This window comes from Lucilia sericata, unplaced genomic scaffold (genome assembly GCF_015586225.1).
Source record: "Lucilia sericata isolate MDLA Ls3-8-SP2 unplaced genomic scaffold, ASM1558622v1 Contig000148F_arrow, whole genome shotgun sequence".
In the NCBI taxonomy this organism is placed as follows: domain Eukaryota; kingdom Metazoa; phylum Arthropoda; class Insecta; order Diptera; family Calliphoridae; genus Lucilia; species Lucilia sericata.
The window spans coordinates 238,483-382,661 of NW_023994180.1; the positions used below are offsets into that span (position 1 = coordinate 238,483).

Here is a 144,179-nt window from a genome sequence, read left to right on the forward strand (position 1 = left end):
TACATAAATCAAGGTGTTTTAGGAAACTGTTAAAAATACTTGATTTATTTTAAGGGTATTCAAATGGTCAGTTTATATCGGTTTATAAAAAAAAACTTAAGATAAAATCTACTATTACATTGTAATTTTATGCCATTTTATATGTTTAAATTGTATCATGTGTTTTTAGTAACTGACCAAAATAGAAAAAAAAGAATTTTGCTTTAACCAAGTGTATCGGGAAAAAAGGAAGCAAGAAAAAACTAAATGGAAAAATAGCTTTAGGTTCCGCATTTAAAAATTACTTACTCTTTCATAGGCACTATTGGGATTTCCTTTAGTATTTTTCCTCCTTTTTTTTTGTCTTGTGATATTTAACATCTTCATACTATAGTCTATAGTTAACAATGGTGCTGTATTATATTTTATTCATTTAAATGGTTGGATGATTCCCTTTTATATCTTCTGGATTGTATCAACTTTCACTAACCAATTTTTGTTTTCTGTCTTACGTTCACTCGTTCATTCATTTAGTTATTCAGGCTTTCATTCACTCACTTACATATATAGCCATACTAGTAGCAGACATTCATTCTGTTATTAGGTTCTGTGTTTTAACTTACGATTTCAATTTAAGTATTAGGTAGTCATACTACTGTTAAGAAACTACATACTAACAAACCAAACCACGGAGTATAGAGCCACGAATCAGCCAACCAAACAGTCATCCAATAACCATGGAGTACATCGTTGTTTAAATATTATTTCAGCCATTAGCTAAATGTACTAACGTGTTACGACTCCCTCCTTTTTATATAACTCCCACTCTCTTATGTTAGTGTTAAAAAAAAACTCATCTTACCTTGCTTGTTATTCTTTTCACTTTTTACTATAGAGGTACTTTGCAGTAGATATTTTTTGAGAATTTTATATATATGTATATGATTTAATATATATAAAAGGGTTTTATTTTTTGGTTTGGTAAGTTTCCAAAAAAAAACTAGCGGTACGATTAATATATTTTCAAGTCAAATTACAAACAAAATAGAAATTTCCTAAAAATAGAGAATTATAGAGAACATATTTTTTAAAAGAAACATTTTACAAAAATTTTCTAAAAAGAGAGAAAATGTTTAAAAATTTTCTATAAAAAGAGATTATGGACCGATACTTATCATATTTGGTAAAGAGATTTTTGTTTTTATAACTTCTTTGTGTTAATTTTATGAAGGGGACCTTATAGAGGGTAGGGTCAATTATTAACCGATCCTAATCAGATTTGTTAGAGAAATTTTTGTTCTTGTAAATCTATGAGCTTCGTCACTATAGTGATATTAATGAGTCAGTTATGAGCGTCATTATTTGAAGGTGACCTTATATCAGGGGTAGGGTCAGTTATAGTTCGATGTCCGTAATATCTCATAGTATAATTTCTGAGTACATAAGATAACATTTACAAAATTTTAGCACGATTTCTGTATTTCGGGGATCATTATTGTGGGTGAAATCGGGAACCGATATAGCTCATTTTCACCTACACCTGTAAGCTTTTTGAACCCCATCTAAACAGTTTCAGAGTTTTTATAAATTTCATTAGCAGTTGCTTTATAAACCTATGTAGCTAATTTTGATCAAGTCTATAACAAGTTTATATACCAGTTATAGAAAATATGGCCAATCCGAAAAAAATTTCGCCAAATGATTTATCGATACACAAACTATACTATATCGGATTTTGTCCATATATACTTGTATGTTAATGAAATATATTTGGTGAAGTGGCTTAAGGAAATGGATCTTATATGATAGCTTTGACCAATTATGGACTGATCCATATATTTTTCAGAATGAAAAATACTCATGTCAATTTTTATAGCGATAACTCTTTTTGTCAATGAAATATGTTCGGCTAAGTAATTTTTGGAAGTGGACCGTATATCGGAGACCAGACAAATTATGGACCCATCCAGAAAACATTTAGGATTGATTTGTATATATCAAAAACTTATTTATGAGGAATTTTAGTCCGGTATCTTTATTTATCAATAAAATATGCGATTTTTGGAAGTGGATCTTATATGGCAGCTATGACCAATTATGGACTGATCCGGAAAATATTTCTCAGGATGGTTCATATCTACTTTAAACATAGTCATATACATATTTATGTCGAATATTAATCCAATAGCTTTATTTCTTAATAAAAGTTGTATGCTTTTAAGTGGTTTTCAGAAGAGAACCTTATATTGGAGCTATGATGACCTATATTCAATAATATGGACCTTTGTATGGGGCTATGGGAAAATTTGGACCGGTTGTTTTGAGTTTGATTATAATTGATCCTTGGGCAAAATAAATAACGTGTGACAGAATTCATCTTCGGTAGTTTCTGAGAATTAGAAAAAAAAACGTAATTTTTTTCGAGATAATCTGAAATTTTTACTCATAACTTTTTACGTTGTGAACCGATTATGCTGATTTTCAATACTAAACTGCTTAGGACAATAATGAATTTGGTTTATTTATTTTGCATAGTTTTAACGTGAGCGTGGTTTAGGCAGACAGACAGACGGACATAGCTAAATCGACAAACAATTTGATAAGGACAGAGAATATATATTTTGTTGGGTCTCAGATGAATATTTTATGATGAATTTTACCTTAATTCCGATGTACTTCAGGAATTTATTGGTGAAAAACAACATTTCTAAAAGAGGCTTTATATGAGATTTAGGGCCAAATATGGGGATGTACTTTTATATAAAGGTTAGTTATGCTGAATTTCATTGCGACAGAAATGGTTATAAGTCAATTTTGGACGTTATAATATTTTTTAAAGGGGGGTTTGTATGGAGGCTAGGGTAGATCATTACAAAAACAGCATGGTCATTTATGCCTATATAAAACTCAGTTGTACCATTTTTTGTAGAGAAAGTAGTTTATTTGGTGTATATATGAGTTAAAAACCCCAAAACGGAAGGTCCGGTTGTATGGGGGCTAGGTGAAATAAGCATTGTCCAAAAAACACGTAAGGTTAAAATTTTATCAAAATATCTTGAAAATTTGCGGCCTGTAGCTTGTACACAAGGTTTATATGGACAGTTAGCCATTCGGACAGACGAATGGACGGACGGAAAATGTCTTAATCGATTCAGAATGTGATTCTGAACTGATTGGTATACTTTAAGGTGGGTGAAGTTTTGTGCGTTGCAAACATCAGCACAAACTACAGTGGTTTAGGGTATAAAAATCTAAATCCCCACTACAGTGGTTTCAAGTGAAATTTTTTTCAAAAATTTTCTTTAAATATAGAATTTTTGGAAAATTGTCTCTAAAAACAGAAATTTTGAGAAAATTTTCTATTAAAAGGTATATTTATCAAAAATGCTCTGTATATTGCTTAAAAAACTTTAAACACTATTGTCCTGACACGGTGTATTCAAAAATATATAATGCTTCCATATGTATGTATGTATATGTACTTACTTACTACGTGAATATATAGGTAAAAAAGGTACCTTTATTATTTTATTTCGACTTATAAAACATTCAACCACCAAACCCCAAAAAATTGTTGTATTTTTTTCGTATAACGCATAGTTATTCGAGCGTTTAAATGGTTTCTGTTTCTCACACAGTGCTCCAAATACATACAATTTAAGAGCACAAACATTTAAACATATCAAAAAATACACTGTGCTGTTTTCTGTTACATACATATGTATGTATATTTTGTTAGTTAAAGGGAATGTGTTTAAAAATAAGCTGCAATATTTTGTATATTTAGTTGTTTTTTGTTGCTTTTTGCAACAAGAAAAAAAAGTTGTCTTATATTTCCGCAAATTTGTTTTGGGAGTTTATAAGCATAACTATAAACTTTAATAAACTTAAAGTTTTTATTATTTGTTTTTTTTTTGCTTTTGTTTTTCAGATAATATCTTTAAAAATTCAACAGATGTTATAAATATTTTGCGCAAAAAGGAAAACAGCTACTACAAGATATTTTTGTACATAAAGTGGCAACAAGTTAAATACAGTTTAGAAGAGGGCGAACGTTACTTTCTTTCAGTTTTTTTTGTAGTGCGAGTACAAATTGTGAAGTTTGAATATTTGTAGTCGTATCTTATATCTTATAATATTTGGTGTGCTGTTTTGAATACTGAAACTTATATACTATAGTAGAGTAGTTTATGTGAAAATTTTGATTGCGTGTAGTTCAATAATAAATGTCAGAGGAAGGGACCTTAAGTGTAGTATTTAATATGCATTTTTATATAAGTACCCACATAATAATATTTAGGTGTGAAGAACATAAGGTTTTGTTATGTTGTTGTTATAACAATCGATTTAATGATGACCATTTATTTGGTTGACTTTCAGTAAAACATTTCTATGTATACCATAATAAATTTCTAAAAATATTCAATAAAAAGATAATTTTTTAGAAAATTTTCAAAAAAAAAAATTTTTTTTTTTTGGAAATTTTATATAGAAATTTGAAAATTTTCTACAAAAAGGGATATTTGAAAATTTTCTATTAAGATTGAATTTTTCGAAAATTTTGTTTAAAACGAGAATATTTGATAAATTTTCTGTAAAAAAATTTTTGAAAATGTTTTATAAAAGAGGAATTAAAAAAAAAAAACAAGTAAGAATTTATAGTCGGACATGGCCGACCATATGATACCCTTCACGAGTGTTACAAATTTTGATTATTATTTTTATAATAAAGTATTTATTTTCATTTTTACCTTAATTTAGAAATATTTTAACTATTTGTTGACAAAAAAGGGATTTTCTAAAAGAGGGGTTAATATGGACATATCCTTATAAATTTTGGAAGAGAGATTTACGCCTACATCAGTTATTTATGCAGAATATCATCGTGATATAAGTGAATTTTGACCATCAAGTCATTTTCTGAAGGGGACTTAGTATGGGGATAGGGTCAAATGAGTCCCGATCGTTACGAAAATCATCAACATCATTAAGTCTTATATAAAACAAAATTTTGACTATTTTTGGAGTGATACAAGAACATTTAACATATTTATGAGCTCAAATGTACAGTTGTATGGGAGCTATACGATATAATGTACCGATTTTAACCATTTCAAAAGGCTTTGTACTTGGGTCAAAAGAAGAGTATGTGCTAAATTTCATTTAATTATCTTAAAAATTGCGACCTGTAGAGTGCGTACAAAGTTTACATGGACACACAGACGGACGGACGGACATAGCTAAATCGACTCAGAAAGTGATTCTGAGCCGATTAGTATACTTTAAGATGGGTGTGGGACCAATATTTTTGGGTGTTACAAATATCAGCACAAACCCTCCCCACTAGAGTTTTTCGTTTTCATTTTTCTAGTGGTGTGGGGTATAAACATTATGAATAGGGCGGTATATCTTTTAAAATTTATATTCAAATCATTACTGAAAAATCTTGATATTTTACTAACCTAATTTCTAATTATAATCAATCTTTTCATTACAGTTTACAACAGCCAACTTGACAAACATTATTCGGAAAATCCAATTAAAATCTTAACAATACAAATGGGATTAAAAGCAATAACAACGAAAGCAGCAACAATTTTACAAACAAATCTAGCTTCAAGTGATGCAAGAAAAGATAAACATTTAAATTTTTGATACAAAAGTGTTGTCAACATTTACACTGGCACTTGAATATACAATTGTACTTGATTATAATAATGATCAATAATATTTGTGAAACTAATAAATCTGCAAAAACAGACACGGCCTTTAAAGCAACGACAACAGCGGCAATTGTGGACAACAGACACAATGATGGTGATGAGGCTCGTGATGTTGCAACAGCGAATAATAACAACAACAGTAGGGGTGGGATAGTTCAAACTACATATGGTCATGGCGTTTGGTATAGTGAAATTATTGATGGTGCCAGTAATACAAATAATAATAAAATTTTCCATCATCATCAACAACAACAATATTACAATAATGCCAATAATAACAACGGCAACAACAATAATAAAGAAAATGTAGTCAATAGAAATGTATGGTCAACAACGCGTAGTGATATTGTAAAGGACCAACAACAGAAACAGCAACAAACTCTTAACAATAATACGAATAATGAGTGTGATATTATTATCGTAGATATAGAAAATGATGACAATGATAATGTTGAGGTTAAGGGGGAACAGCATCCAATATATAGTGTACCTCAAAAATTTTTCATGAATGCAAATATGCATTTTTCCAAGCAACAACCAACAACAATTTATGACAGCAAACGTTGTGTGGCAAAAACTAATACACAACATATTGCCAATGATGAAAAGGTTGATAGCAAGGCTGTCGTAGACAATAATATGGGTGCGATAGATGACGATGATGATGAGGATGATGATGATTCGTTTGCATCAATGGAAACCCTTTCGGATAATGTCTCAATATGGATAGATGGTGAAAAACATTGGGTGGCAGGTGTTGATGCGAATACAACCTGTTCGGATCTAATCTGGGCACTGCTCAATTATCAAAACGGACAACACACCAGTCAGCAGCAAACGCAACAGCTTCAGCAACACCAACATGCGTTTGCGTCAATGCCATTGGAAAATGGGGAAAATATTGCTACATCTGTGATTAACAAAACAAATAGCAATCAATGTGAAAAGCATATAATGCAACAGCAACATCAACGACAACAGCAGCAACCACCAAAAGCATATGATACAAATGTTATAGATTTTAGTTTTAGTAAGAGTACAAATGAGGACAATAGCAATATGCAATGCACAGGCAATAAACCAAATATTCCAAATACAGCTAATACCAACAACACTACAAATCCCAATACCACTACCAACAACACCATTACCACGACTATTAATCAATCAATGCCAATAAATACCAAAGAAAATTGCAAAATAATCCCAAACTCAACTTTAGCAGCAGCAACGACGCCTGCAGAAGCTACATTATCAGCCACACCGATTATATCATCATCTGCACCTGTTCCTGTTATGACACCACCGCCACCTACACTTTTACCTCTAACATTGCCACCTGGCATCACAACCGTTTCGCAACTTGCCACCGAGTATGTCATCGTTAAACAGTATCATCACTGTGAGGAATATCTTGATGGTAGTACAAAAGTTTTTGATGTTATGCCACGACGTGATGGTTCGCATAAAAAGGAGGTAAGTGAGCAGGGTCTAATAACTTATGTTGACTAACTGTTTTATTGTTGGAGTTAGTTGGTTGTTGCCTGTAGGTGCATATACCTACATACTATATGTACATATGAATGCAAGTATTGGCAGACTGACAATTGACTGTTGTCAATGGTTACAGTTGGTTTTAGTTGTTTAAGCTTAAGTTAGTAAATTAGTGTGGATTGTTTCAAAATGTTTACTCTATTTACAGGTGTTAATGGGACTCACAATTTTAGTAATTTTTGTTTGTCTTTTTATCACTTCGATTCTTAATCGTATTCGACCATATTTTGTATTCTTTTTAACATCACATTCAGTTCTAGAATGCTTGATTATAACCTTTCCTCGATCTACTTTTAGCTTGGGACCAATATTTTTGTTCGAAATTGTCACATTCGGTACTGGTTCTGGGGAAACATTATGGACCCGTAGATCTGTTGTTTAATCTATGATTGTTGTTAGAATTTGTCATTCTCCATCCTATTCAGTTCTAGGGAAGCTTTAGACAACTTATACAACTTCTTTAGAACAGTTGTGGAACTAGTTCTTTTCTCAGTTTGGAACCAATTTAAAGACTGAGTTAATGAAAGCAATTTTCTTAAAGAAATTGAACCATGGTCAGAGTCATAAAATTCCCATTCCTTTGACTGCAGAAACTATTAGTTTTGAAGATACATTTTCAATTTACATAAATACATAATATAAATTCTATATTTTAATGTTACCAACCATATAATACAATCAAAATGTTCATCTAAACATTTATAAAGTTTCTAAAGTATTGATTGTCTCTTAATGTTAAGTATTTTTCGAAAATTTTTGAAGAAACTTTTCAAGTAGTTTGTGGTTTTAAATTGATGTATATTTTATGTTAGATAATGTTTGCATTGATAGTTTAAAAAGTTGTCTTGAATATTACGTAGTAATTTACTTTAAAGGAAAGGTGTGGTCAAAAGATTAAGAATTTATAGTAAAATGAAAAGTTTTCAATAAGGAATGAGAAAATCTATTAAACTATTTAAGTATTTAGGATGTTTAAGTAAAAAAGCTTACAATGTAATGTCTTACATAGTTGTAATGAAAAATTCTCTATAAAATAAGATTTCTATATAAAGTGTCTAGTACAGATTATAGGCAGGCTTGGGGGTAATGATTATATTTTAATTACAATTACATTTGAAGTAATTGTACAATTACTTGCAATTCAAGTTTTACCAATTGCAATAACTTGTAATGTGTACTTTTAATTTAAATTGAAGTTTTGCCAAGTACTTGTAATTACTTGTAATTGTAATTGAATAATTTTCAATTACAATTACTTGTAATTGTGATATTTTTGAAGTAATTGTACAATTACTTGCAATTCAAGTTTTCCCAATTGCAATTGCTTGTAATGTGTAATTGAAGTTTTGACAATAACAATTACTTTCAATTGCAATTGAAGTTTTGCCAAGTACTTGTAATTACTTGTAATTGTAATTGAATAATTTCCAATTACAATAACTTGTAATTGTGAACTATTTTTCCTTATAATTACATGTAATTTGTAACTAGTAATAGCTGAATTACAATTAGAAGTAATTGTAATTGGTAAACTTCAATTACAAGTAATTATAATTGACAAAACTTTTATTGCAATTTATTTTATTTGACGAAACTTCAATTACAATTAATTCTAATTGGTTACAAGTAATTGTAATTTGGAAACCTTCAATTACAACTACAAGTAATTGTAATTGGTTATTCCCAATTACATATTACAAATAATTGTAATTGACCATGTAATGAATTACTTTGTTTAACCATTACCCCCAAGCCTGAAATTGACAAAACTTTAATTACAATTAATTGTAATTGGTTATTGCTCAATTACACATTCAATTAAAACTACAAGTAATTGTAATGGGTTATTTGCCAAATACACATTACAAGTAATTGGAATTCACCATGTAAAGAATAACTTTGTGTAATCATTACCCCCTAATCCTGTCTGTACGGATTCGTTTGAACCGATCATTGACCTAAAAACACCCACAATATTTTGACAAACATGAGAGGGTTCTTGTCTTCAAAAGATGAGCAGTTTTTTTTTGCCGCGTAATCCATATGTTACCCGAATGATGGGAAATGGTCATATCTAATAATTTCCAATCATTTATTTCAAAATATTTAATTTATTATTACACCGTGCGACAGTAATTATTGAACCTGAACGAGATCATATACCCATGATACTAGACGAAAATTATTCAGTAAATATATTTAAAAAAATGTTAATATCCTTACAACTTTAAAGTCCTTTAAAAATATCAAACAATTTAAAACAGAAAACGCAGTTGCAATTTAAATGACCTTTAGTATCATGTGTATATGGTCTCGTTCAAGTCCAATAAAAAAATTTAAAATTGTATCCAGTGTTATAGTATAATAACCTCAATGGATTAAACTGTAAAATATTTATTTCCTAAACTTTTTCTTTAAATTCTTAAAAAAACATTTATTTAAAATGTCATAAACTATAACAATAAACTTTCTTAATAAAAACTGACAATAACTAAATATGAATGAACGTACATACATACGTACAAAATGACTTCTTTCCGCTTGGTAAACCCACATTGAAAAGTAATTTAAAAACGTCATTTAATTTATTTTCCATCTTTAAGAAAATTGCTTGAACAAAAAGAAAACGCTGTAAAACATAAAAACTTCATCCACAATTTTGGGGAGGACAAAACTTTCAAGTACACAGAAATATACTACGTCTAACCTATATATGTGTTACTTAATATTTCTTTTTTTAAATAATATAAGAAAATGTTCCATATTTTGTTAAAAAAAACTTAAAAAACTTTTGGTTGCTTTGTAATACTTTCTACAAAAAAAGTATTTTAAAACTTTTCCTTTTTTTACTTTAACTTGTCTTGCATTGTTGAACATTTCATTATCCTTATTACACACATACTACTCATGCACAAATTTAAACAGAATATTGTATTGTCTGTATACACTCATGCATTCATGAACTTGTCTGTATGTAGAGGATATATAAGTATATTGCATGTGTAAAATGTTGGGTATTTTTGACAGCAACTACAAATATGTACTTGTACCCTTATTCAAAAACTCTTTATAAGAGTATGTATGTGTGTGTGTGTGCTGTGGTTTGGATGTATGCAACTTTTGGTATTTTGAAGATACGAGTACTTAAGTGGCTGCAGACAGGTCACGCAAAGTATTTAAATCAGTTTGTTTTTTTATGATTACATTTCATTCTGTGTATGTTCGTTCACTTGCTCATTTAAGTACTTGACGTTCATTTATACATATTTGCTACAAAATGACTGATGTTGAAACTTCAATGTAAAATAATTGTTTCAATTATGTTGTTTTTTGCTACTAGTATTCACAAGAACTTTGCAATGTTTTTGCGAGTGTTAAGTAAGTATTTTTGTAATGGTATTTTATGTTATTTATTGAAAATTATTGTTTTCTGTGTGTTAAATTAAAGTTTTTATCGATGCGTTGTTGTGGTTTTCTTCTTTTTAATAATGAGTAAAACGAATCTTCGTTGAATAAATGAAAAGTTTATATATGTATATAGGATCTTTTCTATATACATATGTATGTATGTATATGTACATTAGTGTTGCCCCAAAATTTGCTGATGTTCCTTCCAGAAATTAAAATTTTGTTCATTCTAATGTACTACAAGTACTCGAGCTATCTAATCTCTTGCCTTAGTAGCTCTGTTGAGGAATGACAGTTATCATTAGTCAAGCTCAATCTAACCCCGACACAGGCAATCAGTGGCTAGAGATAGAAGGGGCAGACCCAACATCAGGTGAAACATCCTATTGATGCTATGAGGAATGCGCTGTCCCTAACGACATCTCGCCCAACCACACTACTTTGATCGTTCTGTTGTTTCGGCAAAAGCACCTAGGGACAACAAATTGGTAGTCAGGATTCATTTTTAATTGACAAGACTTATTTCAGTGACCACAAGGACCTACTGTGATAAGTTGAGCATGTTTTAGAGCAAACTCTAACACACTTAACTATAAAGGAAAATCGCCGATAAATTAGAAATTAGGATATTAACAACTCCGCCAACCTCTCACCTAGTTTTGCCAAACATCCTACTACTCGGGATAGCAATCACAACATGATGGGGTATTTCATCAAGTTAACATAGGTTTACGTTAAGGTCAGGGTTTGCCCACAAATTAGTTAATTGGCCTATTTCATGATGGTTTTTTTAGCCACTAGGTGACCTTTTGTGATGCCTCACCACCGCCCCATTGTGCTTCTTACACCCAGGTGTCAATTTAAGTATATCGTATATTTAAGTATATGTACGTGCACTTTGCTCAAGTACTTGAGCTATCTAATCTCTGACCATTGCTGCCCCGTTGCTTAACTTCCGAGATGCAAAAACATCACATCCGTTTACAGCCACGCAGGTGGTATGGCCTCTGTTGTATCAGCAACAGAGGCAGGTAGACCGAAGTTCGAATCCATTAAATAAGCCGCGACTCTTGTCTTAGTCCCTGTGACACACTGTGGTAAATGTGGTATGAACAGAGTTTACCCTGAACATACCTGAACAAGGAAGAAAAATTTAATTGTATCACTTGTATGTATAAGATACCTTTCATCCATCTCTATTCAACCCAACACACTTCTCATTCATCCGACACACTCAATAGAGAACAACATCCGACACACTTACTCTAGGCATACGGGTTGGCAAGGTCCGTATACCCGTACATTCTTTCTGTATCATATACAATTAACACCAACTCATTTCCAACGCTTAGTCCCACAGTCACTCCTATGTGGGGTATCTGTTGTCATTCGGGATCAGCACCGAACTTATAGATTTCACCGTGCATCAGTCTTTTTACCGCAACTTACTCTTACGGTAAATTTGGGTTTAAACCACAGCCACAGCGTGGATCTCGATGGAACTTCAACCAACTGAGCAGACAGGACAAGTGCTGCGGGCAAGTGGCCACACAGATTATGTGGTTCTCTGGTTAGATCCCATGTCAAATCAAATTTTAAATGTTCGAAAATTTGGATTTTTTTTTTACTCTCTTGCCCTAAGATAGTTTTAACACCAGTTAAATTTTCTTAATTTGCGTTATTAATTTTCCCTTTATCTCAATATACCATTACCAGTTTTATGACAAACTAAGTAAAATAAATTTACTACATATAATTTAATTAACAAGGTTAGCACAAAACGTTTTATACTTGGCCTAGTTCAATGACCTCATAACAACTCATTTTTGGCTTCGCAAAAACATACATAAACATATGAATACATCCCTTACTTGCCTTTTATTTATAACGATAATTTATATTACTTAAATATGTAAAAAGAAATCTTGGTAACTTTTTCTTCATAAGATCACTACATCACCACATTGCTCTAAGCAGCTACTACATTATTAAGTGAAAAGCATAAAAACTTAATTTCAACTGAATTAAACCCACTTTGCCTCTTTTACTTTGACTGATGTTCGGCAATACGAAATGATTAAAAAGAAAACGAACAAAAAAAGGCAACTGAAACCTCAACATTATAAACGAAATATGGGTGAAACATATAAATAGCAATGAATTAAGACAAGTCACGCAATATGCACGTTTATGAAAGTTTGTGTGAAAATAAAAAAAATCCTTTTATACAGAAAAAACTGAAAGTACTAATATCCTGTTTAATGTTTTTTATCACTTCTTTGCTGTTGTATTTTTTTGATTTGTTTTGTTATTCTTATTTACTTTTCATTTCATTCTTGTTGTTTCCTTAATTATATTTAAACCACAGTGTGAATTGTTGTTACGTCATTTGGGTCCCGCACCAGCCGTGTACATCAATAATACAACGCCACAGTTGTCATCATTAATCTCCACCGACAAGGACAGCGGCATGGGTAGTCCGGTGGGCAGTGCACGTAGTGCTAAATTTCGCCGTCGCAAGCATAAATCATCACAATGGCTGGCACAGGCCAATACTCTGCATCCGAAATTATCACGCTGTACAATGGGCAATGAGCGTCTGATGAAAATAATTTTAGCTCAGGATGAGACCATACAGCGGCAATTGTCTCTGTTACGGTAGGTATCTTTTTGATTAAAGTATTTATAAATAGCAAATATGGTTAAATATTAGGGGGTATGTTTTTGAATGATAATTTTCGAAAATTTTTTTAAAATAGAAAGTATTTTTAAAACTTGAAAAAGAATCAAGCCTTTAATTTAAAGATTTTTCTTTTACATGATTTTAAAATTTCGATTTTATAAAAACTCACCCTATTATACATGTTTATCGCACATAAACATTCACATAAATAAATACATGGACACATTCATATAGAAACGAAACATAAATTTATTTTAAATGACATACAAAAATTTCATCATACATTAATACAAATACGCATTCTACTGGGATATTATTGTGTGTCCTATAATAGTGCTATTTTATATAGAGATGGACGAGTGACTTCATTTTATTATAAGTATGAAATTTCTTTATTATGAGAACTTTTGGAAAATTTTGTTTTAAAAGAAAAACATTTTTGAAAGAGATAATTTTAAAAAATTTATAAAAACTGAAATTTTACCAAAAACGTTTACAAAAAGCTATTCGTTTTAAAGTTTAAAATTTTAAAATGAGATTTTTCCAAATATTTTATTAATATCTAAAATTTTCCATTTTTTAGAAAAGTTTCTATAAAAAAACAATAATTCTTAGGAAACTTTTCTATAAAAATATAATTTTTTGGAAACTTTTTAGAGAAAGTGAATTTTTCAGAAAATTTTCTTTAAAAAGTGAATTTTTCAGAAATTTTACATAAAAAGAGAACTTTGGAACATTTTCTACAAAATTAGAATTTTTCAGAAAATTTTCTACAAAACGAGAATTTTTTAAAAAATTTTCTTTAAAACGAGAATTTTTCAGAAAATTTTCTATAAAAAGAGAATTTTTCAGAAAATTTTCTATAAAAAGAGAATTTTTCAGAAAATTTTCTATAAAAAGAGAATTTTTCAGAAAATTTTCTATAAAAAGAGAATTTTTCAGAAAATTTTCTATAAAAAGAGAATTTTTCAGAAAATTTTCTATAAAAAGAGAATTTTTCAGAAAATTTTCTATAAAAAGAGCATTTTTCAGAAAATTTTCTATAAAAAGAGAATTTTCCAGAAAATTTACTTATAAAGAGAATTTTTAAGAAAATTTTATATAAAAAGAGATTTTTTCAGAAAATTTTCTATGAAAAAGAGAATCATGCAGAAAATTTGCTATAAAAGAGAATTTTTCAGGAAATTTTATATAAAAAGAGAATTTATCAGAAAATTTTCTATAAAAAGAGAATTTTTCAAAAAATTTTCTACAAAACGAGAACTTTTCAGAAAATTTTCTACAAAAAGAATTTTTCAGAAAATTTCCTATACAAAGAGAATTTTTCAGAAAATTTTCTATAAAAAAAAATTTAGAAAATTTTCTACAAAATGAGAATTTTTCAAAAAAATTTCTACAAAAAGAGAATTTTCTGTAAAAAGAGAAATTTTCAATAAAAAGAAAATATTTCTAAATTTTCGATAGGGAATTTTTTAAGAAATGTTCCATATAAAGCAATTTTTTTTGCAAATTTTCTATAAAAATTTAATTTTTCAAAAGATTTTCTATTAAAAAATAATTTTTTAGAAGATTTTCTATAAAAAGATAATTTTTCTGAAAATTCTCCAAAAAAGTGAAATTTTTTTGTAAAGTTCTCTCAAAAAATGTTCCTTTTGAGGAATTTAAGGACAAAATATTCTATGTAGAGAGAACTTTTTCCAAAATTTTTTGTCAAAGAGAAATTTTCTTAAAATATAAATATTTCGAAAAGTTTTCTATAAAAAGAGAAATTTTGGATATATATTCTAAAAAGAAGAAAAAATTTGTAAAAATAAGAAATTTGGTAAACATTATAAAATTAAAATTTTGTTAAAAAAGGGTTTTTAAGTGAAATTTTTATAAAAAGAGATATTTTGTAACATTTTTCTATAAAAAGTTAAATACTTATGTTGGAAATATTCCATTAAATGATGAATTTTCAAAAACTTTTCTATAAAAGTGAGACTTAAAAAAGTAATAAATGAGACATTTATTATAAAAAAGATAAATTTTTTAATAAAGAAGTGAAAATTTTCGAAAATTTGCTATAAAAAGACAATTTCAATTGTGAAAATTTGCTTAAAATCAATTTTTGTTTAAATTTAATTTTAGTAAGTAGCTCTTTTTATGTATATAACAAACTTAAATTTATACCAGTCACCCATTCATCTCTATTTACACATCCCAGTAACTTTGTTTTTCACAAGGTCGATATCACAGTCATATATTTACAAATCGTAATAACAACAAGCATTGTGTTGGTCATAATTAAAAGAAACTGCTTGTATAATTAATTGGGTTTTTACTTAACTTTTTATCTTTTATTTCCGTTTTTTGTTTTCGTTTTCATTTGATTTTCTTCTTGCTGTCTCTGGTTTGTCATAACGTTCACTACTCTCTCTCACATCCTGCCTTCCCGATGCCACAATGTAAATGTGTATTTTGTTTGTTTACTGCTTGCTGCCTCTGGGCCATGTCTTCTGCTTTACAACAATAATTTGTGCTGCTTTTGGACATACATTGAAATATTGTCACATACAAACATACAAATACACCACCCATACTATTGCCAATAAAAATGGAAAAAAATAAAATAACAACACGTTCACAGTGAAAAGGAACGTCAAATTACCAAGATTGAAGAGGAGAAACATCGTAAACGTGAACGTGAGTTGGGTAAAAACTACTTGCTGGAAACCTATTTAAATGGTTTAGATGAAGCCGAATGCGAACCGGAAATACAAGATGGTGAAGAGATTTTTATAGGTAAGTACATGAGGAACATCATGATGAATTTCCTTTACTAACACAACAAGTAACAAAATGAAAACAAAAATTATTATATTTATTTCATAGATCTATTATGTACTACTAGCTGTACGTACTATAAGGTTATATATACAAGTTTAAGATTTTTTGACATGTTTTGACATTTAATACGTGTTACATGCATGTCTTAGATTTCATATCAATAACAAAGATTGACACAATTTTAAATTGCTACAGATGTTGTGTGTGTTTTTCGATTTTTATATTTTCCAGAAAACAAGTACATCTTGTTATTTTATATTAAGTTGTAACCATAAATCACTTGAATTGTTTAAGAGTTTTGGAGATGTTTTCTGTTATTTCAAGATAAGGTAATGATAATTAAGATGTAATTGTTTGGAAAATGCTTAAAGGTATAATGGCCATTCTAACGGAGTTTGTTTAATTAGGTCTTTTTTTTTTGGAAATTTGTTAAGATTTTGCAAAAGTATAAATCAAGGGTATAAATATTTTCTTAGAAAATTAAATAATTTAGAAATAGGAGAAACGCTTTTCTCAGAGAGACTTTTCCTACACTAAATAAGAGGTATTTTCCTGTGTCAAAGCAGTCTTCCTAAGGAACTTTTTTCATATGAAAACAGTCTTCTTTAGAAGGATAGTCTTCCTATGGACGATTTTTTTCTTTCTTATAAGAAAATAGTAGACTTTTCTGTATGCAAATTGTCTTCTTTTTCCCTTTTTCCTTAGGAATACTTTTTTAATAGGAAAACAGTCTTCCTTAAGAAGAAAAATAGTCTTTCTTAGGAAGACAGTCTTCCTTAGGAAGACTTTTTCTATAGGAAAACAGTCTTCCTTAGGAAGACTTTTTCTATAGGAAAACAGTCTTCCTTAGGAAGACTTTTTCTATAGGAAAACAGTCTTCTTTAGGAAGACTTTTTCTATAGGAAAACAGTCTTCCTTAGGAAGACTTTTTCTATAGGAAAACAGTCTTCCTTAGGAAGACTTTTTCTATAGGAAAACAGTCTTCCTTAGGAAGACTTTTTCTATAGGAAAACAGTCTTCCTTAGGAAGACTTTTTCTATAGGAAAACAGTCTTCCTTAGGAAGACTTTTTCTATAGGAAAACAGTCTTCCTTAGGAAGACTTTTTCTATAGGAAAATAGTCTTTCTTAGGAAGACTTTTTCTATAGGAAAACAGTCTTCCTTAGGAAGACTTTTTCTATAGGAAAAATGTCTTTCTTAGGAAGACTTTTTCTATATGAAAACAGTCTTCCTTAGGAAGACTTTTTCTATAGGAAAACAGTTTTCCTTAGCAACAATTTTTCTCTAAGAAAACGTCTTCCTTAGGAAGACTTTTACTATAGGAAAACAGTCTTAAGAGACTTTTTCTATAGGAAAACAGTCTTCCTGTGGGAAAATAGTCATTCTCAGGAAGACTAGTCTTTCTTAGGAAGAATAGTCTTTCTTAGGAAGACAGTCTTCCTTAGGAAGACTTTTTCTATAGGAAAACAGTCTTCCTTAGGAAGACTTTTTCTATAGGAAAACAGTCTTCCTTAGGAAGACTTTTTCTATAGGAAAACAGTCTTCCTTAGGAAGACTTTTTCTATAGGAAAACAGTCTTCCTTAGGAAGACCTTTTCTATAGGAAAGCAGTCTTCCTTAGGAAGACTTTTTCTATAGGAAAGCAGTCTTCCTTAGGAAGACTTTTTCTATAGGAAAACAGTCTTCCTTAGGAAGACTTTTTCTATAGGAAAACAGTCTTCCTTAGGAAGACTTTTTCTATAGGAAAACAGTCTTCCTTAGGAAGACTTTTTCTATAGGAAAACAGTCTTCCTTAGGAAGACTTTTTCTATAGGAAAACAGTCTTCCTTAGGAAGACTTTTTCTATAGGAAAACAGTCTTCCTTAGGAAGACTTTTTCTATAGGAAAACAGTCTTCCTTAGGAAGTCTTCCTTAGGAAGACTTTTTCTATAGGAAAATAGTCTTTCTTAGGAAGACTTTTTCTATAGGAAAACAGTCTTCCTTAGGAAGACTTTTTCTATAGGAAAAATGTCTTTCTTAGGAAGACTTTTTCTATATGAAAACAGTCTTCCTTAGGAAGACTTTTTCTATAGGAAAACAGTTTTCCTTAGCAACAATTTTTCTCTAAGAAAACGTCTTCCTTAGGAAGACTTTTACTATAGGAAAACAGTCTTAAGAGACTTTTTCTATAGGAAAACAGTCTTCCTGTGGGAAAATAGTCATTCTCAGGAAGACTTTTTCCATTGAGAAATAGTGCTCCTTAAGAAGATTATTTCTATGGAAAACAGACATCTGTATGAAGAAGCAGTGTTCCTTAGAAAACGGTCTACTTTTGGGAAAACTTTTGAATAAAACACCCTTCTTTTGTAACACAATCATATACTTATTTAAGAAATCAGAAAACATTTTCTTTAACATAAAAAGCAAACAGTTACAATAAAGTCTATATCTATTCTTATAAAAGATCAATGTAGGAAAAATACATTGTAAACATTTTACCTTAAAACCACTTTTTATTTATTTACTTCTTTCTTATTATTGTTAACCCATTTTATTTTTAGTCTTTTTTTTCTGGCGACAGTGTTTGTTTAGGTCCTATAAAAATATTTACAATCGTTAAAATGAACCACATTACTATAGACATTTAAAACATATTATTGGGTTAAGGTAAAAAGGACTTATATCATATTATTTGTTATTACAAGGAATTCAGCAAATTTAAAGATGTTTTAGGTTTAAACAAAACTAATATATTTGAGACCTTTTTAACTTAAACGGTGTCAATTTTATAATTATGTCAGAAAAATACAAAATTTTAAGAAATAAAATGATGTAACTAAAAATTTTTATCGGTTAATTTCTTTCAGTACTTGTGTGTGTAAGATTAATAAATTAAAAAAAAAATGAAAGAAATTTTACATAAAATAAATCTTATCAATAAAATACCTACAAGGATATTTGTTGATGTCTTCAAACAACATAAATAAATCTCTTCAGGTGTGTTGTAAGAATTCCCTGTTTTTCATCAAAAATTGTTATAAAAAAAATCATAAAAAGAACATTAAGGTGTAAAGTAACACAACTGTTATTATATCTTTCAAAAGAGAAATTTTATTTTAGGCTTTTTTTATGATCGAAATATTCCATTATGGAAGCTTCCTTTTTAAACAGATGATTTTGTTAGATGCCTCGTTAGTAGAGGAGTGAGTAAATTTAAGATTAAAATTAACAAAGCTTTTTACGGAAGTTATGCGTGTTGCTACTTCCTTATTTATTCACTTTATATTAAAATTAGCATGTTAAAATGTCTTAAGAGAATTTTCATTCAATATTTTTTATTGCAATTTTATTAAAATTTTATTTTTACTGAATCAAATTTTGTCTTTGTATAGATAGGAATTTTTATTATTATTTTTGTTATTGTATACACTTATGTTTATGAATACATATAATAAAGGAATAAAATATTCTTCATGGAAGTCTTGTCTATATGTTAAAAAAATACGCATAAAATCTGTTAGACAAACTTAATGCTGACAAATTTTTCTTTTAGCCTTGAGACTTTTTTTGTTTATCTTAATAGCAATAAAGGTAGGTTTTTTATAGCTGATTTTGTTAAAGTGCAATAATACAAGTATCTTTTAAGGTGAAATTCAATAACCATAAATAGTATTAAATTTATAGAGAGGAAAGGTTTAGAGGAATGTGTTTGATTGATCCCTGTAGGGATGTGTGTAGGTTTTGCTTTTATATCTGACATAGTCCGAGAATTTATAAATTTTATCAAATTATCTTCAAAATTGTAGTGGCTGAGGTTTATAGCCAAATTTGCGGAGATAGAATGTTGGTTTAAGGACTGATATATCCAAATGCCAAATATGTCTGAATTCTCTCTCCGGTGGCATTGCCATCTCAACAGATGTCACTAGGTGATGTGCAAAGCAACTTATGATGGATTCCTGAATCCGTTGAGTATCTCTTACTCTTCGCGTAGTAGGGCGCTAGTATATGTTGGGGAATTTTCAGGTTGATACCTGGTAGTTGCCTGTCATTCCGTAGATCCTTCTTTGTGGTCTGAGAATAGAACTGATGTAATTGGTTAACGATCGGGAAAGTCTCCTCTAGTACAGGAGACTAGTACTGATTTAGTAGACCTTTTACTTCAGGAAAGTTCTCGATGTTGTTGCCATCTCAGCAGGATTCATACTGTTTCATGATACGCGACATACGGTTTAGGTGCGTTCCCTCAATTCGTCGGGGTAATTATTGGGTTCGAATTGACTTTGGAAATTTCTACATCCTTTGTCATATTATCTGACATACAGAGGGATCCTGATTTATTGGCTGGTTATTTCGGGCTACCTAATGCGTCTCTAGGTGCTGTTGCCAAACCAACAGAGCCATCTCGGTAGTGTGGTTGCGCAGGCTTTAAGATGTTAAGGAATGCACTGGAATGGGTCATTAGTTGCATTTTAAATAATGCAATCTTGCATGATATCATAAGGCTGGTCACCTTCCGGTATACCGGAAGATTGATTTCACCTAATGATGGGGTTTGTCGCCCCTTCTATTGAATTTAGACCAATGATTGCTTTTTCCTTTTCGGGGTTTGTATTATGCCTGCCATTTCGCAACGGGGCTACTATGGCAAGAGATTAGATAGCTCGAGTTCTTCAGCAAAGTGCTTGTACATGGCCACCTCAGTTCTTCATAGAAGGATTCAGGGCGGGTGGTAGACAGTGTGTAGTCTACCCAGTGGATGAAAAAGACCACCGTGAAATTAGGCCGTCATGGCAGGTGTTCACGTTAAACTCTCGACATTCGTGTCTGTCTGTATGTCAGTTAAAATAAATTTTCTGAAGACTCCTGATACCTTTGGAATATATATCTTCAATAATTCTTTCTAACATGCTTTCGAGAAGTTTCCTATTGAAAATCAGCAAAATCAGTCCATAAATAACGGAGATTTAAGCAAAAATCCTAAAGCAACAACAACAACCTTCAGATTGTGTTTGTTTTTGAGTACTTTGTGTTAGTTTGTTTATAATAAACAGTAAACCACTGGAAACAACAACAATTTGTGTTTGTTGTTTTGAATTTATTTAATATTTGTGTCAAAGGTATGGGAAACTGTTTATGAATGAAATGCGAATTTTATGGAAAAATGTTTAATATTATCTCAGTTTAGATTTCAATTTCCCAAAATATTACCTACATATTTTATACTCGTGTAAGAATTACATGTAAAAACGGAAATTGATTCAATGTCAATAAAATTGGCTGTTTAGAAAAAAATACACTTTTTATATTTCCGTATTTTTTCTGCATTAAAATTGCGAGTATGAGTACTAAAAATTTCCATAAAATAACATAACACTCATACGCTACGGTGACATAGGAAATTGTACAGATTTAGTTCGACAGTGGTTTAAAATCATTTTAAAAATATTTTAAGAACTAAAATGTTAAAGGAATTAAAATGTAAAAGGAATTAAATGTTAAAGGAATCAAATTTAGTAAAGATGAGTTTTTTTGTGTTCCTAACTGATATGTATATAGTTTTCAAAATTTAAATTTTTCAAATACTTAATCTCTTAAAAAAAAAAAAAATCAAAACCTTGAAAATGTGTGAATTTCTAATCAAGCTTAACAAATTTTTGATAAAAACAGTTTCTTTTCAACTCTCAAGAATTCTCTACAAAATAAACAATGTTTTATTTAAACTACAGTTAAGTTAAGTGGCATTAATTTATGCCATTGTTAATTTTTGTTCAACAAATTTTTCCGTTTTTTCTTCCATTCACTGGTGCTTGTATTTTTGAGATTTTTATAAAAAAAATGTTCCCCCACTTCAGTAATATTGATTCTGTTTAATTCCTTGTGTTCTGCAAGAAATAAAAAAAGATACATAAGAGAATCAGAAATATTTAAATTGTATTCTATTGAATTTTTTAAATCTCAACCATTTAAAATGTTGAGGGATTTTACTTGCTTTTTTTTTTGTAAAATGTGGTAAGATAAGACTTTATAAAGAATTTTTTATTGTAAAGGAATTTTTTTAAGTTGTTATGATTTTTTTGTGAAATGAATGGTATTTTGTGTTTTTAAATACTTTTGTATATAAGCAAAGCATATAACGAAATAAATAAGTATAAACTATGGTTTTAAATGCCCTGAAGTTTAAATAAATATTTGTTATTTTGTTTAAAGGAAAATTATTTAATTGAAAGTAATTGTTGTTAGGGAAACAATTTAATATTTTTATAAATTAGTTATTATTAAAAATTTAAAAAAAAGTCACGGAAATTTTGGTTCAAAATTTTAAAAAGTTTTGTTAATAACTTGGTTTCTTTTCGAGCAATTTTAAAAATTTTATATATGTTAACTTGTGTTTCTAAAACAAACAATTTTATATGAAAATTTTACTTATTAATACATAAATACGAAAATTTTTCTCCCTAACCTTAAAATATTCACTCGTTTATAACTTCTAAACTCTTAAATTGATTTCGATAATATTCGGTATCAACATTCCTTGGAATGTCTGGAATATTATTATAAAATGTATCAAATTAAATTATATTTAATCTTAAGAAAATATTTGATATTTCACTTTATGGAGTCGGTGAAAGTTTTGAGTTTCTGAATGTTCACATACCCATCTATATTTTTTATAATAAAACCTAAAAAATACTTAATTCTTAGCTACAGAGTGACAAAAGTTCGTTTACACTAAGCAAACAATAACCTCTATTGTGTTTTTTGGCTTAATCTTAATTTAACAAAAATCTTGAACACCTTAAACATTTTCTTTTGTCTCTTAATTATGTCCCAATTTTCTTATATTTTTTATGCAGATGAACCATATCATCGAGCAGCCACAATACCAGCAATGCTACAAACAACAACAACAACAACTCCTAGGGCAACAATTATGCCGGCAGGAGCAACGTTAGCTGCTGGAGCTATAACCGATAATATACCATCAGCAGCGCAGGCATTTAATATGATGGCAAAACATAAACTCAAGGATAAGGAAGTGAAAAAAGAAAAGAAAAAGAAACGACACAAAGAAAAATCAACAATGGATGAGAAAACTACGGCAAAGGATTTTAATTTAAAAACAAATAAAAATAAAGATAAAGAAAAGGTGGATAAACAACAACAACAACAACATAACCATCAACAGCATGAATTGAATGCTATAGATGGTAAGCATCACCTCAAGGACAATGAACAGGAAATTGAAATGCAAATATTGTGGTTGGAAAAAATCTACACTCTAAATAAACAACTACAAAAGGAGGAAGAGCTGGCTGCCAAATTGCATGGCAAGGTACGTAAACATCAGCTAAGAATGGCCCAACAGACACAACGAGAGGCACAAATGGAAATTGAAAAGCTAGATAATAATTTGGCTCTACAGTGTGGGGATATACGTAAAGTTGAAGCTAACCTGATGCAAACAAATGAACAATTACAAAAGAAATTGCTTATTTTAGAACGGCTTAGTATAGAGTATTTGCAGGAGCAACAGGAAAAGGATATCAACGATTCGCCACAAGATATAAAGCAGACTACTCAAAGACAAGCGGATACCAAGACTATAACAAAAGACTTAACAAATCCGCTTAGAAATGATACCAACACTATACTCACTAACTTGGAGAAATCTATAGATATACAAAAATTATCCTTAAATAACATTAAATCAAAAGAAGAGGTAATAAAATTAGAAAAGATTATAGCCAAACCTAGTATACAATTATGCTCTAACAACAAGGAGCAGTTGGAGCCAAAACAAGCTGTAACCGTGGCTAATAATCCTGCAAGAGTAAATATGAAAACAACAGCATTTCCTCTAATAAAACAGCAACAACAGCAACATAATCAAAGACTTACAAATGAAATAAGAGCAAATTCCATAAATGGTACTTCAAATGCAACGAATCGTAATGTTACTATTACAACTACAGATAATCAGCTAGAACATCAGCAGCAGCAACAACAACAAGAACAACTAGCAACTCCCCCCATAATGTCAACAGCAGTTACAGCAAACACTTTGCACAGTGAAGCGGCATTATCTAACAGTACAATGTCAACGTCATGTATGTTTATTGATAAAAATATGTTGTCCTCATTACATGTACAAAATGCCAAAACCATTAAGAAACAAATGTTTCATACACAAACAACAACAGCAACAGCAGTAGCAACAACAACAACACCACCAGCAACATCTTTATTACCACAACTACCACCTCCACCACCGCCACAACCAAGTGCATTCCCTAAACAACAATTTCAACATATTCTACAGCAACATCAACAACACATGCCAATGGCATCTACATTTCTAACCTCAAGGCCACAAAATTTTCACCAAATACCAGCTACAAATATTGTTTTAGTACAACAACCTTCACCCTTCTCTGCTCCATCATCTTCTTCTAATTTTACAACATCACCATCGTCATCATCAGCACTAACGTCATCATCTGTAGCAGTACCAGTAGCAGCAACAGTATCCATATTGAAAGCCTCACAACCACCCACCTCAGCTTCTCCCTCACCCTCTATAATGGCCATGAATACTGTAGATATAAGTCAATTGGGTACATTGGTCTAGCGCACATGGCCTGGCCGAAGTATATAGAAGTGATGATGATTATGATGACTTATTGTGTACATTAGAGAAGTCTCATTGTAATTAAGAAATTTATATATTTAATAATAATATTTTCTCTACTAGAATTTAAGTAAAAATTTAAACATTACTAAGCAGAATAATGTTAATTTTTGTTATTGACTTGTATGGAGGTTTTCGTATAGAGAAGAGATTTTGGAAAAGATTTTTTTTTGAAAATGAGCGATTATATTTCGGAAAACATTTCATACAATAAACGAAAATGAGGTTTTATTAAGATTTAGAAGAAGCCCTTCTGTAAAATGTGTACTTGAACATACTTTTCAATATCTCTTGAGTTCTTTTACATTTCAATTCCTGGAACTCTGATCTTGAAAAATTAACTCTGATCCTTTAAAATTACATAGCATTTAAAAGCTAAAACTATACTCTGGGACAATGTTAACATTTTCTAAAGGATTGAACTGCGGTAAATCCGAATCTGGCTTTTTCAATAACATCTTAGATTTGCGATATAATGTACTGAAGTTTGAAAAAATTCCATTTTTGGCCCTTTTTGAGACTTTATAACAGCGCCATGTCAATAAATGTCCATTGTGTCAACTTAAAGATAAAGCTTTAACATTTGACATACATCATTCTTCTGCGAGATATCTTTACCTAAGGCTCGATAACTCATGGTTTTCGTTATATTTATGGCATTTATACCCGTCCGTCCGTCCGTCCGTCAACTTCAATGGATGATTCTCAGCAATTACAGCAGATTTTTAAACAGTTCAAAGGAATATATAAGTTTTTTGTAAAATAAAGGCGAAATGTATGAACAAATTCAGTTTTTGACAATTTATCAATATATATAAAAGATTAGCGTTACTGAACCTACGGCTGAACCTAAAATCATGAAATTTTGACAGTAGACGTGTTTTTGGTGATATTATTAGTGATACAAGAAAAATTTTAAATGCACATATATCTATATCTATATCTGAAAATGTGTAACAAAAGTGATTTTGGTACCTTTTTTGGACCTTTAAAACTTTTTAACTAATAAACAAAATAACTTTTTTGTAAAAATTTTGAATACATTTCCCAAAATTGGGAGACACCTGTTCTTCTTATAAAATTCTGCCCTTTTTGGGTGTAAAAGGGAGAAAACTGTACTTTTTTTTAGCACATTAAGAAAACTTTTTCTTTTCAAGTATTTTTTTATTGAAGTATTCCTATTAAATTACGGACTAACTCTGTAATATTTATTGAAACCAAATGTTTGCCATTTCACTGGGGAAAAAAGTACCAAAATGGGGAAAAACGGGAAATTTAATTTTATTCAAACTCATTGAGCCAATTTTTATAAAATTTGAAAATTTAGTTTATTTACTCACATAAAATAAGCTATTAGTATATTATTTTGGAATTCGAGTACTAAGGCCTATATAGGACCAAATTCGAGTTAACTGTTTGGTACCCTTTTGAAAGCACAATTTTTCTGGAACAAAAGAATGCAGATTTGAATCGTTTGAGTTTTATCTGTAATATATAGATTTAAATACGGAACATTTTGTAAACTTAATTCTCAAAAAAGTATTTTTATTAGAACTTTCCACTAAGGTAGAATTTATTCCACTTTTGGTACTTTTTCTTTATTCAAATGATACTCTGTGTGTTTTATAAAATGAATTCAAAACACATGATTATTAAACATACACGGTCCTCATTGAATAAGATTCTTTAAAAGAGAACTTTTTAGTACTTTTTAGTACTTTTTCAACCGGTCTTGACTGAATAATATTCTGTAAGTGGGTACTCTTTGGTACTTTTCCATTCTTCAAATGGTACCTTTTGGTTTCATAATAATGGTTAACCGGAACACATCCTTATTAAATGAGAATTTATTGAGAGGGACTTTTGTACTTTTTCATTTATCCGATGGTACTTTTTGATATTTTTACGATATTGAACATAGAAATATAAAATTTAAAATATAGGGACCTTAGTGAATGAAAATCTACTGAAAGGGACTTTTGGTACTTTTTCATTCATCAAATTATATTTTTTGAATTGTCTATAATATTGAACACAGAAACATAAAATTTTTCATTAAATAAGAGGTATTTTGTAGTACTTTTTTTCAAATATTAATTTCAAAATTTTTTATAATGTGGAAGCTAAACGAATGAAACTAAAAATAAAAGCTTCTTCCTGAATGCGAATTTATTTATGTGATATTGAACGTAAAAAGCTGAAACATTAAAAATTTTTAAATCAATCTTAATTTTCTATAAAAGTATAGAAAATTTTGTATGTATTTAATTTTTGTTAGGGTAGCGAAGCACCCAGTGTATGATAGTTGTGTTTTAAAGCCAAAGGTGAATATATCCCGAAGAACAAAGAAGATATATTAGATATAATGTCTTTATTTTAAAGCTGACAGAATGGACAAATGGACTTTCAGATGGTATACAACATTTTATACATAAAGTGCTGTTGGTACTGTTATAACGTCTCAAAAAGGGCAAAGGACAAATGGTGCTGTTTCCAACTTCAGGACACGATATCTCGAGTCCCAGATGTGGTGGACAAATTCTGAGGCCACAATCGGATGCAACTTAGCTCAATCCTTTTGTATATAAAAGTATACTTTAGTCTTAGGGTTAAAAATTGATCGGCCTGTGTTATTTACATTCAAAACTTCTATGTAAACATTTTAAAACCCAAAAAATTTCAGAAACAAATTTTTTGAATGCTTTTGTAATCGCACATAAATGGCATTGAAAGTGCATTCTGAAGACCCTTCATATGTTACCAAAATTGCGTATATTTTTGTTATCCAGCTCACCAAATATTGACCAAATAGAACAAAAAATTTATCTCAGAATGAACAAGTTTTTCATTATCGGCGGGGACATCAGCATATATTAATTGTGGGTTATTATAGGATCAAAGAGACAATCTAGATGCGTCATATTATCTGTCCGTCCGTCTGTCCATATATCTGTTTTATGCCCAAACGTGAAATTTCCAAAAAAAATATTTTGCGTAGTTGACAATACCGATACAGGGCAACAGATTTTTATTCTAGAGACCAAACTACATATATTTTTTTAAAATTAATTTTAATTTGGCATAATCCGATTTAGAAGACTTTTTGATTTGAGATTTGTATTAACAACTTTTTAAAAAATTACCAATCTATATGAAATCTTCCTCAAAATCTAAATCTATATATGTAAATAAATTCAAGTGCATAATATATTTTAAGAAATATTTAAAGTTTATACAACTAAAAATTATTGTTGAAATTTATATAATAATTTATAAAGTGTTAATATAAAATGTATATAAATAAACAATTTCACAAATGAAATATATATACACATTTAAATAACCATAAGTTTATTTTATATTAAGTTAAATTTTCTGGCATTAAATATTTCATAGAACTTTAAACTTGAAATGCTTTAAATTTCAAATGAAATTTAAGAAATGTAAATACAAAGGTTAACCTTAAATTAAAATTATTTAAAAAAGTTGGTAAATAAATACATATGTATATGTATCTCAAAGAGAAAAATATTTAATAGTTGTTAAACATAATATTACTAATACTTACACATACATACATATATGTATATGTATGTAGTTATTAAAAAAGTTATTTTTTATTGTTGTGGTTTAAGTTTTTGTTTAAAGTTTTATAAATTTTTACCATTTTATAAAAAACTTTTGATTGCTTAAACAAGAAAAAAAAATTATATAATAAAATAGAAATATTTTTAAGAGTAAATTGACAAAAATTAAGTAAATTAAAAAATTTTTTATACTTACTCTTGATTGTGCATAAATATTTACAAAAAAAAAGCTAAATGCTAATGGTTTATGTAACAAAAACTGTTATTTAAATATTCTCTTCTTTCTATAGTTCAAAACCAAATTATTGTTAATTAACCAAAAAACAAAAAAAAAAGTAATTGATTTTTATTAATAAATATTTAATTTATGCAAATCTATTCCGTGGATTTTTATTTTTTAATTTATTAAATAGAGAAAATTGATTTAATTAGCAATTGTAAGGGTAATGTGAGGACAAGTGGCCAATTGATTAAATTAATTAAGGGTCATTAAAATAAAAGATTTATAATATTTTATGACAAAGGTTAAATATTATAATTTATAGTTAGTTTGCAATTCAGACAATGAATGGACACTTGATAATTAAGTTATTTTATTGTCATCGAGTTTAAAAACACGATAGCTGGAGTATCAACGGAGTGGTCAGAAATTTGCCGTTCTTTAAAATACCCTTAATATTGACTAATTATATTTAGTTAGTTAGTTAGATAGTTAGTTAGATAGTTAGTTAGTTAGTTAGTTAGTAGTTAGTTAGTTAGTTAGTTAGTTAGTTAGTTAGTTAGTTAGTTAGTTAGTTAGTTAGTTAGTTAGTAGTTAGGTTAGTGTAGTTTAGTTAGTTAGTTAGTTAGTTAGTTAGTTAGTTAGTTAGTTAGTTAGTTAGTTAGTTAGTTAGTTAGTTAGTTAGTTAGTTAGTTAGTAGTTAGTTAGTTAGTTAGTTAGTTAGTTAGTTAGTTAGTTAGTTAGTTAGTTAGTAGTTAGTTAGTTAGTTAGTTAGTTAGTTAGTTAGTTAGTTAGTTAGTTAGTTAGTTAGTTAGTTAGTTAGTTAGTTAGTTAGTTAGTTAGTTAGTTAGTTAGTTAGTTAGTTAGTTAGTTAGTTAGTTAGTTAGTTAGTTAGTTAGTAGTTAGTTAGTTAGTTAGTTAGTTAGTTAGTTAGTTAGTTAGTTAGTTAGTAGTTAGTTAGTTAGTTAGTAGTTAGTAGTTAGTTAGTTAGTTAGTTAGTTAGTTAGTTAGTTAGTTAGTTAGTTAGTTAGTTAGTTAGTTAAGTTAGTTGTTAGTTAGTTAGTTATTTAGTTAGAGTTAGTAGTTAGTAGTTAGTTAGTTAGTTAGTTAGTAGTTAGTTAGTTAAGTTAGTTAGTTAGTAGTTCGTTAGTAGTTAGTTAGTTAGTTAGTTAGTTAGTTAGTTAGTTAGTTAGTAGTAGTTACATACGGACGACTCACCAGCATAGACACATTGCTGCATGTCGACTTCATCATTCTATATAATTGTATATATTTGGATATGACAAATTTTATACTTTTCATCCTTGCACAGTTGTAGCTCCTGCTGCTCCGTGCTGCTATCGTACTTTAAAAGGCGGAAACAGATATACAGACAGATAGGAAGACAAACAGAGAGAGAAACAAGACTGGTCTTTTCCAATACATCGTATCCATAGGGGAATTTCATGTCAAGTGACCCAACTCAAAAAATCTATTTTAATGAAATTTGCACCGAGGCTAGTACTATTGGATATTAGGCCAGATACAAATTTTCATCTCTATCGGTTAAGAACTGTCGGACATAGAGGGGGTCAAAGTTGGACATTCTGGTCATACAGGGTTTTATTCAAATGGGGGTAACTTTACACCTATTGGTCGTAACAAAAATTGTCCAAAGGAGTTCAGATAGCTATTTCTTCATTGTTTCCAAAAAATTTTTTAAATATATTTTTTTATTTTTTTATTCAAAAAGCTTTAGAGTCCCATAATGGGATGCGAGTGCAATATCTACCAAAAAAATTTTTTTAAGAATAAGATTTCTTCAATATTTGGCACTTAATTTTACCCTATTTTTTCAAAATGGACATTTTTGTTGTATTTTTTTTGTCAAAAGAAAGCTTAGACCATTTCCTTTAACAGATTTCGGGTTACTTAGTAGGAAATTTGTGTCTGGCCTACTATCCAATAGTACTAACTAGAGCCCTGCATGAGTAACTCTATTTGCTACACACAATGAGTGACTCATTGCTTTGCACTCAACTCATTGTTTGTTTAGAATAGTATTTACAAAGTTTTGTTATACTCAAACGTTGTGAGTACTATCAAGTGAATGTGCAACTACATTCAAATCGAGCGAGTAAACAATTTGTTTATTTTAAAACAATACAAAATAGATTGTTTGAATCGAATGAATCGATTCAAACTTTTTCTTGAATAAATGGTGAAAATTTTGAATGCTGTTAAAACTAGTTCCTGTGGCCCGAATTCGCTGAAATTTGGTAGTCTTGAGAACAATTGATGACAAGATAATATTATGTTCGAATATTCGAAATTAAGTTCGAAAATTCGAAGTTATGTTCGAAAAATTTTTTATGCTTTTAAATTATTCTTTGAGTCCAAAAAACTAAAAAAAAATTTTCGAAAATTCGAACTCATGTTCGAAAAAAATTTAAAGCTGATAAAACCAGTTTCCGTGGACCAAATTGGCTGAAATTTGGCAGTGTTAAGTACAGTTGATGACGCTACTATATTATCTTCGACTATTCGAAATTAAGTTCGAAAATTCGAAGTAATATTCAAAAAATCTGTTAATTTGTCGAACTTAAAAATTGTTTTGCTTTCACTCGATTCACTCACTGTATACTACTTGAATTGAATCACACAAACACTCTCATTACTTGTTTCGTTTGAATTGAGTATTGACTAACATTCCTTATTTTCAAATAACTATTCATTTCATTCATAAAACAATGAGTGAGTCAAACACAGTGTTTGAAAAAAATCAAATGTTTTAATTTATTATTTAAGTCACTCATGCAGGGCTCTAGTACTAACCTTGTTATGTACATATGTATGTAGTTGAAGTAGGATATCAGAACGTATAAGCGATATTTATTTCAAATTAATTAAATTTCTGATAAATGTTTATATATCTCTTTTTTAGTTTCAGCCTCATTCTTCTTCAAATTTTTAATCTATACCAATAATATTGAAATAAAAAAAATGCATTTTTATTTTATATTTTAATCAATTTATTTATTGATAAATGTTTTTATTTATTCATTCATTCTTTTATTTTCAATTTATTTTTATTACAAACTATGTATGATTTATCATACAATAAATATGTAAATAACACATACTCCTTTTTTTGCTGGTTTTTGTTAAATTTAATACCTAAAAAAAATGGAAATTATGTGGAAACATACAGTTTACATAGATACTTACACATACATGCATATGAATTTTTAATGTATTTGTTTAAATGAAATAAATGAAAGTTTTATATAAAAAGAAAGTAATTGCTTCAATTAAACATTACATTGTCTTTAAACTTTGTGGTTGCATTTTAAATGTGAATCTTTTTAATTTTGAATTGTATTTGAAATAAAAGAACAAAATCTTTTTAAATTATTCGGCACAATAAAAATTTTGCAAATTTAGTAAATCAATTGTAAACTTAAAATCTAAACAAATATTTTTGTAAAGAAAAAGTAATGAACAATTTCCTACTCAATTAGAATAAATATAATATAATTCCTCTAAAGTATCATTACATACATATGTACATATGTATGAATTCCTTAAAGTATTTAGTTTATGAAAAATGTTTTCTAATGAATTTTAAATCAAATCATATCAAATAACATAAATTCTAAATGAATATGAAATTTTAAAGAAACAAAATAATTTGTTACAAAAAAACATTTTTAAACTTAAAAGAATACTCAAAACTTTGTTAGATAATTTTTAAAAAAATGTTGTATTCATATGTATATAGTTATGTTTGTATCTATGTAATTTTATGAATATATCTTAATTCCATTACTTTCATTTATTCCTTTTTTATTCTAAATGTAAAGATAATCTTAGAGAATTATATCCAATTACTAGTTTAGAGTTTCTTAGTTATGCATCTAAGTAAGTAATTGTTGTTGTTATATTTTAGATATTTTTTTTTATTTCATTTGTTATTATTACTTGCTTTTATTTTTAACTATAAATTATATTTTAATTTCTACAATTAAATCGTACATACAAAACAAATTAATGTGTTGTTTCTAGATAACGAGCGAGTAGTTTGAGCACAAATTTTACTTGTATTTTGTTATTGTAACAAAAACAAAATACAAGTAAAATTTTAACTCAAACTACTCACACGTTATCTAGAAACAACACATAAATTTATTTCACTTTGGTTTTTCTATGTATTTTAGTTGTTTTATTTATATATGTTTTTGTAGTATTTAATAATAATTAGTTTACAATTTCCTGTATAGTATGAAATTAAAGAAAAATTATATTTATGTTTCGGAAGTATTGTGTTATAATTTTAGAAAAATTATTTGTTATTCTGCATCGGATTTGAGTTAGAATCCCAGAAAAAAAATTTGACTTGTACTTACTCAACAACTTATTTTTCAATGACTACTATATACTGTTTGCATTACTTAGAATGAGCCTAATAATAACTTACAAATAATAATATATTATGTAAGTACTTACATTTCAGACTTGACATATTGTTTTCGAAGGTTGTTTTTAACACAAACGAAAAAAAGGATTTTTTTTGTGAAAACTAATAATAGTCTCAGAAGCAAAACTACTTATTAAACTTCTTATTTGCAGGTGAACGTAGTTCTTACCTAACTCCCTATTTGTAAGCGAGCTTGATAATTCCATCCCCGTTTTAAAATAATGATTTAAAATGCTATTGTGTAAGTTAGTTTTAGCATTTTAACTGCGTACTTTTGAATGTAAGTTTTTGCTGGGACATTAAGAAAAAAGCGTGTAATATTCGGTAACGCTGAGTCTGTATCGAAACATGTATCCTAAGTTTAAGGTGAATTTCGGAAAGCATTCCTATATATGGACTAAGTACTTAATAGATCAATTCGTTCATCAATAAGCTTAACAGAATTGGAAAGAGTAAATGATTTTTGAGAATGGTTAGTATACTTATTTTTCAATGTAAGTTTTTGCTGGGACATTAAGAAATAAGCGTGTAATATTCGGTAAGGCTGAGTCTGTGTCAAAATATGTATCCTAAGTTCAAGGTGAATTTCGGAAAGCATTCCTATATATGGACTAAGTTCTTAATAGAACGATTCTACCGTCAATTATGTACTTAGCTTGGACCACTTATGGAACAAGCTCAACAGAATTGGAAAGAGTAAATGATTTTTGAGAATGCTTAGGATACTTGTTTTTCAACGTAAGTTTTTGCTGGGACAAAAAATAGGCGTGTAATATTCGGTAAGGCTGAGTCTGTATCGAAACATGTATCCTAAGTTTAAGAAGAATTTCGGAAAGCATTCCTAAATATGGACTAAGTTCTTAATAGATCGATTCTTCTGTCAATTATGTACTTAGCTTGGATCACTTATGGAACAAGCACTACAGAATTCGAAAGAGTAAAAGAAAGAAATACGCCTTGGCCACTATCGGGCCTATTGTGCGCTCCTTTTCATGAAAAGGAAAAAAAAAATGTTCACTGAATCTATTATTTTTCAATGTTCAGAAACTTAGTTTCTTGGACGTAATTCCTAAGAATTTTTCAATCAGTGTTAGTCAGGAATGTTATTTCCGGAATAACATCACTTCCAAGATACTTGGATCTATCTTCGACGAATGCCTGACAGTGGCAAAGAAAGTGCTCCTGTCCTCCTCACATGCTCTACATTCGTCTGAATCCGCATGTCCAATTATGTATAGATGTGCTCGTAATCCTGTGTGTCCATTCAGAATACCTTTATATATATTTCGTTTTGCTCGCATCTGGGTCACCCCATAGGATTTTTGTGGTTTTATTAATCGTTTCATTATTCCAAGAGGCCTTATGGGATTCTTTCACCCATATTTTTCATTCAGCTTTTTTTGCTTCGAATGGTTTTGCATTTGTCAGGTTAACTACATCGAGCTTCCTTCCCTTTAAAGCTATTATATTCGCCCTTTCTTTGCCGACTACTCTCGAGTGGCCTGGTACCCAGTTAAAATATTCTTTCAATCCAGTACTCCCCCCGGGGGCTTGTTACCTTGGTGAAATCTCCATCTTGGTGTTATTGCAATATCCCGGGGAAAAAAGATGCTACCAATACCTCTAGTCTGCCGGGACTGCCATATATGTCTGGATTCTCTCTCCGGTGCTGTTGCCATCTTAACAGATGTCACTCTTACTCTTCGCTTAGTAGATCGCTAGTATAGGTTGGGGAATTGACACTTGGTAGTTGCCTGTCATTCCATATTATTTATGGTCTGAGAATGGAACTGATGTAATTGGTAAACGATCGGACAAGACTCCTCTGCCCGACAGGAGACTAGTACTGATTTAGTAGACCTTTTACTGCAGGGAAATTCTCGGTGCTGTTGCCATCTCAACAGGATTCATATTAATTCATGCTACGCGACTTATGGTTGAGGCCGACCACTAAACTTGTCGGGACAACTATTGGGTTCGAATTGACTTTGGAAATTTATACATCCTTTGTCCCATTATCTGACATAAAGAGGGATCCTGATTTATTGGCTGGGTATTTCGGATTATCAAATACACCTCTAGGTGCTGTTGCCGAATCAACAGAACCATTTCAGGATTGCACTAGAATGGGTCATTAGTTGATGCATTTTGCATTTTAAATATTGCAATCTTTCATGACATCATAAGGGTGGTCACCTTCCGGTATACCGAAAGATAGATTTCACCTGATGTTCTTCTATTGACTTTAGACAAGTGATCGCTTTTTTCTTGTAGAGGTTTGCATTGAAATTGATCCCATACTGCCTGTCATTCCGCAATGGGGCTACTATGACAAGAGATTAGATAGCTCGAGTACTTCAGCAAAGTGCTTGTGCATGGAACGGCTCAGCCATGTACAAAAATTGCCACCTGAGTTCTTCATAGAAGGATTCAGGGGCGCGTGGTAGACCGTCTGAAGTCTACCCAGTGGGTGAAAAGACCACCGTGAAATAAGCCGTCAAGGCAGGTGTTCACGTTAAGCACTTAGACATCTTACAATGCAATACGGTCTTAGATTTAATTCTATCACATGATTTTCTAATTAAGATTACATATTAGCTTCTACTATTGAAATCAAATTTAAATACCTTGTTTTGTATAAAGGTTATTTAAAAAATAGTTTAATGTCATTAAACATTCAAAGCCATTTATCTCGAAATAATTTTTTTGGGAATATTAAAAAAATAAACTTTTTAATTAATTCGGAATTTTTAAACATTTTCTATAAATTTTCGATTGAAAGAAATATTTTAACCAATAAATGTATAAAGAATTTTCTTGTTCATATGAAAATCTGACACAGAACAACAAATTCAATAATCTACATTTATCTTTACCTATTTCGTACTTGAAGTCCTTTCTTATTTTAGTTTTAGTTTTCAAATGCGAATTTTATATTTTTATTTCTAAACTATAATATATTATTATCCTAAATACTTTTATTTCTTTTAAGTTTAATTAGTTTTAATTATATAAATTTACAACTTAATTTTAGCTTAAATAACTAAAATTATAATAAAACTAAAAGTTCTTTTCAGTTATTTTAAATAACTTTTTTGAATATTTTCTAAATTGTTTTTTTTTTGTTTTTCACTTTTTTTTATAAAAATAACAAATAAATTATATTCATTTAATTACTTTTATTTTTTTAAGTATTTCAATTAAATTACTAATTTTTTTATTGTGTAATTTTTTTTTCGTTTTAAAATTATTTGTTTGTTTCACTGGAACAATTTTTGTTCGTTTTAAATTTCACTTTTAATTATGTAAAATAAAAATTCTTTACAAAATTCTTGTTTTTTTTGTCCATAACATTTCAAATAAAGAGAAAAATTTAAATGAACACAAATATTTTTGCAAAACTATTTCTTTTAATAAATACTTACACACATAAGTTGCACGTAATAATTAAATCTCTAACGATTTATATGTTCTTTTTGTCCTTTTGTTGTTTTGCAAATAAATTATAATAAATATGTTTGCATATGTATATAAATTATTTTGCTAATTATTTCGAGGAAATATCCTTGACTTTATGGCCATGTTAAGTGTCTAGAGTTGTTTTTGTGTGATATATTTAATTTTATCTATATATGTAGGCGGGTAAGAGTAAAAGTAATATCGTTGCCAATAACAGATTAATTAGCCAAGTTTGATGATTCAATTGCTGCCAAGCGAAGGCCGCACCATGATGTAATTCGGCAAAACTTTCACCTGTAATACAAAAAAAAAAAAAAAAAAAAAATCGCAAGAGATTTAGAAAATGGGGTATAATTAATTTAAGGTATAATTAAATTAAGCCAAGATGTTCAAAACAAATTGCACAAGTAGAATGAAGAGTGCAAGAGATTAAGGGCCTGCAAGGATAATTGAATCATTTACACAAATTAATTAAAATCGAAATGAAAAAAGCCGAAACATAAAAGTGTATTTATTGCTTATTGATTTAAAATTTTTTATAAATAGAGAATTTATCGAAAACTTTCTATAAAAAATAATTTATCAAAAATTGTCTATAAAAAGGGAATTTATGGAAAATTGTCATAAAGAGAGAATTTATCGAAAATTGTCTATAAAAAGAGAATTTATCAAAAATTATCTATAAATATATAATTTATCGAAAATTATCTATAAAAATGGAATTTATTGAAAACTGTTTATAAAAGTATAATTTATTTAATATAATTTATTTAATAAATTCTCCTTTTATAGAGAATTTATCGAAAATTTTCTATAAAAAGAGAATTTATCGAAATTTTTCTATAAAAGAAGAATTTATTGAAAATTTTCCATTGAAAATTGTTTATAAAAATTGAATTTATCGAATATTTTCTATAAAAGGAGAATTTATGGAAAATTTTCTATAAAAAGAGAATTTATCGAAATTTTTCTATAAAAGAAGATTTTATTGAAAATTTTCCATAAAAAGAGAGTTTATCGAAAATGTTCTATAAAAACAGAAATTATCGAAAATGTTCTATAAAAAGAGAATTTATCGAAAATGTTTTATAAAAAGAGAATTTATCGAAAATGTTCTATAAAAAGATAATCAATCGAAAATTTTCTACAAAAAGAGAATTTATCGAAAATGTTTTGTATAAAGAGAATTTATTGAAAATTTTCTATAAAAAGAGAGAATTTATTGAAAATTTTCAATAAAAAGAGAATTTCTCGAAAATTTTCTATGAAAAGAGAGTTTATCGAAAATTTTCTATAAAAAGTGACCTTATCGAAAAATTTATATTAAAAGAGAGATTTTATCGAAAAATTTCTATTAAAAGAGATACCTTATCGAAAAATGTCTATTAAAAGAGAGATTTTATCTAAAATTTTCTATTAAAAGAGAGATTTTATCTAAAATTTTCAATAAAAAGAGAGATTTTATCGAAAATTTTCTATAAAAAGAGAGATTTTATCGAAAATTTTCTATAAAAAGAGAGATTTTATCGAAAATTTTCTATAAAAAACAGAATTTATCGAAAATTTTCTATAAAAAACAGAATTTATCGAAAATTTTCTATAAAAAACAGAATTTATCGAAAATTTTCTATAAAAAACAGAATTTATCGAAAATTTTCTATAAAAAACAGAATTTATCGAAAATTTTCTATAAAAATAGAATTTATCGAAAATTTTCTATAAAAAGAATTTAACGAAAATTTTCTTTAAAAAGAGAGATTTTATCGAAAATTTTCTATAAAATAGAATTTATCGAAAATTTTCTATAAAAAAAGAATTTAACGAAAATTTTCTTTTAAAAAGAGAGATTTTATCGAAAATTTTCTATAAAAAGAGAATTTATCTAAAATTTTCTATTAAAAGAGAATTTATCGAAAATTTTCTATTAAAAGAGAATTTATCGAAAATTTTCTATAAAAATTGAATTTTTCGAAAATTTTCTATAAAAATTGAATTTTTCGAAAAATTTATTTAAAAAGAGAATTTATCGAAAATTTTATGTAAAAAGAGATTATGGAAAATTTTCTATAAAATGAGAATTTATCGAAAATTTTCTATAAAAAGAGAATTTGTCGAAATTTTTCTATAAAAAGAGATTTAATCAAACATTTTCTATTAAAAGAATTTATCGAAAATTGTCTATAAAAAGGGAATTTATCTAAATTTTATGTTAAAAGAGAATTTATGGTAAATTTTCTATGAAAAGAGAATTTATCGAATTTTTCTATAGAAGGAGAATATATTAAAATTCTATAGAAAAAAAAATTATCGAAAATTTTCTATAAAAACAAAATTTATCAAAAATTTTCTTTAAAAAGAGAATTTATCGAAAAAAAAGTTTTTAGAGACAATTTTCCGAAAAAATTGTATAATAGGTTTTATCGATAATTTGTTGTAATTTAGAATTTAACGAAAATTTTCTAAAAATTAAGAATTTTGCGAAAATTTCCCTGAAATAGAGAATTTATTAAAAATTTATCAAAAATTTTCTATAAGAAAGAATTTAGCGAAAGTTTTCAATAAAAACAGAATTAATAAAATAAAACTTTAAAAAGAGAATTAATCGAAATTTTTCTATGAAATGAAGATAATAATTAACTTTAATTTTTCATTAAACTTTTTAATGTTTTATCAATATTTTTATTAAAATTCCTTTTGCTATAGCACATGCCTAAATAATGCTGAAATTTCTGTTTTATCTAATGTCTAATACAAAATTTGACTGCTATACGAAAATGTTGACACAAACATACACAGGTGATAAATGGAAAAAAAATTTAATAAGGCTTTTGGTTAATTACTCACATTGAAGTTAGTGCTATATTGAATACACATTTGAATGTGTTTAAATCACTTCAAACATTTGTAATCATACTTCCCATAAGATGACAGAATCGATACAGAGATAAAAGTGATAATAATTCAGTTTCAACAGATATGTAGAAATGCGAGGGTGGCTATTAAAAGTTTTAACATACAAAAAAATCTTTATATTCATATGCCATTAAGTTTAAATTAAAAGCAGCACTTGTTTTTTCAAAATATACTCGATCTATTAGTTTAAACTTTTAGAATCCCATATACTTAATAATGTGAATATTTGTTATCTTCACCTTATCAAAAAAGAGATTAACAAACTTTTCGTATGAAAATGCCATAAACTTTGCACGTTAATCACAAATTCAATGGAAAAACAGCTTTAAGTCAATTCTAAAATGTGTTTACTCAGCAATTTGGTGGTTTAATTACAAGCTTAATTAAATGACAAAGCCTTTGATGAGTGTAATTATAAAATTAGAAGTAAAGCAAAAGGTTGCCTTCATATGCAGATATGTAGCACTGACATTTCTGCTTATAATGAGAATTTTGTGTTTAAATGAACAAACATTTTATTGCTTTAGTTTTACGAGAATAAAACTTAATTTACCCGGCAGTTCATTGAACTATAGACTGAAAAATATATAGATATAAATTTTCAATCTTACCTAATTTCACTGAAATATTACAATTACACATTACTGGGTACTTATATGAGAATTTGGGTTTCTAATGAAAACAAGTTTTATTTGCATGAAAATAAAGTCACGTTTGTATGCGTAAATATTTCAGTTTGTATAAATAAATAGCTGTATAAATTTTGTGTAAGCATTCTTTAGTCAAGAATATTTTTAGAGAAAAACATTTTATAATGGCAAACTATATCCCATAAAAATTTGATTCATGATTTTAGAAGAAAACGTTCTAAAAATTACGATTTCTAGAATAAAATCCACAAATATTCAATTCATAGAAGAAAATTTTTAGATTTATTAAAAGTTTTCTACCTATTTGCACCACTTTAGTGGGGATATTTGTAACGCATACAACTAATGGTCATATATCCACTCTACAGTATACTAATCAGTTCTAAGTCAATTAAGTCTGTCTGTGTGTCTGTCTGCATGGCCGTCCATTTTTATACCCAGCATCAAAAAAGCCCGTTTGTTCGTCCGTCTGTCTGTTGAAAACACTATAGAGTCCGAACGGAAGGAGGTAGTGGGTTTAAATTTTACACAAATATTCCCCATAGGTAAGGTTTGTTTGATATTGAAAATGTGCAATATTGGTCCACGTTTTCGCATATCCCCCATACAAGTGTTTTAAAATAAGGGTATAGCAATGAAATTAGTCATAAGTAAGTTTAATATGAGCCAGAAGGTCTCTACCAGATTTTATGAATTTTGGTCCATAATTGACCCTACTCTTCATATAAGGCCCCTTCAGAAAATTACTTAAACGCTAATTACTGGTATAAAAGTGCTAGTCTATAATTGAACCAACCGCCCATATACATATGTTCATTAGAGTGTCCCTAGGAACAGCCTTATTTAGAATTTCATATATGAATACCTCTCAATCGATGCGTATTAATGTACTGAACACAAACAAAAAAATATTTTTTTGGAATGGTCCTCAGTCCCTACCAGCAATTGAAAATCCTGACCTCGAAATCCTTCGACTTTTTCGAAAGGGGTCTTAAAAATTTCATAATTTTGATTTGATTACGGGAAAAATAATATTAAAATTATTGTAGAGTATTTTTGGACCATTCCCTTCCTTTTACGGCATATGGTTCAATGATGGGTATATAAGATTCGGCTTAGCCGAATATGTATAATACTCTTATTTGTAAACCTTGTAATCAAACTAGAGGGTGATATTTTATTCGATGAAATTTGGTACACGTATTACTTTTGACCCAAGGACGAACCCTATTCCGAACCCCAAGTATACCAGACGGCTTCATTTTGTGATTCGTCCATCTGTCTTTGAACGTGCCTTTGACTTATAGTCAGTCGGTCCATCCGTCTATCTGTGTGTCTGTTTCTTTGTCCGTCAATCTGAAAACAAGTAAGAAACTATAATCGGGTGTGGTCGACCAATGATACCCTACACCAATGGCGAATATTAAATGTGATTCATTTTCAATAATAAAGCATTTATGTTGAATCTTCGGTCATGTACGGTTGTGTGCTGACTAGGAGAAATAAAAGACATAAAAGATTTTCAGCAGCCTTCGTCATTGGATCCAGAGAAGAGTATGTGACAGATTTTAACAAATTATATTGAAAATTGTGAGCTGTAGCGTGCACACAAAGTTTACACGGTCACAAAGACGGACATAGCTAATTCGAATCAGAAAGTGATTCTGAATACTAAGGGAAAAATATTTTTGAGTGTTATTAACATCAGCATATTGTGCGAATTTTTGGATAGATAGTAGAAAATTTAACATAATTATAAGGTCAAAAGTCCTTTTCGGGGGGTTAGGATCATACAGGCAGTCAGGCATTCGTCCATTTTCAATAGCATTCGTCCTTGGACCAAAAGAAGCACACGTTCCAAATTTCATCAAATTATCTCGAAAATTCTCTACCTGTAGAGTGCGCACAAGTTTTACATGAACACACAGACGGACGGAGAGACGGACATTGCTTAATCGACGGAAGTGATACTTTAAGGTGGGTGTAGGGTATAATCATATTGCCGATTTTCGTATATAGTAAATTTTCGATAAAGACATTTATTTAAACATCATTGATCATTATTAAACGCGCTGTGTTAAACATGTTTTGCTTACTTAAATTTAAAATGTGTATCTGTTTCATTGTAATTGATTAAGCTATAAAAAAGTACATTTTTATACATCCTTTAACAAGAATAATGACTTATGAATATATTACAAGGATTCACTATTTTTTAAGTTAATAAACTACTAAGAATGTCTTAGTTCTTTTGTATCGCTTTATTCATGTGTATAAAATATGTTAGTTTCTTTATATTAGTCTATTCAACAATTTATCATAAATAAATGTTACAATTCAAGCAAATAATACATATGTATCTGTTTACAATTCTTGCTAAAAATAGTTTCACAGATTTAAGCCAAACACATAAACACAATTTGTATAAAGTATCTGTTTCACCAAATACATACATATAGTGTAGTGAAGTGAAATGTGGTGTGAAAACCCTAATTGTTTGGTATTTAGTTTCTCTTACTCTGTTTCGCAGTTTACCAAACACTCACACACACTATTATATACTATTTCTATAAGTTGATGGAAAATGCTAAATTGATTACAATCAATAGTGACAACATATACACATATGTATATGAATGTAGTATGTATGAGCAACTATTTGGATAAATTCCCCTTTTTTTTAGTTCTCATCCAAACTTTAACATACTCCCACACACATCCAGTAGAGTAGATTTTCGTTGCGTTGAGTGTTTTTTTCTAAATAAATAATAATAAAATGCCGTTACTTACCATTGAGTATGTGTACAACGATTGTATAGTTTTGATATTCACTAATTGAGCACGTATAGTTACCGGAATCGGCTTTATTGATTTTGGCAATGAATAATGTTGAATTGGCGCCATCATCCATCAATTCTGTTTTCACACTACAAGTATAACAACAAGAGCAATAGCAAATAACATCAAATGAATGAAAAAATATAAATTGAATAAAATTAAATAAAATTTCGCAAATTGGGATACACATACGAGTTAATTTATTTATACAAAAAACTCACATAATAAAATAAATATATATAAAATACAATAAATTAAATTAAATACGTATTGATGTGTATTTTTATATAGTTAATAAATTAATTAAATCATTAGTTAAGTTAAATGGAATTAATGTGGTTGTACATTTGGAAAAAAAAAAGGCGGCATGAGAAAGTACTGTTTTAAATTAAACCAACATTTGTAAACAAAATTTAAAAATATTTTATTGGAATTTAGTAAAGAGAGGAATCTCAAATCTCTTGCTTTTGCAATAAAATTTAAGGTCTTCCATATTTACAACATTTAACCTTAACACATTTTTCTTTAAAACAATAAATTTTCGAAATTTTCTTTACTTACCTGACACCACCCCTAGTAACATCATAATTTAAAACATCTTCACTATGTTTCCAAAACACCACCGACGATGACATGGCAACATTACGTACAACACAGGATAGCTGTAACGTTGAGTCTTGTTCATAATATTTCTCCTGCAAAGGATCCCCAAATTCATCAACAATCATTACTTTGGGTGCTGGAAACAAACATAATAAACCACAAAAACAAATTTTGTTATAATTTAAAAAGAAAATGTTTAAAATTTCTCGTCATCATTCTGCCTGCCTCAACTTTATTATAGACAAACTTACCGTTGACATGTAAATTTATTTGTATAACGCGAGGCGGATGTGTTGATATTTGACATTCATAAGTGGCCTCATCATCTTTCTTGACATTGTTGATTTTTAAACGCCAATTACTGGGATATTGAAATTCCATTTTGTAACGTTTATCACCGGTATAGGTGTGCAAACCCACCGTTAGTAAATCTAAGGCATTTTCACCTTGTGAATTGCGACGAACCCAGGAGACCTGTTGGTTAATTGATGGTGTTTGGTTTAGTTAAGTATTTAGGAAAAAATAATAAAAAAGTAAAACAATTTTATGGAAGTTAGCTCAACTATTAAAAAGTATATTGTTAAATATTTATGCAGTTAAAAGTTAAAGTGAGTTTAATATGTTGAGGTGGGAAGGTTTCCTCAGAAAATATAGAAAATTCTCTTCGAAAGAGATTACTACATTAGTCCATTATCGCTATAAACCTTAGAAAATCTTTACTTTTAAAAATTTTTGACATATGGTGTAAACCACAGTGGCATCGTATGTGTGAAAACAAAAAAAGTTAAGGCACTTTCTCCTTCTAAATTAAGTCCTTAAGGACAACCGCCCCATTTTATGCAACATCTTCTTAACTCAACTTAGTTTGACCCTTCTACAATGGCAGGTAAGATAAAATTGTTTAGAGAAAACAAAAAGTATTTACACCAAACAAGCCAAAGTGCAATCAAGTATATAAAAGACCTATTATGGCTTTGAAAAAAAATTTCCATATTATCAGAAGAAGGAAGTTTGTAAAACAACTGTCACCCGTTTACATGCAATCGCACACGCCTAAACACAGACATGCTAGCAACCAAGCAGCCAGCTTAACTCAAGAGTAAATACAAGAGTTTTAGTTTAAGCAGCAGACGGAGAACAAAACTTGTGAGTTTAGAAGATATAATGTGTTAGGGAAATGGACAAAGTTGCAACGAATTTAAAATTAGCTACGAGGGTTGGAAATTCGGTTTTGACATAAAGTCTTCATTCGAAAAACCTAATTTAAAAATTGTTAAAAATTTTAAATTAATGGAAAAAATTTATAAGTACCAAAATTTTTATAAATTCTCGATTTAAGGGAAGTTTACAAAAAATATCCTTTAAAGAAAATTTTCGATAAAGTCTCGATTTATGGAATATTTTCTATTAATTCTTAATTAAAAGAATATTTTCGATTAATTCTTCATTTTAAGAAAATTTTGCCACAATTCTCAATTTATAACAAAATTTTCAATTTTTTTATAAAAACTTTTTATTTCTGTTTAGAAAAAATGTTCGATAAATTTCCTTTTTTTTAATTTTTTCTATAAATTTTCTTTTTGTAGACATTTTTATATAAATGTTCTTTTTATAGAAGATTTTCTCGATAAATTTTCTTTTCATAAATGTTTTTTCTACAGAAAATTTTCAATAAATTTTCGTTTCTATAAAAAGTTTTCGATAAATGTTTTTTCTATAGAAAAATTTCGATAAATTTTCTTTTCTATAGAAAATTTTCGATAAATTTTCTTTTCTATAGAAAATTTTCTTTTCTATAGAAAATTTTCTTTTCTATAGAAAATTTTCTTTTCTATAGAAAATTTTCTTTTCTATAGAAAATTTTCGATAAATTTTCTTTTCTATAGAAAATTTTCGATAAATTTTTACTTCTATAGAAAATTTTCGATAAATTTTTACTTCTATAGAAAATTTTCGATAAATGTTTACTTCTATAGAAAATTTATAAAATATTTTTTCGATAAATTCACTGCCCATCTGTGATGGGTAGTCATCATTTGCGATGGGTAGTCATCTTGACGTGATGCAGATGCTTAAGCGCAATGATTTGTAGAGCCATACTGGAGGGAATGGCCAGCATAAGTTGGCTTTTCCTGGTAGGGTCACCCATTCCAGTCGAGTCTAAACTGAGCGAGAAACTAAGAACTACTCACCCTGTCTGATAGCGTCTGTTTTCCCTTTGGGACGGCTATAAGATGCTTGCCCAGACTATTCTCCTCTCACTGAGAGGGGTGGTCTTGGCCAGCTTGTCCGGCCGGTTCTATTAGAACCATGCACTTAAATGTGCATCGTCCGTCGGAATCCACTAGCGCCTGTTCCCATATTGGGCGACTGGTGGTCTGCGTCTGATTTCCCCTTTGGGGACGGCAGTTTAACTTACCTGGCAGTAAGTTAAAAATGCAAACGTCTCTTAGATAACAAATGGAGGATAAGAAGGTAGCATGCCCCGCGTACCAGGGCTTCATAATCTCTGGGGACCCTACTTCCACAGCGTCGGTAATGGGTCGAATGTTACTGTTACCCAAACTAGTCAGGCGGCCACACCGGGTCAGGCTAGTTTGCGAGCTACCGGCGTAGCAGGAGGTCAGTCTGATAAACCCAAGCTGGGTGAATGTAACAAATTCGATACTATTCGTAGTTGCACTACAAGCGGTGAGGTACCTCTGGACTTCTCTTCAAGTACCTCCAAAGCCGCTGCAGCTCGAACCGTCAACACGGTTAAAAATTCTGCTTCAGGTGGTGATGACAAGGGGTCGGCTAAGTCTTCTCTTCCATCATCTTCCCAAGTGCCAACTGTACCCTCATGCTCACGGTATACCCCCTGCTCAGTCCGCCAAACAACAACAACAAACGACTCGGCATAAAAACGCCTCCAAACGGGCGGCAATTACGTTGCGTTCCGCCTCTAGAATAATTGAGCAACTCGGGTCTAAACAACCTGAAGAACTCACTACGGTGCAAAAAGCTTCTCTCCAATGGGCCAAGACTCATAATGCTGGTGATGACAACGCTTCTCCTCCCGCTGAAGTGAAAACAGAAGCGGCGCCTAAACGGCAGCGTTCAGAGGAAGAGGCAGCATCTTCAATCCAGCACCAAGGGACGAAACGTCCAAAACGGACGCTATGACGCGCTCTTTTAGCGAGGTTGCTAAGGACAGTCTAGTTAGGGCTGTTATTGACCGCAGCGATGCCGGCGGATCCATATCCCAGTCTAACTGGGATGTGGTGAAAAACTCATGGGAGTGTTCAGGCAAGTTTTCAAAGATTATATTTTATATTTTCTTAATTTATGAAAAATTTTCTGCATATTTTATAAAACACTATATTTATAGAATATTCTCGATTCTTAATTTATATAAAAATGTCGTAAATTTAGTTTTTTAAAAAAATAAATTCTTCCAATAGGTAATTTTCAATAAATTCTCTATGTATACTTAAATAATTTTTGAAAGATTCTGAATTAAGAGAAAATTTTTCATTAATTCGATTCACCAAAAATTTCACTATATAGAAATTTCATGGTTTCTAGAAATTGTTCTACAAAATCTTCTTTGCAATAAAATAAATATCCAAAAAAAAGTTGTTTTATTTATAGTACACCATTTATCTCAACACTTAAAAAACTAATTTCATCAAATTCTATTAGTCCAGTCTTGTTTATAGACATTAATTTAACTCAAATTCTTGTCTCTACATAATGAATTTTATAATAAAATGTAATACACTTCTTGTCCATTATTACTCTCATAAATGATTCTTTGTATTCCTTTAATATTCACAAAGTTTATAAACAAAATTATACAATGAGTTCTCGTACAAACAAAGTTGTTAAGTAAAAAATGATTCTTTCTTTTTCTTTACATCTTCCCTTGTGGAAATTTTCCTTTTCCTTTTGCATCTGCAATGCAAGATAAAAATGTTCGCTAATCTCTAAGGATGGCTGCTTGCAACGCAATAACTTTTGACTGGTGGCAATTTCTTAGTGAACTTTTTTTTTTGCGTTATGTTGTTTGCAATTTTGTTTTCAGTCTTTGGATTTTGTAAAATTTTATTTAAGCCAAACATACTTACAGTCTTATCTTGAAGTAGAGATATTCTGCAATTTAAATGTATACTGCTGCCCGCTTGTACTGTCATATTGGTCGGTTGTCCCACCAGCTGAACATCTTCAAAGTGTGGTCCATAGCTGAGGAGGCATTAGCATAAATGTAAAAGAAAAGAGGGGAGAAACAAGAGTGTGGAAGGATATTTAAATAATTTTATTAAAAGAGTACTATTTTATTAAGGTAGAAAAATTGTTGTTGATATTAAGAGAATTTTAATTGTATTTATTATATATATGTTTATAGTAAAATATGCTCACTAAAAGCTTTGAAGTGAATGAATATGAACAAAATTTACTTCAACTTATCTGCCCACAGTGCGTATGATAAATATACATTTCTGATGAATTCACATATTGTTCATACGCTATATTTTCAATAATATCTTAATACATTTAATGACAAAATAAAATTTGCTTTAACTTATCTTTCCACAGTGCGTATGATAAATAAAATTTTTGATGAATTCATATACATATTGTTCATACGCAAAATTTTCAATAATATCTAAATTTTTAAATTTGATGAAATCTGGATTTATTCTTAATTTATGTTAATTTTCTATAAATAGAAACATTTTCTAGAAATTTACCAAAAAAAAAAAAAAAAAAAAACTTAATATGCTTCACTAAGAAAGCATTGTATTAAGTGGTGTTCTTGAAAATCAGCAAATCTTTAAAATAAATTAATTGCCTTAAAAACATTTAGCTGTATTGTTTGCTTGGTTGATTATAACCTTGTGCTTTAAAATGTTTTTATTTATTTTTTGTTTATTCTATACTTATTTAAATATATTAAATGTTACAAAACTAAAAATGTTAAGCTAACAACAACAAAAACTTAACTTTGAAAATGCTACTAAAATAAAGTACATGAAAGCTTTTGGCTTTGCATTTTAATAAACTTCCTTATTACATACTACACAATACAGATATATATTCTAGTATATCCTTTTCTTAATTTTTTGTGTATACATGTAAGTAGGTTACTTGTTTTTTTTTTGGCTTGTTAAACTTAAAGTTTTGTTTTGTGTTCATAGTTTTTTATGTCGTCTTTTTACTTATAAATTATGAAATATGTTTTATAGTTGTCACTCGTTTTTATGCCAGCGCATTGTTGTTTTGTACAGATTTAATAATTTAAACATTTTTACAACATGTATTTCATTTTAGGATTAAAAGATTTTGTAAGTAAAAGGTATTTTACAGAAATCAAGTAGCTTTTTCTTAATTATGAGATTATTAAAAATTATTTTCATTTAAATCTTAAGTAAATTTAATAGTTATTAAAAACTTTTTTTAAATTTATTTTTTGTGCAATTCTGAATGTACTCTCGTGCACATATTTCATCTTCTTCTATTGCTAATCTTTATAAAATATTTTTTTTAAGTAAAATTGTGCTCTTGAATATTGTGTGGCAGTAATTTACTGATGCCCTTGCTGTATATGAAATGCATAATTTTTCAAGTAAATAGTACACTATTCATACGAGCACTTAGGATTATCGTTGAAAACTTTTCATAGTAAGTTTTAACGCCTGTTTCGTTAAAATGCGGCATTTAAGAGTAAAAACTATTCAATTCCATTTTATGTTTACATATAGCTAGGCCCAGGCTACATTCTAGTCTAATGTACAGGATATAGTCTAGACCGAAGTACAGATTAGAGTTTTTAAAGTGGTTTACATATTGAATATTGTCAGTACTATAGAGTAGACTATAGACAGAACTGTAAACTATAGACTATAACTGGACTGGAGACTAGACTATAGACTACAAACTAGACTACAGACTACACTATGGACTAGACTATAGACTAGACTATAGACTAGACTATAGACTAGACTATAGTCTATAGTCTAGCCTATAGTCTAGTATATAGTCTAGACTATAGTCTAGACTATAGACTAGACTATAGACTAGACTATAGACTAGACATAGACTAGACTATAGACTAGACTATAGACTAGACTATAGACTAGACTATAGACTAGACTATAGACTAGACTATAGACTAGACTATACTAGACTATAGACTAGACTATAGACTAGACTATAGACTAGACTATAGACTAGACTATAGACTAGACTATAGACTAGACTATAGACTACTATGACTAGACTATAGACTAGACTATAGACTAGACTATAGACTAGACTATAGACTAGACTATAGACTAGACTATAGACTAGACTATAGACTAGACTATAGACTAGACTATAGACTAGACTATAGACTAGACTATAGACTAACTATAGACTAGACTATAGACTAGACTATAGACTAGACTATAGACTAGACTATAGACTAGACTATAGACTAGACTATAGACTAGACTATAGACTAGACTATAGACTAGACTATAGACTAGACTATAGACTAGACTATAGACTAGACTATAGACTAGACTATAGACCAGACTATAGACTAGACCATAGACTAGACTATAGACTAGACTATAGACTAGACTATAGACTAGACTATAGACTAGACTATAGACTAGACTATAGACTAGACTATAGACTAGACTATAGACTAGACTATAGACTAGACTATAGACAGACTATAGACTAGACTATAGACTAGACTATAACTAGACTATAGGACTAGACTATAGACTAGACTATAGACTAGACTATAGACTAGGACTCTAGACTAGACTATAGACTAGACTATAGGACTAGACTATAGACTAGACTATAGACTAGACTATAGGACTAGACTATAGACTAGACTATAGACTAGACTGATAGACTAGACTATAGACTAGACTATAGACTAGACTATAGACTAGACTATAGACTAGACTATAGGACTAACTATAGACTAGACTATAGACTAGACTAATAGACTAGACTATAGACTAGACTATAGACTAGACTATAGACTAGACTATAGACTAGACTATAGACTAGACTATAGACTAGACTATAGACTAGACTATAGACTAGACTATAGACTAGACTATAGACTAGACATAGACTAGACTATAGACTAGACTCTAGACTAGACTATAGACTAGACTATAGACTAGACTATAGACTAGACTATAGACTAGACTATAGACTAGACTATAGACTAGACTATAGACTAGACTATAGACTAGACTATAGACTAGACTATAGACTAGACTATAGACTAGACTATAGACCTAGACTATAGACTAGAGACTAGACTATAGACTAGACTATAGACTAGACTATAGACTAGACTATAGACTAGACTATAGACTAGACTATAGACTAGACTATAGACTAGACTATAGACTAGACTATAGACTAGACTATAGACTAGACTATAGACTAGACTATAGACTAGACTAAGACTAGACTATAGACTAGACTATAGACTAGACTATAGACTAGACTATAGACTAGACTATAGGACTAGACTATAGACTAGACTATAGACTAGACTATAGACTAGACTATAGACTAGCTATAGACTAGGACTATAGACTAACTATAGACTAGACTATAGACTAGACTATAGACTAGACTATAGACTAGACTATAGACTAGACTATAGACTAGACTATAGACTAGACATAGACTAACGATAGACTGCTATAGACTAGACTACTAGACAGACTATAGACTAGACTATAGACTAGACTATAGACTACTATAGACTAGACTATAGACTAGACTATAGACTAGACTATCTAGACTATAGACTAGACTATAGACTAGACTATAGACTAGACTATAGACTAGACTATAGACTAGACTATAGACTAGACTATAGACTAGACTATAGACTAGACTATAGACTAGACTATAGACTAGACTATAGACTAGACTATAGACTAGACTATAGACTAGACTATAGACTAGACTATAGACTAGACTATAGACTAGACTATAGACTAGACTATAGACTAGACTATAGACTAGACTATAGACTAGACTATAGACTAGACTATAGACTAGACTATAGACTAGACTATAGACTAGACTATAGACTAGACTATAGACTAGACTATAGACTAGACTATAGACTAGACTAGACTAGACTATAGACTAGACTATAGACTAGACTATAGACTAGACTATAGACTAGACTATAGACTAGACTATAGACTAGACTAGACTATAGACTAGACTATAGACTAGACTATAGACTAGACTATAGACTAGACTATAGACTAGACTATATATATATTGTTAGGTATAATGTAGTCTTTGCTTTAGTAATATAGAGCTATCTTATTATCTAGATCTTTTTTGTGTTTTGTGGATACATTTAAAAAGTTTAGAAATAAATGACGGTTTTCATATCTTACAAAAATAAAGCATAAGTATCTTTACACTACTCTTAATCGTATTAATTTAGTCAATTTCTTAAGCAAGCCATTTAATTTAAGAATTATTATCCTACTTTTGCTCTTTTAAAGTTTTATTACATTCATAAGATTTTGTAATTTATAAAATATCCCAAAAATATTTATCCCTCGAAGAAAAAAATGTATTTGTGAAAGCTCTCCAACATTATACAACATTTATAAAACATGGTAATAAAATTTCAATATCTTAATTTAATCTACTTCATACTACTACGACGTATACATTCCAAGTAGATAAATATATTTCCAAACATTTGAACAATTTACGGTTACAAATCCATTTAAATTTCGTACGAATTCCTTTGTTTCAGGGGCGTGTGTGTGGGTGGGTTGGTCGAATTTGTGTTTCATATGAAAATATTTGTTCTCATTATTTACAGGACACGTTTCTTCTATTTAAGTGTATTAAAATTTTAAATAGAACAAAACTAAAATTAAATTTTATTTAAGATTTTCTTGTTCTATTTTATATTGGCAAGTAGAACAAAAGGAATATAAAATAGGGGAAGAAAGTTAAAATAGAATATTTTGAGTTCAACTTATTGTGTGTGCAAGTAACAGGCGAGGGGTAATGTATAAGGAATCGGAGAGTTGGAGCAAAGTTTAAAAAACATACTTTAGGGAACTTTGATAAAAAGGAGAATTTCTTTAAAATTAGTGTTTTGTGATCATTCTGAAAAGAATTGACTAGTTAGTTAGACTAGTTTTGGGGCCTAACGTCACTTGGAGGATGGTTGGTTTATAACTTCATATTAATCGATTATATCTTGCAATCAGAGATATAACAATTCCTATAAATAATTGCCTACATACATCCTTAATCTAACCCACAAAACCTTACTTCAAAATTAAACCTCGTTATGGAACATTGAGCACTAACTAAAATTTTGTTTGCTTGAAAAACAAAATAAGAGGAAGTAGGTGTAACTATCTAAGGAATGTATGCATTCATAAGTATGTTTGAGTATATTTGAAAATTTTACAACTTTTCAAATACACCTCCACATTTTGGCTTCCAAACCCTATAGACTACAAATTGTTTACTATGGGAATGACTTGGAGTAACATTTCAATGGATGTGTTTTCAATATGTGAATGTTTTGTTCATTTTTCTGTTTTTTGTATTCTTTCCTTCAACATCTGGCAGTGTGCTTGGTTTTGCTACTACTACCACCACTATTATAGTTAGTATGCTGTTGCTGTTATCCTTGCATAAAGGACCCTATAGAATACTAAACATACATACTTAAAAATATAAAATACAAGAGCACTTTTTTTGTAGAAATGTTTCTTTAGCAAAACTTTTACTAAAAATTTACCAATTTTTCTATATATTTATTTCTTCGTTTTGCATTTTCTTCAGGTGTTTAAAGTATTTCAGATTCACTGCATACAGTAACTGCAGCAGAATGGTGACAAAATCCCAAACAAAAATCTAGAACAGATGGATAAATGATATTGTAATATTGTTAATGGTTGAAGGAGGGAATAAATGAAATAGTTTGGTTCATAAATAGAGTTTGCTTTTCATTTGCTAGATAAGAGCAGAAGAAAATTTTAAATTCTAATTATAAGAAAAAGTGAAACTAAAAAGTTGAAGTGAAAAACTATTAAAAATAAATATTTATTAGTTGAAAATATTTAAAATTTTTATAAAATTTAAAATTTTTATCTTTAGAAAATTTCCAACATTTGTTTGATAATTTCACGATTTTGAAAAAATTTCGATAAACTTTCATTCCATAAATTTTCTGTTTAATGTTGAAAATTTCAATAATCTAATTTTATAAGTATATATGCAAATATTTTTTATTCATTACTCTTTCGAAACCCCCAATTTTATGCAAACCCTAAATTGGGGAAAAAATTGTGTTACATTTCAGTATTTACATAAATAGTTGTATTTGCAAATGTTTATTCTATGTAACTGTAAGTTATGTTTGCATGTATGCTCCATTTGTAAACTTAACAACTGACCTATATCAGTGTCAATTTATTTACTTCACTTTACACTGGCATCGTTGTTGTTTTTATTGTTATTCGCATTTTCAGTTTTTAGGAATTTTCTCATTTTTCTTATTTCCACTATGAAAATAAAGATATGCAGGTAAATCCATTCCATCCTCATTTGTCAGTGACACACAAAGTCGACCAACAGTAGTGAATACTTAAACCGTCACTTTGTATTAAAAACAAATGAATGAATCGAGAAATGAATGTGAATATTTTCCATTTTTTTTATTATTTTTCCATTGAAGTGTATGGCAAAACATATTTTTTTTGTTTTCTAATTAATGCATGAATAATTTTTGGGATTTTTTTTTGTGTTTTTCAACAAAATCTATGTTTTATTATTATTTTTCTTAATCAAAATATTTTTGAAGTTGTAAAAAAAATTGCACAAAAAAATATGCAATAATTTTATGCGTTTTTAAAAGGTATGCATGATTAAAATGTAGATGAAAAGTGATACAATATCGAATAGAAGAATATTCATGAATATTGTAAAATGCAAATGTGAAAAATCAATGACATTGTATACAGCGAATTTCTTTGAAATGGAAAAGGTATGCTGTAAACAAATTGAGAGTTGTAAGAGTAGACCTTGATAATTTTATTCGTTTGATTTGTTTGGAAAAAGTTTTCAATATACATATGGGCAATTTCGTGTGTGAAGTGACCCAACTCAAAAAATTTATTTGGATGAAATTTGTACCATGGTTAGTAATATTGAATAGCAGGACAGACACAGCTCTATTCTCAGTTCATTTTCAGCTCTATCGGTCAAAAATTAGATATTTTGGTCATACAGGGTTTTATTCAAATGAGCGTAACTTTTCAACTATTGGTCCTAGCAAAAATTGTCCAAAGGAGTTCTGATAGCTATTTCTTCATCCATCGGAAGACATCGATCTCAAAAGTAAAACAACAGAATCGTTATGTTTAGACGGCAAGAAATTTTTTGAAAATTAAAATATTTTTATAAAAATTTTGGAAAAAAAAATTTTTTTATTGAACAATTTTCAAAAATATCTCTTTTCGTAGAAAATATCTTTATATATAAAATTTCCCTTCTTATAGAAAACTTTCGCAAAATTTTTCTTCTTATTGAAAATTTTCAGTTCATTTTTCTTTTTATAGAAAATTTTTAAAAAATTTCTCTTCTTATAGAAATGCTTTAAAATATTTCACTTCATATATAAGTAGGTTAGTGGTTGGTGTTGTAGTCTGGTAGACCGGAGGTGGTGGGATCGCACAACAGGCCCGACGGAGGCCTAGCAGTATTTCTTCGGATTTGATGTAATTATATACATCCTCCTTCCAAACTAACTAACTAACTAACTAACTAACTAATTAACTAACTAACTAACTAACTAACTAACTAACTAACTAACTAACTACTAACTAACTAACTAACTAACTAACTAACTAACTAACTAACTAACTACTAACTAACTACTAACTAACTAACTAACTAACTAACTAACTACTAACTAACTAACTAACTAACTAACTAACTAACTAACTAACTAACTAACTAACTACTAACTAACTAACTAACTAACTAACTAACTAACTAACTAACTAACTAACTAACTAACTAACTAACTACTACTAACTAACTAACTAACTAACTAACTAACTAACTAACTAACTAACTAACTAACTAACTAACTAACTATAACTAACTAACTAACTAACTAACTAACTAACTAACTAACTAACTAACTAACTAACTAACTAACTACGAACTACTACTAACTAACTAAACTAACTAACTAACTAACTAACTAACTAACTAACTAACTACTAACTAACTAAACTAACTAACTAACTAACTAACGTAAACTAACTAACTAACTAACTAACTAACTAACTAACTAACTAACTAACTAACTAACTAACTAACTAACTAACTAACTAACTACTAACTAACTACTTAACTAACTAACTAACTACTAACTAACTAACTAACTAACTAACTAACGAACTACTAACTAACTACTAACTAACTAACTAACTAACTACTAACTAACTAACTAACTAACTAACTAACTAACTACAACTAACTAACTACTACTAACTAACTAACTAACTAACTAACTAACTAACTAACTAACTAACTAACTAACTAACTAACTAACTAACTAACTAACTAACTAACTAACTAACTAACTAACTAACTAACTAACTAACTAACTAACTAACTAACTAACTAACTAACTAACTAACTAACTAACTAACTAACTAACTAACTACTAACTAACTAACTAACTAACTAACTAACTAACTAACTAACTAACTAACTAACTAACTAACTAACTAACTAACTAACTAACTAACTAACTAACTAACTAACTACTAACTACTAACTAACTAACTAACTAACTAACTAACTAACTAACTAACTAACTAACTAACTAACTACTAACTAACTAACTAACTAACTAACTAACTAACTAACTAACTAACTAACTAACTAACTAACTAACTAACTAACTAACTAACTAACTAACTAACTACTAACTAACTAACTAACTAACTAACTAACTAACTAACTAACTAACTAACTAACTAACTACTAACTAACTAACTAACTAACTAACTAACTAACTAACTAACTAACTAACTAACTAACTAACTAACTAACTAACTAACTAACTAACTAACTAACTAACTAACTAACTAACTAACTAACTAACTAACTAACTAACTAACTAACTAACTAACTAACTAACTAACTAACTAACTAACTAACTAACTAACTAACTACTAACTAACTAACTAACTAACTAACTAACTAACTAACTAACTAACTACAACTAACTAACTAACTACTAACTAACTAACTAACAACGACTAACTACTACTAACTAACTAACTAACTAACTAACTAACTAACTAACTAACTAACTAACTAACTACTAACTAACGAACTAACAACTAACTACTAACTAACTAACTACTAACTAACTAACTAACTAACTAACTAACTAACTAACTAACTAACTAACTACAACTAACTAACTAACTAACTAACTAACTAACTAACTAACTAACTAACTAACTAACTAACTAACTAACTAACTAACTAACTACTAACTAACTAACTAACTAACTAACTAACTAACTAACTACTAACTAACTAACTAACTAACTAACTAACTAACTAACTAACTACTAACTAACTAACTAACTACTAACTAACTAACTAACTAACTAACTAACTAACTAACTAACTAACTAACTAACTAACTAACTACTAACTAACTAACTAACTAACTAACTAACTAACTACTAACTAACTACTACTAACTAACTAACTAACTAACTAACTAACTAACTAACTAACTAACTAACTAACTAACTACTAACTAACTAACTAACTAACTAACTAACTAACTAACTAACTAAAATGTCTCTTCCAATAGAAAATTTTCGTAAAATTACTCTCCTTAAAGAAAAATTTTGCAAAATTTTTCTTCTTATAGCAGATGTTTGCAAAATGTTCTTAAAATAGGAAATGTTTGCTAAATTTCTCTTCTAATACAAAATTTTTTTTCTTATGGAACATTTTCGTAAAATTTCTCTACTTATAGAACATTTTCGCAAAATTCCTCTACTTATAGAATATTTTCGCAAAATTCCTCTTGTTATAGAAAATTTCGCAAAATTCCTCTTCTTGTAGAAAATTTTTGCAAAATGTTTCTTCTTATAGGAAAATTTTGGAAAATTACTCTGCTTATAGAAAAATTTTGGGAAATTTCTCTTCTCATATATAAATTTCGGGAAATTTACCTTCTCATATATAAATTTCGGGAAATATATCTTCTCATAGAAAAATTTTGGAGAATTTCCCTTTTTATAGAAAAGTTTCGTGAAAATTCTCACTTTTTAGGAAGTTTTCGGAAATTTATATTTTTCTAGAATTTTGTCAAACATTTCACTATTAAAAAATTTTTCGGAAATTTCCTATTATAGTAAAATTTAATTTCCTCTACCCTTTATTTGTTGTTACTCGTGTCAACATCTAATGCATTCCCTTAACCAATAACATTTTCCCTCCTATAATATCTTATTTCCAATCAATGGCAAAATCAAATTAATTCATAATTGAACAAAACACCACTTCATTACTTACCGTTGGTCATGGTGATGATGTTTATTCGCCGATGAAAATGTATCAAATATATAATTAAGCATGGGTGCATCCGTTTTATGTGCTTTGGACAAAATATATTTGCTATCAACTTTTCTCGCTGAAATTCTAGTTGTTCCTGTATTAATTTTGCTACTATTTCCATTGGCAGTGACAGGATCTCCCATACTTGAGTTACTACTAGTGGCATGAACACTCCCACTATCACTACTACTACTACTGCTGGTAACACTTGAAAAGCCTTTAGCAATTGAACTTGTATTCTGTGATGACATTTTTGTGGCTGTATCCTTAGTATGTTGATGCTGATGATGATGATAATGTTGTTGTTGTAGTTTCGTTGTAGTCGTCCTGTTGGCAGACACTATAGTGGCATTAACATTGTCAACTGTCAAGAGGCTGTTGGTATTGTGCATATTTTGTTCATTTCCTTTATGCCTGAGGGCAGTGGCCGCCGCCGACGCCGCCGACGATGCTGCATGATTTGGAAATGTTAAATTTGATGTGGAAACGGAAGCGGTTGTGGATGAGGATGTTGAGGATGATTTTAATTCTGTTGTTGTTTTTAGGGGCGCTGTTGTATCACTTAATGATGTTGTTGCTAACAATGAAAGGGATGATAGAACATCTAATTGAGTCCTGTTTAAATGCAACCTCGTTGGGTCATCATCTTCACTAGCTGTTAATATGGGCGACATAGATGACAAGGATGATGATGATGTTGTGGATGTTGAAGACGTTAAAGTTGTCAAGGATAATAGTTTTCTAGTTGTACTTGTTATTTTAGTTGTTGTTGCTTTAGCTGGTTTTATAGTGGGCATTATTAATTTCGTTGTTGTTGCTGCTGCTGTTGTTACTATTGTTGTTGTTGCAGTTGCTGGTAGTTGTGTTAAATTGCTAGACAAAGCAATATGTTTTGTCATAATGTAATTCCTTAACAATCCACTTTCATAGTTGTCACTGTCATCATTCAAAATGTCGATTTCATTGGAATCTATTGTTTGTTTGTGTTTTTATTTTGCCAAAGCGAATGAAAAGAGGGAAGAAAAGAAAAAAAAGAGAACATTTAAGGTCAAAATGTGAAGAGACAAGCACATTTATAAAACTTTTGTTATATATTAACTTTAACAAGAATTAGTTTTATGTGTGAGTGAAAATATTGTCAACTAAATTAGTAGTAAGATATTTTTTAACTGTGTTGCCAATGAAATACTATATCAGTTCCTTATTTTCTAGTTGAATTAAAACTTGTGCAAACTTTTTATAACTGTTTAAGCTGTAGTCCGAGGGCACTTGTGTATGGCTAAGTAAAACCGTAGACTGATATTGTCTTTTTTCAGTACTAAACAAACATTGTGAGTCCAATCCTGATTATATCAGTCATATAGACAGACGTATTGAAAGACAAACAGGAGAATAGATGGGCATGACTACATCGTACGAACCAGCGGACGGACAAACAGACAGGCAGATGGCCATGCCCATACATCGTCTTTGAAACTAATAGCGACCCAGAATACATATACATATGTATCTACGTACTTTTGTGCATCTACGACCAATATTTTAATGAGATATACACACGATTTAAATACGATCCTTAAATATTTATTTGCTATTATTCTTGTTTTTATCCATCTACAATATAGATTCTACATACTTCTCATTACATGTTCTGCATTCAATGTACACATTTGTCTTGTTGAAGACTATTCTTTACATTGATATTCTTAACCACTTAGAGAAAAATACCAAGAAGAAAAGACTAGTTGAAAAAGGAGATTTAGATAAATGATTTTCATTAGTCATTTTGTGTTATCGACACAAGAATTGTTGTTTTAATAAATTTTAAAGCTGCATTAAATAAAATTTACTGTAGAGTATTTTAAGTCGAAATAGAAAACTCAAGTTTTGTGTTTTAATTAAAAATAGATTTGTTTTTAGTAAAAATTAATTTTAGAATTTTTCCTTGTAAAATTTCAATCTTTGTTAACCTCTAACAAAACCAGGAAATGTTAGTTTTTAATATACACATAGTTTTATGTTTTAAAGAGAGTTTATTAACAAACTTAAATGCATAGAAGTAGAAAAAAGTAATTTCATCCTTATTTCTATACATACATATATCTCCAAATATATTCATATACTTTAATCTTTCATATCATCTTGTATAAATCATTTCATTTAAATATGAAAATATTTTTGTACCATTTTTTTTTGTTTGTTTGTAATACATCTCTATCTTGTGGGGTTTTATTTTTTTATATTTTATGTTACTATTTTCTGTTTTGGTTTTTATGGGTTTGTTTGTAATCCTTGTAAAATTCTAAACTTATTTTTCGATTATTTTCTTGGTTTTTTTCCGGTTTCCTTAGTTTAATACTACCTTATATGTATGCAGATTTGCAAAAAAAAATTTGCATTAAACCAAAAAACATCAATTTAAATTCATTTACTTTTGGTTTTTCTTTTGTTCTCTAAACTTATGCTCGTATTGGCTTAAAGCAAAAACTTTTGCCACATCTTGGTGAGGATTTGCAAATATGAGCGTGTATGTGTGTGTGTGTTGTTTAAAAAGTTTCGTTTATTATACTTGTTTGATTGTTCAATTTAATCTGATACCGTGTGTTAAAATCCATTTGAGTGACAGTGGGGAGTAAAAGTATATGTTAAAGTTTGTAAGCTAAAAAGGATTTTTGTTTGCAAAAAGAGCTTTATGAATCGACAAGTTAAAAAGTTTTCGATAGTATGTCAGTTCAATTGCTTGAAAGGATAATGAACTCAATTTTGATAATATACATATAAAAGGAAATATCAAGGAAAATTATTGTTAAGCATGTCCAGCTATTTGATGCCCTACACCAAAGATTTTCACAATGTGACTTATTCATAGGCCCATGTAACAATTATGGGACGAATTTAAGAGATTTTTATTTTAACATTCAGTTTTTACAGATTTTTAGAATTTATAGTAAATAGAGCACTTATCGATTTTGTTCAATGTGAGAATTTTCGAAAATTTTCTATAAATACAAAATTAGTTGAAAATGTTCTATAAAAATAGAATTTTCGAAAATTTTCTATAAAAAGAGGATTTGTGGAAAAATTATCCAAATTAAGAATTAATTGACAATTTCCCAAATTAAGAATTTTTTTTTCGAAAATTTCTATAATCTTAGAATTTATAGAAAGTTTTTTATAAAAGAGAAATTATCAAAAAATTTCTATAAACGAAGATTTTATCGAAAATTTTCTATAAACAAAAAATTTTCGAAAATTTTCTATAAACAAAGAATTTATCGAAAATTTTCTATAAACAAAGAATTGAAAATTTTCTATAAACAGAGAATTTATGGAAAATTTTCTATAAACAAAGAATTTATCGAAAATTTTCTATAAACAAAGAATTTATTGAAAATTTTCTATAAACAGGGAATTTATGGAAAATTTTCTATAACAGAGAATTTATAGAAAATTTTCTATAACAGAAACTTTATCGAAAATTTTCTATAAATAGAGAATTTATCGAAAATTTTTTATATATAGAGAATTTATCGAGTATTTACTATAAATATAGAATTTATTGAATATTTTCTATAAACAGAGATTTTATCAAAATTTTTCTATAAACAGAGAATTTATCGAAAATTTTCTATAAATAGAAAATTTTTCGAAAATGTTTTATAAAAAGAAAATTTATTAAAAATTTCTCCAAATTAAAAATTTATCGAAATTTTTATATATTTCGAATTTATCGAAAATTTTCTAAAAGTAGAGAATTTATCGAAATTTTTTATACAAATAGAGAACTTATCGAAAATTATCCATAAATGGTGAATTTATCGGATATTTTCTATTTCTATTTAAAGAAAATTTTCTATAAAAGAGAAATTATCGACAATTTTTTATAAACGAAAAATTTATCGAAAATTGTTTATAAACAAAAAATTTATCGAAAATTTTCTATAAACAAAAAAATTATCGAAAATTGATTATAAACAAAAAATTTATCGAAAATTTTCTATAAACAAAAAATTTATCGAAAATTTTCTATAAACAAAAAATTTATCGAAAATTTTCTATAAACAAAGAATTTATAGAAAATTTTCTATAACAGAGAATTTATGGAAAATTTTCTATAAATAGCGAAGTTATCGAAAATTTTCTATAAATAGAAAATTTATCGAAAATGTTTTATAAAAAGAAAATTTATTAAAAATTTATCCAAATTAAAAATTTATAGAAATTTCTATATATTTCGAGTTTATCGAAAATGTTTTATAAATAGAGAATGTATCGACATTTTTTTACAAATAGAGAACTTATCGAAAATTATCCATAAATGGTGAATTTGTCGGACATTTTCTATAAATAGAGAATTTATCGAATATATTCTATAAATATCGAACTTTTCGAAAAATTTCTATTAATTAAGAATTCATCCAAAAATTTTCTATAAATAGAGAAATTATCGAAAATTTTCTATAAATAGAGCATTTATCGAACAGTTTTTATAAATAATGAAATTATTGAAAATTTTTCTATAAATTCAAAATTTCAGATTATGGGCCGATCTCCATAAATTTTGGCAGAGAGATTTGAGTTCCTCTAAAACTTGTTTATGACGAATTTCGTTGCATCATTTGAAGCAAGTTATGAGCGTTATAGTCATTTTCTGAGTGGGACCTTATATGGGGGGTAGGGTCAATTATGGACCGGATCGCATAAAATTTGGTAGGGAGATGTTGGCTCATATAATACTTGTTTATGTGGAATTTCATTGATATACTGATGTTGTGAAACCAGCTATGACTGTTAACACTATTTTTCGGGGGGCCACTTGTATGGGGCTATGCGAAAACATGATCCGATATGGTCCATTTTCAACATCAAACAAACTGCATTAATAAAAAAAAATTTGTGCAAAATTTCAGCTCCTTAGCTCTTCTCGTTCGGACTCTATCGTGCTTTCAACAGACAGACGGAGGGACATGGCTAAATCGTCTTAGAATTTAATAAACACCAAGAATATATATACTTTTGTGGCTCTATGACCAATATTTCGATGTGTTACAAACGGAATGACAAAACAATATACCCCCATCTTTTTTTTGATGGTGGGTATAAAAATTTATCGAAAATTTTCTATAAATTAAAAATTTATTGCAAATTGTATCTGTTTTACTTATTTATAATATCTTGACTTATTTCCTGATTTTGTTTAATTTTTCATAAACAATTTTTATTTCTTTTTACTAACTTTTTCTATTGGATCTTTTAGTAATAATTTTAATAAAGAAACATTTTATCTAAACAGCAGGAAAATATTACCATGTCTAATGAGTGTATAGAAAGTATTCTATTCTTTGACTTCCACAACGAGATAGGAAATGTAAAGAAATTTTTTCCTTAATACCAAATTATTAAAATTTCTTTTATATTTTATTCAAATAATATGTAAGATTTTTCTTCATCTATTATACATATTATTTATAGCAACATAATAACATAATAATAATAAGTAAATATCTGTACAGTTTCCTTAAAAATGTGTAAAATAAAATCTTTGCATATAGGCACACATATGTTTTACTCTTATTAAATATTCACAATGTCTGCACATATAAAAGGATACATATGTGTGTAAGCCATATGTTAAAAATTTCTGTAGATTTATCCATAATTTAAAGATTTTTGAAACAAATGCAAAATTTTTATTTTTTTCTACAAAAATTCAAAAATTGTTACACAAAAATAAAAATATTTTTACTCATTTTTAATAAAGATTTAAATAAATAAAAGTTTCGATATTCATGAGAATTTGTGTACAATTTTTTTTATTAATCATACGTGTTAGTGGTAAATATATATTTTGTGGGCTTATAAATCATTATTTTATATCATTCCAACTTAATAAACTTTTTGTATAACCTTTTCCCATGGATAAACCTCCTTAAACAAATTTGTTTAAACCTAAAGCTGGGGCTATGCTAATAACACTGTGTATTGCAAAAAATCATACATATTTAAAGTACACGTACATCCATATTTATGTTTACTTATTATACATATATTGAATATTATATTTGTTTGTATTGGTTTGATGTTATTGACATTACAATTTATTACAATTTTCCATCATCATTATTCATATAAATTCCTAAAAAAAACCCATTGTTGCTGATACACGTTTCATGAATATTTGTCAATGTTGCCTCAAAGGCAAATTCAAAATTTTATATATATTTTTTGTAGAATTATTTCGATGAAAACGATTGTTAAATTATGAGGAAAGAAACTTTTAACTTTATTCCCTAACATTTCCTTCATTACGTATGATTAATTTTTAATTCCCTATAGTAATCATACGTAACCATACTATTATTGTTCATTAATAGTTTTGAAGTTATTGCGAAAACTTTCGGAATTAAAACATATAAATTCGATTTAAAAACAAGTAAGAATTTATAGTCGGAGATGGCCGACCATATGATACCCTACACCAGTGATTATGTATTTTTAATATTGATTATTTTTTTCATAATAAAGTATTTAATTTAATTTTTACTATTTTTGTTGACAAAGAAGGGATTTTCTAAATGAGGAGTTATATGGGGGCAGGGGGTTAATATGGTCCTATCCTTATAAATTTTGTTATAGGGATTTAGTTTAGGTTAGTTATTTATGCGGAATATCATCATGATATCAGTGTTTATAAGTGAATTTTGACCATCAAGTAATTTTCTGAAGGCAATTTGTATGAGGGATAGAATCAAATAAGGCCCGATCATTACAAAAATCAGCAGTATTATTAACACTTATATTAAACCAAGTTTTGCCGACTTGTGATACAAGAACATTTAACATATTTCTGAGCTCAAAAGCCCTATTTGGGGAGTACGGTTGTGTGGGGGCTATACGAAATAATGGACAGATTTCAGCCATTTTCAATAGGCTTCGCTCATGGGTAATAAGAAGAGCAAGTGCATTTAAATAATCTAGGAAATTGCGACCTGTAGAGTGCTCACAAAGTTTACATGGACACACAGACAGACAGACGGGCGGACGGACATAGCTAAATCAACTCAGAAAGGGATTCTGAGCCGATTGGTATACTTTAAGGTGGTTATAGGACCAATGTTTTTGGGTGTTAAAAACATCAGCATAAATGCATATTACCCTCCCCACTATAGTGGTGTAGGTTATATTTACTCTTTATGGGGTTTCAGAGCATAAAAACAAATAATAGAGTATTTTTTAGTGTCATTAACTCATTTTTTTACAATAACAGTTTGATGCTCCTTTAATTTAAGTATTGACTGCCTTTTTGAGAAATATCGATTAATTTTTTGAATGATTCAAAATTTCTTAGTTCATAGTAATCTAATTTACACAGCAAAAAATGTACCTACACAATAACATTTTAAGTCATCATCATTGGCGGCAGGTACTTACCATAATCGCTTATAAGTAATTTATCAATGTATATTGCATGAAGAAACGTATACAGCACCTATAGTTTCACGGAGAAGATTACTAATAAAGTAGAAAGTGTTTATGTAATACAATGTTAGCAACACATTACTAGACAACTTCTTTGTAATGGAATGGATAAGTTGAACATATTCCAAAGTTTCCTATCTTTCTAATTCCTCTTAATCTCCCACTTTGACTTTACTAAATAACATATGTATATATTTCCTGTCATTGGAATTAAAGACATTTTTCATGCTATTTTTATTTTTGTACATTTTTGCAAATATTATTAACAATAATGGGAAGTTTAAGTACTTGTATTGTAATACAACGACATCAATTTTAACAAAATATTGATTTTGTGTCTGTGTTTCTGTGCGTAGGAAGACAAGTTGAAAACAATCATTTATCTGACTTGACAAATTGTGTCTTTTTGTTTTGTATATTTCTGTAATGTCTTTGTTTAAAGAAACACAAATTACAAATAATGAGTATAATTGAATTGTTTTCCTTTAATACAATTGGCTATATTTAATTTTTTTGTACTTTTTAAATAATTTAAAACTTTTAATATTATTGTAGGCGTATAATTGTTATTAATGATGAATTATTTATTATTAATCATACGCCTAGTTAGTCAAAACTATTAGAAATAAATTTAAAAGTATTTTGTCTTTTTAAAGGAAATATTAATATGAAATTAGCATTTTAAATAAGAGCTGATTTAAATAAGTATAACATTTAATAAACCTAAAAACTTAGTGCCAGACAATATGTAAATTTGTTTCATCTATAAATCAATTCTCACAATGCTAAATGACGCCTTTCTAATTACCTCGACCTACATAACATACTTTTACTCTTTTCACTTTGGCAATTATTCAAATTAATTGAGGTTTTCATGCATACATTACTAAGTATTACTTTTTTCATTATTATATAAAGAAAAACATTAAAAGACCAACCACCAACCATATGCCATATTCAATTCTAAATTATGTTAATGACTTTGCGGTCCATAATATTGTAATCAAATTTTATCAATAAATACCCTCTAACTAATTATTTACACAATAATTATACAGCTCACCCACTCTCAATGGCAGAAAAGTGCTTTAATTAATGTTACAAAACTTTGTGGGTATGAGTGTAAGTACAAAGTTTTATTTTTGTTTGTTTTAAATTTTTTTACAACGAATTACAGTTTTTTGTTTTTGTCAAAAAGAAACAAAGCTAGAAAAAATTGTCAACCATAATTACACCACAAATCCGTTTTGTAATGTATTATAAATTTTTGGCTCGTTGTAGGCGCTTGTAATTAATTTGTTTGCTAACTACTTAATTTGTTTTTTCTGTAATGTTTCGTATACAATTAACCCTTGAAATAAGAGGACTTTGAATTTATTAATGGCAGGTCATCGCGTCTTTTTAACTATTTAGAGGAAAATATATTTATGATTATTTTTTCAGCCAGCTGTGAGACAATAAAGGCATTTAACTCAGCATAGCTAAGTTAAATTTACAAAAAGTAAGAAAAAATCCGGATCCCACAGGTTACGGACCAAAATTTATAATGCTCAAATTCTCACACTTCTTAGTGTGTACATTAGAGTAGGTCGGTCTCTATATGGACCAAAAAAAAGTTGTGTCAGTCAACCCCTAGGATTAAAGGTATGTTAAAAACATTTCCAAAAATATAAAAAATATTTTTTTGCCACGCCTAGAAATACCGCCCTTTTTGTTTTTTATATATTACGCCGCCATTTTAAGTCCGATCGTAAGATGTGATATCACTATATTTATAGCTTGACTGTAGCTATATTTCACCTTAGAAAATTTTTTAATTCGACGTGATATTTTATGCGCGACTTCTGATATCTCGGATCCTTCCCCAAAATCTAAAATTGTGGCTATACTGGAATAAAGTACATTGAATTATATGAACTATTAGCTTTTAAAATGCTCACTTTTATGCATAAACACCTATTTTATAGATATTTAAAAATGTTCAAGTATTTATCAACCGTTCTCACAACAAACAATTAATTTGCCAGGAAAAACAGTCGAACATTTTTTAAATGAACTATATAAAACAGAAATCCTTTTCATTTTTTCAGTTACAAACCATTTCAGATCCTACTTCCTTTCAAAATAGCAAAAAGTTAACTATGTATGTATATCCTGCAGCAATATAGTGGTTTAGCTATGTCCGTCCGACTGTCCGTTCATGTAAACCTTGTAAAACTATAAGTCGCAATTTTCCAAATAATTTGATGAAAATAGGCTCAAATATTTCATTTTACCAAAGGACGAAGTTGTTTGAAAATGGATTAAATTGGAGCTCTTAATTGCGGCTTGTCGTTATTTCCCTCTTAAACACTTCCATTATGATGAAATTCTGCATATCTAACTCCTATATGAACATAAATCCCTCCACCATATTTTGAGAGGATCGGTCTATAATTGATCCTAGCTTCCATATATAGTCTCTTTCAGAAAATCAGTTTTTCATCAGATTTCAGTACAAATGCTTTATTAAATAAGAAATCACATTTTAGATATGTTCATAATATCATATGGTCGGCCATTCCCGATTATGTTTTTAATAGTTTTTATTTCAAGAACTTCTTTAAAAATATATAACTATTTAAGAAAAGTTAATCTATCATTATATAAATTTATTACATTTTATAAAAATTAGTATAAACATTTTTGAAAATTGTTAAAAAAAAACAAGAAACATGCAAGTAATTGTATGGTAAAAACATGAAATATTTTTATAAAGCATAACTCTTTAATTTTGCACAGATTTTTATAAAATAAAATGTTTAGTTAATATGTACCTACGTGATTTTGTTATTAATTAATAAAATTAAATGCTGAATAAAATTATCATTCTTGTGTTAAGATAAGGACAGAATGAAATTTGTGTATTGTAAATTAATTTAAAAAAACAGTTTTCGACCATATCCCTAGCAAATTAATTGTTTGTAGTTAGAACTATACAGGTATTTTTAAATACCTGTAAAATAGCTGTTTATGCATAAAACTGAGCATTTTAAAAGCTAATAGCTCATATAATTAAATATACTTTATACCAGTATAGCCACATTTTTAGATTTTGGGGAAGGATCCGAGATATCAGAAGGCGCGCATAGAATATGATGTCGAATTAAAAAATTGTCTAAGTGTGAAATATAGCTACAGTCAAGCCATAAATATTGATATATTATATGTTACGATCGGACTTAAAATGGCGGCGTAATATATAAAAAACAAAAAGCCCGGTATTTCTAGGCGTGGCAAAAAATATTTTTTATATTTTTGGAAATGTTATTAACATATCTTTAATCGTAGGGGGTGTACATGTTGCTAAGACTTATTAACATTCAGAACACATATCTGTGATTTAAGAACGATTTTTGACACAAGGCTCCTTAATAATCCCCAGTTCAGTTAAACTAGTCTAGTCTATAGTCTAGTCTATAGACTAGTCTATAGTCTAGTCTATAGTCTAGTCTATAGTCTAGTCTATAGTCTAGTCTATAGTCTAGTCTATAGTCTAGTCTAGTCTAGTCTATAGTCTAGTCTATAGTCTAGTCTATAGTCTAGTCTATAGTCTAGTCTATAGTCTAGTCTATAGTCTAGTCTATAGTCTAGTCTATAGTCTAGTCTAGTCTAGTCTAGTCTAGTCTATAGTCTAGTCTATAGTCTAGTCTATAGTCTAGTCTATAGTCTAGTCTATAGTCTAGTCTATAGTCTAGTCTATAGTCTAGTCTATAGTCTAGTCTATAGTCTAGTCTATAGTCTAGTCTATAGTCTAGTCTATAGTCTAGTCTATAGTCTAGTCTATAGTCTAGTCTATAGTCTAGTCTATAGTCTAGTCTATAGTCTAGTCTATAGTCTAGTCTATAGTCTAGTCTATAGTCTAGTCTATAGTCTAGTCTATAGTCTAGTCTATAGTCTAGTCTATAGTCTAGTCTATAGTCTAGTCTATAGTCTAGTCTATAGTCTAGTCTATAGTCTAGTCTATAGTCTAGTCTATAGTCTAGTCTATAGTCTAGTCTATAGTCTAGTCTATAGTCTAGTCTAGTCTAGTCTAGTCTATAGTCTAGTCTATAGTCTAGTCTATAGTCTAGTCTATAGTCTAGTCTATAGTCTAGTCTATAGTCTAGTCTATAGTCTAGTCTATAGTCTAGTCTATAGTCTAGTCTATAGTCTAGTCTATAGTCTAGTCTATAGTCTAGTCTATAGTCTAGTCTATAGTCTAGTCTATAGTCTAGTCTATAGTCTAGTCTATAGTCTAGTCTATAGTCTAGTCTATAGTCTAGTCTATAGTCTAGTCTATAGTCTAGTCTATAGTCTAGTCTATAGTGTAGTCTATAGTCTATTCTATGGTCTAGTCTATAGTTCAATCTATGGTCTAGTCTAGTATCTAATATAGTCTTTAGCATGATCTCTAGTTTAGTTTTCAGTCTAGTCTCTGAGCTATTTTCTAGTCTCTTGGCCTAGTTTCTAGTCTTTTTGCTATTCTAAATTCTGGTCTCGTCTCTATTCTAGTATATATTGTGTGCAATTCGGTATCAAAGTACTTTAACTCTCTTTGGTATCACAATAGGACCAAATTTCTTGTGTTATGCAATGCAGACTCTGCAGAGCTCCTTTTATTGGAACGTAAACTTAAATACATATGCAATAAATAACTTTTTTTTAAACAGCAATCACCTTGAGTTGGGCTAAAGTCATGACTTTTAACCTGTTCTAAATAATAATTCGTATTCGTACATAAATTAAATTACTGGTTAAAACTGTTAAACTAGGAATACCAGAAACATAAATAATCACATGTTCTTAAATATGAAAGTGCATGAAGTACATATGTATGAAATTTTATTTAAGGGGGAAGGTCATCTATAAAGTAACTTTTTCGTAAAGAAATAAAAACGTTTATTTCTTCTCTAAGTAAGCTAAATAAATAAAAAATAAATGATAAGATAAAATCTGTTTGCTTTAATAATCTAATTTATTTTTACCACACATTTCTTTTCATACTTTCGTCACATTTCGATTACCAAATCAAAATAAACTGATAATGAATTACAATCCATCAATGTCTGGTCAGAAACAGTTTGAAATATTATATTTTCTTGTTATGAATTTTAAATAAGAATATATATGTATGTATATAGGTATAAAAAATTATGTTCTAACCGAACCCCTTAGAATGCACAAAGCAGCAGGGAAAAACATTGTTTTAAGTTTTTAGAACATGCTACTTTTTTTAAAAAAAGTTTTAATGAAAAAAACCGACCATCCGAAAACAGCTACAAAAATAATGATTCAGGTTTATTTTCATTCTTGTTGGCTTTTTTGGCTTTTTCTTTATTAAATAGGTATACAATATAGAAAACCAACAAAAAAGTTTATTCATACTTATAAAAACCGACAAAAAAACATCTAAAACAACAAAATCTTAAAAGTGAAGCATTAATTGAAATTAATTACGCCAAAAATGTTCTTTCCCCAAAAGAACGGGGAAAATTTGTAAAATAAAGGAAAAAGTGTGTAATGCGTTTTTTTTTTCTATTCTATGCAAAAACCATAAATATTTAAAACAAAAAATATGAGGGTTTGTTGTGTAGCATGGCTCAGTAATTATATTAACGGTTGAATTAAAAAATAGGAAACTAAGAGAAAAAAAGGTTCTTAAATTTATAAACTTGTACTGTGATTATTTTTGGGTTTAATTTGTTAAGAAGACAATTTAAAAAGTATATTTTTTTGATGTAATTGTTGATGGACAAAGTTTTGTATTTTTTTTTTTTTGGATAATTGATGAAAATAATTTGAAAAGTGTAACTTTTTATGTGTATATTTTTTTTATAACATATTGAAATTTTTCGTAATTAAACAGCTATTACAGGATGTTATTTTTAGGTTTTGTTTATCTTCTTGTTTTCATTTTTCAATTACAAAGAATGGTATTATTTAAAAGTCATAGTTATGAAGGATAGAACTGGACCTTTTCAAAAAGCTATTGCCTGAAAATAATTAAGAAAACATAGTCAGTCATGTTTGGATGGATATGGTTTTTTTTTTTGTAATAAGCTTTGAAATAGGACATTTGGAGAATTTCGAAATTTATGAATCATGATAAATTTACTATCCGAGCAGTTTGCTACCAATTACTAATTGCTGATAGTTTTGAAACGTATTTCGATTTAAAATAAAGTACTGAATACAGAGAATTGAATTAAAAGGAAATATTTAAATGGTTCATAGTCCCTTTGACAACTGCTACTCTGTATGAAACTTCAGGAAATGAAAGTAGACTACTGAGCAGATATACGTAATCCATACCCTATGTCACCATACAACCGATTGGAATTTACAAACTGGAATTCGTTCCCACGACAATCGGTTCTTCGTACCGGAACGATTTGGACTTCAACGAACAACGACCAAGAATTGTCTAGTTGTTTAGTAAAATATTAAAGAGTCGAATCTTTACGTTTTCTTCTGCTCATGTGAGGGCTATGTGAAATCGTGGGCCGATATTCCCAGATTAATGAATATTGCTCAAGCAGCAATTTCAAATCGTTACCGAGCAGTATAATTCATTCAGAATCTGGTTACCTTACGAACAGCTAAAAATATTTATCTTACACCCACCCTAAAGTATACCAATCGGCTCAGAATCAGTTTATGAGTCGATTAAGATATGTCCGTCTGCCCTCCGTCCGTCCATCCGTCTATCCGTCTGTCCTTTTGTGTGTCCATGTAAACCTTGTGTGCGGGCTAAAGGTCGCAATTTTTAAGATAATTTAATGAAATTTGGGACGTATGCCTCATTTGATCCAAGGACAAACGCTATTGAAAATGGTTGAAATCGATTAATTATTACACCTAGCCCCCAGCTATGTCCGTCCGTCCATCCGTCTGTCTGTCCGCCCTTTCGTCTGTGTGCCCAGGTAAGCCTTGTGCGGCGGCTAAAGATTGTAATGTTTAAGATAATTTAATGAAATTTGGTACGTACTCCTCTTTTGGTCCAAGAACAAACGCTATTTTAATCAATTATTTTACCTAGCTCCCAATTACTTCACCTAGACCCACCGCAGCTGTATGATCCATTCGAACTAATGTTGAGAGATTTTAGAAGATGACCAAATGAAGTTTAAAACCTGTAAAAGATAATTACTTGAAGCGTAAGATATCGTATGTGAATCTTGTCCAACTAATTATATCGGTTTCAATGTCATGGCCATTTGGTGGCTCCAAAAGAATTCTATCTATTATGAGCATCTGAAATCTGACCAGACGACCACAAAGAATTTTTAACAAATGTAATTGATTCGTTTGAAGCTATCGTCGGCAGAAAATGCCCAAAATATGTATACAGATATGACAACGCTCATCCACATTTTGCCTAGGCGAAAAAATATGCCTAGGCCATTATCGGACCTGTTGTGCGTTTCATGCAAAATGTTAGTTAGTAAAAAAACGAAAATTTTATATTGTGATCAATGAATTTATTATTGTCAAATGTTTAGAAACTAAGTTTCCTGGACGTAATTCCTAAGAAGACGGAATAATAACACTTCTAAATATTTGAATTTAATTTAGATGAAGGCCAGAAAATGACAATGAAACTGTTCCTCGCCATATGCTCTGCATTCATATGAATCCGCATGTCTTTTTCTCTACAGTTGTGCCCGAAAACCTATGTGTCCACTCAAAGCGCTTGCCATCATACTAATCTCAGACTTTTCGTCCTGCTCCCTTTAGGGTCATCTAATAAGGTCTTTGTGGTTCTACCTACCACTTCATTATTACAAGAGGCCTTATGGTATTATCTCGCCTATTCGGCCCTCATTGCTTCAAATGGTTTTGTGTTCATCAGATTAACTACATCGAGCTCCCTTCATTTTAAAGCAAGTACTCCCGAGTGGTCTGTTTCACATATGATGTAAAGCTTACCACTGAAAGAGTATTCGGTTGAAGCTTTCTTACAAACCAATATGGTTTAAGATTGCATTGTTTCACCTGATATCGTCCTAATTGCTTATAGCTGTCGGTGAGTATGTTAAACCCTGTTGGCGCCATTTCGTTATAGCTCTGTCTAGTTCTGATTAGTTAGTATATTTCTGTTTCTGGGTCTGCATTATAGAATTGGTTCATTTACGGTACCCGATATACTAATTGGGAAATGAGAGTCCATTAGGACTTTCATGGTCTCCTCCATAGCCTCCAGTCTCCTACCTCCATATCCTCCAGTCTCCTATCGCTCTTGACAGTTGGAAATGAGTTCTGGATAGAAATTTTTTATCTTCGATACGTCAATTAGGCTAACTACTTACTCACAGAAAAGTCTCGTTTGGCTTTTCCAACCTACTGAGATCATCATCGTAGTAAACTAGGAGAATTACTACGATGATGATCTCAGTAGGTTCGGTTAAAAAGTTAGCGAATGGTCTTTCCATGAATAAATTGTACTAATTCCCTGAAAATTGTATACCACATAAGTAGAACTTTTGTACTTAAACTATTTCAGAATTTTCCACATTTCCATTTCTTCTTAAAGCTTATGTACGGAAATCACTTTCAGCAAATATTTAAGCTTGGCAACAAATCACAAATCACAATACAATTCTTCCTAAAAAAACATCTCACAAATATATAATTCATGTAAAAATAAAACATTTTTATACCCTACACCACTTTAGTGGGGAGGGTATATTGGATTTGTGCTGATGTTTGTAACGCACAATAATATTGGTCCTATACCCACCTTAAAGTATACCAATCGGCTTAGAATCATTTTCTGAGTCGATTTAGCTGTCCCTGTCTCTCACCCTACTAAGATGACACTTGAAAATGTTTGTAATCTTTCATGAGTTTTTGAACGTGTTTCGCACGAAATGACACAGGTACTTTGAGCTACTCTATTCCCCAGAAAAAGAGGAATGGAATTCAACAAAAAAAAAAGTAGAAAAAATAATTTAGCCTTACGCATGGTTGCGTGGAATTTTCAATGGAGTAATGTGAATTCTGTTAAAGACTAAAAAATAATTGGTTGGGGGCAGAAAGTAGCATATGAAAGTTATATGGTAACCACTTAAAGATAAGTATAAATTTCGCTGTAATAATATTGTTTATTTTAAATTATATTTCACAATAAAGTTAAGAATGCTTTGTATGAATTTATTGTTTTGCTTGAGTTGCTAGGTATTCATAAAATAAATAAAATTTGAAATTTATTTTTGTTATATAAACAAAAACTTTTTATTTATTTTATGTAATAAAAAAACTTTAACAATTGAACAATATAAATGAAAATTATATTTGTGTTAAATTTTTGTATATAATAGAAACAACTTCGTTCTTTCCAAGTGCAATTTGTCAGCAGGATATTATAAAATAGTTGCCTCACAAATGTTTATTTGTTTAAGTTTTCTAATAGTTTTGAAACAAATTAGAACATTATTTGTTCCAAAATTTTTATTTTCAAGTTAAAAATCTTAGTGTTTATTACTTCAAATCTGATATAATAACCGAGAGACCTATAGACCCCATATATAGCAATAAAACGAATTCTGCAATTTAAAATTTACCTTAATATATCCCTTGACATTATTTTACAAATCAACTTTAATTTAACTTCCAAAAAATTGCCTTCAAATATCACATATGCTACAAACGATTGATTATTCCTCCACCTATTACAGGGACCATAAAAACAACATGCAATTTACGGTTTATTGAATATGCCAGCTTACTGGCCATAAAATATTCCATACCAATACATAGAAAAAAAATAATAAAAATACAAAAAATGTTTCCTCTTTTGTTTTTTTCCCGATTTAAGCAAATATTTATTCGCAGTCATGTGTACGTGTTTTGTTCAGTTTCGCTTTTTTTTTCATAAATGAAATAAAGAAAATATAAACATATAAAACTCATGGTTCGTATAATATGAAAATATATAAACAAAAAATTCCCTTAAACTCTGGGGTAAAATCACAAGGTTGCATTTATAGAAATTGTAGTGTTTAAGTTGGGGGAAAAAATAAATAAAATACTCAATAAGTAAGTAGTAGTATGCATATGAAGGAGGAAATATAATATCCAATAAGATTTTTCTCACACAAACAATTATGAAAATTATAGACTTTTAAAAGCAACTTTTATTTCTTATAAATACCAATATTCTTCGTAAATTTTCTTAATTATAAATATGTGTAAATATTTGTTTTAAAGGTAAAAGTGTGAGTGGTTTTGTGATTGGGTACATAATAATTAATATTTAAAAGCTATTAATTAATAAATGAAATTAAAGTGATATTGTTGTCTAATAAAAATAAAAGATAATTAAAGACTCAAATTAATATCATGATATCTATATTTTTTCTTCGTAATCGATAAACTCAAACACTACTGCATCGAATCGGTAAATTTTAAAACTACCCATTCGAATGCGGATTCAACTAAAATTTCAAAAATTTTAGGGTTATATAGATCATTATATGGAGGGTCCAATTAATCGAGTGTCCGTCTGTCTGTATAGCTATGTAAACTTTTTGCACAGGTCGAAATCTTCGAGATAATTTCTAGGTCAAATGACCTATTGAAAATGGTTGAAGTCGGTCTTTTTTTCACATAACCCTCAACCGTACCCTTCTAATGGGTCTCTTGAGTTCATAAATATGTTAAATGTCCTAGCATCTCTACAGATATCGACAGAACTTAGATTTGTATAAGTCTATATGAACTGACCTCATTTTTCCTTATCCCTCATAAAAAGTCCGCTCCAATAACTGATTTTAAGGTCAATAATCAAATATTACGATGAAATTTTCAGTAGTAGTTAGTTAGTTAGTTAGTTAGTTAGTTAGTTAGTTAGTTAGTTAGTTAGTTAGTTAGTTAGTTAGTAGTTAGTTAGTTAGTTAGTTAGTTAGTTAGTTAGTTAGTTAGTTAGTTAGTTAGTTAGTTAGTTAGTTAGTTAGTTAGTTAGTTAGTTAGTTAGTTAGTTAGTTAGTTAGTTAGTTAGTTAGTAGTTAGTTAGTTAGTTAGTTAGTTAGTTAGTTAGTTAGTTAGTTAGTTAGTTAGTTAGTTAGTTAGTTAGTTAGTTAGTTAGTTAGTTAGTTAGTTAGTTAGTTAGTTAGTTAGTAGTTAGTTAGTTAGTTAGTTAGTTAGTTAGTTAGTTAGTTAGTTAGTTAGTTAGTTAGTTAGTTAGTTAGTTAGTTAGTTAGTTAGTTAGTTAGTTAGTTAGTTAGTTAGTTAGTTAGTTAGTTAGTTAGTTAGTTAGTTAGTTAGTTAGTTAGTTAGTTAGTTAGTTAGTTAGTTAGTTAGTTAGTTAGTTAGTTAGTTAGTTAGTTAGTTAGTTAGTTAGTTAGTTAGTTAGTTAGTTAGTTAGTTAGTTAGTTAGTTAGTTAGTTAGTTAGTTAGTTAGTTAGTTAGTTAGTTAGTTAGTTAGTTAGTTAGTTAGTTAGTAGTTAGTTAGTTAGTTAGTTAGTTAGTTAGTTAGTTAGTTAGTTAGTTAGTTAGTTAGTTAGTTAGTTAGTTAGTTAGTTAGTTAGTTAGTTAGTTAGTTAGTTAGTTAGTTAGTTAGTTAGTTAGTTAGTTAGTTAGTTAGTTAGTTAGTTAGTTAGTTAGTTAGTTAGTTAGTTAGTTAGTTAGTTAGTTAGTTAGTTAGTAGTTAGTTAGTTAGTAGTTAGTTAGTTAGTTAGTTAGTTAGTTAGTTAGTTAGTTAGTTAGTTAGTAGTTAGTTAGTTAGTTAGTTAGTTAGTTAGTTAGTTAGTTAGTTAGTTAGTAGTTAGTTAGTTAGTTAGTTAGTAGTTAGTTAGTTAGTTAGTTAGTTAGTTAGTTAGTTAGTTAGTTAGTTAGTTAGTTAGTTAGTTAGTTAGTTAGTTAGTTAGTTAGTTAGTTAGTTAGTTAGTTAGTTAGTTAGTTAGTTAGTTAGTTAGTTAGTTAGTTAGTTAGTTAGTTAGTTAGTTAGTTAGTTAGTTAGTTAGTTAGTTAGTTAGTTAGTTAGTTAGTTAGTAGTTAGTTAGTTAGTTAGTTAGTTAGTTAGTTAGTTAGTTAGTTAGTTAGTTAGTTAGTTAGTTAGTTAGTTAGTAGTTAGTTAGTTAGTTAGTTAGTTAGTTAGTTAGTTAGTAGTTAGTTAGTTAGTTAGTAGTTAGTTAGTTAGTTAGTTAGTTAGTTAGTTAGTTAGTTAGTTAGTTAGTTAGTTAGTTAGTTAGTAGTTAGTTAGTTAGTTAGTTAGTTAGTTAGTTAGTTAGTTAGTTAGTTAGTTAGTTAGACATGGTGAGTCTTCCTTCAAAGAGCTATTGGCTTCAACTTTCAAAATTTAGAGACCCTACACTAGTAAGTGGGTAGGGCATTTGTAACACCAAAAATATTTATCCTACACTCACCTTAAAATATCGGCTCTGAGTCAGTTTATGAGTCCATTAAGCTATGACCGTCTGCCCGTCCATCCGTCTGTCTGTCTGTTTGTCCGTTCGTCTATCCTTCTTTGAGTCCATGTAAACCTTATGTGCGGCTAAAGGTCTCAATTTTTAAAATAATTTGATTGAATTTGGCACGTGCTCCTCTTTTGGATCAAGAACAAACGCTTTTGAAAATGGTTGAAATCGATCAATTATTTAACCTAGTCCCCAATTATTTCATCTAGATCCCTCGAATAATTATGTTAAATGTTCCAGTATCTCATCAAATTCACCAAGTTTTATGGCTGCTTTCAGTAAATTAGTTTTTCCTCAATATATTTATTAAATGTGTTGGAACCAAGGTAAAAATCAACATAAATGATTTTTCATTGAAATTTAAAATTCGTAATTGGGGTGGAGTATCATATGGTCGACCACGCCCGACTATACTTTTCTACTTGCTTTTATCCTATGATAGTGTTCTCTGTAGCTATATTGCATTTGGAAGATGGTCAATTTTGAACTTTTTTTTTCATATGCATTCCAAGCAATCTTGTAGGTTATCCTGTCCTCTGTGCACTTTGCTCTGTTGACTAGAAGTTTTGCCTTAAATTTTTATAAATCAATTATGGACCTATCAATGTCAAATTTGGTATATCTAAGTAGAATTTTTGTGAAAATCTTCAGCCCTTGAGTTTTCGACAGACTAACAAAAAAGACAGACGGACAGACAGTCCTACAGATACACAAAGGTGTAAGTACTACAAACAACATGACTAAATAATTTCAGCTATAATGATGATGAGTATTAAACTTGAGAGTGACTAAAAATTAAAATTTTTTATATGTACAATAATTTTGCACAATATCGATTACTTATACTTTGGATTCCTTCCTTCAATGACCCTCTTTAAAAAGAAAACAAAAATTCATTTATTGGTACATATTTCAATTTTGTTCTTTTTCTTATTTTTTTCTTATTTTCGTATACATATGCACATTTATACTTAATATTTATGGAAAATAAGTTTACTTTGGGTTAGTAGAGGCAATAAATTCACTTGAAACATGGGATGTGTTTCTATCGTTTTGCTATATTTTTTTCAATTTTATTTTTATGAACAAACATAGATTTAAATTAATATTCGAATATGAGTTTGTTGGCATGGTTGATTAATTTTTATGAAATGAAAAACAAAAGAACAAAATTTAAAATTAATAAGAGCAAATGAAATTGGGTAAACATTTTCTTTTTTTAAATAATAAAGTAAAAATGAACATTATGAAACAGTTTTCTAAAAGAAAAATCTTTTTAGAGAAAACATTTTTAATATATACCAAAAAAAAAAAATAATAATAATGAGAAATTAATAACATTTAAGGCAATATGTAGTAGAAGAAAAGAAAATATGAATTTTGGTTATATTATGAAACAAAGAAATAGCAAATATATTATTTTTAAATAGTATACGTAAATTGATTCTTTAATCAGTTTTAATAATGTTAGTTGATTTAGAATTCCTTTTATCTTAGTTGTAATGAGCTTTTTTTAAACATATTCTTCTACTCATTTGATATTTTTATACCAAGTACTCGGTGTAGTATTTTTATTAAAAATGGAAAATGTATTCCCTAGACATCAGACCCCTTTTACTACTAAGAAAAACCTTTACTTGACTTTTAAGTTTAAAGAAAGCAACTTTTAATGTTTTTTTTTTTTTTAATTTTGCTTGTATAAAGTGTGTAATTTTAAAAGGGAATACAAAATTAGCTCATAAAACAATTATCCTTTTTTAATAGATTTGTATGTATTTTAATTTATAAAACATTAGTTAATTGGAAATGGTTGTTGAACTTAATGAATACCTATAGCTTTATCTCAAATAAAAGGCTTGTTAAATATTTTATTAGCAACAAGCTAATGTTAAATTAAGTTGAATTTAAATTTAAACAAGTAAAAAATTTTAGACGGGCGAGGTCGACCATATAATACCCTACACCTGTTATAATAGTAAAATATGATTTAAAATATGATTTTCATAATAAAGCATTTATGTTGAATTGAACCTTGACTCAGATATACTTTAGCCATTTACTGTTAAATAAAATTGTGGTTTGTTAAGTCATATTTTGAAGGGGCTTGGGTAAAATGAGGCCCTATCATTATAAAATTCATCAGGGTCATCAAGGCTAGTATAGAACTTGGTTTTAAAGCTTTTTGTCGAGATACGAGTATGTTAAACACGGGGTTCTGTTGTATGGGGTCTAGGTAAAATAATGGATTGATGTTAACCGTTTTCAATAGGTTTCGTCTCTGGTATAACAGAAGATCATGTGCCAAATTTCATTAAATTGTCTTTAAAATTGCGACCTGTAGTTTGATTTATATGGACGGACGGACAGACGGACAGACATACGGGCGGACAGACTGATGGACGGACAAAGCTAAATCGACTCAGAAAATATTCTGAAATTCTAAGCCGATTGGTATACTTTAAGGTGGGTATAGGAACAATATTATTGTGGGTTACATAATCATCAGCATAAACCCAATATACTCTCCCCATTAAAGTGCTCCATCACTACACCATGCTGTAAGGTAAAAAGAGTTGTGATGAAAATATGCTGAAACTTTTGTAACCAGCATCTAAAACAAAATCAATTTTTCATATCACTCTCGTAAGTTTTGCTTTTATACTACATGAAGCAACATTTTTCAAAATAAAAACCAAAAATTTGATTTTAGCCCTAGACATGTGTATTTAATTTAGTTTAACACAAAATATTCCAAGAGCAACAACATACATACATATGTATATACTTATATCGCTGACTTACTACAAGACTGGCATAACTCAGAAAATAACCGATATATATATGTAAGTATATGTATGAGTTGAACTCATATTAATGTCCTTGTTTGTTGGCTAAAAAACCCCCAAAGTTGTGTGTTTATGACCATGGCTACAATGTCTTGTATGTTTTCCTAATTGGCCTATATATTCTAATCATGTTTAACATTTCTTTTTCTGTTTATAAATTGTTGGTTTCTTTTTATACCCTCCACCACCATCAGTGGTGATAGAGGGTATATATAAGTTTGTCGTTCCGTGTGTAACACCAAGAAATATTCATCTAAGACCCAACAAAGTATATATATTCTGGGTCCTTATCAAATTGTGAGTCGATTTAGCTATGTCCGTCTGTCCGTCTGTCTGTCTGTCTGTGTAAAACACGCTCACGTTAAAACTAAGTAAAGGCAGTCAACCAAATTCACCCAAAATATTTATTATTATCCTAAGCAGTTTGGTATTGAAAATCAGCAAAATCGGTTCACAACGTAAAAAGTTATGAGTACAAATTTCAGACTACCTCGAAAAAAATTACGTTTTTTTCATAATTCTTTTACAGTTTTCTCAGAAACTACCAAAGATATTTCGATGAATTTTGTCACACATTATTTTTTCAGGGCAGTGATCAATTATGTTCAAAATCTTTACAATCGATCCAATATTTCCCATAGCCCCCATACAAAGGTATATATTCCCGGAAATTAGTTTATCGTTAATAACTCCCTCACACAGAAAAAAATTGCAAATGTTGTGAAGCAATTATACAAAATTGTTACCAATTGATTAATATGTTTAACAACTTTTTTAATTAAATAACTGTAAATCGTTCTTTACTTATCATTAGTTGATATTCAAATAATAAAATTGTTAAAAATATGTGAAAAAATTAAAACAAAATTAGTAATGTATACTTATAATTTAAATATTTTCAGTTTTTTTATATATTGACGATAAAAATTATTGGGTAATTATTCACACTGTTTTCAAAATAAATATCTCAAAAATAAAAAGTGTCAAAGTCAAACGAAATTAAAAATAAAATTTACATATTTCAAGATTTTAGATAAATATTTGTAGCAAAATGGTAAATTATATTAAGTGTTTTCAATGTGATGAATTATTTTCTTGCACAAATGAGTTTTTTACCCATTTGAAGGAATGTCCCTTTGTTGGTGAAAACAAAATTTATACGTGTTATTTTAATGAGTGTTTTCAAAAATTTTCACTAAAGAAATCTTTTAAAAAACACGTTTTAAATCATTTTAAAGAAAAAAGTGTCATTTCTATCCGAGAAGACATTAGTGGAACAGGTGAGATTAATAATATGACGTCATTTCAAAGTGCATCATCAAATATGGAAGTCGATATTGATCCTATAAATACTAGCAGCGATGTATACTATGAACATATTCAAACAATGAGGGATTCTGCAAGTAAGTTTATACTATCATTACATTCTTTTAAAAATATATCGAGAGCAGATGTTAATAAAATACGAGAAAACGTTGAAAATAATATTGTATTTGCAATCGTGAACTTCCTTAAGAAGTCAATACCACAATTAGTTCTACAAGATTCAACTACGAAAACGATATTAAATGATATAGCTGAACTATTTAGCGATGTAAAAACAGAATACAGATTCGAAAAACGAATGAAAGAAATGGATCTTATATCAACTCCAAACACTTTTAAAGTCGGAAATACCAAAAACACTGTAGGTACAATAATGCCACTGGAATTTCAATTTAAGAAAATATTTGAATCAGATAACTTCCTTGATAAAGTTTTACATCATATGGAAGAAATAAAACAAAATAATAAAATTATTAACTTCATCCAAGGCGATTTGTGGATTCAAAAAACTAGGATTTATCCACAAAAGACATTAATTCCATTTTTTATTTACGTGGACGACTTTGGGATCAACAACCCTATTGGCTCTAAATCAACAAATCAGGCCATGTGCAATGTTTACTTCAGTTTTCCCTGTCTTCCTGGTAAATCATCCAAATTAAATTCCGTTTTTCTTGCATATTCTATAAAATCTTCGGACATAAAAAAATATGGTACAAATGAATGTTTTATGCCACTAGTAAAAGTGTTGAAAAACTTAGAGGAAAATGGCATTGAAATTAAAACCTCCACAGGCGTTAGGACTGTACACTTTGTTTTGGGATTAATCCTTGGTGATAATTTGGGGTTAAATACAATTCTAAATTTCGCTAAATCTTTTTCAGCAAACTACTATTGTAGATTTTGCCAAATGAAAAAGCAAGATGCACAAAGATCATGCAGAGAAAATCAAAATTTTATTAGAAATAGGATCAATTATAGAGAAGCAATTTCAACAAATACACCATCTGAAACAGGAATTGTTTCCAATTCAATCTTTAATACCATCCCATCATTTCATGCCACTGAAAACTTCAGTGTTGACCTAATGCATGATATTTTTGAGGGCACGTGCCATTATATTTTTGCCGAATCATTACTATATTTCACTCAAACAATGAAATACTTTGATCTAAATTCTATGAATGCAAGATTAAAAAGTTTTTCTTATGCACATAAGGACAAAGGAAGTGAAAAGAAACAAATTTTGTTGACGGAGTTAGAAAATAAAAAATTTAAGTTTCCCGCCAATCAAATGATGCTTTTCTGTCATTATCTTCCACTTATAATTGGAGATCTTATTCCATACGGAGATGAAGTTTGGAAATTTGTTTTAAATTTTATTGAATTAATAGAAGATTTGATTTGTTTTGAAGTCTCTCAAGAATTATTGCTACAAATTGAGAAGAAAGTTGAAATGATAAATCAAAATTATCAAAATCTGTTCAAAAAAAAATTAACTCCGAAGTTTCATTTTCTTACTCACTACCCTATGATAATAAGAAAATGTGGACCACTAAGAAACATATGGACCTACAAGTATGAAGCCAAACATAAAGAATACAAAATATATTCTCATGTAATAACTTCACGCAAAAATGTCTCGAAAACCTTTGCTTTTAAACAGCAAATGAGATTCGCAAATATAATATTGAATCCATTACCGAATGAAGACATTATATTTAAAGCGCATTTGATTGATTTAAAAGTGAAAGCGATTATAAGTCGTAAACTGAATACAGAAAGCAAAAATCTAACATTGTATAGAGATGTTGAAATTTTCGGATATACATATGGCGAAAACATGTTTACTGCTGCATTTAAACAAGATATCGAGTTATATAAATTAATTTGTATTATCAGAAAAGATCCCAGTGAAATCCTTCTATGCTGTCAAAGAATTCTTGCAGAATACAATGTTCATTTTTCTTCCTTTGAAATTCAATCCAGTACAAATAATTATACTATATTACGAATTGATGAACTCTTAGGGCCTCCCGTTAAAATGGTTGAAACTCATTCTGGGAAGCAATATGTTAAATTAAAAGAATATTACCATACTATATATTAACTCATTTATTTTCATATAACTCTAAGGAAAACCAAGCAAATATCACTGATGAGAAATCAGAATTATACAATTTACTTCACACATGGAAACTTGGGCATTTATATACTCATCTAAGAGGTAACTGTTTTTAATTATTTAAAATAAGTTATGCCACACGAACATTTTAATGTTTTTTAATGTATCAAAAATTGCATCCTATTAAAAACATCTAAACAATTCTGTCCTTTTGACAAAGTTTTTATATAAATTACTACCTGAAATTTATACCTATTAGTTCGTGTGACAAAATAATGTGTTCTTTATTCCTAATAATACTAATATATTTTTTTGTTTTTGATGTGTTTAAAGATCAAAGTATATCTATAGAAGTACTAAAATACCTTGACAAAAGTCACATTAAAAAATTGTTCCAAGATAAATCAGTTGGAGAACAAGCCGCATTTGAACACCATCGTAAAAAATGGCTATCTAAGTCCTCCTCTAGCGAAATAGAAGTTGAAAATACATTTGAAGATTTTCCTGAATGCAGTAAAAAAGTTCCAAGCCTAATGTCTATATTAAAGGACACAAATGTTGGAGAAAAAATCATTAAAAACTATGAGGAAAACCAAATATTTAGTGAGGAAGTTCGGGTGCTATTGTTAAACACTATAGCAAAATATATCGATGTAAAGGGATATAGGTGTACCTTAACGGATTGCTCAAATATTGAACAACAAATATGTAAAGTGTTTCCAACTGAACAATTAGTATGTAAAATATAATAAAAATGTAACCAAATAATATATAAACATAAATACTTATATATTTTAGAGTTATTACAATATTGGAAAAAGAGGTAAATTATATAATAAACTCCATAACTTAAAGCGCCAAACCAAACCCCTAATGAAAGAAAATATAAGTAAAGATCAAGAACCTGTATGTAATGGTATGTATCATTCCTCTTATGTATTATATTTTACATTTTAACTTACTTAGATTTTTATTCTTATGCATAGATGAACCAGATGCAGAGTTTTCCGTTAAATGTTTGAGAAATGATACTATAACAATGGATGAGTTAGACATATATTGGAGAAAATGTTCACATTATAGACTAAATCAAATCAAGAAATTGAGTACTACCTTAGATATACTTAATGAATGGCCAGAATACAAAAAACCTTCAGGATATCAATTGGTTTGTATTTACATGTACATTGAACTAAAATTTAAGGGATTTTCTATAAAGGATTTAAGACAATCGTTAAAAAAACACAAACACAAATTTTTCGACTTCGTTCATACATATGTCCAAGGTTATCAAGTCTTTAATAGAAAATCCGATAGTTAACAAACTAATTCATAATACTTACAAGTTTATATTATTTGCAGATCGATATAGATTTTTGCATTAGGTTTCCAACTGCGAAAACTATGGAAGTGAAATGGGACCAGTATTCAGAAAAAATAAATATTTTGCTTAAAAATAAAATTGTTAATTCTGCAGCATTAACTATTTTAGATAAATCTAAAACTTGCAATGAAGGTATACATATATGCAGAAAACCCAAATGCTTAAATATGTACATAAGTTATTTAACTATAATTCATTATTTTCAGATTCTAAAGTATTTTCCACGTTTTGGTTGCTACATCACTTACTACCTCCATCGCTAACAGTATTAAAAAATGCTGATGGATCAAAACGACGAAAGAAATTCTCTATAGAAGATTCTCAGCAATCATTTGCTCTTATGGGGAAGACGCAGGAAGAAGTTGACGCAAAGCTTAACTTGTTAAAAATACAGAAGACTAACATTCAGCCCCTACTGTTAGTAGTTGTGGAAATTTGGGACATAAAAAGCATAACACTGTATTGCGACGGTCAAATAAGATACCCATTTGTAAAATGTTTAACAGCTATAGATATATTATATAAACTTATGTTTGTATTTAATCTTGAATTCCCAAAGGAATCTGAATTTTTTTATATTTTTATTCAATCCTTTTTTTATGAAATGCCAAAATCTAAAAACAGTTTAAAAGTAAATGCACTTATAAATCAATTAACTTTAAATAACTAATGTATAAATACACAGTATACATTATATAAAAATCATGATATTTCAAATGTTAATATCTTATTGGTTTTCCTTTTCAGTTTAAATAATTACATAAGCGTTATTTTTTCATTATTATTCTTTTTATATTGCTATCTTACATACCTTTTTTATTGTTAATTTTTGTTTTTAATTGATACATGTTTTAATTTTCATGTAACTTACCATAATTATATGTTTAATTCTACCTATAACAAATTAAAATAATAAAAAAAATAAAACTAATTTGAATTTGCATTTTTTTTGGTCAAAAAGTTGTTAAACAATGTTTAACTATATAGTTCATTAATATGACGAATAATTTGTTGAATGGCTAATTAATTTGCAATTAAAAAAGTATTCTATTTAACTACCATATTGTTAAAATATGATTTCAGATTGTTAACAATTTATTTGTTTTATATATAGAAAGTTTTACTATAACATATATGTTGATTGTTAACAATTTAATTTTTCAATATTACAAACTCGTTGTTAAAAAATATTGTTAAGTGTTAAAAATTTCAAGTAACAATAATACGTATTGTATTTACAAAAAAGGTTGTTGGTGCCTTTTCAATAAAAAAATTTATTGTATTGTCGAATTTGGTAATTAATATGACAATTGATTTGTCGTAATTTTTTTCTGTGCAAATATATCGGTATCAACACAAAATTTTGTACATGTAAATATAATATGAACAGAAATTATACTGTCAACGTAGATCTCACTCGGTCCACAATTGGTCATAGCTCCCATATAAGGTCCACTTCCGAAAATCACATAAACGCACATATTTCATTGATGAATAAAGCTATTATGATAAAATTCGAGTTGGATATGTTTTTAAACGTTTTTAAACGCATATATTTCATTGAATTATAAAGCTATCGGGATAAAATTCGACACAAATCAGTTTTGTATACATACAAATCATTCTACAAAATTTTTAACGGATCGGTCCATAATTGGTCATATATCCCATATAAGGCCCACTTCCGAAAATCACTTAAAAGCACATATTTCAATGCCAAGTAAAGCTATATTGATAAAATTCGACACAAATATGTTTTACCTAAACATGAATTATTCTACGAAATTTTTTCCGGATAGGCCTATAATTGGTCATAGCTCCCGTATAAGGTCCACTTCCGAAAATCACATAAACGCATATATTTCATTGAATTCTAAAGCTGTTGGGATAAAATTCGATTTGAATATGTTTTGTGTACGTACAAATCATTTTATAAATTTTTTACGGGTCGGTCCATTATTGGTCATAACTCCCATATAAGGTCCACTTACGAAAATCACTTAAAAGCACATATTTCATTATCAAATAAATCTATCTTGATAAAATTCGACACAAACATGTTTTGTCCAAATATGAATCACTCTGCGAAATGTTTCCCGAATAGGCCCATAATTGATCATAGTTCCCATATAAGGTCCACTTCCAAAAATCACTTACACGCATATATTTCATTGAATTCTAAAGCTATAGGGGTAAAATTCGACTTGAATAAGTTTTGTGTACATATGAATCATTCTACCACTTTTTTCTCGGATCGGTCCATTATTGGCCATAGCTTCTATATAAGGTCCACTTCTGAGAGAAATTTGAGAAAATTCGACACAATTATGTTTTGTCTTTACATAAATCACTCTACGAAATTTTTTGCGGATAGGCATATAAAACATTGTACCAAATTTTTTCTGGATCGGTCCATATTTGGTAATAGGTCCACTTAAAAAAATCCCTTTAACGCACATATTTAATTATCAAATAAAGATATCTTGATAAAATATGATTTGTGCACATATGAATCACTCTGCGAAATTTTTCCGGATAGGCCCTTAATTGCTCACAGCTCCTATATAAAATCCACTTCCTAAAGTCACCTAAGCTATTGGAGTAAAATTAGACTTGATCTTTTTCTGCATATAAATCATTATATGAAATTGTTTCATGATCACTCCATAATTGGTCACAACTCCCATATTCTGTGTATAGATACATCATTCTGTTAAAATGTTTTCGAACTGGCGTATTAATATACATTTTCTGGACCTAATCAAAATTAGTTTGACAAAAATTTTGGCAAGTTATCTAAAAATTAGATAGTTAGATGGGTTTCAATAAAAAGTAGTTTGCTGGTGGAGGGTATTTAAGATTCGGCATAGCCGAATATAGCACTCTAACTTGTTCGTTTCTTATTTCTTTTATGAGAATTTGTTTTGAGTTCGGGTTTAATTTTTCTTTTTTTTTTCTTTTATTTTTCATTTTATTTTTGGTTAAATTTTTCTTTTGGTGTCAGCTTTCTTTTTGTTCCTTCATCCTAAAACATCACCAGTCTTTTTATATGTAGAATGATTGTTTGTGGCAATGAATTTCTTGTTGGGTTTTCCAATATTTACATGATGGACAACCTTAATTAAAAAAGTTTGTTTTTCTGCTGTTTTGGCATAATTTTGGTTTACATATATTGGTTTAGATATTCCAAACACAACTACAAATGTTTGTTTGCTTATAGCCATAGATATTTTGCTTTAGTATTCTGCTCTAATCAAATTCATATAAATACTGAGTTTTCTTTTTTTGACATTTTTTTTTTCATTTTTCTATCTTGTTTCTATTCTTTTAGTTTTCTTTAACTAAAAGTTTTTGTTGTTTTTTTTTTTGTTTGTGTAAAAAACTTTTAAATATTAAAATTCAGAACCAGAAATATGTAAGTTTTTTTGTTGTTGTTGAATGCTGATTAATATAAATGTTGTTTTTCGTCCCATTTATGTTCTTAACTTTAAGACGAAGTGTTAAGGCAACATTTTTGAATTTAGTATTTGACTGAAATTATTAAAGTATTATGTTAGAAAGGCCATAAGACATTGATTTATCAAAATTTATAAGAAAATATGTTTTTTTTTAAGAAATTTTTCGCTAATTTTATTTTTAGAAATTTTTCGATAAATCAATTTTTTTTTTTAGAAAAATTTTGAAAAAATTCGAAATTTAGCAATAAATTGCTAAATTTCGTAAATTACAAATTTGTAGAAAATATTTGGTAAATTCTCAATTTATAGAAAAAATTCGGTAAAGTATATATTTGTAGAAAAATATCGATTAATACTAGATTTATAGAAAGTTTTCGATAAAGTCTCAATTTATAAAAAATATTCAATAAATTCATAATGTATAGAATATTTTCAATAAAATCTTGATATTTTTAAATTTTCTATATTTTTCCAATTTACAGAAAATTATGGAACAATTTTCCATATAAAAAATTAAAAAAAAAAAAAAATTTAATTTATAAAAAATTTAAAAAAAAATTTAATTTATAAAAAATTAAATTGAATAAATTTTTCTTAAGTTCTCAATACAAAGAAAATTTTCGACAAATTCTCGAATTATAGAAAATTTTCGATATAGATAAAATATTCCATAAATTCTCAATTTATAGAAACTATTCGGTAAATTCTCATTATAGAAAATTTCGAAAGTACTATTTTAAAAAATACCTCTTAGAGATTCTCATTTAATCAAAAATTTTATGTTTCTGTGTTCAAAAAGTACAATTCAAAAAATATAATTTGATGAATGAAAAAGCAACAAAAGTCCCTTTCAGTAGATTCTCATTCACTAAGATCCCTACGTTTTAAATTTTATATTTTTATGATCAATTTATCAAAAAGTACCATCGGAAAAACGAAAAAGTACAAAAATCTCTCATTTAATAAGGACCGTGTGTCATGTGTTCCAGTTAACCATTATAGAGAACCAAAAAAGTACCATTTGAAGAATGGAAAAGTAGCAAAGAGTTCGCACTTGCAGAATATTACTCAGTCAAGACCATGTATGTTAAAATTTTTATTCCTAAGTTGAATATTTTAGAAAATTCATAAAGTACCATTTATGAGATAAGAAGTACTAAAAAGTTCTCTCTTAAAGAATCTTATTCAATGAGAACCGTGCATGTTTAATAATAATGTGTTTTGAATTCATATTATAGAAAATACAAAGAGTATCATTTGAAGAAAGAAAAAGTACCAAAAGTGGAGTAAATTCTACCTTAGTGGAAAGTACTAATAAAAAGAGTACAATTTTCCCTTTTCGCTTAGAAATGCACTTATTCGAGAATTAAGTTTACGAAATGTTCCGTATCTCTGTATCACAGATACAACTCAAACCATTCAAATCTGCTTTCATTTGTTCCAAAAAAATTGTGCTTTCAAAAAGTACCAAACAATTTACTCGAATTTGATCCTATATAGCCTTATACTCGAATTCCTAAATAATATACCAATAGCTTATTTTGTGTGAGTTAATAAACTACTTTTTCAAATTTTATAAAAATTGACTCAATGAGTTTGAATAAAATCAAATTTATCGTTTTCCCCTTTTTGGTACTTTTTTCCCCAGTAAAATAGCAAAAATTATGTTTCAATAAATATTAAAGTGTTAGTCCGTAATTTAATAGGAATACTTTAATAAATCGAAAAAGTTTTCACATTAGCTAAGAAAAAGTACCAAAAATACAGTTTTCTCCCTTTTACACCCAAAAAGGACTGAATTTTAAAAAAGTACGAAACAGGTGTCTCATAATTTTGGGAGATATATTCCGAACATTTACAAAAATGTTATTTTGTTTATTAGTTAAAAAGTTATAAAGGGCCAAAAAGGTACCAAAATCACCTTTGTTACACATTTTCACCCCTTAAAAGTATGAATTTCAAAAAAGTACCAGACACCCATCTGATAATTTTAAGAGTAGATACAGATGCATTGTGCGATGACAAATCAGTCAGTCAGTAATGGTACTCTTTTATATATGTAAATAGATTATCTAAAGAGAATTTTTGATAAATTTTTTATTTATGGGTAATTTTAGAAATTCTACTTATAAATTCTTAATTTATAAAAAGTTTTCTTCATCTTAAAATATTTAATTATATATTTTTAGTTCATTTTCTTCTAAAATTTCCTTTAAAAAAGTCAATAATGTTTTATCTTTTCATTTACTACAAATTTATCTAAATACTTATTTTTTCTTTTCCTTTAAATTTAACTTTAATGCAACAAATTGCTTAATAGTATTTTATGTTTTATTTTGTTAACTTTTATATTGCACACACATATAAGTAAATGGATTAAAGTAAGATTTGTTGCTGTATATATATATGTATGTATATTATGAATAATGTCTGTGTGCCTTTGAATTTGTGTAAAACACACAATTTCATAATCGAAAAAAAAAACTTTCAACAAAAAACCACAATTTAACCTTCACCTCTGGTGCTGTAAACTCAGATGTTTTATAAGCCTTGAGTTTTAATATTTTGCAAATGTTTTTCTTTATTTAATTTTTTTCCTACTTTTTACTTTTACCATTGAATTACTGTGTAAATAGTACAAACAGCTGGGCTAAAGTAGAATTAAACAAAATAGCAATTGCAAATAGTATAAAGTAAAATCATGTAGGTTAAGAGAAATTTCTATTTAGTAAATTTAAAAAGGTTTAGCTATAGTAAACATATTTGCTTGAAAATCATTTAAATTTACGTTTGGGTACATTTGAGGATATAATGCAGTTTTTTTTTGTGTGTTTAAACAAATCCCAGCAGTTTAACTTAGAGCCAATGTATCCATATCTCTGAAATTTTCAACCACTTGTTAGTTAATCTAGAAATCAATCACATTAATACAATAATTTACTTGAAATCGTGTGGTTATTATAGGTGTGGCAACAGTTGAATTCATCCTTCTACAATCAGATGCTAATAGATTTAATATGTGATATAGCTTATTCTGTAATAAGAGAAACCTAAATTTGTAAGTAGGTAAAATTACCAGTTTGAAGCAGACAGTCTGAAATTCCATTGTATGCATAAGAATACACATTTAAGTATGTATGTATATCGTGAGTACATAAATAATCATGTTTCCTATACACTTGTGTGTTAATCTGCAGTAGATATAAATTCTAAACCATCCAGTTGCTCACAGAATTCATACATAATTTATAATTTCATTACAGTATTCTTTCAACATACAAAATACATACAATCCCATGTCTACAACTTAAATATACATACATATATGTATATATATATGTATGTAAGCATGCAAAATTATAAATATTTACTTTCCAAAATATAAAAAAATAATACATTAAACAATTTTTAAGCACTTTTCACATATGACCTTACAATAAGTAAAATGCACATATTTGGAAACTAGATGGAAAAACATTTTTGTTATTTTAACTGGTTAAATGTTAAACTATTTAGCACAAACCAAATTTGTAAAAGTATTGAGTAAGTAAACCGTAAAATTTTTAAAACTGCAGGACAGCGCGTAAATGTATTTCCCAATAGTTTTAGAATTTTAAGAAGAAATTTATAAATGCAGAACTTTTCTATAAAATGAAAATTTATCGAAAATTTACAAAAATTTTTAACAAAGGTTTATAAATAAAATTTTCATGCAAATTTTGTACTATAAACTTTTGATAAATGTTTATGAATAAGGCAGTAGGAATTTGTCGATTAGATTATAGACTAGACTATAGATTAGACTATGGACTAGACTATAGACTAGACTATAGACTAGACTATAGACTAGACTATAGACTAGACTATAGACTAGACTATAGACTAGACTATAGACTAGACTATAGACTAGACTATAGACTAGACTATAGACTAGACTAAATACTAGACTATAGACTAGACTATAGACTAGACTATAGACTAGACTATAGAATAGACTAGACTATAGACTAGACTATAGACTAGACTATAGACTAGACTATAGACTAGACTATAGACTAGACTATAGACTAGACTATAGACTAGACTATAGACTAGACTATAGACTAGACTATAGACTAGACTATAGACTAGACTATAGACTAGACTATAGACTAGACTATAGACTAGACTAGACTATAGACTAGACTATAGACTAGACTATAGACTAGACTATAGACTAGACTATAGACTAGACTATAGACTAGACTATAGACTAGACTATAGACTAGACTATAGACTAGACTATAGACTAGACTATAGACTAGACTATAGACTAGACTATAGACTAGACTAGACTATAGACTAGACTATAGACTAGACTAGACTAGACTATAGACTAGACTATAGACTAGACTATAGACTAGACTATAGACTAGACTATAGACTAGACTATAGACTAGACTATAGACTAGACTATAGACTAGACTATAGACTAGACTATAGACTAGACTATAGACTAGACTATAGACTAGACTATAGACTAGACTATAGACTAGACTATAGACTAGACTATAGACTAGACTATAGACTAGACTATAGACTAGACTATAGACTAGACTATAGACTAGACTAGACTATAGACTAGACTAGACTATAGACTAGACTAGACTATAGACTAGACTAGACTATAGACTAGACTAGACTATAGACTAGACTAGACTATAGACTAGACTAGACTAGACTATAGACTAGACTAGACTAGACTATAGACTAGACTAGACTATAGACTAGACTAGACTATAGACTAGACTAGACTAGACTATAGACTAGACTAGACTATAGACTAGACTAGACTATAGACTAGACTAGACTATAGACTAGACTAGACTATAGACTAGACTAGACTAGACTAGACTAGACTAGACTAGACTATAGACTAGACTAGACTATAGACTAGACTAGACTATAGACTAGACTAGACTATAGACTAGACTAGACTATAGACTAGACTAGACTATAGACTAGACTATAGACTAGACTATAGACTAGACTATAGACTAGACTATAGACTAGACTATAGACTTCAACCTGGCCTGTCAAAAGTTATAAAATACCGATAATATCGTGTGGGTCCCGCGGTATTTTTGGATATTTAAAAGTACTAAAGTACTGAATTTTCCATGCCTGACGTAGATTAACATTACATAAATTCTCTATTATATTTTTATTAAATTTTATCGTAGTGTGGTTTTAAAACAATGTTTTCCTTACAACTTCTCTAATCAAACACTAACAAACGTATTTGAATTCGTGCATAAATTTGAATACCAAATAAATTTATACGACAATTTCCGTTTAAAAATAAATAGAATTTATTTGTTTTCACATCAGCACTTACCATTTCTGTCAATTGCTTGTGCAAATGTTGAATCATACAGTTTGCTGTTGGTGGCACCACCATCACCACTCTCTTCCGAGAAGAACAATGAGGAGGCGGATAATGATGATAGCAATGATGATGGTGATGGTACTGCTGTTGTTGCTGCCAGGGAGGTTGCTGCTGATAATGATGATGCTGCAGCTGTCAGTATTGAGGGTGTTGATGGTTGCTGTTTGTTGGCAGCTGTAGTAGCACTATTTGCCATTATTGTTGCAAGAGTCGTTTTTGCTGTGGAAGCCATCACAACAATGTCGTCAATTTGTTTAACATTGAATGGATTACCGAGTAGAATTGTTATTAGCAATAAATGAAACGTTTCAATTATGAGTGTGGCAACATTTTTAAACTTAAACCACATTTTGATGCTTTACATACTTGAGCGAATTTGAAGCAGTTTTAAACATTTTAAATTGTGATAAAATTTCCCGTTTGTTTTTGTTACATTTTTTTAAAATTAAATAATGCAAAATTCAATTATTATTAATTAATCATTATTCAGGTGGAATAAAGTCATTTGCATTTAATTAAATTTTTTGTGTTTTATTATATATATATTTTTTTAGTTCTATACAATTTGTATTGCTGTAAATAATTATAAAATGGTTATTAAATAAAATTTAATTAATTAAATTTATGTAGGTGTTTTTTATTTGTTTTTCTAAGTGCTTTTATTTAAAATAGCTCTCTGGTGTATTCATTCAAATGCTAGATTCTTTTTTTTTCAAATATGACTTTAATTAACAAAAAGTAAATAAAATGAAATAATAGTACACACATATGCCCAAACTCTAACAAATTTTTGTAGAGTAGTAATTAAATTTGCTATTGTGGTTTTTTATTCAATTAAATCCAGATTTTTTTTTATTTTTTTGTATTTTTAATTACGGTCAAATAAATAAAAAACAATTTTATTCTATGATGATGTATTAATTTATGTAAAAAATGCATATTTGTTGACATCGCGATTTTACTAATTGAAGTGAAGTTAGTACATGTGTTAGTTTGTGATTATGTGGCAAGACTTTTAACAGAATTTGTATTAAGTTTTCCGAATTAAACTTTAAACCCTAATAAACAGGTGTGTATAAAATTTAAATTTCTACAACGAATTGTTGCAATGTTGTCAACATTACAAAAAGTTGTCGTACTTATATATATACTTTGACAACGGATGGTATTGAAAAATTATAAACAGTTTGGTGTCAATTTGTTACCAGGCGTGTATATTTCTTTTTCCCTCTGTGTAGCTGGGTAAGTGCAAGTCATGTTTTGCTGGGAATATTCATATAATTATTGTACTTTTAATTAAATCTGATGTTACCCTGCAGGAAACGAAAATAGTACCAAACTAGAATTTTACTAGTACAAAAATCACCAGTACTACTTCCCTGTAAGCTTTCCAATACCATCTTAATGCTCAAATTAACATAAAGTACCATTAATTTTAGACTTTTTACACTTGAAGCCAATTGGGTTCTTTAAAACCAGTTTATTTCTAGTTCTAATATTCACAAAAATTCCCCATAATTGGTGGTTTTGTTCCTCCTACGTGGTTTCAAGTAAAAGTTACTACAAACTTAGTTATTTTTTATAAGATTTGATTAATAAAAATACAAAAAAAAATTCTTATAAATTTGGTTTCTATACGTATCACCAATGTTTATATCAGAGATCACATGATGGCCCAAAACTTCATTTCATTTTAAAAACATTTGGCGTACGATAAAACAAATATTAAACTCATTGCAACTTTCTAAAGTTAATATTCGTACTTACATAGGGTTCTGCATGCAACTGGGCCTAATTCGCTATTAATTCTCTGATTTCAAAGGAAATAATTTTTTAAAATATTATTTCCAAAATTTAGATAAAATAACAATTAATTACAAACATAATGATTGATATTTTATGCAAAATGTTTGAAAATTAAATTTTAAAAAATTATTTTTTCTAACACATGTCAAATAAAAATTAGCCTTCAAGTGGTGCCCTTCATCTACTTCTAGTACTACATAATATTTTTCCCTAAAAGCTCTAACCCCTTTTGTACTAGTGTCTGCTTTTAGACAATTATCGCTTCATTTGCTGCAGGGTAGTTTAAATTTTTTAATTAATTTCTGATTAAATTTAATTTTATTAGACTTTTTTCGCTACATACATATTGTATGTAGAAAAAATTAATAAATAAATATTCCGCGCATAAATAATACGTATTTAGTTTTTAAATATTTTGTTATACTCTTAACTATTAAATATAAAAAAAATCATAATTAGTTTTTTTCCTAAAAAAATATATTTTCTAACCACTGCCTACAGGGCGTATGAATAACTTTTTTACTTCGTTCATACAAAATATAACACTCATACGCATAGTTAAACTTAAATAAAACATCTTATGACAGATTTAAAAATTTGTATTAAAACAAACAAAAATTAATACTGAATACATATGTATGCATTAGGGTTGTCAATTATTCGTGTTTAAAATTTATTCGAATAAAAATGTACTGTATTTCTTTTATTCGAATAGTCGATTAAATTTTCAAAATTGTTGGATTATTCGAACGAATAACAAATAAAAGTTTTTATTTGAATAATTTAATAAAATTTAAATAAAACTTGCCAAACACCAAAATCTTAAGATACGGGTAAAAAACGGTTTTCGTACATTAATACACTTATAAATCAATAACTTAGTTGAATCTCAACGTATTTTCAATTTCTCAAAGGATTTAGAAGTTGAAGCTGAGGCCTTTATAATGATATACATGTGTATATGTACGATGTTTAACTAACCTGTTTTGCAGACGTATTTAGAAATTTACAAACTGTTTTATATAAGAAAATTGTACTATTTATATTAATGTAAAACGCAATTTGACTTTTATTAACTTTTCTTAAATCAAAGTTGTTCAAAAACCAATTTTCTTAAAGATGATTTTGATGGGGCAATAGGGTTAAATATGCAATTAAATCGATAATAAAACTAATACTTAGGTTAGGGTTAGGTTGATAGGATGTATACTACACAACACAAGAGGCCACTATCGCGCCTTTTGTGCGCGATAGTGGCCTCAAAACTGGTTGTAGAAGTAAAGGCGATAAAGGCTTTTCAAGAATCTAAAGTAATCTAAAGTTTATATAAAATTTTTCTCTTAAGAATTTATTAGAAATTTTTAAAAAATTTGTAAATTATTGAAAATTTTCTGTAAATTGAGAATTTATCAAAAATTTGAAAAAAAAAAATTAAATAGGATATTAATCGAAAATTTTCTAAAAATTGAGAAATTATCGAAAACATTCAATAAATTGAGAATTTTTTTAATTTATTTTTTTTTATAAATTGAAAATAAATATACTTTTAATATAGAGAATTTATCTAAAAAGCTCTATAAGTTGAGATTTTATTAAAAAAATCAGTTTTAATTTTAAAATTCACTATAAATTTTAAAGTTTATTGAAAATTATGTATAAATGAGGAATTTCTCGATAATTGTCTATGAATTAGAAATTTATTGAAAGTTGTCTATAATTGAAAAATTTATTATTGAATATTTTTCAGTCTTGAGTTCGAGTTTTTCATAAATTGTGTAGTTATTTACATAAATTCTAAGTTATTATTTATGAATTGAAAATTAAATCGGTATTTTACTCAATAATAATTGAAATCATTAACAAAATGTGCACTTTGCTTAAATAACTCTTTTCTTAATTCGTAGTATTGATTCATTAAAAACTTTTGTCATAAATTCTTTCTAGAGTTTTATCATGCCTTTCAAACATGCAATTTGTTTAATGAATAATTTAATCACTTAAAATATTCCATGACGATTATGTCAAAATTATATAATTTTGAGTTATGACTCTTTTGTCGCTTATACTATTTGTTTGGTATATTTAATTGTTACTTAATGTATATAACAAAATATAAATATATTTTTTAATACTAAATTATATACAATTTAAGTATTTAATATATAGTATACTTGTAATTTTCTATTTTATTAATTTTTCCTATACAATTTTATAAAATTTTTTTTCGAATTTAATAATGACACACTTTTTATTATTGAAATAGACATTCTCTAATATGCAAATGTTAATATTATTATTTTTTATTTGCATAATATTATATACATACATATATATTGTTTTGTTGTTTTTCTTTTGCAAATCTCAGTATATTTTTTGTTCTGTTTTGTTTAGTTTGAAATTTGTTATTCAAATATGTATTTTATTTGATAGATATTACCAGGGCAACAAAATGCTTAAACTATTTATTTTTTCTATTTATATTTAATGCACATGTTGTTATGAATATTTGTATCAATGTGGAATTAAAAAAAAAAAAAAAAAAACAAAGCAAAAAGTTTCTTGAACTATTTTTTTTCCATGTTTTAAAAAAAAAACTTTAGTTAGAAACTATTTTTCCGGGGTTTCGTAGTGGTTTTGAGAAAACTAAAACAGTAAATACTAAGAGTAAAATACTAAATAGTTAGAGAAAAATCAAAGTTTCTATTTCAAAAAAAAAAAAAAAAAATTACAGTAATTACTTGCTTCAACAATCTTTGAGTGCCAGTTTTATTTAAATATACAAACTTTTGTTTGCAAACATGTGATGATGTTTTTTATAGTTGGCATTCGAAATGTTGAGACTGAAAAGTTTTCCATTTTAAAATCATTATTAAATATATATTATAAAAATTTTATATTTTATATAAAATTTAAAACAATATTAAAGTTTTTATACAGTCAGATTAGTTAGCTGTGAATTTCAGTAGCACAATTAAATTTGGTCCAAGTACGATATGCGAGTATTAAATATCAAAATCACAAAAATAATTTAGTTAGTTAGTTTGAAAGGAGTATCTATATGGTACATCAATTCCGAAGAAATAGATCTACATAAGCCTCTATTGTCCCTGTTGTGCGCTCCTTAACCAGTGCCACAGGTGGGAATTGAACCCACTACCTCCGGTCTACCAGAGTAGAACACTAATCAATAACCTACTCGACGCCACACAAAAATATGTTAATTTTTAAGATTTCTTTAATAATCTAATTTTCCACATTTTGGTTGCCCATAGTGTCTTGTTAGTATACGAATGGGTCGTAATTATGGAAATAAAATGCAAACAAAATTTTGAAAAAATATATATTTAGAGGAATATTTCCGAAATCTCATATACTCAGCTTATGTATGTTCGAGTTGTCTTACAGTTAGTTGGTCATAGTGGTTTCATTTATAAAAAAAACTCAGACTTTTTATGGTCGGAAGTGCCCTACTCTAATATTAAGTTGACTTAATACAGATTTTTAAGTTTTTTTTCTGTAACAAACCTTTGAGTCTATTCTGGTCTTTTTTAAAGTTTGATTTGATCTTTTTTCTGAAGCTCCTTTAATCTTTAATCTTTAAGGAAATGCACATAATTTCTTTCATTTGTTTTGTATTGATGTTCCTTAATGCCGTAAAAAACAAATATTTAAAGAACAAGTTTATCATAAGTAATTTGGCATTAACAAATTTTAGTAGAATTCAAAATATTGTTGACCAATGTTAAAAATATAATACATAATCCTATTATATAATCAAAACTTGTCTTGTTAATTTTTCTTAATCCGAATTATAATTTGCCGTATGTAGCACTTTAAATGAAAAAAATATTTATTTTTTAACAAAAAAGAATTTAAGAAAAATTTCAACATTTTAAATGACATAGAAAAATGCCGAGACTCGTCAACTTAAGTTTGAGTCGTAGAAACTAATGGCATACTCTAATTTTAAAAGTTGATTCCAAAAAGATTACAATTTGAAGTTTACATTGTCTTAGGGACAAAACTCGAAAACTCTTTTGAAATGACTTAATTTGTCAAAACTTAATTTTAAAATTGACGTCCCGTTATTTACAGATTTTGTATCTAAGTAACTTCAATTTTACAAAAAAGAAATTAAAAATAAATGTTACTCACATATCTGTGGACATGTGTGTGACAAAAGCACTTATCTCGACATTAGACAATTTCCCCAAAAAGTAAAATGTAGTCAATATAACAATGTAAAGGCGTATCTGTCTAGTCGAGGTAAGTTTATGCCTTCTAAATCCAAAGACATGTCATCGATCCAATCAAAATTTGGAAAATTTTTTGCCACGTTTAAATATTTTTTTACTCTCCTGTGAAATTCCAAAGAAATGGTTTTGTCAAAAGTCTTTGATTTTTATGTTTACAACGAAAAATCAATCTCATACCGACATATTTGAAATTTTATAAATCTATATGAAAGACTTTAGTATGACGCATGTTTTGTAGCCCTCAGTTCAAAAAACCCAAATTTTGAATTATACCTGTCTTGTAGTAAATGAGCGATATGGACATTTCCATCGAAAATTCTACTTTTGTTACACCTCGTCGTGCACTATATCTCTAGACTATTCATTTCTATTGGTCTCCAGAATAGAAAAATCTAAGCTTTGGATTCCGAAGATATATGGGGCCTCCAAAAAACTGATTATAAACAAACGGACATACATTTAAAGCGCGAATAACCGCGTAGGGTTGTTATTCCATTTGTAATTTTTGAATATAATTTTCTGACCCTATAAAGTATACATATATTCTGGATCCTTATAGATAGAGTCGATAAAGCCATGTCTGTATGTCTGTCTGTCTGTCTGTCTGTCTGTCTCTCTTTCTGTCTGTCTGTCTATCTGTCTGTCTGTCTGTATGTATGTCTGTCTGTCTGTCTGTCTGTCTGTCTGTCTGTCTGTCTGTCTGTCTGTCTGTCTGTCTGTCTGTCTGTCTGTCCGTTGCAATAAATTTTCTGAAGACCCCAAATATCTTCGAGGTCCAAATCTTCAATAATTCTGTCTGGCATGCATTCGAGAATCAGCAAAATCCGTTCATAAATAACGGAGATATGAGCAAAAATCCGAGGCAACATCTGAAATTATTATCAAAAAAAGAAAATTTTTTTTGCCTGCTTTGACGTTTGTTTGTGTTGGTTTATTAATTTTTTTGTGTGTTTTGGTAGGGTCGGAAAAAATGAAGTAAATCTAAATTTTATAAAATGAATCTTTTTTGAAAAAAATATCCCTAATATTCATAAATTCTGCCATCCAGTAAAATTCAAAAACAACCTAGCTATATATATGTATGTATATGCGTCCATCTTTCTTGAACATGAATAGATAAACTTATAATATTTTTACAAAATACTTCATGTTGATCAGATATGTTGGTTTACTAACAGAAATTGCTCTGTCTGTTCTTTAGGTCTTATCAATTTCTGTTAATAAACCAACATTTCAGATCAACATGTATTAAGAGTTTCACATACAGTGGGTCTAACATTTATTATTTTAAGTTAGAACACCATTTGTAAATCTATAATTTTTTTATTAAAAATAAACAAGTATTTGAAAAATCATTTCAATTATTCGTGTTTCTTTATACATACATATATGAAGTCTTTGTTTTATCGATTTTAAATATTTGATAATTTAACTTTTGAAATTCAATTTGTTTGATTTATTCTTTTTACTTATATCATACGACTTGAACAAGTTTTTTTCTGTATGATTTTTATTTCTATTCATTGCCACATAATCCCTTTCTAACGTTTGTCATTTATTATAAGATATTCTTTATTTAGGGGTAAATTCTAGCAAGCCAAAAGGCAAATATAAAAACCCAAAATATTTTATCTTTTATTTATTATAATATTAGATTTTATTTGTTCTTTTTTTTTGGTGTGTATGTCATGAATTTATTTTATTTTTGTGTTGTTAGCTTAAATTTTTTTGGGTAAAATAATCATTTATCATTTTTTGTTAAATTGTTAGAGAAAGTTAGACACAAAAACTTGGACATTTAGATTTTTTAACAAGTTTCAGTTTTTTTCATATTATTTCTATAGTATAAATTTGCTTCAATTATTTTTTCTTTTCTTGTGGCATAATTTAAGGCTGATAAAAACAGAATCTCTTTTTTTATATGATTTATTATAACACATTATATAAATGAGTATTTGCATTTATATTTAATTTTTCACATACTATATTACATTTAAAACACATTTTGTTTGTTTTTATTTTATTACATTATATTATGTAAATATGCAAATATTTTAGTTACCATGTAAATGATTACATATACTGTGTATTTTGTAAGTACAAACAGTTTTATTAGATTTCAGTTTTACCAGTTTTATATTTCGTTTTTTTTTTGCTTTTTTATTTAAAACCATTTAAATTTTGTTTGTGTTTTTTGCTTTCTGGTAGCTGAAACACAAGTACTTTCACTTTTTTGTGTTTTTATAGTTGAATCCTTGAATCCTTTTAAAGCACTTAACATACATACATTTGCTTTCACTCACATCATTTTCTAGATGAAGATACACCACTGAACTGAAACCAAATATTATTTGAAATTGTTGTATTTACTCATACTCAAACATAGACATACTTTTACACATAGATACACTTATGCTTTCAAAACGAACGTTCACAGACGAAGAATGACATACATACATACTTATGTATGTGTGTACTTACATACATATATGTATGTGTTTATATATTTACGTACTCAAATACCGATATACACTTTTATATCCGGAGGTCTCTTATTTCAAACTCTGGGAAACAACGACAATAACGAGCCACACCAATAATAATAAAAAAACGACAACAAAAACAACAATATTATTATTGTAGCATATTTCCACAAACTGTTTGTTGTTGTGGCAGGCTTCTAACGTGGCAGTGCGCACATTACTTATTTAACAAATTTTTTTTTAACATTTTTAAATTTAATTTTTTGCTTTAAATTTCAACTCAAATATTTTTCTTTAATTTTTTATTCAACAATATTTTCTTAACATTTTGGCTGCTTGATGATTTTTAATTTTTTCTTTCATCACTTCTATATTCTATAATATATAATTATTCCTTTTTGTTGGATTTTCTATTAAAATTTTATATAAAGATTTCGCCTCACTTTTGTATACGTCCGTTTAGTTTTAGCCTTCGTTTGTAACTATTTGAAAAATTTTCATTTGGTCGTTGTGTAAATTTTATCAACTTGCCAAATCCCTGTAGCTTTCATTGATGCTTTACTTCATTTTTAAAAGAGAATTGTTTTGATATGCCTCTTATGCTCTTTTAACTATTATGAAGACAACTAAAAGCTTTTGTGTTGAAGTCAATTTGCTAGCTGGAGAAATTCCCCTTAAAAGAGAAAATGGTAAAAATATTGCTAAGTTAATGGTAATATTAATTTTTGGTATTAGAACTTGCTTCTTATAAAAACTCTATTTTAGTGTTATTTTGTGAAAAAGCTTAAATAAGAAGAAATTTTGGTAAATTTATTAAAGTATTACATGACCTTGAAAATATGTATGTAAATAGTTTTGATGAAAAATGTAGTGGTTTCCGTGTAGATAGGCTCTTGATGCTCTATATGTAAAACGAACATACCTTTCTAAAAAGATAAGAAACCCAGTTTGTTGAATTCTAACTAACTACTAACTAACTAACTAACTAACTAACTAACTAACTAACTAACTAACTAACTAACTAACTAACTAACTAACTAACTACTAACTAACTAACTAACTAACTAACTAACTAACTAACTAACTACTAACTAACTAACTAACTAACTAACTAACTACTAACTAACTAACTAACTACTAACTAACTAACTAACTAACTAACTAACTAACTAACTAACTAACTAACTAACTAACTAACTAACTAACTAACTAACTAACTAACTAACTAACTACTAACTAACTAACTAACTAACTAACTAACTAACTAACTAACTAACTAACTAACTAACTAACTAACTAACTAACTAACTAACTAACTAACTAACTAACTAACTAACTAACTAACTAACTAACTAACTAACTAACTAACTAACTACTACTACTAACTAACTAACTAACTAACTAACTAACTACTAACTAACTAACTAACTAACTAACTAACTACTAACTAACTAACTACTAACTACTAACTAACTAACTAACTAACTAACTACTAACTAACTAACTAACTAACTACTAACTACTAACTAACTAACTAACTAACTAACTAACTAACTAACTAACTAACTAACTAACTACTAACTAACTAACTAACTAACTAACTAACTAACTAACTAACTAACTAACTAACTAACTAACTAACTAACTAACTAACTAACTAACTAACTAACTACTAACTAACTAACTAACTAACTAACTAACTAACTAACTAACTAACTAACTAACTAACTAACTAACTAACTAACTAACTAACTAACTAACTAACTAACTAACTAACTAACTAACTAACTAACTAACTAACTAACTAACTAACTAACTAACTACTAACTAACTAACTAACTAACTAACTAACTAACTAACTAACTAACTAACTAACTAACTAACTAACTAACTAACTAACTAACTAACTAACTAACTAACTAACTAACTAACTAACTAACTACCTAACTAACTAACTAACTAACTAACTAACTAACTAACTAACTAACTAACTACTAACTAACTAACTAACTAACTAACTAACTAACTAACTAACTAACTAACTAACTAACTAACTAACCAACTAACTAACTAACTCACTAACTTCATTTCCTCACAAGGACTGCATTATCGACAATAACTTTTTTATTAATCTCTTAACAACTACATGCACACTTGATTTAACATTTTTCGAAAATGTCCCACTTAACAGCTTTCTCCAGCAGGAAGTGAGGTGAATATATCTCAACAGAAACACGTGCTTCTTTGGCCTGAGAATGATAAACAAAATGAGAAACTTACTCTCAGACATGCGCCACAAATAAATGTGAATTCATGTTAAACAAAACATAAAAACGAGTGTAACACTTAATGACGAATGTTCTCATTACAAATTACATTGATGATGTACCATAGTGATGAATATTTTTCTAGGAAAAAAATAGCTTTAAATCTTTAAGATATTCTTTAACATTTGGTTGCAATAAAAACATAATGTTACGCTTTACAGCACCTGTTAAGGACTTTTATGCGAAATCCGGTGTTACGCCTTGTAGCACCTGTTAAGGACTTTCCTTGAAATATCAAAAAAATATGACATTAACAAATTGCGTAAAATTAAGATTTAAAACAGTTTGTAGTTTTTTTTTTTGCTGGAAATTTTTTTAGATAAAGGTTTTAAAACTCTTATTACGTGTATGTGTGTGGGAGTTAAATGTGAATGTATTTTACTTGTTAGTATCTTTAAAGGACATTTATGAGAATGTTGTTAAATATTTTAAATGAGGTTGTGTGGTGTTGTTGTTGTTGTTGCTGTTACACATGTTGAGGAATCTGATAATGTTGATGATAATGGTGCATTGATGCGGAAATATTACATTAGTGTGCCTCATTAAATAAATAATGTAAGAGTTATTTACAATCTGTTACATACTTACATGTATGTATGTTTATGTCATAAGCATGTGTGTGCATATTAGTAAGGAACCGCTGATATGTGTCCATACAATTTAAAAATGTATAAAAATTTATGAAAACTTTATCAATTTGTAAACATGTTTATTTGAAAACTGTTGTTAGCTGCTTAAGAATGGTACTATCATTATAATATGTATGTTAAATGTGTTTATTTCCTTTTTCTTGAGAACTCATTTAATTTACTAACTATAAGTGTTTGTTAAGAAATACTTATTTATTTATTCATTAATATATCGATGTGTAACCTTGAACTACTTATTTTCATCATTTGTGTTATTTTTCATTTTCGCAAATATTTCTAATTTGTGACAAATGTTTTTGTGAATTTCTTTTAGATTCTTTATTGTCGTTTTTAATTGGATTTTAATGTATAGTACTTAATTTAATTCTAGCTCATTATAATCCTTTTTGCTTTGTTAAGGATAAAAGACGAATTTAAATTGATTCAAATATCAATTAAATTTTTGCAAAGTTTTTGACAAAGTAATCTTAAGAGGTCTTTTTTATAGTTTATATAGCATTATCGCTATAACTTTTCTATACATATTGAAATTAGAAAATTGGTCAAGAGATATTGAAAGACTTTTAAAAATTTGATTTTCAAACAAAACTCTTTAAAACACGAACTCAAAAATTGTTCTAAAGAAGGTGTATATGTTCTCTAAGCTTCTCTAGAGCTGATTACAGATCTGGTTTCAAAACCATAGAACTAACTGGTATCGACTACAAATCGCTTCTTTAGAACCAATACCTAGATGTTGTTGTGGAATTAATACAAATTTTCCTGATATATTTATTTATATGTAAATATTGCTTTGTAAAGTAATTCCTTCTAAATTAATAATTTAAACTTTTTTGTTAGAAAAATTTTGTTAACTTTTGCTTTAAGAATATTTTAAAATAAAATTAAAATAAAAACAATTTTCTCTCTATCCACTATGCCAATTAAAGCACACGTCCTTACTGTAATAGTGAAAATAAATGTTATTATACTTGCAATATAATATAAAATAATTCATAGTCGTTATATCAATTGTCATTCAGACTATGAAGACAATTTTCAATTGTTGCGTACAGCAGATACTAAACAATTGTCATATAATTTGGTCTATGTTTTTTTTTTTCCATTTCCATTCGTAGCATAGACCCAGAACAATTTTATTCATGTTGCCTTCATGCATTTAATCTTGTTGTCTTATTTTATGACTAGTTGAGTGTTTAGATGTTTTGTATACATAAACTTATTATAACAATTGCTGTCTTGTTTCTTTTTTTTTGTTTCTGTTCTATTACATTTTATTTTCATCTGTAAACAATTGTTGCAAATTTCCCACCATTTTGCCAGTGGCACACAGAGTAACAAGCAACCTTGTAAATTTGTACACAAAAACATACATACACACTCTCTTGTTTATGCTGCAAGAACCACCATTGTAAATATGTTGATATTTGTGTGTGTACAGTGTGTCTATCTGTATGTGTAATAGGTAGTAACTTTCATTAAATTAAAGCAAATAAAAAGTTTTTTTTTTGTTTCAGACATGGCAAATTTATAAAACTGTAAATGGAAAAAAGTAAACAAATAAACATATTTTTTATTGTTCTACATCAACTATATAAATATGTATGTATAAAATTTATATACAAAACGTTCTTTAACATAGAGACAGCCAAAACACTGAACCACAAGCCCTGTTGGCTTCCAGCAATATAACAAATTGTGTCAAATGGTTTTATATGAATTTATACACAATGAAAATCATGTCAAAGGGTTATATTCGCAAATGGCGAATTTCTTACATCAACCATCAAAAGCTTGTTATATTAATAGAAGCATCACGAAATAATATATTTTATGGGGACTTTGGCCAAATATAGCCCAAATTCTTAAAAATTCGTCATTTATGGGTCGATTTTAAATAGGAAACTTCTCCGACAGAATTGTTGAAAATTTGAGTCCTAAAGATATCTAGGATTTTAAGGAAATTTATTTGTACAAACCTAAATACTTCTAGCCACCGACTATCAAGTTGACTATCTCTTTTCACATGTACTTGTCCTAGAAGGAAGTCCATAGATAACAAAAAGACAGCCAGAAAGCTAGTTCAGGAAACAATTGTATGTTTTTATACCACATCAAAACACATTCAAATATTGACTTAATACCCAGAAAAGTATATATTTATGGTCCTCATTAGTTTCAAAGACGATCTAGCCATGACCGTCCGTCTGTCTGTCTGTCTGTCTGTCTGTCTGTCTGTCTGTCCGTCTGTTGAAAACACCATAGAGTCCAAGTGGAAGTATCTAGCAAGCTGAAATTTTGCACAGATATTTTATATTGATGCAGTTTGTTTTGTATTGAAAATGGGCAATATCGTTCCACGATTTTGCCTAGCCCCCATAAAAGGTCCCCTCAAAAAATTACTTTAACGCTCATAACTGTCTAAAAGAAGCATCTATAGCGATGAAATTCGACACGAATATATTTTATAGCAAACTTAATATCTTTGCTAAATTTTGTAAGGATCGGTCCATAAATGACCCTACCCGCCATATAAGGTTCCCTTCCGAAAATGTCTTTAACGATCATTACTGGCTTAAAAATGCGAGTATAACGATGAAATTCATCATGAATAAGTTTTATGGAAGCCAAAATGTATCTATCAAGTTCTATTAGGGTCGATCCATAATTGACCCTACCCCCCATATAAGGTTCCATTCAGAAAATGACTTTAACGCTCATTAGTGGCTTAAAAATGCGAGTATAAGTTCTATGCGAACCAAAATTTCTCTACCACATTCCATGAGGATCGCGCCATAATTGACCCTACCCTCCATATAAGGTCCTCTTCTGAAAATTACTTTAAAGCTCATCATTGACTTAAAAGTACAAGTATAGCGATGAACTTCGGCATAATCAAGATTTTTATGAAAATCGTTCGACAAAATATTAAATCGATCGCACCATAATTGATCTAATAAATGAGAAAATTGTTTCTATAATAACAGAAGGAAATCTTAAATATCAAAGCACAGCCGAATACAACACACTTACTTGTTTTAAGTATCTACTTTTTAGATTACGGTAAAGTTACGACTGTATCCGTTCTCGTTTACAAAAGTGACCCTAAAGTATCGACAAATTCACTCTCGTTTACAAAGAGTACATTCCTAGCGAAAGGCCAACCAGATGGTTAGACATTAAGGAAAATGTCTGTAATTTTCGGATGAATTAACTCTTTGTCGAACAGCTTGGAATTTTTTAACAATCCTACCAATGCTTTAATTGGATAAGTACTGAAGTAAAAAGCTAATATTATAACTTTCAAATACTATACATATGTGTATTGACATTTTAACTTATTATTTTAACATTGGCTACACTCGCTTGGAAATAAGTACTGAAGTAAGTCCTTACAAGTATTATGTTGTTTTAGATAGAACGTCTTAGAATTTAGTAAGGAACATTTTACAAAGAACGTCAAAACATCAATATAAGTCATATTTTTATGGTGGATATAAAAATATGTAAATTTAAGAGAACTATGTGTTTCGATTAAAAAGTTGGTGTTTCAATTCCTCTCAATTTAAATAGATATTTTTTGTGACTCCACAGAGTGGTATGCTCTAGCTCAGAAACTGTTATCGCTAGATCCTTGGTAAACAAGTTATGAATCTTTTAAGAGGGATATCAAAATAAGTTTTTTCTCTGCAACGGTCTACTGTATAATCTATAGTATACATTAGGATGGTCTAAATTTAAAGTTCTTCAAAATTTCCAAATACGTTACGGTTTAGATTTTATCGAGGATCAGAGTTCATATTTTTTAAGATCTTTTTTTCAACAAGCATTAAATTAGACAACGTACAAACTAAAAAAATTTCCTTTTTTGCCTACTATACAAAAATAATTCAAAAAGGTCCATTTTATTCCTTTACCCAGCACACCCCAGCATTAAACTTCAATTTTCAGCGGGACAAAAATTTTGTCAAACAGTATACAATGAACTAAAATTTATTATTTAGTGCAAACATCAAATGGTGCCACCCTAGTATACTTATACATATATATTGCATTTTATGTTTTATGTGTACATCTACACATTTATCTATGTACTACATTTGTAAAATTTATTTTACTTTTTTTAACATACAAAAACAGCAGCAACTACAAACCAACATACTGACATTTATTTTTATGCAGATGTAATTTACATACTTTTTTTGTCATCATTGTTTTTGTAGGATTTGTCAAGCTCATCTTCGACAAATACACAAAGCAAAATACGTATACATTCATTCAAACATTTTAAAATTTAATGAATGTTTTTATTTTTATTTAAATAAATACATACGTAAATGAATAAAAAAAAAAAAATAAGTAAAATGTAAAGGCAGTTTATTTATCTGTTTGATAGTGTGCTCATTGTACATACAAATGTATGTATGCACGTATCATTCATTGCAAAATCCGAAAATTTTTAAACTTGTTTCTACAATAAAGATTTAAAACGTGTTGACAAATTTAAATTTTAAATTCGTTATTTATTTTAAATAAAAAAATTTTGTTGAAATTCTGAAGTATTTAGCAAATATGTGAAATAAAATTAAATAAAGATATTTTTCAAATATTTTTTTTTTGTTTATACAGGAAATAAATTGAAATTAAAGACACAGTACAAAAATAATATGTTTCTAAGAACTTATAGTTCAGATAAAACTAGTTCTTTTTTAAAGTAGGAAGTATAAATAAGAAAAGTGAACCGCAGGAACTGAAAATAATTGTTTTTTTTTTTTTTTTTTTGGAAAAAAATGTTTATATCTGACTTATGTATTTTTAAACCCGATTAAAATATATGTATTGTTTTGTTCACCTAGAACTTTATTAAGTCTTTTTATGAAAATTGAAAGTGTATGTACATGTATGTGATGAAATCTTGTTACTATATAACAGTTCACAATTTTAATTATAATATAATGATGTTTTCTTTGTCGTACAAGTATGAAAACGTCAAATTTGTAACAAAAAATATATTTACATTAACGTAAATTACACTTAAATTTACGAAAAACTTAATAAGGAGGCGTATAAGTAATACGTATTATACGTATACTATACTAGTTAGTTAGTTAGTTAGTTAGTCAGTTAGTTAGTTAGTTAGTTAGTTAGTTAGTTAGTTAGTTAGTTAGTTAGTTAGTTAGTTAGTTAGTTAGTTAGTTAGTTAGTTAGTTAGTTAGTTAGTTAGTAGTTAGTTAGTTAGTTAGTTAGTTAGTTAGTTAGTTAGTTAGTTAGTTAGTTAGTTAGTTAGTTAGTTAGTTAGTTAGTTAGTTAGTTAGTTAGTTAGTTAGTTAGTTAGTTAGTTAGTTAGTTAGTTAGTTAGTTAGTTAGTTAGTTAGTTAGTTAGTTAGTTAGTTAGTTAGTTAGTTAGTTAGTTAGTTAGTTAGTTAGTTAGTTAGTTAGTTAGTTAGTTAGTTAGTTAGTAGTTAGTTAGTTAGTTAGTTAGTTAGTTAGTTAGTTAGTTAGTTAGTTAGTTAGTTAGTTAGTTAGTTAGTTAGTTAGTTAGTTAGTTAGTTTAGTTGTTAGTTAGTTAGTTAGTTAGTTAGTTAGTTAGTTTGTTAGTTAGTTAGTTAGTTAGTGTTAGTTAGTTAGTTAGTTAGTTAGTTAGTTAGTTAGTTAGTTAGTTAGTTAGTAGTTAGTTAGTTAGTTAGTTAGTTAGTTAGTTAGTTAGTTAGTTAGTTAGTTAGTTAGTTAGTTAGTTAGTTAGTTAGTTAGTTAGTTAGTTAGTTAGTTAGTTAGTTAGTTAGTTAGTTAGTTAGTTAGTTAGTTAGTTAGTTAGTTAGTTAGTTAGTTAGTTAGTTAGTTAGTTAGTTAGTTAGTTAGTTAGTTAGTTAGTTAGTTAGTTAGTTAGTTAGTTAGTTAGTTAGTTAGTTAGTTAGTTAGTTAGTTAGTTAGTTAGTTAGTTAGTTAGTTAGTTAGTTAGTTAGTTAGTTAGTTAGTTAGTTAGTTAGTTAGTTAGTTAGTTAGTTAGTTAGTTAGTTAGTTAGTTAGTAGTTAGTTAGTTAGTTAGTTAGTTAGTTAGTTAGTTAGTTAGTTAGTTAGTTAGTTAGTTAGTTAGTTAGTTAGTTAGTTAGTTAGTTAGTAGTTAGTTAGTTAGTTAGTTAGTTAGTTAGTAGTTAGTAGTTAGTAGTTAGTTAGTTAGTTAGTTAGTTAGTTAGTTAGTTAGTTAGTTAGTTAGTTAGTTAGTTAGTTAGTTAGTTAGTTAGTAGTTAGTTAGTTAGTTAGTTAGTTAGTAGTTAGTTAGTTAGTTAGTTAGTTAGTTAGTTAGTTAGTTAGTTAGTTAGTTAGTTAGTTAGTTAGTTAGTAGTTAGTTAGTTAGTTAGTTAGTTAGTTAGTTAGTTAGTTAGTTAGTTAGTTAGTTAGTTAGTTAGTTAGTTAGTTAGTTAGTTAGTTATCAGGAGGATGTATATACATCAAATCAGATGAAATCGGTCCTGTTGAGCTCTCCTTTACCACTTCCACATCCCGTCTACCCGACTAGAGCAATTAACACTAGCCTACCTACGATTTAACTGTATTTTTTAATAAAACATAAGAACTTTTTAATTTTTTGTTACTTGTAAAAAATATAAATAATTGCTGGGTACAAATAGTACCAAAATCAACCTAAATTCAGACACAAAAAATAAAAAACTAAAGCCACACACATCGCATTCTAGCTGAAATATAACAAAAGCTTTAACAGATATAAGTCATAAAAACTTTTTGTTGCAAAAAAGGTATTGTTATTTGTGTTTTGTTAAAAAAATTAAAGTAAAATATAGGATGCGAATATAGAAAACTATTCTATAGTATTTTCTTAAAAAATCCTTAAGACTAACATGTTACAGACTACTATTATATAACCATATAAGTATACTGACTATAAAAGCCATCTTTGCTATAGCTTTATATCTAACTTCTACTAATATTAATAAAGATTTACTTTCCAGGTTACTATTACTATGATTATCATGAAGATTTACAATACACAAATACAATAACCAACATATACACATCTAAACAATGTAACATGTAGACATAGATACACGCACTTGCAACAATGACAATAATAGCAGTGAAAATAGTAAGAACCTACTGAGAACGAGATTCATTGTCGTGGTAATATTTGTGTAAGCTTTTGTTCAAGGTATTAACTTTATGTATGTTTGAAAATTTTCCTAAGAAACTAATACGAGGGCGCTGTTAAATTGGTTTTTAAAGAAATATTGTTTTATCAGAACATTTCAAAATAAGAAATACATTTTTCAGAATTAATTTAATGAGTAACTATTCAATTTAAAAGTAATTTTCATCGCAAATTGACAATTTTATGAAAAATTTAAGTGATATTTGTTTATCACCGATATATACATATTTCTGATTGGTACATTAATTTAATCTTAGTATCTGATATAACATACACCTTCCTTTCAAACTGGTAAGTTTTTATTAACTTAGTTTGGTGTATTAAAATATCGAAGAAATGTTCCTTTAACTGTATAGATTCGACTATGTACTGTTACATAAAATATTTGTTATTTAAGACCAAAATCTATGCTGAATCCGAAAAGGATTTCAGAATTGAGCTAGATCCAATAATTCACAAAAGATTTCAGAACAAAAATTTTTGTCTTGGCTAGCACATTTTTTCAATAGTCAAGACAAGAATACACAAATGTAGAGGAAATTTTGAAAAATTTTGCGATAACATAAAATATTGTGGTAAAATCGGACTGAATTTTTGTTCGGAAATTTTATGAGTTCATTTTCGGATTCAGCATAAGTACTAATCTTCAATGTAACATTTTTGCAGCTCTAGACCTCAAGACCCCGATATAATATCACAAATTGCTTAAAATAAAAAATTTCGAGAATTTTGATGAACTATTGGTCCCAGGTCCATTTTTGGATTCAGCGTGGGATTTTACCAGATAGGTGAGTTCTAGGCCAGTAATTCTCGAGTTTGAAACAAAATTAAAAAAATAGAAATTTTGATGAATCTTGGACCTAGGACCCCCCATACTACTTGAAAATTTCAAATTTATTTTTTTTTGTTAATCTCGAAAACTACTGGACGCATCTAGCTGGAAACTCACTTCTCTCATAAATTCCCAAGCTGAATTTGAAAATGGACTCAGAATGGACCTAGATCCATTGTTTAATCAAAATTTCCGATTTTTTTTTAAAGATAATTTGATGAAATTTGGCATGAACGCCTCTTTTGGTCCAAGTACAAATGCTATGAAAATGGTTAAAATCGGTTCATTATTTCACCTAGCCCACATACAACCGGACCCCCCGAAAAGGTCTTTTGACCTCATAATTGAGTTAAATGTTCTACTATCTCTACAAAAATTAGCAGCACTTAGTTTTATATAAGTTTAAATACTAAGGCTGATTTTCGTAAAGATGGAGCATTATTTGACCCTAGCCCTTATAAAATAACTTGAATGTCCGCAATTCAGTAATTAGTATCACGATAAAATTCGGTACAAATAACTTTTACATAAACATAAATTCCACCAACAAATTTTATAAGGATCGGCACAATTTGATGACCTTAATAATAATTGAGCCTTAGCTTTCATATGAATCCAACCAACAAGTTTTTTGGCTTCTTTCAGGTGTAGGGTATTAGTGTAGGGTATCATATGGTAGTCCACGCCCGGCCATAGTTTCTTACTTGTTTTTCTTTATGTTTTTTTCTTCCTTGTTTCCATAATTATAATAAAACTGACAATTCTAATTGTCACCCACAACAACTTTATAATTAAAATGTAAAATAATTTGCTAATGACTATGTTGAAATTATACAAAATATTTAATTTAAATATAAAACCATAACTGTGTTATTTAATTAATATTTCTTTGGACAAATTTTCTTTTAAAGAAATCTACACGCGCTTCACACAACATTATACATAAATGAATATCAACGTCATAAATGATTTGTTTGTGTTTGTGTGGTAGTTTGGTTGGTCAGGAACAGTAACATTTTAATTCCTGTTTAATTTCCTTAGTTCTTAAATTAGAAGAACAGAATAACACTGAAACGTTATCAAACAAACACATCCTGTTCAAGCGCATAAAGACCACCCAGCCAGCCAGCTAAATGGTCATGCTAGAATTGCTTTTACTTGGTAATTATTTAAGGAATATCATCTAAACGTTTTGAGGGGGCTCACTATTAATTCAAAATGCTAAAAATGTAATAATGTGGTCGATGTTAATGAAGGGCGAGAATGAAGATGATGAACATGTAATAAATACATATTATATATCATGCGTCCTTGTAATTTAGTTTTCTGTTTCTATTATTTTTGCATTAATATGTATATTGTACAACCAATCTACATTAGTTCCCACTGTGTTTGGAAAATTGAATTATAAACTAGAGGGATATTTTTTTATTGCAGGCATAGTCGAAATGTCGTCACTACTACTTAACAATTTAGTTACCTACATACATATTTAGACATGTCAGAAAAAGTGCTGGTTGGTCCATTTAAAACTTTCCAAACGAAAAAAGGCAATGTATGAAAAAAAACTTTTGAGCAATAAAAATAATTCGCTGTAACAACTCATTGTTGTAACTGAACATTCAATCAGAAACACAAAATTCTTCACAAAAAAAAAAAAAAAAAAAAATAAATAAAAAAATAACATGAATACTTTTAGACCAAAACCAAAAAATATTTTCCCGAGCGTTCACACACTTGTACATTTCATAGAAATAATTATAATTTCTGATTTATTTAGCACTCTTCTTGTCACAAGAGCACAAAAAACATAAATTATACAATATCAGCCCTATTTACTGGTCATGTTTTATACGATGATGGATCATTGTGAAAATAAATAAATAAAAGATATTCGTTAATTCTATTTGTATTGCACTAAATTTAATATAAATGGCTGTAAAATAAGAATAAAATAATTTTATTTAATTGAATTTGTAATGACTGAATAATTGAAAATATTTCAAATAAATATTTTCTGTTATACGGGTAAATGCTGTTCCAGAAAAAGAAAAATAAATTATGCCCCTAGAATAATATTAACAGCAGAAATTTAAAGCTGTATTTTTTGTATAATTGAAAAACAGTTTAAGGACATATCTTCAGAGTTCAAAAGCATTTAAAGACAGATAATCTACTGAACTAGAACTGAACTAGAACTGAACTAGAACTGAACTAGAACTGAACTAGAACTGAACTAGAACTGAACTAGAACTGAACTAGAACTGAACTAGAACTGAACTAGAACTGAACTAGAACTTAACTAGAACTGAACTAGAACTGAACTAGAACTGAACTAGAACTGAACTAGAACTGAACTAGAACTGAACTAGAACTGAACTAGAACTGAACTAGAACTGAACTAGAACTGAACTAGAACTGAACTAGAACTGAACTAGAACTGAACTAGAACTGAACTAGAACTGAACTAGAACTGAACTAGAACTGAACTAGAACTGAACTAGAACTAGAACTGAACTAGAACTGAACTAGAACTGAACTAGAACTGAACTAGAACTGAACTAGAACTGAACTAGAACTGAACTAGAACTGAACTAGAACTGAACTAGAACTGAACTAGAACTGAACTAGAACTGAACTAGAACTGAACTAGAACTGAACTAGAACTGAACTAGAACTGAACTAGAACTGAACTAGAACTGAACTAGAACAGAACTAGAACTGAACTAGAACTGAACTAGAACTGAACTAGAAATGAACTAGAACTGAACTAGAAATGAACTAGAACTGAACTAGAACTGGACTGAAGGTATTTTAGACGGTATGTAGTAGTCATTGAAAAGTTAGTTGTTCTCTAAGTACAAGTCATTGCCAAGTTTTTGCAATATTTTTGTTTAATTTTAAAAATATAAATTAAATATGTTTTCTCTTTACCTTTTAATGACCTTGACCAAAATTTGTTTAATTAATTTTTCATGAAATCAAAAAAATTCATCTAAAGCTTACGCCCTACTTTCACAAAATTACCTTAAACATATAATTTAAGAATTTAAGCTAGCGCTAATACATACATATATTTAGTTTCGCAATACTTTAAATTATAAAAGTTTTATTATTCATTTCAACGCCTTAAATCGTGCCATGACTTTAATTATATTCTTGCCTTAGAAACTAATCCACAAGGCTTTAGACGTCAAATGAACCGGTTACCGTTAGTTTTATGTTACTCATTTTTTCTCTTTTGTTCAACTCTTTTTACTCTTTTGGTCTTTTTCACTTTTTAATACAAACCCTTGTATATATAGTAGTTTTTTAGACAATTAACGCTTTAAAAAAAGGTTCATACTTTGTCATGAATTTTAGTTAGTGAATGAACTCAAAAAAAAAAAAAAAAAAAAAACATGTTAGTATAAATGAACTCATACATAACCAAAAATGCAAACACATATACTTTTACACTTGCTAGCTAACATACACACATAAAAAGTCATTTATTCATAGTAAAGTAAAATTGTAATATTTAGTGGTCATCGGATGTTGTCTACCCAGTAGATGGAAATGCTTTTACTTTCAAAGTTGCGGATGAGAATGAGCGTATTTTATTTATGTCTTATGCCCTTAGAGTATATAAAAGTTAGCAAACATCCGGAAAGGTAATACTAGCAAAGTACCTGCATACTAAAGTAACAATGCTAGATGGTCTGTAAAACCATAGAAAATGCAGTGTTGTTGTAAAAATTAATATAGTATATAAACTATTTTTGTAAGTCGTAATTAAGGGATAAAATTTACAAAAATAGTATAGAGACAGAGAAAAATCAGCGTAGACGCGACCACAATTCAGAATAATTTTTCCTCCTAATTTTTCCGCCTAGATAAACTGGTTATAGCTTGCTAAGTAGAATCGACAAATGTGATACATTATTGAAATTTTCCCTTTACTTTGTGGAGAATGATTCTTATAAAACTGTAATACTCATTTAGCTTTGAAGTCTTTTTTCAAAAAATTGTTTGCTGGGTTATCTTATGTGATGAACATTTTATGCGTGTATTATTTTAACATGAAATACGAAGCAAATACAAATGTATGTGTGTACATATAAAATGAATTTAAATGCATGTGCTTAATAAGTATGTAGAAACTTTATTTTGTTTATCGCAAATCAACCAAAAGGTCGATCGCTTAGAGTAAAATTAAGTGCATGACCAATAGTCTGAAGTAGCGTGAGTATGTACACAGCAAAAACTTATATTGAAAAGTAAGGGGTTTAAAATTCTAAATTTTGCTTACACAATAACGTCATTGAAGGCAAATACTTACCACGCTCGCTTATAAATAGGCAGATAGGTAAGTACTTTCTACGATCGGCCGCAAATATAAAACGTCTATATTTTTTTGAGATATTAGTATATTTGGCTGCCAAATTTTGACATAATCATGGGCTTTAAAGCTCAATTTAAGGGGCCCAGTTGTATGGAGGCTAAATAAAAAATGGACTGATATAAACAAAAATCGAAAGGGTTCGTCCTTGGCTCAAAAGTAATACTTGGACCAAATCAAATCATCGAATGATTTTTCAAAATTGCGACCTATACAGACAGACGGACATGGTCTAATCGACTCAGAAAATGATACTGAGCCGATTGGTATACTTTGTTGCATAACAAATATCAGCATAAATAAAATGTATTAACCCCACTAAAGTGGTGTAGGGTATACAAACAAAATTCGAAAACAAAATGTTAAGGCTGAAAAGTAAGTACTTACATATAACATCATTTGAAAGTCATTACTAGACACCTGCTAAGTAAAGCAGATGGTAGGTAGTAGTAATTTAAAAGCTTATGAGTAAGTACAAATCATTATCATTATAGTATATTCTATAGTTTAGGCTACAAATTTATTCTATAGTTTAGGCTACAAACTACAGTCTATAGTATTGACTATATTCTAGTCTGGACTACAATCTACAATCTTGTCTATAGTCTAGTCTGTGAGGGCTTCAGTCTAGTCTCTAGTCAGGGCTTCAGTCTAGTCTATAGTCTTTACAATGCTCCAGATTATGGATTGGACTATTGGCTGAACTATATAGTCCATTATTTGGACTATACTCTTGTGTTTAATACAGTATATAATCTGGACTATAGAAGTTGCAAAATAAATTAAAACCAAATTATTTAATATAATGTTCACAGCTAACCCCACTAAAGTGGTGTAGGGTATACAAACAAAATTCGAAAACAAAATCGAACCGATATGATTGCAAATAACTTTTGTAGTTTTCATGTTATAACAATCGTTATACATGTAGTAATTTAAAAGCTTATGAGTAAGTACAAGTCATTATCATTATAGTATAAGGTGTAGTTTATTCTATAGTTTGGGCTACAAACTACAGTCTATAGTCTTGACTATATGTCTGGACTACAATCTGTTAAATAGTCTTGCCTATAGTCTAGTCTGTGATCACGATTATTTTCTATTCTATAGTCAGGGCTGCAGCCTAGTCTATAGTCAGGGCTACAGCCTAGTCTAGTCTAGTGTCAGGGCTTCAGTCTAGTCTATAGTCTTTACACTGCTCTAGATTATGGATTGGACTATTGGCTTGACTATATAGTCCATTATTTGGACTATACTCTGGTGTTGAATACAGTATATAATCTGGACTATAGAAGTTACAAAATAAATTAAAACCAAACTTACTTAATATAATGTTCACATCTAAACTTTTAAAGCAACTAAATTATGTCTTACATAAAACATTGCCGAATTTTACATCCAACTAATTACATTTTAATAAGATTGTTTGAAATTCTTTTCATTTAACTTTAAGCAATAAACAGATCTAAAATTAAACACAGGATTTGTCCCATCTGAATTTCTCTGCATGAGAAATTAAAAAGTAATACATCAACCAAAATTCGTTTTCAGCTCTGTAAGACTCATAAAAGTTTTCGTACGTTTTTAATGGCCTGTGAATATTTGTTTTATTTTTATTTGAAAAACATACTTATAGTTGAAAAAAAAAATTATACATACATATGTGTGTGAATGCATTTGCTTATATGATTTGTGTATCCCTACACTTTCGTTACCTTAATGACCATAAAGTTGTTTGTAGTATCTGCACAAACTCATTTAAATGTGGCAAATTAAAACGGCAAAACTTTTCTTTTATTTTATGGCCAAATTTTGGTGGAAAAATAATTAGACTTTTTTGATGTGCGTTCACATATACTTATACTAACAACAAAATATACTTTTGCTCATTTATTGTTAAGTATAGTTATAAAATTTTGTTGCCTGTTCGCTATTGTTGAAGTCTTAAAAGTCCCCACTTGGTTGAGTGTAACGTAACAAGTGTTAGGCGGAATTTTAATTAAATTTGTCATAAAATTTATAATTGCTATTTTAAAATCATAAAGTTGTAAACCAAAAAAAAGGATACTTTCAAGGCTCTTAAGGAATTTATAGCTTTTGCTGTTTGTTTTTAATGAATGCTTAAAAAGCAGTGATGAAAGCTGTGAAAAATATTAATAATACATATTGTTTAAGTACCCAAATAAAAAGACTTTTGGTTTTCATTATATAGTGGGAACAATGGTTTTGATAATAAATATTTATGTAATTTGAAGTTTTTTAGTATATGTATGTTATGGTTTGTAGTTTTACAATTATTTGTTATTATTCTGTTTTAAATCTATGGCAATTAGAACAAACATAACTGCCCCTAATTACTTCCTGTGTTGACAATGATAATTCCGTTTCTCTTGATATAAATTGTATAAAATTTTCAACACTTAAGTTTTGAAACTAAAACCACATTTATATAATTGTAAAACAACGGCACTCAGTCTAATATGTGTAATAAACAAATTGTAACCATGTATTTATTGTATTATTTTATTTGTATATGTGTATTTTAACAATTTCCCTTGACAAATCAGCCAGAATTGAATAGATAAAAACATTAAAATTTTATAGGCTTTATTCTCGCTTTGTTCATCACAACCGTTAACATGGCTGACAAGGAAGGTTCGCTGCGATTTATAGCTGGATTACAGGTTTCTAACAACAAATATTGTGCGGGTACTAAAATCTGAGATTGAATTATTTAGTTTTTTTTCTTTGGCTGTCTATAGAGTTAACGATGTTGAAGAGCCTAAATACATATTAGCATAAGAAAGCATATAACCATAAAAAAGGGGTTAATTCACATCACTTTTTATTATCTTTCCTTAAGTAATAAACTTTTATGTATAAAAAAAACAATTTTTATTGAAAGGTCAGAACTTTAATGTGAAAAATAAAGGAAATAGTACATAAAATGTTCAATATACTGGGATTGATGAGCTGTCTAAATGTAAGAGCTATAAATAATTTGTACAATAGCTATCAATAGAGATTATAAGATTGTTTATGTCAATTCATGATATCAAGTCGTTACAGTAAATTTTTTGAATAAAGAAAAAAAAAAAAATTATAAATAATTTTCAATGCCAGTTATACATATTTATAGCCATAGAAAAATAAATAGAACTGAAACTGAGAATAAGAAATATTACTCTCTCACATGTACAGGTTCTGTGTGAATTTAATACAATTGTATGAGTATTTTTATTTTTGTTTACATAAAATAACAAAAATATGAAAGTACAAAATGTATCCGAATACACCATACCCTACCACATTGCGAGTAAGTAGCAATAAGTTATTTAGTATTTTTTAATGTAGAAGTTATATTCAAGAGATTGATGTTTGCTTAATTAATGAATGTACTACTCATTATAACAATATATAGTCAAAATTTCGTATATATAAAATTTGTTGAGTCGAATTTTATAAATACCCTATTCTTGTATAGCATGTACCGCTTACAAAAAAGTTCAATAGGCTAATTTATGGGCGGATTACATCATTACATCGACGCAGGTGTTACAAACTTTAAGACGTAAACAAAATACCGTTCCCATTAGTGTGGTGTAGGGTGTATTTTGACTGCATTTGGGCTGCTTTGAAATTAACAATAATCGTTCATATCAAGCGTTAATTTTAGCATTAGCACAATTCCTTTGGCAAAATAGCCCCTGTTGCTGCAATAAACACTGCTAAAAGTTATGTTTTCCCATAAAATTATTGAAAACATTTTCAGAAAAAAAAAACAAATTTTTCAATCGTTTTTATTTTTTAATATTATTTTCAAGTGTCAATATTGACTCAACCCAGCAACCACAAAGAGTTTATTTAAAATTAAAAATAATTTTTAATGAAGATCTTTCTTACATTGGTCAACTGATATTGAATAAAAATGGCTAATTCAAACCATTATTTCATAAAATATCGAAATATAATATCAAACAAAAATATAAAAACTTTTTAAACGAAAGAATTTGTGTTTGTTGGGTTACATATTTTTCAACTAATACATTCTCACGACTTAGGTTTTTGACAGCAGACTTAGGTTTTGTCATACTCAGTTTCAGTTCTATGTATACCTTTTCTATGTTTATAGCTTTGTTCCTTTACTTGTCAAGTTTGCAAGTTTTTACCAGAAATTGTAAAAGAGAACAAATTTGAGCAATTAAAATTATTTTCTCTTTGCCAGAACTTGCAGGTTTTAGCCAGAAAATTTTTTCCTGGCAAATAGAAAAAAAAATTGTCAAATAAATTATTTGTTTAAAAAAATACATTGGAAACAAAAAATGTTGGATATTTTTGATTTATTTTCATAAATAAGTATGTGTGATTGTAGTTTTTCAATTTTATTTTAATTTCAATTGAAATTTATATGAATAAACTTCAATACAAATTTATTGAAAGAGAAATTTTGTTTTTTCTTACTTACTTAATACCTTTTTAGAGATTTACAAACAAAATTCAATATTAGTTTTTAATATCCTACACCACTCAGAATCAGAATCTCTTTCTGAGTCGATATAGCTATATCCGTCTGTCCGTCCGTCTGTATGTCTGTCTGTCTGTCTGTCTGTCTGTCTGTCTGTCTGTCTGTCTGTCTGTCTGTCTGTCTGTCTGTCTGTCTGTCTGTCCGTCTGTATGTCCATGTAAACCTTGTGCGCACTCTACAGATCGTAGTTTTTAAGATAATTAGATTTAATTTGGCACATGCTCTTCTTTTAATCCAAGGACGAGGCCTATTGAAATGGTTAAAATCGGTCCATTATTTATATATAGTCCCCATACAACCGTACCTCCGAATAGGGTTTTTGAGCTCATTAATATGTTAAATGTTCTTGTATCACTCCAAAAATCGGCAAAACTTAGTTTTATATAAGTCTTAATGATACTGCTGATTTTCGTAATGAGCGGGCCTCATTTGATCTCAACCCCCATACTAAGTTCCCTTCAGAATATGACTTGATGGTCAAAATTCACTTATATTCACTTATAATATCACGAAGATATTCTGAATTAATGACTGATCCCCCACCCCCATACAAAACCTCATTTAGAAAATCCCTTTCTTGTTAACAATGAAATTAAATACTTTATTATTAAAAAAAAATAATCAAAATTTGTAAAATAATCACTGGTGCAGGGTATCATATGGTCGGCCATAAATTCTTACTTATTTTCACTTTATTAAGTACTTAGTTTAAATTTCCTGTAAACGGAGATCTATAATGTAAATGTATCAATTACAATAGGACTCATTCTGGATATTTTGCCTTAAATAGTGTTTGGTGGTGCAATAAAGAGTTTAAAATCCCTGCATCCGGCCGAAGGCCCGTTATCCAGGACACTTTTTAAAAGGAATCCAAAATGCAACCTATATCAAATTTACGAGCAATTCTTTTCGGGATAAGTGTGCCCCTTTCCTAAATTCTAAACAAATTTTTCTATACATTTCTGTTTTGAAAGTGTCACATTATGACATTTTAAAAAAATTACATAATGTCCATGGACATTATGTCGCTTTATGGTGTGTGATAAGGTCTATGGACATTATGACACTGGACATTATAGTAGGGCATGACCAACCATATGATACGTTACACCATGAGAATATTTAAAAAATTATTTATTATGTAAAGAGAAAATTTTACATTGAATTTTACCTTAATTCCGATGTATTTAAGCGATTTATTGATGAAAAAAATGTATTTTCTAAAAGAGGCCTTATATGGAAGATAGACTCAAAAATGGGCTGATCCTCATAAAATTTGAAAGTGGGATATTTTTTTTATATAAAAGTTAGTTATGCTGAATTTCATTAATGGAGTATAAGTAAATTTTGCACGTTTAACTCATTTTTTAAAGGGGGTTTATATGGGGCTAGGGTCAAATAAGAGCAGATCATTACAAAAACTTGCAGTGTCATTTACGCTTATATAAAATATAGTTGTGCCGAAGACAGTATATTTGACGTACACACAGAAAAAAGATTGGTTGGAAATCGGTCTCAGTTACAATTTTTTGTTCACTATGAATGAATATTATTTGTAGTTATTAAAAAACAGTACATTCAACAGTACATTTTATATAATTACAATTAAAAAACCAAAAGTGTAATCGAACTATGGTTCGCCTAACTATTATTTCAGTTAATCTATCCAACTTGAGCTTTATAAACGGTTATTTCAATTATGTCTTTTAGCAAGATCGAATTAAATTTATAATTATTTGCTTCTACTGTAAATATCAGTACTTGTAATCGAAATTTTGTTTACATCTCTTTATTAATGCCAAAAATGTGTTTTTAGTTATGGTATTAAAATAATTCAATTAAAAGTATAGAAAGTTCAGTTATCTTGATAATATAAAGAATAATTCTGTATTTCCAACCGAAAAATTCGATATTTATTACAATAAAATCTTATTCGGTATTTCCAACCGAATTCAATATACAAATGATTAAGTTTACTTGACATTTAAAAATATTTAGTACTAAATTAATAAAAACGAAATAAAAAAGAACAGACATTTATAAATAAAATAAAAAATTAAAAAAAATTAGAAGTTTTTGCAGATTTTTAATAAAAATTGTAAGTAAATGAAACTGTTTCCATGTATGTAAATAATAAAATAAGCATTATACATTTAATTTCAGAAAGCCGTGTATTCATACCTAGGAGAATACACGGCATACAATATTAATAATCTTAATTTCAAAGTCAACCGAAAAATCCGCTGCCAAGCCTGGTGATAAGAATCAAGAGAAGAAGGCTTCGGCTACTACTTCCGCTGCTGGTGGCAAAGAGGAATCTGCAGCAAGGCCCCCTCTAACTAAAAAAACCTGCTGCTACTAAAAAAAAAGTAGTCAAGAAGGCCGCTCCTACCCAGAAAGTTGCCTCTAAGGCTAAGTTAAAACCAAAGATGCGGCCCTCTCCTCAAAGCTCGTGCTGCTGCTAAGGACAAGGACGTTGCTGTAAGACTGTAGCTTTGCTATAAGGCTTAGACAAATATTATCAACAAACGCATATTTCCGCAACCTAAGACTTTGAAATTCTACCCAAGGATATTTATACCAGCCAGAAATCGCTTAAATGTCATCAATTACATCGATGGTCAAAAGAAGGCTTTTGTTCTTTGGCCCGTGATTACTTTAAATATATTACTTTGTTTCTTTTTAATAGAAATATAGACTTAAACCAAAAAATATGTAAATACGTTCCTTAATGCATTATGTTTTCTGAATTTGTAAGATCTGCAACAGAAAATAGTGTATAAAACGTTATATTTAAAATATTACAGTTTTGCGCTATTAATGCATTTATGAACGTATTGGAACGTAGTTTTGAATTTAAAATTAATGTAAAAATAATTACATCTGCTGCGAAATAAACAATTTTTTTAAATAAATATGAAACAATACGTTTATTTTTATTGGCTGCTGATATTGATAGTTTCGGTCACCATAACCGAATTGTTTTTTAAAATAAGTAGGTATAATGACTACTCACTCAATGACTTCAATCGATAATTCGGTACTTACCTGTGTTCTAAAAACATAGATTTAACAAATGAAATATTCGGTAATTGCAACCAATTTATGTGGTAGTTGTTGTAACCGACCAAATTCGATTGGAAACAAATTCGGTTGAGACAACGAATATGTTTTCTCTGTGTAGTTATAGCCTAAAAAGCCCAAATCAGAAGCTCCGGTTGTTGGTGGCTAGGTGAAATAATGAACCTATTTCAACCATTTTCAATGGGATTCGTCCCTGTGCCGAAAAATACGTCCAAATTTTATCCAAATATCTTAAAAATTGTGGCCTGTATCTAGCGCACAATGTTTACATGGATAGCCAGCCAGTCGGACAGACGAATGGATGGACGGACGAACATGTCTCAATCGACTCAGAAATTGATTCTGAGCCAATAGGTATGCTTTAAGGTGAGTTTAGGACCAATATTTTTGAGTGTTATAAACATCAGCACAAACGCATAATACCCTCCTCACTATAATGGTGTAGGGTATAATTAAGCCAATATCTCAATTTGGAGGAACAATTTCTCACTTTGAATCTCCATCTTTTAAAAAATATTGTAATTTTTTGGAAATGTTCATTTGTATTCAAATTTTTTTTAAATTAAATTAAGAAAAACAAAAATTGGAATGCGTATAAAAGATACATGTCCCACTTTGAGCTCCCATAGCACATAGATTATTTGTGGAGTCAATTTCCAATACTTTAAGTGTTATAATTACCTTTTCGAAAACCATTTACTCATCAATAAATTTTCAATGCCGCGCTATAAGTTTTTCCAAATGTATACCTTAGCATACCTTCTCACACACACATTAAGTACTCACTTTTATAAATAACAAATATTTTCATCATTGACTTGATTTAATTTCAACAATTTTTTTTTTTTTTTTTTTTGATTTAGATATTTATCAAACTTCTACAATTGATATATTTCAACAATTTCCTGTGACTAAATGACTAGAATTGTTAATGGTTTATTTTAATTTTTCATTTCAATTTTCATTCATAGGCAGAAATAAAAATTCTGTAGTACTGTAGTATTTATGTATTTACATTGAAAAGTCTGTGTCGTGTCATTAGTTTAGTTAATCGAGCGTATTAGACAGTTTATTCGCAAAATTACATTCTATTTGTTTTGCTGTAGAATCACATATTTATAGAAATTTTTGAATTAAAAAGTTTGTTCGCTGTGGCAACGGAAAAAAACAAAACAGTGAAAAACTCATTACTAAAATGAGATAGTTTAATTAATTTGAATTTCTATTTTAATTTTTGGATTTTCATATTTTTTACGGATGCTATTTCCTCAGACAAATTCTGGATGCTTACAGATAGTGGAATCGATATTCCTTTAAAAAATTTTTTTGAAATACACAGAGTTCATTGAACTACACTGTGGTGAACTCTTACTTATTCTATTTAATAAATATATACCCTTAATATATTTTATTTATATTTAATACAACAGATCAAGTCTAAGACCATTAGACTTAATATAATTTCCAATCTATTGGTCTATTTATAAATGCACTTCTCAAGTAGGTGTGAAAATAAGTCTTTATTGTTATTAGAAAATTATTTTCTATTTAATTTTGTTTTCTTTCTTTTCATTATAAAAACACTTCTAAATGTTTGCTTTTATTTTCTTACTCTCTTTTGTAATCATTTTCTTTGCACTTGTTATTGTTATTATTTTGTAATTTTTATTTTGTTTTCTTAAGTCTTCTCTAAATAAAAACGGACTCCCTATTTGTGAGTTTACACCACTTTAGTGGGGAGGGTATATTGGGTTTGTGCTGATGTTTGTAACGCACAATAATATTAGTCCTATACCCACCTTAAAGTTTACCAATCGGCTTAGAATCATTTTCGGAGTCGATTTATCTATGCCCGTCTGTCCGTCCGTCTGTCTGTCTGTCTGTCTGTCTGTCTGTCTGTCTGTCTGTCCGTCTATCCATCCGTCTGTCCGTAGGGTATTATTTGGTCGGCCTCGTCCGACTATAATTTCTTACTTGTTTTTCTTTAAACTCATGAATTAAATTTAGTATAAAATTATTTTATATCCTCATTGTTTGTACTATTTAAGCAAAAAAACTTCTTTATGAGTCTTTTGTTCATGGATCTAGTTTGTTGTCCGATTTCGCCTTTAATATACCTGCGCCTGGTTTTTGTTATGATGTTGTTACTTTTACTTTTTAAGTAGGTGTTTGTTTTATATTTTTTTCTCTTCTACAACATAAACATCAAAGTTTTTCTTCATTTTCTTTTATTTTTTTTAATTTTCTATACAATTTAACGTTATTTTATTAACACGCGCTTCATATTTTTTTACAACTTTTCTTTTTAATTTGAAACTTCTAGATACAAACATACATTGTTGCCTTTATTATACCCAGTGTTGTTTTGTTTCTGCTTCCATCGTCTACAATTTCATGGACAATTTTGTCTAATGTCCTTATCTATATGGATATACATTATGGCCGTTTGCTGAGAGATCGTCATAAGTTGATATTTGAAATTTTAAAATTTAGAATTTTCAACGATAAATATCTAGTACTAAAGGAAAGATCTATAACATATTTTCTTCCCCCGCAATGTTATTTTGATCATTTTATTATTAGAATAGAATTTGAAAGTATCCCTCTTTATTTACCGACGGTGCGTATAAGTAATATTTAACATATGAATATTCTTCATACGCAGGTGGGACGTATTTTAACTGGACATTGGGAGATGAAAATGTTCCTAAATTTCTCTAAACTAGTCTCTACCTTCACAGATACAGCTTAAAGATTACTTTAATATCACTTCAATTTAATAAAAATATAACAAAAATTCTTAACCCTTCAAAGTTTTTATACTAAAATCATTTACTTAATACTTTCTTCCCTTAAACGCGCAATATAATACCATAATACAAATGTATTTGTGTAGGTGTTTGAGCATGTTAACTGTTAAAAGTCTTTCCTTATATGTTTAGATTGTCCCATTTTAAATACATTAGCACCTGCTACAACATCTGCTTGCTTACTTGCCACATTAAGTTACATTTAAGTATTTTAATAAACTAAAGTACTTTGGTTATAATATTTGTACCAATATGTCTACTTACAGGTGCTGTTTATAAGTTAATATTTAGTAAATTAAGACGTAGGAAGTATAGAGAATAATCTGAGTAAATTATAAATAAGAAAGAAACAACAAATTTGCTGCAGTTGTCTTGGATCAGGATTAAAAGCTCAATATTTAGCTAACGTTGCAAATATGTGAAGGATTACAATAAGAAACTGATTATCAGTCATAGTTTATTGTCCTTGTGAAATATTTTTATTTGTTCATCAGCAAATATTATATTCCCCGCAATGTTATGATTTTAAGTTCAATTAAAATCTATTAATATTTCAAGAATTTTAATATTTCAACATTAGTATAGAATTTTAATGTTTTGATCTTTATTTGCAGTCGATGCGTATGAGTATTATTTAATACATGAATATTCCTCATTCGCAGGTGGGGCCTTGGCAAATCATATAATAAATATCTCCCGCAATGGTATGATTTTATGTTCAATTAAAATCTTAATAATATTAATATTTCAAGCATTTTTAATATTGATACCCTACACCACTATAGTGGGAGGGTATTAAGCGTTTGTGCTGATATTTGTAACGCCCAAAAATATTTATCCTACACCCACCTATCCACCCACTAATCGGCTCAGAATCACTTCCTGAGTCGGTTAGCTACGGCTGACTGTCTGTCCGTCCGTCTCTCTGAGTGTTCATGTACGCATGCTACAGATCGCAATTTTTAAGATAATTCGATGGCACGTACGGCTTTTTTTTGGTCCAAGGATTATTTCACTTAGCCCCCATAGAACCGTACCCCCCGAATAGGACTTTTGAGCTCATAATTATGTTAAATGTTCTAGTATTTCAACAAAAATTGGCTATACTTAGTTTTATATAAGTCTAAATGATACTGCTGATTTTCATAATGTTCGGGACTCATTTGACTCTAGCCCTCATACAAAGTCCCCTTCAGAAAATGACTTGAATGTCCACAATTCACTTATAAACACTAGTATCACGAACAAATGACTTTTATATAACCATAAATCCAATTAATTTTATAAGCATCGGCTCATTTTTTGCCCTAGCTCCCATATAACTGGGTCTTTTATCTCTTAACTACGTCTTATATACTACTATCTATCCATAAATCGTCTAAATGTGCTGATGTTTGTAACTTTCTGATTTAATTACGCTATGTCCGTCTTTGTGTCCATGTTGACTTTGTGTGCATACTTCAGCTCGCAATTTTCATGACTTTTTCTTATCAAAAAGTCGAAAAACTATGTTTTTTAAAAGCCTTAATGAACTTGATGAATTTCATAATAATCGGTTATTATTAACTATTATCTCTCATATAAATTCATCCACCAAATTTTATGGCTTCTTTCAGTAAATCAGTTTTTCGTCAATAAATTTGGAACCAATGCAACATAAATGCTTTATTATTGAAAATAATATTTAATATTCGTAATTGATGTAGGGTATCATATGGTCGGCCACGCCCGACTATAGTTTCTTACTTGTTTATCATAGAATTTTAAGGTTTCGCTCTTTATTTGCTGTCGGTGCGTATGAATATTATTTAATATGTGTATATTCCTCATACGCAAGTGGGGCCTTGATATCATATTTTAACTGCAATTTCAACAGACCTTTAAGTTAATTTTATTTAAAAATCCAAAATACAGAAATGTTGTATATTTGACGTATTAATTTTTTTTATGAGACCATAGCTTAGTCTAATGACTTTTCTATTATCTAGTCTAGTGTATTAACTAGTCTACGGACAAGTCGTGTACTATGCTATAGACAAGCCGATTTTGTTGTTCATTGCCTACTGACAGAACTTATTACTTAATTTATTGACTAGTTTAGCAACTAACCTATAGGCTAATATATTAAGTAGTCTATTGTAGGATTAAAAGCACCGATATCAAATTTAAGCTCACTGTAAAGGTATTATAAACTAAATGAAATGTTTTTTATTTGTATGCAAATTGTACCTTGTAGAATTAAGAAATTGCATTTTTTTATTTGAGTAATTAGTTTTGTTATCAAAAACATTAATATAGTAGTACCCTCGGGTAAATATTATAAATATGTATTTATTTAATTTATTTTTTGCATTTTTATTTTTCATTATACAAAAATAATATTTATAGTTTTTTTCATTTTATCCACTTTTTAACAGCCACTTTGAGTAAATCTACTAAATTATTTAGTTTATATTTTTCTTTTAAAGTAAAAAAAGAAACCAAAAAGAAATAAATGGTTTAAATTGAGTTATTTACTTAAAGTCTCATGTTAAATTTATGACCAACCAAACCAATAACAATAAAGAAATAACCATATTATAGTCGACTGTAGCGAACTACAGCAATGACTTCCGGTGCTGCTATAGTCAACACCTTGTACAGATGTTTTATTTTACTATGTATTATTCTACTGATGCAGTTTATAGTATTGGCAAATGTTGAGCTAGTACCAAGACATTTATTTCTGACCTTTGGAAACTATTTATGGAAATTGTCAGAAATCCATCAATTTAAAACCCATCGTTTTAATTGGTTTTTAAAGTCAGATAGACATTTGGTTGTATATTATTCTATCAGTTTTTAATAGCAATCATTTTCTTTCAAGCACTCTGAGAACATCACTCCATATGTAACATACCGTATGACAAAATTAATATACCAAGATATATTATTCAGAAAACACATCAATTTTATAGTACATAGTACTATATTTAGTACTCGTGCATAAGTATGAAAGTGTTTTTATCTTGAATAACGAGCAAAATAAGCCAAAAATATAATATGGTTAGTATAAGAGAGAAAATATGTATGAATATAAATCTTGTAGCATTAAAAATTTTGGGAGAAAAATATAAATTTTATTTACAGCCAATGTTGCAAAGTTGAAAAAGAAATAAACAGACAAAAATCAAGGTCAATGGAGTGGAATTGAGATATTCTATTGGAAGGGAATTTCAAGATATTAAATTGGTATTTTAATTATTTTTCTTTAAATTCATCAGTACTTCTTAAATATATTTAAGTGAGTATTTGATATTAACTCATAATTGCAAAAGTAGAATCAGTTGTCCTTTACCATTGCTAATTTCAGTGTCCTATGAAGTGCATTGTGTAGATGTTTTATTATTTATATATTGAAATACAGATCTTTTTAGGTGGGTGTTATAATTTGGGGGGAGAATTTAAATATTTAAGATTTAAAAATATGTCTTTCTAAAGAACTGTGAAGCCTTATATGAAAGAATTTCTTTTCTTAACTCTTAATACAACAACCTAAATATCTATACACTTACATACCCACTCATTTACATCCTAAACCCAAAAAAACTTCCTTTGACATCAAAACCATTTTTTAAAGAAAATAATGATGCCTGCAATTTAAAACCATATTTTGCTTATTTAAATAAAATAAGTATATCTGCTCCAGTTATAGTATCTTGATTAGAAAAAGGTAAAACGTAGATTTTTTCTCATTTAACCCTTTCCGTATTAATTTAGTTTTAAAAAAGAAATAAACAGTTTTTTTTCTTTAAATTTATACTCTACTTTCTCTTTTTTTTTATTTAAAAATTAAATTTCTTTCCCTTCCTATAACACAATTTCGACTGTCGTGTTGTTCTTTATTGCTTTTACCGCACATCATTTACCCACAAAACATACATATACATTCATATGTAAGTTTATGTTTTGAAAATTCATTTCAAAAAAATGAATGAATGGTTTTATACATACAAAATTATATACATGTGAATGTGTGCGTGTACGGCTATACATATGTTTGTATGCATGTATGTGTTTTACACTTTAAACCACAATTTTAGGGTGGGTATTATAGGTTTGTTCTGATGTTTGTTGCTCTCATTAATCGACTCAAAATTATAACTGAATCCAGTAAGTTAAATCTCTTATGGAATCACATCGGACCTCAGTAGTCTGGAGTTGGTATATCCCACTTCTTACCCTAACCTTGAATCGCAATTTTCAAGATAATGCTTTTGTTAGTTTGAAAGGAAGATGTAAGGTGCATTAGATCCGAAGAAATGCTCCTATGTCACTACTGGATCTATTGTGAAGTTATTCTCTGATGAGAATGATTAAGCCCCCTGAACAAATATTATATACCCAGCAAAAACTTTCATTACCAGCTAAGGTTAAAATGCTGTCATTCTAAAGCTGCCATTCTAACGTATTGATATAGTTAGTTAGTTAGTTAGTTAGTTAGTTAGTTAGTTAGTTAGTTTTCGTTAGTTAGTTAGTAGTTAGTAGTTAGTTAGTTAGTTAGTTAGTTTTAGTTCGTTAGTTGTTAGTTAGTAGTTAGTTCGTTCGTTTTCGTTCGTTCGTTTCGTTAGTTAGTTAGTTAGTTCGTTAGTTAGTTGTTCGTTCGTTCGTTAGCGTTCTTTCGTTAGTTTTCGTTCGTTCGTTCTTTCGTTCGTTCGTTCGTTCGTTCGTTCGTTTCGTTCGTTCGTTCGTTCGTTCGTTTTTTCGTTCGTTAGTTCGTTCGTTCGTTGTCGTTCGTTTAGTTCGTTCGTTCGTTCGTTTTCGTTCGTTAGTTCGTTCGTTCGTTGTTCGTTCGTTCGTTCGTTATTCGTTCGTTCGTTCGTTCGTTTCGTTCGTTTCGTTCGTTCGTTCGTTCGTCGTTCGTTCGTTCGTTTCGTTCGTTCGTTCGTTGTTCGTTCGTTCGTTTCGTTAGTTCGTTTCGTTCGTTCGTTCGTTCGTTCGTTTCGTTCGTCGTTCGTTCGTTCTTCGTCGTTCGTTCGTTCGTTCGTTCGTTCGTTCTTCGTTCGTTCGTTTTCGTTCGTTTTCGTCGTTCGTTCGTTCGTTCGTTCGTTCGTTCGTTCGTTCGTTCGTTTCGTTCGTTTCGTTCGTTTCGTTTCGTTTCGTTCGTTCGTTTCGTTCGTTCGTTCGTTTCGTTCGTTAGTTCGTTCGTTCGTTCGTTCGTTCGTTCGTTCGTTCTTCGTTTCGTTCGTTCGTTCGTTCGTTCGTTCGTTTCGTTCGTCTTCGTTCGTTCGTTCGTCGTTCGTTCGTTCGTTCGTTCGTTCGTTTGTTTTCGTTCGTTTCGTTCGTTTCGTTCGTTCGTTCGTTCGTTTCGTTTTCGTTCGTTCGTTCGTTTAGTTCGTTCGTTTCGTTCGTTCGTTCGTTCGGTTAGTTAGTTAGTTAGTTAGTTAGTTAGTTAGTTAGTTAGTTAGTTAGTTAGTTAGTTAGTTAGTTAGTTAGTTAGTTAGTTAGTTAGTTAGTTAGTTAGTTAGTTAGTTAGTTAGTTAGTTAGTTAGTTAGTTAGTTAGTTAGTTAGTTAGTTAGTTAGTTAGTTAGTTAGTTAGTTAGTTAGTTAGTTAGTTAGTTAGTTAGTTAGTTAGTTAGTTAGTTAGTTAGTTAGTTAGTTAGTTAGTTAGTTAGTTAGTTAGTTAGTTAGTTAGTAGTTAGTTAGTTAGTTAGTTAGTAGTTAGTTAGTTAGTTAGTTAGTTAGTTAGTTAGTTAGTTAGTTAGTTAGTTAGTTAGTTAGTTAGTTAGTTAGTTAGTTAGTTAGTTAGTTAGTTAGTTTAGTTAGTTAGGTTAGTTAGTTAGTTAGTTAGTTAGTTAGTTAGTTAGTTAGTTAGTTAGTTAGTTAGTTAGTTAGTAGTAGTTAGTTAGTTAGTTAGTTAGTTAGTTAGTTAGTTGGTTAGTTACCAGACTAGAACACTAACCACTAACTTACCGGACGGCCCACACGCATTGATATAAATAGTTTCTACAGTGTAGTTTATCCGCCAGTCTACCATACCCGCCTATAATTACCTACTTGTACTTTTTGCAGTCGTTATTGTTGATGTTTAGTATTGTTGTTGATGTTGGTGTTTGCCTCACATAATACCGGATATTTATTTGCTTACTACATTTTGTCGGTAACCACATAAAAACCCCTTCGTTTTTGTTCATCTTTTGACACAAAAATTCACAAAAGCATGCAACATGTTCTTCATTCATAAAACAAAATTTACTGGGGTACTTTAAATCTACTGACAGAAGGGAGAATGATGGCCGATTTTAACCCAATATACATTGTTTGAAAGCTATTTAAGATTTATATAAACCTTAATAAGAGATTTTATGTAGATAGATATCTGACTTTATTATTTGTCATAGCCTCCTTATTGATATAAACTTAAGCAAATTTCTTTTTTAAACCATCTTAAGAAAAGATTTTAAAAGATTTTTTCTTTGACAACCTGAAATTGCTGTAAGTTATCTGTATACTGGGTTATTTGTTATCCTTTGTTCATAGTCATACATGAAGGATATTTAACAAAAATGTGTTTCTTACTCATACAAACAAAGTACATACACCATTCTACGAATATGTGTAAGAACATAAGTAGCAGTGTCTATATTTGTATATCTGTGATAATAAGCAAAATTACTTAACTTTAAAACTAGTGTCAATTCAAAATTTAAATTTTTTTAAATTTCCCAGGTTATAATACATTTGTTTTCTATTCTATTTTAGTATAATTCTAAATATTATGTTTAAAATTGTTAAAGTTTTTTTAAATTGTTAAAGTATTCATAATAAAGAAATCCTTTAAGAGAATTATGAGTATGATCAAAGGTATGTTTAAATTAAAACGACTTAAGGTATTTTCATTTAACATCACAAATATATTCATGTAATATTCATCTTTTTTCCTGATTATAAGATTGCCACACAACTTTGAGTGTGAGTATTTTTTAGTAGTAAAAAGTTTGTTCTTTTTCTTTAATCGAAAAAAATATGTTGGCTTAACTTTTGTACTTAAATTTTTCTCTTTGCACCAGTACTTGTATAAAGTTTTATGTATATAAGCTGGTGTATGATTATTTTGTTTGTTAACTTTATTTTTCAATTTTATAACTCTTCTCCTTTTATTTAAGGTGTTATTACTTGAATGTGTTAAATCAATAAAAATATTTGGTTTATGGACATGAATTCAAACATACATTATGTTAATATAAGTAAGAATCTTGAAAAAAATGATTATGATTACAGTACAAATAAAGAAGTACGTACTTGACTAAAGTTTAGTGTAAAAATAAAGGGTGAATTTATGAAAAATTTAAAAACAGCATTTCCAATAAAATAGATAAATACAGGGAATTTTCCAAAAAATTTCTATAAGAAGAGAAATAGCATTTTTATCTAGAAAAATAATTTTTCCCAAAATTTTCTATAAAAAGACAATTATTAGCAAAACTTTTCTTAAAACGATGATTTTTCGGAAAATTGCTTACAAAAATTTATTTTTTTTTATAAAAGAATTCATAGCTTTTCTTCAAATTTTCAAGAAAAATATAATTTTCTTTAAAGTTTTCTATAAAAAGAGAAATTTTTGGCTTATTACAAATTGATTTGGAACTATTGAATTTTGTTCATTATTACATTAATTACACAGAGGGATAAATCCGGTAGAAAACTACCAAAATGAATACAATCCGTTCTCAACCACGTTTGTTAACATTTAGACAACGGATATGTATAAAATTTAAATAACAGCCAGTTATAATTTTGACAACGCATCGTTGTCATTTCGAAAACGCAACGTTCTGTTTGAATACATAGCGTTGTCATTTGGGTGTATAATCTTGTATTGTTTATATTTTTTTTGTTGGTTTGACAAATATCCATACATATTTTGACAACGGATGTTATTGAAAAATTATAAATACTTTGATGTCAATTTGGTACCAGGTGTGTACAATGCATCATTGTGATTTCGACAACGAATCGTTGTCATTTCGAAAACGCAACGTTCTGTTTGACTACATAGCGTTGTCATTTGGGTGTATAATAGTGTATTGTTTATATTTTTTTATTTTTTTTGTTGGTTTGACAAATATCCATACATATTTCGACAACGGATGTTGTTGAAAAATTATAAATACTTTGGTGTCGATTTGGTACCAGGCGTGTATAATTTTAAAACGTCTTTTTTTTTCCTCTGTGTAATACTCTCCCAAACTCTTATATGTATGTACTTACTATATTAATGATATCATATGAGATTTATGTTTTAGTATCTCCGTTTATCATCACCCATCTCACTTGTGGTTTAATTTTTTAGGTATGGTAACTGAATTGTTATGTCCTATAGTGTACTTTTGAAGGGTTTAACGGTATTATATACCCTTTGTTTGTATAAATATTATATGAAGGGTATAGGCTATGTCTCTGTACAGTTAAAAAAAGATGAAAACATGTTCACAGAAAAAATTATTGGTAGTTTATTTTCAATTAACATGTTTTTCTCTTTATTTGACTTTTATTTAAACAATTTTTTAATTGTCATAATTATCTCATTGTTTTTATCCTAAGTATACAAATTTGATTAAACTTTTAATTGAATCAATAAATTTTTTTATTTATTTTAAATTGGCTGAAAAAGTTTTTCCAGCCTACTTTTTCATTTTGGTTTTTTGTTTTGATATTTTACTTAAATAATTTCATTATTTATAATGGAAAGAATGTTTATAATTCTCGAATAGTCAATAATATTTTAGGCATAAGAAGTTAAAGTTTCATAAATATTTTAAAATTTATAAATCACTTTATTTGCTCAAATGTGACAATAAAGAGATATTTTTGATAGTGCTTAACGCATAGTTAAAGGTAAAGTAATCCTTTAATGTTGTAAGCATTCAATTAATGCTTTGATTGTTTTAATCATCGACTTAATTGATTTTTAACACATTTTTAACCAAACTGTTCAATTCATTTGATTAATAAACTAATTCAAATGTAAGTTTTATTTCATTAAATATTTAATTTATCCAATTAATGAATTAACTAATTTTAAAATTTGAATTTAATTACTGATGTTAATTGTTTTGATTATTTCTTTAATTGGAAAAAAAAATTTTTTTTACAAATTTCATAATTGATATCATCATTTTGTTGATAGGTGCAAAATTTGCTTGTTACAATAAATTTGATAATTAAAACACATTTTCAGTTTTTTCTGTGTTATTTTAAGACAAAACCACATCAGTTATGATATTTATATTTAACATTGAAATGACTTTATATATATGTATTTAAAAATGTTTCTTTGTCGAAATTTAAGGTATGAATGGATAACAAAATTTAACACATTTTAAGTGGCATTTTCATATTTTTAACGTTTAATTTTGATTTCACAACATTAATACATAGATTTCAAATTAAAACGTATACGTAATATTTAATATGAAAAATATGACTTATACGCAGGGTGGAACTATACTATCGTATAGAAATTGAAAAAAAAAGTAGAAAATATCATAAGCAAAAATATAAGTTAAACATAAATTCGTACGTTAGCAAACAAATCGTATTACTTCTTATTTGTACAGCTTCACAAACAATCTTATTATTGATTGTTTGGAATCAAATTAAGCTAACTTATTGGATATAATTTTTCCTAGAATTCAAATGACTGACTGCCCTCAATACTGTTTTAATCCACAGCAATTCTATTAGATAGAATTTTATTGTTTCAAATACATAATCCAAAAAAAGTCAAAAACTAACATGAAATGGAAAACAACAGGAACATCTGTAAAAATCGAACGAAAACAATATGAAATTGTTCATGGCAAATGCATAAAGGAAAGAAGAATAATTCACTGAAAAATCAGCCGTATTGACAAAAATCTTTTAGTGAAAATTTTTCGTTTTTACAAATAAATTGTTAACATGAGGTTCGAGAGTAGTTAAAATTTTCTAATCATATGAAGATATGAAAATTTTTCATAATTTTTCCGAAATTTTTCTAATAAAAGCGAAATCAAAAGGGAAAATTTCCTACAAATTTTCTATAAAAAGACATTTTCCAAAAATTTTCTATAAAAAGAAATTTTTTGAAAAATATCTACAAAATGTCTATACAAAGAAACATTTTCGAAAAATGTTTTTCAAAAATTGTCTATAAAAGAGAAGTATTCGAAAAATCTATACGTCTATACATATACATATATAAAAATGAATGTGTGTTTGTATGTATATTTGTTTGTTTGTTTGTTTGTTTGGACTTTATAGACTGCTAAACGGCAGGACCGATTTTCTTGAAATTTTTACAGTGTCTTCCTGTGTGTCTGGAAGGAACTATAGGATACTTTTTATTTTAAAATTTCATGTGGGCAAAGTGCCACGCCCACATATATAATAAGTATTTAAAATCACATATATCAGAAACTGCAACAGCTAAAGTACTCAAATTTTGTATGGACAACTTTGACATCCACATGAATATATGGGGACAATATTGGCGGACTAGCTATAGTGGGCATGGCCCCTTCCATATAAAGAAAACCTTAAATTAGTATAAAAATATAAAAGCTAAAGTTCTCTAATTTTTCGGAGCCACTTTAGTATCAACATGAATACTTAGGACAAAAAATTAGCGGACTAGCATTAGGGGGAGCGACACCTCTCATATGAATTAAATACAAAAAATCGTTTATTTTATTGCAGCTGAAATCTGTAAATTTTGCACAAAGCACTTTATCATCTATGTGAACATTTTTGGGGGAAAATACACGGACTAGCAATAGGGGCCGTGTTACCTACCATATGAATTAAATAAGAAATAGAGGTACAATCTTAAAATTAACATAGAAGTGAACATTTGGAAGTAATATGTGCGGACATTCAACTCTGACATGTGAATATTTGAATCTAGAATCCTCAAATTTTACACGAAGAATTTTCATATCCCTATTGTGGACTATCAAAAGGGGCTATAGTACCTCCCATATGCATTAAAATAAAAATTCGTACAACTGGGAAACTAATAGAACTAGAATCTTCAAAATCGTAAAGTGCGGTTTTTAGGGTAGCAAAGCACACTGGGTATAGCTAGTATTGTATAAAAAAATTTTTGAAATTTTTTATATAAGAAGATATGTTTTTAAAAAAAATTTCTATGCAAAGAAACATTTTCTTTAAAAAGGTAAGATCTAAAAAATTTCTATAAATAGAAAATTTTTCCAAAAATTTCTATAAAAAGTTAAATTTCCATAAGAAAAATAGAGTATTCTTATAGAACATTTATTTTAATGTTCTATAAACTTTTTGAAAGAAGAGAAAATATCGAAAAATTTTCTATAAGAAGAAAAAATTTGCCAAAAGTTTTTTTTGATAAGAATAGAAATTTTCTATAAAAAGAAAAACAAGTTCGAAATGTTTTTATTTAAGATAACTTTCAGTAAATAGTAACATTTTCTAAAAATTTCCATTAATATAAAACATTTTTCTATAAATTAGAGATTTTTTCGAAAATTTGCTATAACTGAAGACTTACTGGGTATGTATGTGAAAATTTAAAACAAAATTATTTTCTGTGACTTAAAGAAACATTACACTGTTTGTTGTCTGTCCTTTTACACCCTTTCATTTTGCAAAGAATTACAAAAAAAATTATATCATGACCATAATAAAATTATATTTTATTTTTATACACTAGCTATTTGTTTTTTTTTCTTTTGTGTCTTTATTCTTTTCTTCAAAGAATTTTGAATTTGACCATTTTTAGCCGCAGGACATTCTAACATTCTTTATTTACACATCATAAATTCCTTTTCCTAAAAAAATGTTTCTCTTTTCTGTTAAAGAATTTATTTTCTTTTATTTTTTGAAAAATACCAAAAAGAAACAACTTTTTTTTTTGCATTTCCCACTTAACTTTGTTAGAACTTTCAATTACCACATTGCCACCCATCATCATTTGCACTTTACGCCCTCTATTCGCTGGGTAAATTCTTGGCTGTTATTTTTTTTTTTTCTTTATCTGTTTTAGCCCACAAAATACTTGAACAGAAGTTTGAAATATTTCTGAGGGAAAAATATAAAAAGAAATGCTTGTGCATTTACTATAGAAATTTTTTTTAACTTTGTCTAATATTTAATAATATAATGCACTCAATTATGAATTTATTCGTACGTTTGGTAACAATTTGAACTAAAGTTAGACAAAGTATTTTACACCGAACACAATAACAAGATGGTTGGCTAAAATTATGTTTTTATTATAGTAGAGTTATGATTTATAGCATATTTTAAAGAATTGCTTGCATTATTTTAAGAGCGTTTCGTTATGTAAGTGTTTGAGTTAAAAATATGTAGGACGATACGTACTGTTACCAAAATAGATGTTTAAATGTGAATAATGGGATGGATTCCCTAGTTTATTATGAAAAGGGAATTTTTGTAAAATTTTCTATAAAAAAGAGAATTCTTCGAAAATTTTCTATAAAAAAAGAGAATTCTTCGAAAATTTTCCAAAAAAAGAAAATTTTTTCAAAATTCGAAATTTTCTAAAAAACGAATTTTTCTAAAATTTTTTAAGAAAGAAAATTTTTCGAAATTCAAAATATTCTTAAAATAACGAGTTTTTTCGAAAATTTTTTATTAAAAAAGCATTTTTAGAAATTTTTTATTAAAAAAGAATTTTCGAAAATTTTCTGTAGAAAGAGAATTTTCGAATATGTTCTTTAAAAAGTGATAAAATGTTTCGCAATATCGTTTACACAACAGAATTTTTCGCAAAATGTTCTGTTAATAGAGAATTTTTTCAAAAATCTTCTATGGTTAGGTTAGGTTGATAGGAGGATGTAACTAATCAAATCCGAAGAAATACACTTAAGCCACTATCGGGACTGTTGTGCGCTCTTTATATGGAATTCACAGAATGTATTATCGTCCGATGTTAAGAAACTCAGTTTCCCAACATATTTGGATATAATTTCGACGAAAGCCTGACAATGGCAAAGAAAGTACTCCAGAGTTTCACTGTCCTCTCTACATGCTCTACATTTTTCTGAACCCGCACGTCCTATTTTGCATAATTGTGCCTGTAATCCTGTATAACAACTAAAAATATGTACATACGTTCCTAATCTCAGACTTGCTTACGAGGTTTCTCGTACCGCTCTCGTTAGTGTCACTCCATAGGATCTTTGTGCTTCTACCCACCGTCTCAACATTCCAAGAAGACTATAGGTTTCTCTCACCCATATTTTTTATTCTGCACTCTTTACGTCAAATGGTTTTGCTAACATTAGCTCCCTTCCCTTTAAAGCATCGCTCTTTCGTTGCCGACTCCTCCCTAGTGGACTGGTTTCCATATGATGTAAACCTTACGTCTGGGAGAGTATTCGGGTTAGAGCTTTCTACAATCCAATACGGTCTTAGATTTAACTTTATCATCTGATATCGCCCTAATTATCTTCTGGCATTCCGCATTCCGTTGTTAATGGGACTTCTGTCTGAAAGCTAGTGATGTGATTTCTGTTTCTGTGTCTTCAATATAGAACCCTAGGCTTACCTTGTCCCCGAATTTAGAGCCATCCGTGTAGCAATGGATTCCTACGGGTTATTTGCTCTAATGTTCCGACCAAGACATTATATCTGTGATCAGTGTTTTAAAGTGTCTGACATATTCTGTGTTTGGTATGTGATCGAGCACTTCCGATGATTATGTATGTATAGCCATCCAATGTGTCCAGTATCCATCAATGTATACTATATACAATGTATACTATACTGTTATACGTGTCCTATAAACGCTTTTGGTCAGTCTGCCTAAAGCAGAGAAGCTCAATATTGCCATACATAGCACGCGTGATAGGGTAAGAAAATTCAGCTGACGCTAAGTTGATACACATACAGTATAGGTTTAATTCTTCTTCTTTTTATAATGAGCAATATCAGTTGGTTTGCTCTCAACTTGAAAAACAAATCAAATCAGTTGCTGATCAGCACTTGTCAAAGCAAGGTCTGTGCGCGACGTTTTTAAAATACACACAGAAATACAACAACACAATTTTGAGAAAGCCGAATTAATGTAGGAGAACATGAGAGAACAGTTGATAGTTTTTTATATATAGACTTTGATATACGCTGGCTGTCAAACTCCGTAATAAATATTTGACAGTTAGCATATACTTTATAGTTTGTAGTCATTTTATTAGTATACTTTTATTTTGAATTGAATTCTGTTCTCTGCTGCTTTACTAACACAAATAAACTATGGTAGTCTATGGTAGTATGTGTTTGAGCATCTCTGGCCTAAAGTTATGAGCCTGTTCGGCAGTAAGTGCCGCCTCATATCTTATATACATATGTTTCAATGGGTGAAATGACGTAGTACCACATATTTCATTTTGTCCAAAGAAGTCCACTATTTACACTTTTATAAAGCCAATGTGTCATAGTAGGACTATGGTCACATTTCATGACTATGGTTCTCCTGCATAGGGCCCAGCATCGATGTGCGTTGTTGATCCTCTCCTCTATGTGGTGTCAAAATATTAATTTCCCGTCAAGTAAGTACTTAATTCTGTCCGTCAACGCTATCTTCTGTCCAGGAAACAGGGTTCAGTGTTCTGTTTGAACCTCAAATTTTTCTTTCGTGTGAAAAGACAGATTTCCGTCTTCATCGGATTAATTCAGCTAAAATTTTGTTCAAAAAGAGAATTTTTTAAAAATTAAGAAAAAAAGGAATTTTTTGAAAATTTTCTATGAATAGAGATTTTTAGGAAATTTTCCATAAAAAGAGATTATTTATAAAATTAGAAAAATTCTCAATTTATAGATAATTTTTACAAAATTTTTACAACCAACACTGTTCACTAATATCCTTCTACCCTAGTCCTTTTGCTGTTTGCATTTTTCAACACATTGAGAGACCAAAACATCTTATTTGTTGGTCCATCCTGAAAAAAATGTACTTAATGTTGGTTTCCGTTAAAATAAATCATTATACATTATGACTGCTCAATGTGAGTTATATGGACGTTTAATGTTAACCATTATTTTTAATGTTACTCGTAGTATGTACTAACAAAATACTACTAATGCTGTTACTGTTGATGCTTTCACTCTACTTGT

General features: G+C 28.6%; 2 protein-coding genes across 2 annotated transcripts in view; one reads left to right on the top strand and one right to left on the bottom strand.

The window, feature by feature from the left end:
• Positions 1–24,862, top strand: part of LOC119601201 (histone-lysine N-methyltransferase, H3 lysine-79 specific) — a 65,064-nt gene extending 40,202 nt beyond the window's left edge. The window contains exons 2-5 of the mRNA XM_037951983.1: positions 5,477–7,178; positions 13,033–13,322; positions 15,977–16,131; positions 23,011–24,862. Of these exons, the coding sequence (XP_037807911.1) occupies positions 5,697–7,178; positions 13,033–13,322; positions 15,977–16,131; positions 23,011–24,785 (3,702 nt within the window). The 5' untranslated portion in view covers positions 5,477–5,696 and the 3' untranslated portion in view covers positions 24,786–24,862. The remainder of the gene's footprint in view (positions 1–5,476; positions 7,179–13,032; positions 13,323–15,976; positions 16,132–23,010) is intronic.
• An 11,599-nt stretch (positions 24,863–36,461) lies between these two features.
• Positions 36,462–103,727, bottom strand: LOC119601202 (uncharacterized serine-rich protein C215.13). Its single transcript, XM_037951984.1, has 8 exons — positions 103,179–103,727; positions 94,674–95,297; positions 58,200–59,211; positions 47,681–47,795; positions 43,823–44,045; positions 43,530–43,707; positions 42,921–43,057; positions 36,462–36,861 (listed from the first exon to the last, which is right to left on the bottom strand). The coding sequence occupies exons 2-8, from the start codon at positions 95,071–95,073 to the stop codon at positions 36,731–36,733; spliced, it is 2,196 nt and encodes a 731-aa protein (XP_037807912.1). The 5' UTR covers positions 95,074–95,297; positions 103,179–103,727; the 3' UTR covers positions 36,462–36,730.
• Between the last annotated feature and the right edge of the window lie 40,452 nt (positions 103,728–144,179).

Bases quoted from the DNA above. Each gene is read 5' to 3' on its own strand.
- LOC119601202 (XM_037951984.1), bottom strand. From the start codon at position 95,073: ATGTGGTTTAAGTTTAAAAATGTTGCCACACTCATAATTGAAACGTTT. The intron at 43,708-43,822 runs GTAAGTTTGTCT...GTTTGTTTCCAG, and splicing joins AATAAATTTACATGTCAACG to CACCCAAAGTAATGATTGTT. The intron at 43,058-43,529 runs GTAAGTAAAGAA...TTATACTTGTAG, and splicing joins GTTACTAGGGGTGGTGTCAG to TGTGAAAACAGAATTGATGG.